The sequence below is a fragment of the Hermetia illucens genome, chromosome 6, assembly GCF_905115235.1.
Source record: "Hermetia illucens chromosome 6, iHerIll2.2.curated.20191125, whole genome shotgun sequence".
NCBI classification, from domain to species: Eukaryota; Metazoa; Arthropoda; class Insecta; order Diptera; family Stratiomyidae; genus Hermetia; species Hermetia illucens.
Genome location: NC_051854.1, coordinates 101,305,986 through 101,450,164, shown reverse-complemented (window position 1 = coordinate 101,450,164; position 144,179 = coordinate 101,305,986). Strand labels below are relative to the sequence as shown.

Here is a 144,179-nt window from a genome sequence, read left to right as displayed (position 1 = left end):
TATTACTCATTGTTTGGAAAGAGTTTTGCGTTCAACGTAGAGAAGACGCTATGCTAGTTTCGACTCCAAGTGTTTCTGTTGATTTTCTTTTCGATTTTTGTGAATTGTAGTACGATTCCGAATAAATACTATTCCCAAAGGAGTGATGGTTTGTAGTTATTGTATTTAATATTTAAGCGACTCCGGACTCACTCAACAACTTGGCAATCTTATCGGTCCGGTAATCGAGCTACCTGCAAGTAGCGCGCGCATGAACAAAATTTCAAAAAAATTAAGGAATTTTACTTTTTTCAATGAACGTCAGTTCTCGTCAGCAGGACAGCCGTCGGAGAATTTACACGAAAACCAACCTTTTTACAACCCTGACCTTGAATATGCAGCAATATGGAATCAATATTTGGCTCATACATCCTTTCAATTTCTGTCCGGTACATCGTTTGAAACAACCCAGACGTTTCTGGATATTATAAATTTTTACCTTAACTAATTTCTATTCTTACATGTGGAAATAAACATGAATGTCAACATGCAGAGCTCTGGTGGAACCGTAAGTTTTTTTTATTTCCTTTTTAATTTTATTTTATTATTTATTATTCATTTTTAAGATTGTCATTTTTTAATTTTCTTATTTTAATTCATTTATTCTTTTAATTTTATTATTATTCATTTTAACTTAATTATTTATTGTTTATTTGGCTTGGCTTTTTCCGTTTTCTCTTTTTGTTGATTTTCCGAATTTATCTATATATTTTAATTGCATTATCGATGGTTGTAATGGCAGTAGCATTTTAAAATTTACGCTTGAATACATATACCATGCATTTTAGGTAATTTTTTTAAATTGAGGACTTCTTTCTTTTCTCGTGCTCCTTGATCCCGCAAACTAGTACTCACTAGGGATATCCTCGAAAATAATGGCTGGAGGATGTCAAGGAAGGGAGATAACCTCAGTGACCGCGCTTCATTGAAAATTCGATGCAGAGGAAACAGTGATTGAGGCTGTGATCTGCCGTGCATTCCCTTTCTGCCCCCCCCCCCCACGGTCGCGGTACTTCGGAGAGGCAGGTTTTTTTTTATTTTCCTGGTTTAGCTCGCATTCTGGTTTATCACGATAGATCGTCACAAATCAAAGGAACCTCCCCCACATTCCCGATCCTGATTAGCACAGAGACGTGCAAGAACATGTCAACCGAGCGCTTTGATGGAGCGTCAGTATTAGCGAACAAAGCTCTTCCCTCTAGGTCGTCTTCGGCCACTCAGAATGGTTGTTTAACCACCCTAATCTAGAATAGCTCATTACAAGGCCGAACACCAGTCGAACTCACGTAGTCTGATAGCACTGAACGTTACAATGTATTTAATGTGAGGTCCTGGAACTTTGTACTTTTTGCTCAGCGCCTACCACCACACAATAGAGCCGTACTTTAGAATGGGACGAACCACGGCGGTGTACATCCAGAGACCCTATTTCCTTGCAAAGGTCACAAACCCAATCTTTGTTCATTCAGCCGCGGAAGGTGAAATTCGGATACCCTTGTCTTGGTGGTGAATAGCATCAACTCCGTTTTGGTTTGATTTATGCCAAGTCTGCATTCTGCGGCCCACAGCCACTCCTTTCCCAACACTCCCTGTGTGATTATACTCATAAAGACGGGAAACATACCTGACACCAATATTACCAAATTGTCGGCATATGCGACCACCTTCACCTCACTCCTATTCAATATGCGTAAAATTTCGTTCATCATTATCAATCAGAGCATCTTAGAGATGGCACAACCCTGTGGCGTACCTCTGCCCATAGCTCTGGTCAAGTAGCTAATTCCCAGATTAGAATGAATTATCCCACTTCTTAGCTTGAATATTAACCAATGCGGAAGATAGCCCTCCAATTCTATACTGGTTTAGGCTTTCTTGATGGTGTTGATACCAACTTTGTTGAATGCTCCCTCTACATCTAGGAAGGCAGCTAAAATATAATTATTATACTGTACCGATCGGTCAACTGTGCTAATTACCTCATCAAGAGCATGTGGATTTGCTTTTGAGATAGGCGTGCTGAGACTGGATGTCCAAGACGTGATCTAGGCGAACTCATGGCCGCGCCTGCCCGTTTTCGGTATGAAAACCACGCGCGCGCATCTTCATAAGCGTGGTACGTACCCCGAAAAGATGCCTGGCTTTATGCCACCTTGACCCGGAGATTTATATACGGAGAAAACATTTACAGGTATAATCCGGCCGAGGCCGAGGCGACCGAGGCTGAATACCCTCTAAGTAAGGCTCTGCCTCACAGTTCTCCGTGAAAGTGCTTCTGAACCAGAAGCCCCAGAAATTCACCAAAAGATCCCATCCACTTTTTAAGAAAGGATAGGCTTCTATGTTCCTTGGCCAGAACCTTACTGACTCTCACAGATTCATTGGTACTTTCAATGTACCGATAATAGTCTGGTCTAAGACCGATGCTCGATTTGCACTTCTTCATACCGTACTTGTATGGATGCCAATATTTATGCCTGTGGCAGATGTTGAAGATCTCCCTGGTCAGCTTCCTGAGGCTGGACAGATGTTCATTCCATCACGGTGGTGATGTCTTCTTGCTGTATCTAGCAGGACACGAGACTTTGAAGATGGTTTTAAATGGCTTTTCCAGAGTCCGAATGTTTCATTCCAGTCCGTCTGTCGTACCATTCTTACCAGTTTACGCGGAGAGTTTGTTTTTGATAACTTGACCACACTTCCTCTCCGCCTGTCATAACACATAAAGGAACCAATATAAACTCGGATCATTATCTGGTATAGACGTTGCTGAGTACAATCTATAAGATATTCTCCACTGTCTTGCTTGGCCTTTTCGTCGACTTTATGATAGCATAGTCAGGGTAAAACTATATACCGCCATGAGTGAATTCGGTATCACGACGAAATTGATAAGACTGACTAGGCTAACCCTGACTAATGTGCAAGGCCAGATAGAAACAGCAGGATCACCCTCCAGACCATTCGACATCAACAACGGTCTGAGGCAAGGGGATTCCCTATCATGTGTTCTCCTTAACCTGGCCCTAGAAAAAGTGATTCGCAATGCAGATGTCAATACGAGCGGCACCATCCTCTTCAAATCCACGCAAATAGTAGTCTACGACGACGATATTAACATTATGGAAAGAACAACCTGAACTGTATAGTCTACCTTCATCCACATCGAGCAGTCGCCGCGAGATCTTGGGCTGCACATTAATGAAGGCAAGACGAAGTATATGGTGACACCGTCAGCGTCAAAAACCAAAGGACCAACAACATCGAATTGCACTGATCAAACAAAAACAATAAAGATTGGAGATTACCACTTTGAGACCGTTGATAATTTCTCCTATCTAGGGTCGAAAATCACAACCAATAACAACATGACGATGAAATCCTCGCATTGTTATTGGCTGCCAGCAGAGCCTATTTCAGCTTACAAAAACTGTTCCGTTCGAAACGTCTCACCATAGGCCAAAGCTCTTACCGTACAAGACAATGATCTTGGCAGTCCTTATGTATTCCTCGGAGATTTAGTTTCTTAGCAAGAACAATTGCAAACTCTTCTTCGAGAGAAGAATCCTCCGAAAAGTGTTTGACCCTCTACATGAGAATGGACGATTCCGAAGCCTCTATAACAACGAAATCTACGAGCAATTCCACAACCGTTGGTTGTGGATAAAATCTGGTTCAACAGGTTGCGGTGGCTAATAATACCAATAATAATCGTTGGCGTAACAATCCATATTGGAACAGGGCCTTGAAGTATTCAAGACCATAACAGTACACTACAGGCTGTAGGAGGCAATGTGGTCAGCATTGCGCTCGTCCGAGATTATTACGCTGATTTGACTCAGGTACTCATTCGCAGCTGAATCGACTGGCATCCGACGTCAAATCCCGAAACAAATCTCACTACCACCAATGGGATTCGAATCGCGACCTTCCGTATGACAGCCTTGTGCTCTAACCACGCAGCTATCCAGACACTGAGTGGGTCATCTAATCCGTATGGGTGAGGATGATCTAGGTCGGAAAATCTATAAGGGCAATATCTATGGTAGAAAAAGAAGACGAGGCAGACCCTGCCTAAGATGGAGCGATGGCATAGGTCAGGACGCCAGACAGCTTTTAGAGATATCGAATTGGTAGACCTCGGTGCAAAACCGGGATGTCTGGAGTTCCTTACTAAGGCAGGCCTAGACCGGATATCCGTTGATGATGATGATAAATTTTCTACTGCCACCACACTGAATGATAGCAGTTTTACGGTTTTGTGGAAAACAAAATCTCATTTCATCACACGCGCTTTTCTCAGGAACGGTTATACCCATTATTACGAAAATTGATGGAAAAGTTGGAACTGTGAATCCAGACGCATGCATTGAACACAAACTAACAAACTACAATTTTTAATTTGAAATGTAAATATATGTTTTGGGAGCGACAAAGCTTGTAGTTTGGAGGATGCTACCTCTTGTCTATCAATAGTTTATGATCCTAATAGGCCACTCACCTGTTTATCTATTCTTCGTATTAGTATCGTAGCTGCTTCTAATGAATGTCTCTATTTTATTCTCTCTACACATATTTCAATATTAACTGAAGATTGTATAACAACGGTTAACCGTCCTATAAGCAAGGACATAGGATCCAACTCTAAGCAAGATTACGTTTAAATCTGAGCAGGTTTTTCTCTGGAATTCATCACAGTTGAAATATGGATGCGAATATTTTTATGCACATATAATGAAAACTGAAGCATGTGTGGCTCACATGAAAAATGGTTTTGAATCTATCAAAAACTTCATTACAAATTCAAGACCATGAGCAACATTCCCTTTACGAAAGATCCGCTCCTTGGGACATATGGTTGTCCATTACACCAGTGATTGTTGCTATTAGCTCCAACTACCTTCTGCAGGCATATGGGGGAGGAGTGTTGAGAATTTCATCGTTGAATTCATTTTTGTAACGCCAAGGCCACCACTCTTATTATCCCAAGCCACTACCCTGGGAATTCAGATATATTCAACCAAGCGTATGTGTTAGGATATATGGAAACAATATATGAAGTCGAAATAGACTTGAAAATATGTCGGAAAATGAGACCGATACAAATGGAGCCAGATTAAGGGATGCTACAATAAAGATGTTCTGGAGGAGCTGTGAAAATATTTACACATTCGTCGAAAAATGAAGTAAGTCAATCTCGCATTTTATGTAAGGATTTGATGAAGTTACGAAAGACTTTTCTTAAGAGTAAATATTATTGTGGTATTTCTCGCACCTTTATGGAAAAATACATACGAAAAGTTTCAAAATACGACAGGCTTTTATCGAAATTAACACATACACAGAAAAAAATTTTATATTCAAGGCAGAAAACCTGGGAAACGCCTACTGAATCAACATCAACAGCTCTACTACCAAACCGTATCTCCACCTCCACGTGGTGATCGCTGGGAGTTCTTTCTTTATGAAAAACTGCAGACGGAGAAGGAGGAAGGCGAGTCTCCCGCACCTAAAAACGGGACCAAATGTACTAACTGGTCCTCCAGGTTGGGGGTTGGGTAGGGCTGACAACCCTACACGGAAAACCGATGTTACGAAGCCACGAAAGGAGCCTCGGACAGGATGGATCTTACAACGACGAACCCGGCAACGACAACGGATCAACGATTTGCACATTTTCTCATGAAACGTGCGCTCCCTGTACAGACCGAATCCTGCTGAGCAGCTAGCCGATACCCTGTCCCAATATAGGGCTGATATAGCAGCGTTACAAGAGATACGATGGACAGGGACCGGTTTCCTGGACAAGAGCCACTACACCATATATTATAGCGGTCATCCAGTAAACCATGTGCTCGGAGTAGGTTTCTTAATCAGCCAAAACATGAAACCTGCTGTTATCGGTATTGAAAATATAAGTGAAAGGCTATGCACTCTGTGTTTGCGAGGCAAGTTTAGAAATATAAGCCTCATAAACGTTCACGCCCCTACAGAGGAGGCTGAAAAGTCGGAGAAGGATACCTTCTACGAGACAGTTGAGCGGACCCTCGAAGCCTGTCCCAAGTATGATATCAAAATCATACTTGGAGATTTCAACAGTCAAGTAGGGACGGAACCAGTATTCAGGCGATACGTTGGCTCCCATAGCTTACATAAGGATACCAATGATAACGGATTGCGCATTATCCAGTTAGCAGCATCACACGAAATGTTTGTTGGAAGTACCTGATTTGCGCGAAAAGCCTCTACAGACGGGACCACTTTCAACAAAATTGACCACGTGCTGATTGAACGCCCCTACCTCTCAGCCTTGATGAATGTCAGATCGTATAGGGGGACCAATATAGACTCGGATCACTATCTCGTTGGCATGGTGTTACGAGCTCGAATTACGACACCACCTAAAATCCTCTCCAACAATCAGGTGAGAGTGAATACTGAAGCTATCCACAACACAGCCCTCCCTCCGCGACACCTATAAGAGGGAAATGGATGCCGCAATAACCGCAGTCAACAGAGGTCCTGGAGATGAAGCATCAACAAATGATCTTCACAACCACCTGAAGAACATTATCATTGATACGGCCACAAAGATACTTGACCCCAGCCGCAAGAAAAGTCGGAACGGCAAGTTTGACGATGAATGTAAGCTAGCAACGGAACGGAAGAATGCCGCATATCGAGTAATGTTGCTATCTCAAAGAACGCGGGCACGCGCAGAGACTTATCACGAACTCCGTGGAGTGGAGAAGCGACTTCACAGACGGAAAAAGGAAGCCTGGAAGAACCAACAAGTCTGTGAACTCGAAAAGTACAGGGAGCAACCGCACCAGGCGCGGAAGTTTTACCAACAAGTCAGCAGGATGAAGCCTTATACACCTCGATGCTCATCCTGCCGAGGTAAAGTGGGAAATCTGATTTCCGACAGAATGGGCATATTGGAGCGATGGGTTGAGTATTTTGATGAGGTACTGAACAACCAGAACATCGGCGATTTGGAGGTCCCGCCAACTGAAGACGACGGACAAATACTGTCACCACCAGGTATAGGAGAAACAGCCCGTCCAATTCATCGGCTTAAAAATCACAAGTCCAAAATTGTATTCTCCTATCCTTATTTTTCCTGTTTGACCAGTGCGGTTTGATGTTGTTGGTTGGTTGGTTTTCGATGCTGACGTTGCTACCATATACTTTGTCTTGCCTTCATTGATGTGAAGCCCAAGATCTCGCGCCAAGTACCACCTGCTCGATCTGGATGAAGCCAGTTTGTACGTCTCGGGTGGTTCTTCCCATGATGCCGATATCGTCAGCATAGGCCAGTAGTTGGATGAACTTAAAAAGGATCGTACCTCTTGCATTTACCTCAGCATCACGGATCGCTTTTTCGAGGGCCAGGTTAAAGAGGACGCATGATAGAGCATCCCCTTGTCTTAGACCGTTGTTGATGTCGAATAGTCTTGAGAGCGATCCTGCTGCTTTTATCTGGCCTCGCACATTGGTCAGGGTCAGCCTAGCCTAGCCAGTTTTACCCTGGATATGCTGTCATAGGTGGCTTTAAAGTCGATAAATAGATGGTCCAACTGTTATCCATATTCCAACAGTTTTTCTATCGCTTGCCGCACAGAGAAAATCTGATATGTTGCTGATTTGCCTGGAGTGAAGCCTCTTTGGTATGGGCCAATGATGTTCTGGGCGTATGGGGCTATCCGGCTTAGCAAGACAGTGGAGAATACCTTATAGATGGTACTCAGCAACGTGATACCTCTATCATTACTGCACTGTGTGATATCTCCCTTTTTATGCATGATACAGATAATGCCTCGTTGCCAACCGGCAGGCATTGATTCGCTGTCCCATACCTTGAACACAAGTTGATGAACCACTTGGTGTAACTGGTCGCCTCCAAATTTAATTAATTCGGCTGTAATTCCACCGGCTTCTGGCGTTGATAATTTCTCCTATCTAGGGTGGAAAATTACAACCAATAACAGTTACGATTGAGGAAATCCGCGCACAGTTGTTGTCAGCCAACAGAGCCTATTTCAGTTTACAAAAACTGTTCCGCTCGAAACGTCTCACCATAACATCAAAGTTCTTACTGTGCAAGACAATGATCTTGCCAGTCCCCATGTACTCCTCAGAAACCTGAGTTCTTTGCAAAAAAAAATGCGAACTCTTGGCCACGTTCGAGAGAAGAATTCTCCGAAGAATTGTTGGCCCCCTACATGAGGATGGACGATTTCGTAGCCTACATAACAACGAAATCTATGAGCGATACCATGACCGTCCGGTTGTGGATAAAATCCGGTTCAATAGGTTACGGTGGACGGATCACGTAATCCGTATGGATGAAGATCTCCGCCCAACTTCCTCCCGTTCATTGTTTCTTGTGTATATGTCCCCTGTGCTAGCCCTTCTCACCTGTATGAAGAATTGTTTGACAGTTTGTCTGAACTCCTTACCGTCAGATTCCCTTTCCTCCCTTTCTTCCTTTGTGGAGATTTCAACCTCCCCATGCTCAACTGCCCTAATCATCCTAGTCTTCCAATTCCTTCCAACAACCTCTCCCACTTTCTTCCTTTATGTATACTTGATCTGCCCTGAATTTCAATGCCACCAAAAACTCCTTGGGCTGCACTCTCGATCTCTTTCTTTCCAACCTCCCCGAGCGCCACCTGTCTTTATTTCCTGGCACATCCCCGTATGTAAAAATCGACGCTCACCATCCCGGTGTTGAATTTGAAGCGGAGCTCCCTCGTTCAAAACCCAAAACCAAGCGTAAACCCACTAAGTTCAACTTCCGCAAAGCCAATTTGGACGGTCTGAACTCAGCTTTAGCGTCTTTCAACTGGGGGCATATATTAAGCAATTCATCATGTGATCAAGCTCTTAACACCTTCTACAAGATCCTCTCTGATCTCCTCTCCTGTTATGTCCCTTCTTCCCCTCCCTGTCTACGTTCGTACCCAACTTGGTTCACAACAGAACTTCATATTAACATTCGCTTGAAACATACACTACGGAAGATGTTTCGGGATTCAAAAAATGACGCCGGCCTTGCTCACTTTAAGGCTATACGATCTACTGTGAAGTCAATTATCAGAAAAGCGCGTAAAAGGTACCTATTGAGCGTCGAAGCCGCCCTTGCCCGCGGTAACTTAAAACCCTTTTGGTCTCACGCTCGCAACTCTCGTAATCCAACTCAATCTCTCCCTTCTTCTATCAACTTCGCTGACTCCACTGCCAACTCCCCACAACAATCCTGCTACCTTCTCTGCACCTACTTCTCTTCAGTGTTTTCTCCCTCGAGCCCTTCACCCTCTACACCTTTCATAACCACAGACTCCTCGGAATCACTAGCCATTCCTCTCCTTACGCCTTCCTTGGTTGAGTTCCTCATGGGTAACCTTGACCCCAATGTCGGACCTGGCCCCGATGGGCTTCCTAATCTCTTCCTCCTTAACTGTAGAAAACACGTTTCCCTCCCCCTGTGTATAATCTACAACAAAAGTCTAAATGAATGCTACTTTCCCCGTCTCTGGAAAAAGGCCCTTATCATTTCTATCCTCAAGAGCGGAGACCCTTCCCTTGCTGTGAACTACCGCCCCATTTCTCTTCTCTCCTCTTGCTCCAAAATCCTGGAAAGATACGTCAATGACTGGTTGACCGCGCACTTCGGTCACCTCATTGTCAAAGAACAGCATGGTTTCGTGAAACATAGATCAACGGCTTCAAATCTTCTGGTCTTTACCAACTTTGTTGCTAAACGCTTGAATTCACGACAGGAGGTACATGCTGTTTATACTGATTTCTCCAAAGCCTTTGACACCGTTGACCATAACATTCTCCTCTATAAACTTTCATCGTTAGACTTCCCTCCCTCAGTCATCTCCTGGCTTTCATCCTATCTCTCATATCGTTCCTGCAAAGTTTCTTTTCATGGTCACTCATCTGGTTCCTTCTCTCCTTCCTCTGGTGTTCCCCAAGGCTCTACACTTGGCCCCCTACTCTTCCTGTTTTTTATCAATGACCTCGCCTCCATCCTCACCTGGCCGTATTTGCTTTACGCAGACGATTTTAAATTGTTTGCCTCTGTTTCGTCTCCATTGGACTGTGCTCTCTTACAATCCAATCTTGATAATTTAGCCCGTTGGTGTTCGGTCAACAAGCTAACACTGAATGTCAACAAATGCCACTGGATGCGCAATTCCCTTAAACCCTCTCCATCATCCTTTTCCTATTCTCTCAGTGATTAACCCCTTTCACTACTGGCCTCCTTCAAAGACCTGGGTGTAGTATTCGACGATAAACTTCGTTTCAATTCCCACTTCGTTGACATCATCAATAGAGCTTCCAAAATGTCTGGTTTTATCCTACATTCCTCGTCCGACTTTACCTCAATCCAGCCCTCCTTAACACTCTTCAATTTCCTTGTCAAAAACCTCCTTGAATATTGCTGTATAGTCTTGTCCCCCTACCGCATCCGTGACGGCCGCGCTCTTGAACGCAAACGCAAATTCACCCAGACCCTCTTTAAAAAAAGAACCTTCCACGGGTTGATTATTCGTCACGACTCCGCACCCTCAATCTCCCCTCCCTACAGCAACGCCGTATCTTCCTTGATATGTGTACTCTTTTCAAACTCTGCAATGGTCTGATGGACTGCTCCGCCAACTCGGATATTACTTTCCGTATCGCCTTCGCCGAGCTCGAGATTTACTTTCACTCTCCGATCCCGAGGTTTTGCCGGTCCTACAATGCCCTGCAGCTTGGTTCCTTTGGCTCTATGTCCCTCTCTAGCTTTAAGCGCAAAATATGCTATTTACTTGCTCCTCCCTCTGAGGACAATATGTAATAAGAAATTTGCTTTCTGTGTTTTGTCCTCATTAAATAAATAAATAAATAAGATGATCCAGCCCGGAAAGTCTACAAGGGCAATATCTAGGGTAGAAAAAGAAGACGAGGCAGACCCTGCCGAAGATGGAGCGATGGTGTAGGTCAGGACGCCAGACAGCTTTTAGGGATATCGAATTGGTGAACCTCGGCGCAAAACCGGGATGTCTGGAGTTCCTTATTCAGGCAGTCCTAGACCGGATACCGGTTGTTGCGCCGTTGATGATGATGATGATTCAAGGCAGATGTTATTTAATGAAAGTAAAGCTTTGCATTTTAAGCAAAAATGAACTCCGAATTTTGCTAAGAAACGAACACATCCTTTGAAATTTAGTTCAGGTTACTCCGTCCTTTTAGATAATTCCGAAATACTAATAAAAACCCATAAAAACGTTCAAATAAATTTCAAAAGACCATTTAGTATCTTAATCACTTAATCCTTCGTAAAGCTATTTCGAATAAGTTTAAATAAATCGATATTGACTGAAATGCTTCCAGTGAAAAGGTATTTCGCCGTCTTTCACTTTACTCTCCCGAGTATCGTGGGGAATTTTTTTCCAAGGAGCGGCTAATAAGCAACACTTTCCATTCTGCAAAGAAAACGGGTAAGAAGTTAATAAAGAGAGGGCTTGGAAATAAGGACGACACCGAAGAAAATTTCAAGGGAAAGCCAAAAGTACGGGTAATTGAATTACGATAACAAATTGTTGAATTAATTAAAAGCCATCAAAATTCAAGAGTTTGAACTGAAATTCGAATATCCTTTACCATGGCAATAGATGGCAGGTACTTTGGAAAGTTGATTTTGTATTAGCTCGTGAAGCCCTGCGGCGGTTTGCCTTTTGATTTGGGATACAGTAAAATTGGGTGTTATGACTCCGATCGGATACTATTAAGATATTTTCGAGAATAAAAAGGAACTCGTATTTTGTCTGGTCTGATACCGAGAGATTGTACTTTATCTTGCCTAGTAAGGTTCATGAAAAAATGAACAAATTAAGAACTTGGATAACTTAGGAAAGGTATCCCTTCCACATTATTCTAGCGACTGTCGAAGCGATTCAAAATTGGAGTCAATTGTAGAGAGTCCTGCTTGATATTGCAGACGACATTCAAAACGAACAATCTTTCAGAATTTCATAAAATAGCCGCAAGGACTTTAACGTTGTCAATATCAATTTCAACTCGAAAATTTCGACAGAATAAATTCTCATCCCAAACTGCATCCAAACTCACCCTCTGCTACGGTACCATTCGAACATCGCTTGGATTAAACCTTACCTAGCTTGTGTTTGTACTTGAAGGTTCCACATTCAAATAGCTTACCTTGGAAGGTTTGATAAACGTCACAAAGTCTTTCATAAATTTAATAGGGAGTTAAACTTAGGAGGCAAAATTAACTTTTAAATGGAGGCAAGAGCGAGTGGCAGGTCGTATTATTATCGCTGTGGTTTTACTTAGACCAATTACCTTACTAAGTATTTTTCATTCAAAGTAGGATTCATTCTTTGTCAAGAATGGAAATTCGAAACCGTGAAACATTTTAAAGAAGGGGATCAAGTGCATAAATAATATTGAGTAAAATACATGAAACTGGGTCGCAAAATACTGGAGGAGGAGTATGACTATGGACATGGTGGTCAAAGGGTAGTATAGGTCCCAGGGCGAAACATGGATTGGTACCCTTCCTGTGTGGAGTTGCCAAATCTCCCATCAGGCGCGTCCCTTCGTGCGAATAAGGGAATGCTCGGCGAATGTGTCATGGCCATGCACATGCACGCATCCGGAGATGTGCGTGTATGGGCATGTTTATACGCAGGCCGGGTAGGTGGGAAGTAAACGCCCACCCGTGGATAAAAATTGGCTATGGGAAGGATACCCAGAAATAAAACCAAACATGGAGGAGCAAAAGAAGAATGAAGTTACGGTGTAGGGCTTCGGAAACCCAGTACCGGCGGTTTTTGGGAGTGAGTAAGCGGGCTCCCGGCCGTCGATATCCAACGACCGCAGTGCCTCAGTAGTGGGAACCTTGGCTACTGTGGCATCTAATGTTACAAGCGTACGGGAGGAACTTGAACTGGCTCCAGTGATGGATCCGTTCAGAAGGAGCTCGATTTTTCGCAGATCCCCTCCCACACGGGCACAAGCCCCCACGATCGCTACCCCCAGTGGGAAGCATATAGCCGGAGTCTTCGATGAGGAAGAATCACTGACGCCGATTCACCCGAACGATGTTTTGGGCAATGATCAGTCTGGAGCTGCCTTTACTGCCCTCGGTAAAAACATCATGGAGATCATGGGACCCCGAACTCACCAATTTGGGAGACAACGTCAGCCGCATTAGACGGTCCCAGAAGGGAGATCTTATGTTGGAACTTAAGAAATCCAAGGATGTAACCGCGGACAAATTCTTAAGTCAAATCGGGAAGACTTTAGGGCAGGAAGCCGACATAAGAGCTAGCAGGCCGGAGATCACTATAATCTGCAAAGATATAGGTGAAATCACGACGAAGGAGGAGGTTCCCGAAACAGCTCGATCTTGCCGGACTACAAGAGTCAGTGGTGAAAACGCTAAGGAAAGCCTATGGGGGAACACAAACCGCCATCATCAGCCTACCAGTGGAGAACGCACTCAAACTATTAGCAGCAGGGAGAGTGAGAATAGACTGGGTTATGTGTCGCCTTAGGGAACAGGTGGCGTTAAAACGGTGCTTTAGATGCCTTGGCTTTGGTCACATTGCGAAGTCATGCACTAACCCAAATGACAGGTCAAAGCAATGCAGGAGATGCGGAGTGGAAGGCCACATCAGCAAGGACTGCGGAGCTGACCCAAATTGTCTACTGTGCAAAGGAAAGGAGGGTGTGGACCATCGGCACATTGCGGGCAGCAGCAGCAGGTGCCCGGAATACAGGAGAGCCCTTAGCACAAATCGCAGATGAGGTTGATACAAATCAACCTCAACCACTGCGAGGCGGCGCAGGATCTACTCGCGCAAACCATCCGCGAGAAAAACATCGATGTGGCCATACTAAGTGAACCATACCGAAACCGCGGTGGTAGCGTTTGGGTCAAAGACCAAACGGGCCAAGCAGAGCTGTGGACTTGTGGAGAACAAGCCTTCCAGGAAATAATGGAGCACCCGGAGGAGGGTGAAAGCTTTCGAGAGGGACACGTTTTCCGCGGTGCTCAAATCCGACATATCCCTGAATGGTACGACTGGAGAGAAAGCCACCCAGATCACTCGATGGGTGACGGAAGCATGCGATGCTACTATGCCCAGAAGGCGATTGCTCCCCAGTAGGCAACCCAACTACTGGTGGAACAACGAAATCGCAAGTTTGCGGGCCGCATGTTTTCGGGCAAGGAGGCTTTGCCAGAGGCTCAGGGGAAAACCCGGTGGCGACGGTCGAGAGGAGGCATACAAGCAATTGCGTGGCCGCCTAAAGGAAGCCATTCGGAGGAGCAAAAGGAACTGCTTCAAACAGCTGTGCGACCATGCCGACATAAACCCTTGGGGCGAGGCTTACAGAGTGGTGATGAAAAGGCTGCGGAAATCACCCCAGGTGACCTGTCCGCGCCTCCTGAAACAGATTGTCACCACTCTGTTCCCTCACCACGAAAATAGGGGAAGGCAAATTTTTGTCCAACTAAATGACGGCATAATACCGCCTGTAACTGTGGAGGAGCTGCGGGAAATATGTAGTAGGTTCGGTGACAACAAGGCCCCAGGTTTGGATGGCATCCCCAACCGAGCTTTGAAACTGGCAGTGAAGACTAGGCCCGACCTTTTCGCCAACACCTTCGCGGCGTGCCGAAAAGAAGTTATATTCCCTGCCCAGTGGAAAAAGCAAAAGTTGGTGTTGCTTCCAAAGCCTGGCAAGCCACCTGGAAACCCAGCGTCGTATCGCCCTATCTGCCTGTTGGATACAATGGGGAAGATGATGGAGAGAGTCATCTACAACAGACTCGTGCCCATCGTCGAAGCCAGCAATGGTTTGTCGGAACGCCAGTTTGGTTTCCGACGCACCCACTCTACGGACGCCATTGGCATGGTGGTAAACCTGGCAAAAAGTGCACTGATTTCTGGCGGCTGCTGTCCCGTGGTGGCGTTGGATGTCAAAAACGCATTCAACTCGGCCAACTGGAATAGAATTAAACGGGCGTTGGCTGACATAGGTGTCCCCGGATACTTAGCGAATTTGGTGGAAAACTACCTCTCAGAGAGGACTCTCTGGTACGGGACGGATGAGGACCCCAAAGAGTACATTGTCACAGCCGGGTTACCAGAGGGATCGGTACTTGGTCCCCTGTTGTGGAATATCATGTATAATGGGGTGCTTGCTCTTCCCGTCCCAGAGGGGACTACGATTGTCGGCTTTGCTGATGATCTAACTGTGGTTGTTGCAGCAAAACACCCAGAATATGTGGAGGTTTACGCAACGGAAACACTGAGAGCGGTAAAGTCCTGGCTAGAAAAGGCCGGGCTGACCTTGACGGACGCGAAAACGGAAGTGGTCTTAATAACGAAACGTAGGAAAAATAACACTGTAAAAGTGGAGGTCGGTGGACATATCGTCGTATCAAAGCCGGCTATCAAATACCGGGGAGTAATAATTGACACCAAGTTGAGTTTTAGGGAACACCTAGAGTATGCATGCCAAAAGGCAGCCAGTGCCACCACGGCACTTGCAAAAATGTTGCCAAATATTGGTGGACCGAAACATTGCCGGAGGTTGGTGCTAGCCGGAGTGGTGCGCTCCATCCTGCTCTACTCGTCGCCTGTGTGGGCAGAGGCGCTTGCAAACTCTCAGAGACGGAACAGGTGAACTCGGTTTACCGGCGGATGGCTTTGAGGGTTTGCAGTGCTTTTAGAACCACATCAGATGAGGCAGTATTGGTGCTGGCAGGCATGATCCCGGTTGACATTCTGGCCAAAGAAATGAGTGTCCTGTACAATGCAAGACATATGGAGGGGCATGCACAGCGTAGAAATGCGGCAAGGTCAGAGTCGCTTGATCTATGGCAACGCAGATGGGACGAGTCTACGAAAGGCCGGTGGACGCACAAGCTCATTCCCAACATTAGCGTGTGGCTTGAGCGAAAACACGGGGAGACCAACTACCACATTACCCAGTTCCTCACGGGACACGGTGGTTGCTATAGGCAGTATCTGCACCGCTTTGGGTTGGATGATTCTCCGAACTGTCCGAGATGCGATGGCATACCGGAGGATCCAGAGCATGTGATGTTTCACTGCCCACGATTTGCGATGGAGAGAAGGAGCTTAAACCAGGTGCTGGGCAGGAGCGGGACCCCGGAGAGCTTGATTACTGAGATGCTGGAGTTCGAGGAGAAGTGGTTTGCGGTTGGCTCCGCAATCATCCAAATGCAGGAGGAGTTGCTGAAGGAACAAAGAAGGAGGAAAGCCGCAAATAGGAGAAGGATGAGTGCCTAAGAGCAAACCTACCCCGCGGGGCTGGGGCTGGAGAGACCGGGGGTGGTTTTTAGTGGGTGTGAATCCCACACGCGCCCGCTGTAGTTCCGCCGTTCGGGCGGCGGACGTGTCTTTCTAAGATTTTCCACCTCCGTGTACGCACAAAAACAAAAAAAAAGAAAAACAAAAATTGGTTCCTGCAGAAGAGCCACTACACATATATTATAGCGACCATCCACTAAACCATGTGCTCGGGTAGGTTTCTTAGTTAGCCAAAAAATGAAATCTGCTGTTATCGGCTTTGAAAATATAAGCAAACGGCTATGCACTCTGCGTTTGTGAGACAAACTTAGAAATATAGTAAAACAGTCATAAACGTTTACGCCCCTACAGACGAAACTGCAGAGTCGGAGAAGGATACCTTCTACGAGGCAGTTGAGCGGGCCCTCGAAGCCTGTCCCAAGTATGATATCAAAAGCATACTTGGAGATTCCAACAGTCAAATTGGGGCGGAGCCCGTATGCAGGCGATACGTAGGCTCCCATAGTTTACTTTGGGATACCGATGATAACGGACTGAGGATCATTCAATCAGCAGTATGTAATGATCAAATAGAAGAATTAGGAGATCAGGTCGATCATCCTGAGTGACCGATAACGACCTAGAGGGCAGAGCTATCCCAAAAATCTAGACAAATTGGCTAAATTGATCGTGAAGGTCCGCCCACAAAGATTGAAGCTCCATCAAAGTGCTCGGTCGACACGTTCTTGCACGCCTCTGTGCTAGCCAGGCTCGGAAATGTGGGGGGGTCCTTTGAGCGCTTTGATCCCTCACGCTTCATTACTCAAAACAACGTGCCTTTTCCGATGCGTGGGTCCGCACCGGATTCTAAATTTGACATTACGACGGATTTCGCGACGGCCTATCGAAGGACAAACAGAACGCGAACTAAAGTTGGAAATAAAAAAAAAAACCGGCTCGACCGCGCGCGTTGAGCCGTAAGTCTCCGGACCCGAGTGCCGCGATCAAGGAGGGGAAGATCCACGACGGATCACCGTCTCAATTACTGTCTCTTCCGCCTCAGATCTTGTATGAGGCGCGGCCTCTGAGGTTCCCACCCTTCCTCGACATCCTCAGGCCAGTTATTCACTTTGAGGATGTCCCTTTTAGAAATTCCGCGGGAGTAAGGAGGAACGAAAGGTAGGAAGTCCTCAAAAAAATGAAAATATAAATAAACAAAATGTAAAATTTAAAGAAATAAAATCATAGAAAAAAAAAAGAAAATAGAAAAGAAAATAAAAAAAACAATGACTTACCCAGATGTCACTCCGAGCTCGGATTGATGCTGGTTTACTTTGTTCAAAGTTGCTTACTCTCTATTTTTAAGTAATTGCTTGGACGCCTTTCTACATTATGTTCTTATTCTAGTAACCTTAGTTTTATGTGATGCAGATGAACAGCAGCACACTGAAGTCGTCCTGAGGCCAGGAAGTATACGAAACACTTTTACTGAATATTCATCCAGATATCAAAATTCCAAGCCACAGTACAGGGAACTGAAATGACTGGGGAGGACAGTACTGCAAAAACCAGATCTGCGTGCGTCCTCCAATTGAAAGCTCGAACTTATTGTGCAAAAAGAAGTGAATTACCAACCTACGCCCGACTCCAACAGGACAGGACGAAAGATTTTGTAAATTGAGTTTGGAATTCCGTCCTGGTCAAAATGTAGGTGGGAAAACTCAATTTACACAAGATTTTCGTTTGTTTTCTGGGAGTGTTCAACTTGCACCCCGTTCACTTCAAGGAGGAAGTGCTAGCAAGTCCACGAATAGTCCTGGAATGGACCCCGTCAAACATTTGCAAAATCACTGAATTCACTCAGCGAAAGTTCCGCTCATCCATAAAATAACGTATCGAACCAGTTATACCCACAAACTGTTCTGGCGGTTCCGCTATAGGTAGGCGAGGTGAAGTTTTAAGTATCTTACGGAATCACAACGCAACTGGCAAATCACTCCACTACGCTCACGACCCTTCATGAACTCTTTGAAGCCGGCGTTCAACCCTTTCTTCTGCAAAACGTCACTTCCTTTTCTTCGATCCCTAAACTTCCTATTTCCTTCCTTCGATCGCAAAAACTTCTTTGTCCTCTCCACTCCGCCAAAAATCCAACCCCCGGTTATTTTTCCGCGCAACGCTTTCCAATCCACATTATCAATTAATCTCCGGACTGTTCATGACCATAATGAACTTCTAGCAACCTTCTCCTCACTCTACCAAACTCCTCGTTGTTTTCCTCCGCACCGCTTCTTCACCAAGCAACACTCTCCGCGTTCTTTGTTTGTGCACCGCTTCTATTCCCGCTACATAGCCTTTCTCACTCGCTAGGCAATGTTGCGGCAACATGCGCATGCGCCTGCGGATGCGGCAAATCATTCGCCTCTTGTCAAGATCAATTCACTCGAATGCATTCAATAATGTGAAATCTGCGGCGAACATTAAGGCAATTGCACACTATTAAATGCATTGTTTCAGCAAATTAATTAAGAAAGAGCCGAATGAGATTCCGCTCCCGTCACGCAGCCGCGGTCACTACAAGTATCGCATGAAATGGTTGTTGAAAGTACCTGGTTTGCGCGGAAGGAGGTCCACAAACATACATGAGCCTCTCCAGACGGGACCACATGTTGATTGAACGCCACCACCTCTCAACCTTGATGAATGTCAGAACATATAAAAGAGCCAATATAGACTCGGATCACTATCTCGTCGGCATAGTGCTCCCAGCTCGAATTACAATACCACCTACAATCAGGTGAGACTGAATACTGAAGCATTCACAACACAGCCCTCCGTAACACCTATAATGGGGAAATAGATGCCGCAGGTATCAGATTTACTGGAGATGAAGCATCAACAAATGATTGATCGACAAGGGATAGGTTGCTTGTACTGATGAAGGGGGTAAATCACTTCCGAAATATATATTTACACTAAAAACTAAAAATTGGAGTTTCAAGGAAGCTACCCCTTGTTTGGAGGAAGCTACTCCTGTTTTAGACTAGATTACAAGTTACAGAAAAAAATCTAATCTCTTATCAACAAATGATCTTCACAACCACCTGAAGAGCGTTATCATTGATACGGGCACAAATATACTTGGCGCCAGTCGCACGAAAAGTTCGAATGGCTGATCTGACGATGAATGTAAGTTAGCAACGGAACGGAAGAATGCTGCATACCGATTAATGTTGCATTCTCAAAGAACGCGGGCACGAGCAAAAACCTACCAAGAACTCCGTCGAATGGAGAAGCGACCTTACAGACGGAAGAAGGAGACTTTGGAGAACCAACAGGTCTGTGAACTCGAAAGTTACAGTAAGCAACCGCACAATTCGCGGAAATTTTACCAACAAGTCAGCAGGATGAAGCCTTACACACCTCGATGCTCATCCTGTCGAGACATAGACGAAAATCTGACTTCCAGCAGAATGGACATATTGGAGCGATGGGTTGAGTATTTTGATGAATTGCTCAACAACCAACAACCGCCAACTGAAGTCGATGGACAAATAATGCCACCACCAAGTATAGAAGAAACAGTCCGTGCAATCCACCGACCTAAAAAACCATAAGCCACTAGGAACCGATGGAATTACAGCCGAATTGGTTAAATATGAAGGTGACCAATTACACCAAGTGGTTCATCAACTGATGCTCAAAGTATGGGACAGCGAATCAATGCCTGACAACTGGTAACGAGGCATTATCTGCCCCATACATAAAAAGGGGGATATTACGCAGTGCAGCAATTATAGAGGTATCACGTTGCTGAGTAACATCTATAAGATATTCTCCGCTATCTTGCTAGGCCGGATATTCTCACACGCCCAGAACATCATTGGCCCATGCCAAAGAGGCTTCACTCCAGGCAAATCAGCAACAGATCAAATCAACGAAATTGATAAGACTGTCTAAGCTGATCTTGACCAATGTGCAAGGCCAGATAAAAGCAACAGGATCACCTTCGAGACTATTCAACATCAACAACGGTCTAAGACAAGGGGATGCCCTATCAAGCGTCCTCGTTAGCCTGGCCCTAGGGAGAGAGTGACTCGTGATGCAGATGTGAATGCGAGAGGCACCATCCTCTTCAAGTCCATCCAGTAGCATTATGGGAAGAAGAACCCAAGATATAGCCTATCTTCATCCAGATCGAGCAGGCGGAGCGAGATCTTGGACAGTACATTAATGAAGGCAAGACTGAGTACATGGGTACATGGGCTACGTCAGCACCAAAAACTAACCAACCAACAACATGGAATCGCACTGACCAAACGAAAACAATAAAGATAGGACCGTATAACTTTGAGATCGTTGAAAATTTCTCCTATCTAGAGTCGAAAATCACAACCGATAACTGCTATGTCGACAAAATCCGTGCACTGTTGTTGGCCCCCAACAGAGCCTATTTCAGTTTACAAAAACTGTTCCGCTCGAAACGCCTCACCATAATATCAAAGTTCTTGCCAGTCCCCATGCACTCCTCAAAAACCTGAGTTCTTAGCAAAAAAAATGCGAACTCCTGGCCACGTTCGAGAGAAGAATCCTTCGAAGAATTTTTGGCTCCCTACATGTGAATGGACGATTCCGTAGCCTACATAACGACGAAATCTATGAGTGATACCACGACCGTCTGATTGTGGATAAAATCCAGCTCAGCAAGCTGCGGTGGGCGGGTCACTTAATCCGTATGGATGAAGATGATCCAACGCGGAAAGTCTATAAGGGCAACATCTATGAAATGTATACTTTTTCCTAAACTGTCTGTCAGCCGGATGAATGGCTCCGCCTCACCTATCGCCCCTTTTCATGTAGTAAATTTTACGCAGAAATTTTCATAGTATCCTTCGCGGAGATTTATGTCAATCCTAGATTTCCTTTTTCCCAAACTAAGCTTTTTACTAAAAATAAATTTCAATTTATTCACTCTGTACATTTTCGTCTTTAAATAAAAAGAAGGACGGATGGGGTGAGAAACTTATGGAAGAAAGCAGGGAAGTCCCTCTCTTTAACCCCGATGAAAACTCGTGGCGGTCATCCCCTCGTAGGAAGCTATGGCCTCCTGAATTTTTTGAATTGTCGACTCTTCCTCGTTGAAAAGAGCGAGTGGAGAGTGTAAGCAAGAGAAACGAGACGAGTTCATCCCCACTTAAAAAGTTAGGGTGCTCCAAAGTGGGACTATTTTCATGTCAAAACGGTAGGGTTTACCTTTAAAAAGGATTGCAAAAAGGGAGAAGCGTGGGGTCTTCTCTCTCGAACCCTGTTGAAAAATTGTGGTGAACACGACCTATTAAAAATTTCAGGTGCTTTAAATGAGGGATATTTTGATATCATGGTAAAATTTTATTTCCCCAACCGCGCGTGTGGAGAGGGGGACCCTGCGAGGATAGGGTTTAAAGTTAAACCGCACCTTTTTAATATGAAAATTGCCCCACTTTGTAACGCCATGGCCTTTCAAGGGGGTTTACCATAGTAATTCTTTTAGGGCGAGCTTTCCTTTCCTTCTGTATGTCCTCCCTATTCTCTTCCCTTTGCTAGATAGGGTTTACAATTCAATGAAAAAAACACACTTTCAGGTGCTACAACTTGTTAAGGAGTGACCACACTAATTTTCACCGGGTTTGAAGAGGGGGGAGGAGGAGAATTCAATCCTCTACAAATCCCCACTCATCAACTTTCAACAATGCATTTAGCATCAAATTACTTCTGATGGAAATTTTGCTTCAAATCCTTATACAAATATTCTAGGATCAAAAGTAACAACGTAAACCACCGAAGTCTGGAAAACATCAATTCTTTTGAAAAGCGTGGTTGAGCCCAAGGCACTTCACTCTCCACTCTACCTGACTGCTATAGGGAGCCACTAAACGGATTATAATGTTCGTTTCTGCTTTCCGGTGAAAATCTCAGGTAACATTCTTGCCTGCACAGTACACGATAGCCATACGTGGATGTACGTTACTTTTGGAAATTATATTATTTCATATTTAATTAGTTTCCATGCGATCGAATTTCTTTTGTTTGCCAGATTTATAAAAAGGAAGGGACGTTTTATGAAGCAGAAACAATAGCTTCAATGCATGCTATATTTGTAGAATTAGGACGTATGCTTTTGAGAGACACATCAAATAGCACAAAGGGTTGGAGGAATAACTCATACTTTAAACCTTATTAAAATCGATTCAATGTCTGTCTTTTTTTTTTTTTTTGAGGAGGTGGAAATCTTCAAAAGACACTGGCCTGGACACGCCAGCGTGTGGGATTCTTACCCACTAAAACCACCCCCGACTCCCTCCAAGACCCGTGGAACCACCGTACGGTATTACATCACAGGGCGGAGTCAGCTCAGTTTAGCTTCGTCCCCTTTCGTCTCTACGCGGCGTACGTAACCGCGCTTTTCTGATCTCCTCTGCCCTTCGCAGTTTGCTCTGGATAGATACGACCATGGAGTTGATCGCATCCCAGTCTTCCTGACATGTTAGCATTCTTCGCACCAGATTCTCTGGCACAAGCACCTCTCCTAGAGTCTCCTCTAGGCTCTTCCTTTCCTCCACAAACCTTGGACAGTGGAAGAATACATGCTCTGAGTCCTCTGGGACTTCATCGCAGTTTGGACAATGGGGTGAGGTATCCAGTTTAAACCTGAACAGGTACTGGCGATATCCTCCATGCCCCGTGAAAAACTGAGTAAGATTATAATTAATCTCACCGTGCCGTCTCTCCAACCACTCCTTGATGGCAGGGATGAGCCTGTGTGTCCACCGACCCTTTCCCGAGCGTTCCCAACGCTTTTGCCATCCATTTAACGATCTCTCCCTTTCGGCGTTCTTCGTCTGCGATAAAGGAGAGATAGACTTCGCATTATATATATTCGTCATCTCGTCTGCCAAGATGTCAATGGGCATCATTCCAGAAATGACGAATGCTACATCATCTGAGACAGTCCTGAATGCCGAGCACACTCTTAGGGCTGTACTTCTGTAGACTGAACTCAGTTTGTTACCGTTAAATGTAACCTGCAATGCCTTTCCCCAAACTGGAGCTGCATAGAGCAGGATCGAACCCACTACCCTAGCTATAAGCAACCTGGAAGCATGCCGTGGCCCTCCCACGTTCGGCATCATTCTTGCCAGGGCCACACTCGCAGTGGATGCTTTGTCATAGACATACTGCACATGTGCTTTATAGCTAAGCTTCCCATCTATCATCACTCCCAAGTATTTGATCGCAGGCTTAGAACTGATGATATGATTCCCAATTTGAATACGGGCAAAATTTCTTTTATGGCGCTTGGTGATAAGGACCGCTTCCGTTTTTTCCTCCGCAAGTGTCAGACCAGAACTCTCAAGCCAACCCTTAACAGCACTGATCGCTTCGCATGAATATAACTCAGCATCTTCGAGATGCTTTGCGACAACAACCAGCGCTATATCATCGGCGTAGCCCCCACCGTGGCTTCCTCCAGAAGGGGAAAATTAAGAACATCGTTGGACATGATGTTCCACAGCAGTGGGCCCAGTACAGAGCCCTGTGGGACACCCGCGGAGACAACGTACTCTTAGGGTCCGTCATCGGTGTCATACCAAAGCCTCCGTATATAGCTGCAAGATAAGCGGGAACACCAATCTTCGCCAAAGATTCCCGTATTAGGTTCCAATTGGCCGCTTCGAACAACTCAGCGAACATGTCCGGTCTGGATTTCACGGCAAGCTTAAGGGCCTTATTCGGCACGCCATCCAGACCCGGAGCTTCATTATCTCCTATCCTAGTGCAGATCTCCAGCAGCTCGTCACTGGTGACTGGCGGTATTGCCGTGTCGTTCAGAGGTCGCTGGAAGCTATCTACGCCCTCCTCTTGCTGAGGGAATAACCCCTGGATGATTTTTAACAAGATTGTAGGACACGTGATCTGCGGAGATGATCGGCCTCTGAATCGCCCCATCACGATTCTATAGGCGCTCCCCCACGGGTTTACGTCTGCTTCTAAACAGAGCTCCTTAAAGCATTCCCTCTTGCTCCGTTGGATCGCGAGCTTGAAGGTTTTGCGGGCTTCCTTATAGGCGCGCTCTTTTTGCCCTTGGTCGATTCTGCCTACCGCTCTTTGCGCCGCTCTTCTGGCTCAGTGACAGGCTGATCGAAGGCTGGCCAGTTCAGCATTCCACCAGTAGTTTGGTCTTCTACTGGGGAATGAGCACCTCCTCGGCATGGACGCGTCAGACGCTTTGGCGATGCATTCGGCCACATGGACAGGTCGTTCCGTAGAGGCGCCTGCTTTATTAGGTTGGTCTAACCACACCTCCATGAAGGTCTGCACATCCAGAGCTTTAGCGGACCAGCCTGACATCTTTCTCGGTTTCGGGCATGATGATCTTATGCCCGGTGACTCCACCCATAGAAGAAGATTGCCTGGTGATCGCTGTGGGTGTAGTGGTTACTGACACACCAAGAAATACCACGTGCCAGTGCAGGGCTGACAAAAGTTAGGTCTACGATTGAGGTAGACCCCCCTTTCTGAAAGGTGTTTACACATCCTTCGTTGGCCAGAACGACATCCAACTGTGCGAAAGTGTCTAATAGACTGCGGCCCCTTGGATTTGTCTCTCTGCTACCCCACTCACGGGCCCAAGCATTGAAGTCACCAGCTATCACCCTTGGACTACGACCTCTTGCGTCGAGAACAATTCTGTCAAGCATTTCCTCGAATTCGGGCAGTGTCAGGCTTGGTGGGGCGTAACAGCTGTACACATATACCCCGTTTATTTTCGCCCACACAAACCCGCTGTATGTCTGATTTCCAGTACATTGGATTCAATGTCTGTCTGTCCGTCTGTATGTCTGTCTGTCTGTCTGTCACACGCACTTTTCTCCAAAACGGCTAAACCGATCCGAACGAAATTTGGTGGATAGATGGGAACTATGAAATTTAGATGGAGTTTAAAGAGGGGCTCCCCATACATGCAAAGGAGGGATTAAAAATTTTTTTTCACCGGATATTGTCGTGTAGGGTATCAAATAAAAGGTCTCGATTTGTACTTTCTGAAGTTGACATTAGTTTTGGTTTAAATTGCAAAGTGCGTAAGTAAGGAGTCAAAATGTACGCACTTAAAGTGAGACAGGACTCATTTTCGAAATCTACCCAACCTAAAAATCTGAAAAAATCAGCATGGTGCGCCTAGAGAAAATCTAGGTCTGAAAATATGTCCCATTCCGATATCTGCTCAAATAAACTTACTAATAGTATATTATCAATTTTTTGAAATTGACTAAAAAACTCCCCTTTTTTTTGTTTTTTTTTTTGGGGTAGGGTAGGTGAATGCATTTACGCACACAGTGTTGGACTCCCGATTCGGTACGTCGTCGGACTACCAACTAAACACCTCCCCATCGTCAGAGAGCTAGCCTGGAACCGTTTGTCACATTACTTTGGGCTAGTCCGCGAACTCTCCCGCCTTGCGGAACCTTTAAATCAGGGAATTTCTTTCACCAACGGGAGGGGAGAGGAGTAAGGGAACTGTCAGTTCAAGGAACCTACTGCCATCTGGCTCCTCTACCGGTCGAGTTCTATCTTCTTAGCAACGAGAAGGGCCCGAACGTAATGGGCAACATGGTTCCACCTGTCAGCAGTCCTCAGCATCTCTTCGACAATGTTGTCTGGAGAGAGATCCCCTGTGTTTAAATAGAGCTGCTGACGAACCCCATCCCACCTTCCACAAGAAAAAAAAGTGTGGTGGGCGTCGTCCACAACTCCATTGCAAAACACACAATCCGGAGAACGCGCCTTTTCGACCTTGTGCAGGTAAGAGTGAAAACCTCCATGCCCACTTAAAAATTGACTAAGGAAATAGTCAGTCTCACCATGCTTCCGATTCAGCCACGCACCTAAGTTGCCGATGAGCCGCGCAGTCCATCTGCCTCTAGTTTCATTTTGCCAAGAGAGCTGCCACTCGTCTAGAGTGTGTTGTCGTTCTTCGCGAGCAACCACCTCCCTTGGCTCATCTCCCTTGCGCTTGTATATGGCCTGACGCTCCCTAACAAAAAGGGCAACGGGGATAACTCCCGCGATCACCACCACGGCCGGTTCAGAGACAGTGCGGTACGCAGACGCCACCCGTAAAGCTCCCCGTCTCTGTACTTGCTCGAGGCGTTTACGATATACCTCCTTGTTAAGAGCGCCAGCCCATACCTCTGCGCCGTAGAGCAGGACAGACTGCGTTGAGCTCATCAGGAGACGTCGCCTACTAGACGTAGGACCCCCAATGTTTGCCATTAGCCTACTTAGCGCCGAAACTCCAGCCGCAGCCTTGTTCGCTGCTGCTTGGATTTGCTCAGAAAAGCTCATCTTTCAGTCAAAAGTCCACCCGAGGTACTTGACCGCTGATTTTGACTCGAAAATCGACTCGCCGAACGATATAGGACGCAGGGTCGGAATTCTCTTTTTAGTCAGGATGACTACTTCGGTTTTTTCCAGTACAAGGTTGAAACCATGAGTAGTCATCCATCCGCTTACCCGTCGCATCAATATGCCGAGTCTGCTTTGCGCCTGTTGGACAGTGCGTCCAGCAACAAGCGCTGCGACATCATCTGCGTAGCCGACCAGGCGCGACTCCTCTGGTATGTCGAGTTTAAGCAGACTGTCATAGGTAGCGTTCCAGATCCCTGTGCTACCCCCGACGTGACCTCCATCCACCTTTGACCCTCTAGTGTTTCATAGAGCAGGGAGCGGTTCCTCAGATAGTCCCTCAAAATCCGTAAGAGATAGTTCGGCACGTTGAAGGTATTGTCTAGTGTGCCTAGAATGTCTTTCCATTTTACGGAATTGAAGGCGTTTCTGACGTCAAGCGTTACGAGGAGCACCACCCGTCGAGTTCGGCGGCTATGTGCCTCTGCTCATCGAACGGCGTCCACGACCTGCATGACAGCATCAATTGTCGATCTCCCTGCCCTAAAACCAAACTGCGGGGGAGATAAATCTCCGGCAGCGCGTATCGCTTCAGCGAGTCTACTTCTGATGAGCTTTTCGAGCACTTTCCCAGCAGTGTCAAGCATACATATTGGGCGGTATGAAGACGGCAATTCGGGATCGCCTTTCCTTTTAGGGATCAGCGCAAGCCTCGCAACTTTCCAACGAGCAGGGAAAATGCCCTCTTTCAGGCAAGCGTTGAATGCGCCGAGCAGTAGGTCTGACCGGTGTTGGAATACCAGTTTGTATAACTCTGCTGGAATACCATCAGGTCCTGGCGCCTTCTTGTTTTTCATAAACTCCCCTTAGGTTCATCCTAGGTGCATAGAGTACAGCCTCGAGCATATACATGCCAAGTTTCATGAAAATCCAACTATTAGTGTCAAAGTTATAGCAGTTGAAACTTATCAATTTCGTGCACAGCAACAGCATCCTCAGCCATACAAATAAGATGCTGACGTCATAATTAACGAGAATAATTGACATTCGAGTGAAATATTAAAATTCCATTCAAGAAGAATCTAATTCTCCCCAGCCTTTTTTTATATTTAATGTAGGTTACATTCTTGGCATTTGCTAATAATATTAAACTCAGAGTGTGAAGCGTATGGGGTTGGCTATTATCAATACAGGGGTTTCCATCAAATGATTTATTTAAATCGCTTTCTAAAAAATAGAGGGCAATGGAATTTTTAGCTATGTGACATGGAGCTGTCGTGCACACGTCGCTCCTCACATCTTTTTCTTTTTCTTCAGCCTTTGTCCCGTTCACAAGCGGGGTCGGCTTGTCGTGATCGGTTTCGGTATTTTATTTTATTAAATGCCTGATCAGGATGTAATCGCAAGGCTTTTAAATCCCCATCTAGCCTTTAAAGCCCCTGATGTTTCGGCCGCTTACTATCGACTTCGATGTTCACACCAATCTTGGTAAGTGAATTCTCGTTAGTGCAAATTACGTGAACCAGCGAAGACGCCTCTCTTGCAGTTTTTCCATGATCGGTGGAAACCCATATCGATCGCGGATATTCTCATTTCAGACTTGATCAAAACGTTTTACGCCAACATCTTCGACCTCATTACCGCAAGGCGTCGTTCATTGTCTTTTATAGTCGGCCAACACTCAAAACTATAGAGTTGTGGAATGCCACTTCATCCAGGTTGCGTTAATGCGTGAAGCAATTTCATTACGCAGTTCTCCATTGGCTGATAGCATTGACTCGAGATATTTAAATCGATGAGTTCTGGCAATGGCAGTAACCCACCCCTCGAGCTATTTAAATCGCTCAGTTCTGGCAAAGGCAGTAACCTGCCCAGAACTGGGCGATTTAAATTTCTCGGGTCTATGCTATCAGCCAGTGGAGAACTACGTTATGCCCCTCACATAGGGTTTCCCAAACCTTTAATACCTGAAGCGTCAAGCTTCCGGTTTCCCGACTTGTTCTAGTTCGTTTCAGTTGAAAGTGGTGCCGCAATATATCATAGTTCGAGCTCGAACTCGAAGGTGTCATGAACCTAGTTAGGAAATCTCATATCCCTGGAAATAATAATGTGGGAACAACCACCTGAAATGTCTTCTTCAATTGGTTAAGTTCTGAGGGAAAAAATCAACTTCATCGAAAACCCACAACACCCCACTCAGGTTGCCAGAACAAAAACCATAATCAAGGGTCATCTGACCAGTTCCAACCAAATAAAGCCAGTTGCCACAAGCGGCTGACCCACCCCTTCAGCTATACCATATAAGTCTAGTCCTGCAACATTACCAGCCACCTCATCAGTAGCAACGAATACTATTCAACGCTGTTATTAAAATCTGACCACCAGAATTTCTACAAAACGCTCAATTGACAACAATTTGAAATTTCAATTAAAACTTCCACGCACCACCGCCCATTCAAAATTAAAATAATTCCCCGCCAACGACATTCTAACTTTTACGAATAAATGCAAATGAAATCTGTGTTTCCGGATGGTTTGGTAACTAGCATTTGAGGTACTAATTACAACGTTCGGATTGCTGGATGATAGTGCGAGCCAAATAGTCAAATGAAAAGCCAGCCCACGTAGGCCCGGCACAATCGAATCGAGCACCCATTCATCCTGCGGGCTGGCCACCAGAAAGATATACAAATGGATCGGGGGTGGTTTGTTTTATTATTAGTAGATTTCGATCCCATTAATCACTTCAATTCTGTAAATATTTGTAATTAGAAATGAATGGACACTTAGTATAGATGGGGACCGAAGCCATTATGAATAGTAGTAGATATCAGCAGCCGTGCTGTGCTAATTCGGACGACCACAATGGACGAGGTTTGAAATAGATTCAGGATCAATTTGAATAGAATTGTAGGTCTCTGATTTATGAGCAGGAAGTATATAGAAATTTAATTCGTTTTGAATTTTTGGGTTAAATTCATTGCAAAATGCATGCATATTTCAACGACCGGAATTGGAAATTATTTCCGCGACAACTAGGTGCATATCATAGTTCGTAGATTGTAAATTTGAATCTTCCATTTCAAAATATTCTAAAAAATACGGAATGTAACTATCAATTTGGTGCTCTTTATCATCATCATCAACGGCGCAACAATCGGTATCCGGTCTAGGCCTGCCTTAATAAGGAACTCCAGACAGCCCAGTTTTGGGCGGAGGTCCACAATTCGATATCCCTAAAAGCTGTCTGGCGTCCTGACCTACGCCATCGCTCCATCTCAGGGAAGGTCTGCCTCGTCTTCTTATTCTACCATAGATATTGCCCTTATAGACTTTCCTTGCTGGATCATCCTCATCCTCATGTTGAGCCGGATTTTATCCACAACCAGAGGTCGTGGTATCGCTCATAGATTTCGTCGTTATGTAGGCTACAGAATCGCCCATCCTCATGTAGGGGGGTCAAAAATTCTTCTGAGGATTCTTCTCTCGAACGCGGCCAAGAGTTCGTAGTTTTTTTGCTAAGAACCCAACTCTCCGAGGAATACATAAGGACTGGCAAGATCATAGTCTTGTCTTGTACAGTAAGAGCTTTGACCCTATGGTGAGACGAAACAGTTCTTGTAAGTTGAAATAGGCTGTTATCCGTTCTGATTTTCGACCCTAGATAGGAGAAATTTTCAACAATCTCAAAATTGTAGTCTCCTATCTTCATTGTTTTCGTTTGACCAGTCCGAATCGATGTTGTTGGTTCTTTGGTTTTTGACGCTGACACTGCCACCATGTACTTCGTCCTGCCTTCATTAATGTGCAGCCCAAGATCTCCCACCGCCTACTCGACCTGAATGAAGGTAGGTTTGTTCTTCCCATGATGTCGATATCATCAGCGTAGGCCAGTAGTTAGGTGGATTTGAAGAGGAGGCCAGGTTGAAGAGGACACATGATAGCGCATCCCCTTGTCGTAGACCGTTGTTGATGTCGAATGGTCTTGAGAGTGATCCTGCTGCTTTTATCTGGCCTCGCACATTGGTCAGGATCAGCCTAGTCAGTCTTATCAATTTCACCGGGATACCGAATTCTCTCATGGCCGTGTATAGTTTTACCCTGGCTATACTATCATAGGCGGCTTAAAAGTCGATGAATAGATGGTGCAACTGATGTCCATATTCCAACAGTTTTTCAATCGCTTGCCGCACAGAGAAAATCTGATCTGTTGCTGATTTGCCTGGAGTGAAGGCTCTTTGGCATGGGCCAATGATGTACTGGGCGTATGGGGCCATCCGGCCTAGCAAGATAGTGGAGAATATCTTATACCTCTATAATTGCTTCACTGCGTGATATCCCCATTTTTATATATGAGACAAATAATGCCTCTTTGCCAGTCATCAGGCATTGATTCGCTGTCCCATACCTTGAGCATCATTTGATGAACCACTTGGTGTAATTGGTCGCCTCCATATTTAACCAATTCGGCTGTAATTCCATCGGCTCCTGGCGACTTATGATTTTTAAGCCGATGAATTGCACGGACTGTTTCTTCTATGCTTGGTGGTGGCAGCATTTGTCCGTCGTCTTCAGTTGGCGGGACCTCCAACTCGCCGATATTTTGGTTGTTGAGCATTTCATCAAAATACTCAACCCATCGCTCTAATATGCCCATTCTGTCGGAAATCAGATTTCCCTCTTTGTCTCGGCAGGATGAGCATCGAGGTGTATAAGGCTTCATCCTGCTGACTTGTTGGTAAAACTTCCGCGTCTGGTGCGGTTGCCCCCTGTACTTTTCGAAGTCACAGACTTGTTGATTCTCCCAGACTTCCTTCTTCCGTCTGTGAAGTCGCTTGTCCGCTCGACGGAGTTCGTGATAAGTCTCTGCGCGTGCCCGCGTTCTTTGAGAATGCAACATTACTCGATATGCGGCATTCTTCCGTTCCATTGCTAGCTTACATTCATCGTCAAACTAGCCATTCCGACTCCTTTTGCGGCTGGGGCCAAGTATGTTTGTGGCCGTATCCATGATAACGTTCTTCAGGTGATTGTGAAGATCATTTGTTGATGCTTCATCTCCAGGTCCTCTGTTGACTGCGGTTATTGCGGCATCCATTTCCCTCTTATAGGTGTCGCGGAGGGTTGTGTTGTGGATGGCTTCAGTGTTCACTCTCACCTGATTGTCAGAGGGGATTCTAGGTGGTATTGTTATTCGAGCTCGGAGCACCATGCCAACGAGATAGTGATCTGAGTCTATATTGGCCCCCCTATATGTTCTGACATTCATCAAGGCTGAGAGGTGGCGGGGTTCGATCAACACGTGGTCAATTTGGTTGAAAGTGGTCCCGTCTGGAAAGGCCCACGTATGTTTGTGGACCGCTTTCCGCGCAAACCAGGTACTTCCAACAACCATTTCGTGTGACCCTGCTAATTGAATAGTCCGCAGTCCGTTATCATTTGTTTTTTCGTGTAAGCTATGGGAGCCAACGTATATGAACGTGAATACGGGCTCCTTCCCTACTTGGCTGTTAAAATCCCCAAGTATGATTTTGATATCATATCTGGGACAGGCTTCGAAGGTTCGTTCTACTGTCTCGTAGAAGGTATCCTTCTCCGACTCTGCAGTCTATTCTGTAGGGGCGTGAACGTTTATGAGACTTATATTTCTAAACTTGCCTCGCAAGCGCAGAGTGCATAGCCGTTCGCTTATGTTTTCAAAGCCGATAACAGCAGATTTCATTTTTTGGCTGACTAAGAAACCTACTCCGAGCACATGGTTTACTGGATGACCGCTATAATATATGGTGTAGTGGCTCTTCTCCAGGAAACCGGTCCCTGTCCATCGCATCTCTTGCAACGCTGTTATATCAGCCCTATATTGGGACAGGGTATCGGCTAGCTGCTGGTCAGCTTCATCTCTGTACAGGGAGCGCACGTTCCATGAGAAAATGCGCAAATCTTTATTCCGTGTTCGTTGCCGGGTCCGTCGTTTTAAAATCCGTCCTGTCCGAGGCTCCTGTTGTGGCTTCGTAACAAGTTGTTTTCCGGGTAGGGTTGTCAGCCCTACCCAACCCCCAACCTGGAGGACCAGTTGGTACAATTTGTCCAGTTTTTAGGCGCGGGAGACTCGCCTTCATCCTTCTCCGTCTGCAGCTTTTCGTTAAGAAAGAGCTCCCAGCGGTCACCACGTGGAGGTGGAGATAGGGTTTGGTAGTAGAGCTGTTGGTGTTGGTTCAGCAGGCATTTCCCAGGTTTTATGCTCCATCGTGGGTACCAATCCACGTTTCGCCCTGTGACCTATACTACCCTTTGACCACCAATTTGTATATTCCTATTTGTTAAAATGGGGATCGAAAGGTAATATGTGCCTCAGAGAGTGGCAGACTCGACACTGTACTTTTCAGTAAATACCTCCTGGCTCACGTTAAGGGTTGAACAAGACACCGATAACCATCACAACGGATAGCCTTTTATCCATTTTGCGTGTAGCAAAAATATGGCGGTAAAAATTAATATATGAACCACCACATCCCTTCATGATCCAGCCTGACCAAATAGACCACATTAAAATCGAAAGGAAAATAGTTTACAGCATTCTCGTGGTGAAATTATACCAACTACCAATGCCGTACAGTACTTCGTTATCCTACAAAGTGAAGCTGGTCACAAATTTCTAGGAAACATTCTAAAGAAAAATAAATTAACAGGGATGGTTTAGAGGTTTTGCAAGTCTGATTCAGAATTTTCCAAACTAATTTCAAAAATTTCCAAACTAAATTCAGACTTTTCCAATTCAATTTCAGAATTTTCCATTTCAAATTCAGACTTCCCCACTTCCACTTGAGAATTTTTTCAATATTTTTCTATAAAGTTTTATATCAACTTTTCACCTTTGGATAGCAACTCATCAATTTTCGATCGCTATTTTTTTCGGATAGCTGAGTGGTTAGAGCGCAAGGCTGTCGTACGGAAGGTCGCGGTTCAAATCTCACTAGTGGCTGTGGAATTTGTATCGTGATTTGACGTCGGATACCAGTCGACTCAGCTGTGTATGAGTACCTGAGTCAAATCAGGGTAATAATCTCGGGCGAGCGCAATGCTGACCACGTTGCCTCCTAGTGTACCGTTACGGTCTTGAATGAAGTGCTCTAACACACTTCAAGGCCCTGATCCAATATGGATTGTTGCGCCAACGATTATTATTATTTCCGAGTTAGCACAATCTCGGCAGAAGCCGGATTTTACCTAATACTAGCACTAAGTGCCAAGCATTTAGGCTCGGACGATCCTACCTACTTAAAAACTAAAGGGGCACTGGTGGTGGTGGCCGGTGGTAGGTCAGTGGGAGAATCCGTTGAGTACTCCCCGCAACATCGAGCACGTATGCAGAAGTCCCAGGACATTAAGGGAAGCCGTCAGGGATTTAGGTACAATACCTGTAGCTGACAATATTATGGGAACTACAACCACCCGCTCGAGACGCCAAATTTCTTTGATTTCCCGAGCCAATGGCTCATAGTTCACCTTCTTCTCCACGTATTTCCGTTCAATGTTGCTATTATGGGGGATAGCAACATCAATAATACACGCGGAGCGACCCGTCTTGTCAACTAACAGTGCGTCAGGCTTGTTGTGTGCGATGGCGATCAGTCAGAACTTGCCGGTCCCAATACATGCTGTAAGCAGAACTATCAAGTACTGCTTGCGACTCATATCGGTAAACCGGACATGTTCCCGTGATCAGCCCATGCTTGTATGCAAGGTTTTGATGGATAACCTTACATACAGCTTTATGCCTGGTGATGTATTGCACCGGTGCCATAACAGTACAGCCAGAAATGAGATGGTCCAACGTCTCTAACGCCGAACCACACATTCTGCACTGGTCGTTCTCCACCCGTTCTTTCATGATGAGCTTTTTATAAGCTCGGGTGGCGACCACGCCATCCTGAATGGCACACATGAACCCCTCCGTCTCAGCAAAGAGCTCCCCAGCACACAGCCATTTGTTCGACAGATGCAAATCGACAAATGGCTGCCAAAGACAATTCACGTGTTTACCGTGCATTGCCTTCGACTTCCATTCCTCGATCCGCTCCTGGTCCGACTTCACCCCACTCAGAGGATTGAAAGATCGATCCTTCACGTTAAGTGGAGTCAGTCCACAGTCTGCCTTACAGACAGCCGCATGCAAGGGGCTCGCCTGCTCTTTACTGTAAAAATAAGCGCGCAGCGAGTCGATTTGGCGATGATGTTGTGCCGCCACGTCAACCACGCCCCTACCTCCGATGTCACGAGGCAGGTTCATCCGCTCCACGGCAGACTTTGGGTGATGCATTCGGAATTTGGACATAGTTGTCCGTATCCGCCGCTGGACGTTTTGCAGGTCGGTCTTCGTCCACGGCAATATTCCGAATGCATAAGCCAGTGAAGGGATAGCGAATACATTCAACGCGCTTATTTTATTCTTCCCCGAGAGATGCGATTTCAGTACCAGCTTTACACGTCGCAGGAATTCGGACAGCAGAGCTTCCTTCAGATCACCAATTCGAGCATGGGTTCCTTGCAGAATTCCTAGGTACTTGTAGAAGTCTGTCTCGGTCATAGCTTCGATGTGGAGGTCACCAATGCTATGTCCGGCATGCGGCTCGTGATGACCTTTGCGGATGGCTTGGATTCGACATTTGTCTAATTCAAACTCCATCCGAATATCACGGCTGAACATGTCTATTATTCGTAACAGACTTCTAAGATGGTTGTCAGTACCAGCATACAGCTTGATGTCATTTAGGTACATCAAGTGTGTCAGTTCGCACTTAGCACGTAGGCCATATTTTATTGCAAAACCATGCCCTCTAGCATCATTCAGTAGCCATGAAAGAGGGGTCAGTGCCATAGAAAACCAAAGAGGACTCAATGAATCCCCCTGGAAGATGCCCCTCCGTATACGGATGGGCTCTGAGGTATTAGCACCCTCAGATGTACCCACCGATAAGGTGGTATGCCACCCTTCCATGACTGTCGCCAAAAACTTTATTAGTTTCGGATCAATGCGATACAGATGTAGGATGTCGATCAGCCAGGTATGCGGAACGCTATCAAAAGCCTTGGCATAATCGATATAGCAACTGAAGAGGTTTCTTTGACCTCTAGTTCCGTATCCTACAACTACCGAGTCGATAATGAGTTGCTCTTTGCAACCCCTTGACCCAACTCGACAGCCCTTCTGCTCCTCGGACAGAATGTTGTTGGTCTCGAGGTGCGCATTGATTCTTCCACTAATAATGGACGTGATGAATTTGTAGAGGGTTGGTAAGCAAGTGATCGGTCTTGTGTCTGCGGGGTCCTGCACCGTGTCCTTCTTAGGGATAAGGTAGGTAATCCCCTCAGTGAGGAAAGGTGGAAATTCCTCCGGCCGACTCATGACCTCATTTATACTACGTGCCAACCGACTGTGTACGCTGGTAAATTTCTTATACCAGAAATTCTGCACCCGATCCAGACCTGGGCCCCTCCAGTTCTTCGAGATATTTATGGCTCGTCAAACTTCATCTTCGGTAACATCCGCAAAATTCATGCCAGGTGTATTGACATGGCGGGTGCCTTCGGCGGTGATCCACTCAGCATGCTGGGCAGGTAACCCCCAAAGTCCACCCCAATACTCTTTCGCTTCCGTCACCGAGAACTGTATTGTCTGGGCGCTCTGTTGGGATTCGTTGAGAGATCTGAAAAAGCTCCGCTGGTTCCTCGCGTATGTTGCATTCTGGACACGTCTGGAATAACTTTCGCCATACCGTCGTAACCGACTGCATATGACAGAAAGTTTCTGTTTTAGTGTGTCCAGAATTTCAACAACGGATGTCTCACAGGGGATGGCATAGTTCCGGTAAACCCTCTGCACTTTATTTCTCACCCGTCGGCTGGCATGGCCAGTGCTGATCTGAATCAGTCTAGCAATGTCCTGCCTTAGTGAGTCCCGCCGACGTTCCAGACGAATTTTCCATGGTGGATCCCTTTTGTCACTCAAACCAATAATATGAAAGCGAATCTTCTGACCGTGCAATCTGATAGCCGCAACTGCACCACAATACACAAGTGATTGTATAATAGTTGCAGCAGCGACATATCAGCACACAGTCGAGATGCAATCTCATCATTGATTTGAGATAGAATTCCCGGAGTTGCTGGAGATGCATAGAGCCTGGGAATACCTGGTCTATGCAAAGGATCCATATCCGAGAATTCTATACACGCTCTTTGGAATTCGTCCCGAACCTCAGCGGAAACCTCAGCTGGACGGTGGAGAAGAGTGCTTCGGCGAGTACTGAACCTGTTGCCTGCAGCGCGGGGTGGTGTTGTTGATGCCGCCGCCTCTGCCCCCATCGACTCTCGGTCACCAGTTTCCCCGATGACTTCAAGTCGAACACGCTCCCTGATGGTGGCCGGGATTGTGTCGCTGCGAGTAATGAAGCGGTACTGGTCTGCCACTCGCTGCACAGTCACGTGCACGAATTGCGGGAAACGCTCGACGAATCTCTGGTGCAACAAGGGGCGGTAAGATGTTGTACCCGGCCCCGCCGTTATTTCGTAGTAGGAGCGGATGATGAAGAGGTTCATTTCTTCAGTCCATTTCATCCGCTTCCTACGCGAACCTGTTGAAGTGGTCGCCACAGATTGTGGCGAAACAGTTGCAGCAGGCGGAGCTGTGCTCCTGGTCGTCGTGGCGCCTAGACGTCGAACCGCCCCACGACTAGCGGTTTCGACGCCGTGCTGTCCATTACGAGAGCCCGACCCAGTCACCAAGTCAGACGACTCCCGCCGGTTATCCGTACCGGACCTTAAATTTCTCCTTCTCATTTTTGGTGGTGCATTTTATCCCTAGCTGCCAGGTGTGTAGATAGCTTCCTTAGTGAGTAATCTGCAAGACTGCAAAGTTCCTGCACTTTCCTCACCTACCCCCTGAGACGCTGCGGTGGCGTACAGCCATTCAGACTGAAGCTATCCATCCCTCCTCCTTTCACAACCGGGCTTAGGATCGGCTTCGGCGGAGTTTTGTTATTATTATTCTTATTTTTTTCGATGAACCCTGTTATTCGCCTTAGAAAAAAAATATAATCCCCTGAATCTGCTATTTTTACCATGAGCTCTAGATGTAAAATCCTGTACTTGTGGCTGCAATTAATTCCGCCGTTTCCTATAGAACCTCATTAATGTTCACTGACTACCAGGAGGACTTCCTAAGTAATACTAAGTATTGTTGCGTTGTGAAACTAATAGCTCAGACACTTACCCTTCCTAGAGAACGCCATTGGACCATTATATTATCAGACCGGTTCATTAGAGCAAACAATTATATAAAATTGATAGGTAATCCACATTTTTTTTAAAAAAAACACCGGCTCCATTCTTATCCGAAGATAAAAAGTTGGTAGAAAACTAAAATATTGAAAAAAATCTAAATTGGAAATGGAAAAGTCAGAATTTGAAATGGAAAATTCTAAAATTGACTTGGAAAAATCTGAAATTTCCGAAATTAGTTTAGAAAAATTCTCAACTGATTTGGAAAACCCAAAATTTCACTTGCAAAACCTTTATACGAAATCCTGGGAAGGGCTCAAGTCGGTTACAGCAAATATGGTCTTAGTTCAAGGATGATGGGACAACAGTAGCAGGAGAGATAATATCACGGCAAGGTTGAAAAATGGCGATTATGAGCAGACGTGATACATAGGATACATAGGACAAACTGACAAATGATACATAGGACAAACTGAGAGAATATGTAGACAAAAGTAACAAAAGTACAGCAATGGCAAGATCATCAAAACTGATGACAACTTAAGGGGGAAGAATACACTCCCTGGCCAAACAATATATGGTTGCTACTGATAGGGCACAAGGTATCAACCGCACTTACCGAAAGGCTTCCACTCATCCTGCCTTGCTATGAGCCATGTAGTTTTGGGGAGTCGGCTCGTCACGATCGATTGGGCCATTTTGTTGTATCAAAAACCTGGATGCAGTCTCAGAAGTTTCAAATCGCCATCCAGCGTATCAAGCCTTGCCGGCTTGCCTTTTGATCGCTTACCATCGATTTCGATGTTCAGACCAATCTTGGCAAGTGAATTTTTGTTAGCGCGGATTACATGACCACACCATTGAAGGCGCCTCTTTCGCAATTTTTCCACGATTGGTGCAGCTCAACATCGATCGCGGATCTCCTCATTTCGGATGTGATCAAAGCCACTCATGCCACTAGTCCAACGCAACATCTTCATCTCCATTACAGCAAGATGTCGTTCATTGTCCTTTATAGTCCGTCAACACTCAGAACCATAGAGGGCGACAGGACGGACGACATAGCGAGAAATTTTAGATTTGAGACGTTCGTTGATACGTCGATCGCAAAGATCACCAGTTGTGAAATGCCACTTCATCCAGGTTGCGTTAATGCGTGAAGCAATTTCATAACGCAGTTCTCCATTGGCTGATAGCATTGACACGAGATATTTAAATCGCTCAGTTCTGGGTAGGTCACTGTTACTGACAGTAATAGCGTCTGTTTCATGGGAAAAACAAAATTCAGTTTTATTCAAATTCCATCTGAGACCGTGTTGCATGAAGCGATCATTCCATTTTTGGACAAGTTGCTGGAGATCAGTCTTACTATGAGATGCACTGGACGTTGAATGTCCCGTGGGGCAGTGTCTATAACAAGAACAAAGAGAAGTGGTAAGAGGGCATTTCCTTGATGAACACCGTCAGAGACACGAAGGGAACTTTACTTTTCTGTCCGTGGTTGAACAGTTAAACCCAGCGCACGAGTTCTTCTGGCCCTAGGTGTTGTCATAGAGCATGTCAGATGAGTCCCTGTGGCACACGGTCAAACGCTTTAATATGTGGCATATCCACTACTACTTCTGCTTTTTCATCAATATGTCCACGAGAACCTGGCACTTACGTCTGGTTTATTATCTTGAACCAGAGTATACCGATGACAGGACACGGGCATAAGTTGATGAAAACGTAAAAGTTTCGAGTAACAGCGGTCGCCACTTTTTATGTGCACTCCCATATATTTGCTCAGAGAAAACTCGCTCGATATTTCAACAAAAGTAAATGTTTGTGGCAATAAAAATAACGTATTTTTCAATCTTTTTTATTATTATTGAAATCTTGGGTTATAATACAACATTTTTAATTAATGAATTTGATAATCGTTTGTTTTTAAGGTTTTTAAGGTGTTCGTTTTGCTGTCATGCAAATCGTGGACGCCGTTCGACGAGCAGAGGCACATAGCCGCCGAACTCAACGGGTGGTGCTCCTCGTAACGCTTGACATCAGAAACGCCTTCAATTCCGTAAGATAGAAGGACATTCTAGGCACACTAGACAATACCTTCAACGTGCCGAACTATCTCTTACGGATTTTGAGGGACTATCTGAGGAACCGCTCCCTACTCTATGAAGCACTAGAGGGTCAAAAGTGGATGGAGGTCACATCGGTAGTAGCACAGGGATCCATCCTAGGGTCGGACCTCTGGAACGCTACCTATGACAGTCTGCTTAAACTCGACATGCCAGAGGAGTCGCGCCTGGCCGGCTACGCAGATGATGTAGCAGCGCTTGTTGCTGGACGCACTGTCGAACCGGCGCAAAGCAGACTCGGCATCATGGTATCAACCTTGCACTGGAAAAAACCGAAGTAGTCATCCTGACTAAAAAGAGAATTCCGACCCTGCGTCCCATATCGTTCGGCTAGTCGATCATCGAGTCAAAATCAGCGGTAAAGTACCTCGGGTTGACTCTTGACTCAAAGATGAGCTTTTCCGAGCAAATCCAAGCAGCAGCGAACAAGGCGAGTTTCGGCATTAAGTAGGCTAATGGCAAACATTGGGGGTCCTACGTCTAGTAGGCGACGTCTCCTGATGAGCTCAACGCAGTCTGTTGTGCTCTACGGCGCAGAGGTATGGGCTGGCGCTTTTAAAAAGGAGGTATATCGTAAACGCCTCGCGCAAGTACAGAGACGGGGAGCTTTACGGGTGGCGTCTGCGTACTGCACTGTCTCTGAACCGGCCGTGGTGGTGATCGCGGGAGTTATCCCCGTTGCCCTTTTTGCTAGGGAGCATCAGGCCATATACAAGCGCAAGGGAGATGAGCCAAGGGAGGTGGTTGCTCGCGAAGAACGGCAACACACTCTAGACGAGTGGCAGCTCTTTTGGCAAAATGAAACTAGAGGCAGATGGACTGCGCGGCTCAACGGCAACTTAGGTGCGTGGCTGAATCGGAAGCATGGTGAGACTGACTATTTCCTTACCCAATTTTTAAGTGGGCATGGAGGTTATCAGTTTTATCTGCACAAGATTGGAAATGCGCGTTCTCCGGATTGTGTGTTTTGCAATGGAGTTGTGGACGATGCCCACCACACTTTTTTTTTCTTGTGGAAGGTGGGATGGGGTTCGTCAGCAGCTCTATTTAAACACAGGGGATCTCTCTCCAGACAACATTGTCGAAGAGATGCTGATGACTGCTGACAGGTGGAACCGTGTTGCCCATTACGTTCGGGCCCTTCTCGTTGCTAAGAAGATAGAACTCGACCGGTGGAGGAGCCGGATGGCAGGGGGTTCTTTGAACTGACAGTTCCCTTCCTCCTCTCCCCTCCCGTTGGTGAAAGGAATTCCCTGATTTGAAGGCTCCGCAAGGCGGGAGAGTTCGGGGACTAGCCCGAAGTAATGTGACAAACGGTTCCAGGCTAGCTCTCTGACGATGGGGAGGTGTTTAGTTGGTAGTCACATCCCGAATCGGAAGTCCAACACTGTGTGCGTAAATGCATTCACCTACCCTACCCCAAAGAAAAAAACAAAAAAAAAGGTGCTCGTCATAGGCGGAAAGGCTAAAACCTATCGTTGGCTTCTGCCACCTGCAGTTACGGACTGCGGCTTGTCTTGGTACTAATCACCTTTCTCCGAAGCTCCTCTTTCCTCAGCATATTGTAGATAGCTTTCATTAGTTTTTCTACGGCCCTCCAAGATGTTTCAAAGACTAGCATCTGGTCCACAATCTTTTCAGGGGATAACTGCGCTCTGGCGAAAATGTTCACTTCCGCTCGGTGTACGGTTAGACGATATTATAAAGCCGTCTTGAAAGGAAGACTCACGAGAAAAGGATGATACTCCAGCGTTAATGATGTCTGCGTTTAGGAAAGCGAGATTGAGATCGGTTTCCTCGAGGAGTTTGTGGAAAGCGAAACGTTTGTCGTTAAATATGATTGAATTGGTATTGAGTGTGAACACCTTCATTTTGGTTGTCTAGCAATTTGAAGAGGAATTGTAAGTCCGGTTCGGGTTTGTCTTCAGGGGGAGATGGAGGTAGTTGTGGTAGAAGTAAGAGATTGTGTTCCACAGGGACATGATATATTGAATAGGGACCCGGCTCGCATGAAGAAGCCCTTGAGAATGGAAGAATGTGGGGGCGATGAAGAGCTGAGGGTTTGGGGTCTTACCCGGCCCCTGGCCACTGCGGCAAAGAAGGGGTCAGCGAGGAAGAGGTGGTCCAGTTGGAATGAGACAGAGGGCCAGGCTGTATACTCGCTGTTGACGCGTTCAAAAGCCTTCTCGAAATTGACGAAAAGCAATTTCAGCGGGAATCTAAACTCGGCACACTGTTTTAAAATGATCAGAAGAGTGTTTATGTGACCCAGCACAGAAGCATCCTTTGCCGTTCAAGCTTCCGTTCTTTAATATTTTCCACGATTATTATAACCATTATCTTTGTAGCGACAAGCAGCACGCGAATGCTCCTTCCATTATTGAACTCAAGAGGAGGTCCCCCTTCTTGATAACGGTCCCCTTCGTCCACTCCCTGAGAAAAATCTCAGATTCTCAGAATTTCTGGATAAGTTGAAGTACTACTCTGCGAAAACAGTCTGCGGAATTTACACCGTTTGTGCGGGTCGATGTCCGAAAGGACTTCGCTTCTATTTGGAGAAGTAGTCCATATCCATATGTTACGGTAACAACCCGTTTCATCGTGGAGAAGTGAAGCGAGTAAGTAAGTAAGGTAAAGTGCATGCAACCTTCACCATCTGCTAAAGTAATTCATTACGGGAATGCATCACCTACCTCCATCCACCTTATGTGGGACAGCTTGATTAAATTAGACGTATTTAATCACTTATCTGTAGTAAATTTATTTACTTGTAGGTATTGATCAGTACTGCCACTCCACTAATAAAATAAAATAAAAAACATTAAAGGAAAAATTACGTAAAGACATAACAATCGCTCAAGGACTGCTTCTCTCAGATAGTCAACTGCAAAGTTGGATGGAAGAACTCTTTAAAAACAATTTTCTTTTTCAAATAATTTTACTGCTTGCTACGACAAGTAAATTGAACGCCGCACATAAGAAATAGTCATGTAGTTCTAGTCTTCAGGTGGAGCATTTGAAGCACCTGTTGTTGCATTCGTCCAGATGCACCTTCAAGCTTCTACGCCAGTATCCTCTCGTCTTCCATGTTTCCTTCTGCCCACTTGCAGCCGCTACTACATGCATTTACAATTCACAACGGCAAGCAGACAAATTCCAATTCCAGGAAGCAAATACATAGTGGAGCAATTTCTTTTTCCATGAAATTCGGAAATAGTGAACAAAGGACATCATTTTATGCGACAAGAAGATTCGAGTTTCAAAATAAAAGTTGTAGATGAAGGGAATGAGAAATATTTTAACTAAATAGTCCTAGACGGGAGATATGAACTAAGTAATCATGGAACCTGTCTGCCTTCTACATCAATGGAGGAAAAGCAATTTATATCATTCTTCATATTTTGGTTGATATTATGGAGCTGCTGGTGCGATGCTTCCCATAGGGGAACTCATGAGCTGATGAATCGCCCAGAATATGGAGTTGGGGATTAGGAGCGGAAAGGAATGTTAGCCTTAGAAAGCTTAGCAAATTGGAATTGAAGCTGTAGCGGTGCAGTGGAGAGGCGAACCTGGGGGCACCATTGTGAATTCGCCTCCACCGTTGTATTAATGGCCGCAGCAAAGTCGATAGGTGGCCTGGTAGCGGCTGAAAGGCAAATGTCAGTTATGATGATGCTCCTCTATGTAAGCTTGATAGAAGTAAACACGCGCAATATTCTCGGCAATATATCCATGTTTGCTCTTATAGAAAGTAAGGAGCAAATAAGTAGATGCATCCGAGAACAATCTTTCGGCCCAGGGTATTAACGACGTTTCCGAAGATGACGTAAAGCCGTAGTTACCCATGCCATCCGATGATAATGACTTCAAAAAACAACAACAAATACTTACGGAGGCCAGCGAGTTCGACGAAATGCGAGCTAAGTATGATAATATGCTGCGGCAAAATGAGAAAATCGAGCAGCTGACAAAAACAGATCAGCGGACTTGGGGACACAGTGAAATCTTTGCCCTCTATGCTGGCGACAGTATTTCCCGCTATGAATGTGGGGTAGCACGCTGCTGCCCTGACCAAGCACACAGAAGTACTAGCTCACTATCCCCCATTGCACGAGCCATATCAAGCATCAAATTCGTCGTCCTGTCCAACGCTGGAGGAGCCCGCAAGTAAGCCAAATGAGGCACCCGAAGCAAAAAAGATATGAGGCCTTCGACGAGGAGCGACAAGAAGGCCCTTTCAACTTCTGCCGGCAGAAAAAGTCGAAAAAGCAAGAGGTGGGTGCTAAAAATGTAAGTGTTCCCCAGGTGCCAAGTGTCAGTGCCTCCTCTGCTAGTGCCTGAAAGCCCAAAAAGGAGAAACTTCCTACAATTACAAGGAAATCTCCTCAGAACCAAATAATTTCAGGGCCATTTTCTTGCTTTCGGAACTAAGAAAGCTTTTTAGGAGACCCTGGACAACTGAACTTGTCCACAATTGTGACATCAAAAATATCATTCCCAATCACCAGTTTGGTTTCCGTCATAAACACGGATCGCAATATGCACTGAACTACCTTCACGACATTGTCGTTTCTAGACTTAATGTCCCACCTCTCCAAACCCTTCCACCTTCCGATCACCTACGACGTCGAGGAAACAACGGTGCATACAAATCACCTTATACACCAAAACATCTTGCTGGAAAAACTCCTCTCTATAAATGTTGGCTCCACGCCCACAGAGATGGAAAGCGCATTCCAAAGTGCCCTGAAGGTAGCCACCTTCAAACAAAACGCAAACGCATACCAGCCCAAACAGTGGTGGAACGAAAAACTCAGCGAACTATACGCAGAAAAAATCGGGCGACTCAAAGCCTATCGGAGGTGCAGAACATTCCAAAACTTTCGAGCACTCGAGGAAATAGTACTCACCTGGCGTAAAGAAGTAAACCTGGCCAAAAAAATACCTGGGAAAAGACAACCGAGAAACTGAACAGAGCAGATGGGAGAGAAGTATGGAACCTAGCAAAGGCGCTAAAAACTCGACTTCAACCGCAAAGACCGACTGAGACGTGGACCAGTCTACAAACAACAAATTTCCTCTCGTTCCTGAAAAACCAAACAAACCAACCCAGCTACCCACCTATATTGCCGCATCCCATAAACACACCACATATCACCATGGAAGAGCTGGATTTTATATTAAAAAGGAAGTCAAAGGCCACTGCCCCTGGTACAAACCAAATTACCTACCGGATGATCAGTTCCCTTGACCCGGTACAGAAAGACAAGTTTCTAGCAATCCTGAACCAATGTTGGATCCGCAATTTTATCCCTCCGGAATGACGAAAATCCAAAATAGTGCCCATTCTAAAGCCACATAAACAACCAGATGATCCCAAAAATTTTAGACCGATTGCCTTACTAAATGTCCCTATTAAAATAATCAATCAAACGGTTCTGGGAAGACTCCAACAACATATAGACAGAGAGCAAGCTATCCCTCCACATTCCTTTGCATTCCAGAAAAATAAATCCACCACCGACTGCATCAACTCGGTTATAAATAGCATCCAACACCTTAAATCTAAAAAGCTGGTTCCTATTGCCGTCATCGTTGACTTTACGAACGCTTTTGAGTTAGTAGATATCAACTGCCTGAGCGAAATACTTACTAACATCCGCACACCAATCGAGCTCCACTCCTGGATCATCAATTTCCTTTCGAACAGAACCCTGGCACTGAACACCATGCAAACAGTTGTCAACAATGGACTTCCACAGGGAAGTTGCCTGAGTCCCACGCTATTCAACCTCTACACTGCAGAACTCCATAAAATCTCCGATGCCCACAATCAAATATTCCAGTTTGCCGATGACTGCCTGCTACTCACTAGTGGACCCACTACAGAAGGGGCGCTTAAAAACGCCAAAACCCTTACAGAGAAATTCAGTCGGCTATCAAATGACCTCAGATTGAAAATTAACCACGCTAAATCAAAACTCATCCTCTTCAATAGGACCAAAGAAAACTCGGTACAACTGGAATTTAACCAAAATGCAATACGAAACGCTCATCGTATCAAATACCTGGGTATTCTCCTCACAAACAACCTTATCACCAGACCACATTTCTCCGCTAAAATATTGGAAAACTCCCTACCAAAGGAGGTTATCAACTTCCTAACGAATTTCAATTCAAACCTACACCCCCAGGAAGGTCTCAACATCTTCAGATCCCTTCTTAGGTCTAGAGCCGACTACGCAACGCCACTCAATCTAAACATCCCCAAATACACTCTGTCAAAAGTGGAGTCCCAACACAGAACCCAAATAAAGCGCATCCTGGGTCTCTCAAACTCAACGCCAAACCACGTTGTATACGTTCTTGCCAAAGAACTCCCACTTGAGTATCGGCAGACACTTCAATCTCTGAAATCCCTAATAAACACCCATCTCTACCATTCCCAGAACAGATGTCCTGGACCGCAACCTACTTCCCCACATGCCAAAATCCTAGCTGAATACAATGGCCTAATAGCACAAATTCAGTCACCCAGCTTATCAAGAAAACCAGGAAATCTTTTCGTTCATCTGAACATAGATCCCGCCCTACTGAAATCGGAGCAATCGGAGGGCCTCAAAAACCATTTCGCATCCCTAGTTCAAAAGCTTCTCTCACGAGGCTATGCAGTCCTATTTACAGATGCGTCTAAAACCCCTCAAAGTACCACTTGTGCGACCCTACACCTAAACTCAAACGGTACTCACATTATAAAAATAAATCCAAACGCTTCTATCCAAACAGCCGAGCTCACAGCCATAAATCTGGCTATCAAAAACCCAGTCACCAAAAATTGCAATCTTTACAGATTGAAAGGCGGCGTGCTGCAAACTGAACAGCCCATGCACCACAGACACGATAGTCCAAGACATATTCCACAATATCAAAACCCTAAAATCTGAATGCCTAATTTTCTGGGTCCCCGGGCACAGAGGAATTCACCAAAATTCCAAAGTCGATGAGGAAGCCAAGAGAGCCCACGCTCTAACTACAGTTAACGAAACTTGCATATCAAGCAACGCCTACTCACGGCTAGTAGCGGACTGGCACTCCAAATACCACACCATCTCCTCAACTAAGGGTAAATTCTTCTATAATATATTCCCCACCCCGGAAAAGGCAAACTGGTTCAGAAGCATCGATACCCAGGCAAAACAAATCAAAATCGCAAACAGGATCGTTACCAACCACGCCTTCAACAAAAAATATCTCCACAAAATAGGAAGACACCTTGACGGACTATGTCCACACTGCCTCGTCCCAGAAGACAACCAGCACATCCTTATCAACTGTCCAAGATACTACTCGCTCAGAATTCGTTCAAACTTCCTTATAAACCAAGCAGACCTCAACATCGCCCTTAAAGATAGCCACCCGGACCAATGGCTACACTTAGCCAAACTAATCACTACCTATAACATTGACATCTAACTTAGTACACAAAACAATTATTTTAATAAAATTTTAAAAATCACACAATTAGAAAGCAAAATATTCCACACACGATCACATTCTAGATAGTACGCTAACGGAAAAATAAACACCAAACAGCTAAAACTCTAGCTACCTACACTCAGCTGGCAATACAGCCTCAGGCTAGCCAACCGGGGACATGAACTGCCTCACTTGACAGATGTCAGGCAAAAGCACAAATGTCACCACAGGAGGAGAAAGAAAGAAAGAAGAAAGACTTAATGTCAACAATAAACCACCACCGCCTGTGCATTGGATCTGGAAAAGGTCTTTGACTCCATATGGGCAAATGGACTCATATACAAACTAATCGAAAACAACGTCCCGATTCCGATAATCAGAATTGCCATCAGATTTTTCGAAGATAGGCTGTTCTATGTCAACGTGGGAAACAAATTTTCCGATCTCTTGTCAGTAACATCAGGAGTACCGCAAGGATCCATTTCAGGGCCTACCTTATATAACATTTCCACAGATGACGTTCCCATTCCTGAGACCGGGACTGACACTATCCAATATACCGATCAGATCATTATGTTCGCGTCAAACCTCCGCCCCAACAAGGCGACCAAAACAATAGAAAAATACTAGTTACTTCTCAGAAAATACTTCCGTTATTGGGGCATTAGAACAAATGAAGCAAAACCGCAATTGTGTATTTTCAGGAGACTATCTAAATACTTAAATTCTAGAAGTATCCATAAAAATTCTAAACGCATGGAAATTAAAATCGGAAATACAACATTGAGCAATTCACAGACGATCAAATATTTGGGAGTTAAGTTTCACGAATTTCTCAAATTTAATCCGCATCTGGAGCTCGCTATGAGTAAAGCACGCGGCGCAGTTAGTAAGATCTACTATCTTCTTTGCAAGAAAGTAAGGCTTAGTGCCAAAGCGAAAATGATTCTCTACAAGATCCTGATAAGACCCATCACCTGTTACGGAGCACCTACGTAAATCACCTGCTTCAACCCTGCCATGAATAAATGCGAAGCATATGAACGCCGAATATTAAGATATTTCACCGGCCTGGCTTATATCTGGAGGATTAAGGTCGGAAAATCGGCGAGCAAGAGCGAAACCACATCGAGAATATGTTCTCAATTTGAGGGAAAGGTTAGGTTTAGTGCAAGCCCCTTTTTTTAAATGAACTGATTTGTTAACTAAGAAAATGTCAATATTTATGTATGTACGTTAAATACACATTGAAGTAAATTTACATGGAAGGTCAGGTAAGCCAAACAAATGTAATATCCTCCATTGAAATAGAATTAAGATAGCTAAGCTCAACTTAAGCTAGAAAAAAGCTACCAATGTTGGGAGAAGTAAATCATCATCATCAACGGCCCAACAACCGGTATCCGGTCGAGGCCTGCCTTAATAAGGAACTCCAGACATCCCGGTTTTGCGCCAAGGTTCACCAATTCGATATCCCTAAAAGCTGTCTGGCGTCCTGACTTACGCCATCGCTCCATCTTAGGCAGGGTCTGCCTCCTCTTCTTTTTCTACCATAGATATTGTCCTTATAGACTTTCCGGGTGGGATCATCCTCATCCAGACGGATTAAGTGACCCGCCCACCGTAACCTATTAAGCCGGATTTTATCCACAACCGGACGGTCATGGTATCGCTCATAGATTTCGTTATTGTGTAGGCTACGGAATCGTCCTTCCTCATGTAGGGGGCCAAAAATTCTTCGGGAGAAGTAAATCACTATTGAAAAATAAAAAACTAAAAAAAAGCATCTTTGCCGCTGGAGTTGCTCCTCCTCTGTATAGTCTTCTTGGTTGTGACTCTAGTCAAATGGGAATAAAGACCCCAAAAATGTCCGACAAAAACAAGTAATCCCATATTGATGAGTCGGTTTTCCCCTCCGTTGAGATAAACACGGCTCAAGGGTACTCGTTTCGTAAAGAAGTGGGCTACAAACAACCAACAACAATATATGGTCACCTTCAAAAATTCGTACCCAGCCTTCGTGAATAGGGTTCCGTCATCAGGATGGGAAATGGTTTGGAAGAATTTGGAAGGCTTGCAGTTCTTTGAATTGATAAAAGAGTTCAGTGTTTTAGGAAAAGGTTGATGTAAAAACCCCCACCCAGACCCCCCGACCCGCCTACCATTTTGCAGCTCAGACCCTTCCCCAATAGTAGTGATCACGAATTAAGCTCCTTTTCTTCAAATTCTCGATATTAACGGAGATATAAGCGTTTAAAATTTTTCCCAAGACTCCTTCAAATTTCAGCAATTTTCCTGGCACCCAGACCCCCAACCCGTAGATCATTTTGCAGCTCAGCCCCTCCCTCGATAGTAGTGATCACGAATTAAGCTCATTTTCTCGAAATTCTCAATATTAACGGAGATATAAGCGTTTAAAGTTTTTACCAAGATTCCTGTAAATTTCAGCAACTTTCCTGGTACCCAGACCCGCCAAAACCAAATACCATTTTATAGCTCAGTCCCTCCCACTTGAAATTCTCAATATTAACGGAGAAATGAGCGTTTAAAGTTTTTCCCCAAGATTCCTCCAAATTTCAGCAATTCAGTAGCAGCAGATTCTTCATTAAAGAAAACCTTGCCAAGGTGTCTTCGTCCGAGATCTGAGGATGCCGGTGTAGGGCCGTCTCCTCCTCCTCCTCACATTGGCTGCACATAGCCGAAACCACTACCCCAATCTTTTCCATATGGTAGTTTAAGGGACAGTGTCCCGTCAAAAGCCCTACTAGGGTTTTCATGTCCCACTTCTTAAGGGACAACAAAAATGCCGCTCTAGTAGCCCTAGGCTGTTTCACAAGGATTTTCGCTTGCCGGCAAGAGTCCAAATTTCTCCACTCGGTTGAGTGAATCCTTGCAATTTCACCCTTCAGAGTAGATTTGACAGTAGATGATCGGATTCCAAGAGCTGGTTCTGGCCCCACCATTGTGGATCCAGACCCTTGGCGAGCCTTGTCAACCTTCTCATTACCGCCGATGTTAGAGTGCCCCGGCACCCACATCAGGAATGTTTCGTTCAGTCGGCCAAGTTTTAGCAGCACCTGATGGCAACTCCAAACCAACTGGTTTGATATGTTGTTGCCATTTAGTGCTGATAATGCCGCCTGACTGTCGGAACAGATTCGAATGATGCGACCCCTCCTTTTTTGTCGCAGACATTCTTCTGCTGCCAATGAAATGGCATATATCTCCGCCTGGAATATGGTCGTCATCTTTCCGAGGGGTCGGGCCAGTTCTATAATCGGATTCTCCGAGAACACGCCTGCACCCGATCCATCCTCCGTGACTGACCCGTCGGTGAAGATTATTAGGTCTGTAATCTGAAAAGACTCATGGCCACTTGTCGACCATTCTTCTCTTTCGGTGATTACGACAGTGTATGTCTTTTCAAAGACGAATCTGGAAACCATATGATCGGTCGGCATCAGGGCTACCGGATGTTTTTCAAGGAATTTCCATATAGACGCATGCCCGATGGATTGGCCGCCTTTCCACGCCCCAATGGTATCGAGCCTATATGCGTCGTTGGCTGCTTTCCGTTTCACCTCCAAGTGGATGGGGGGTAAATTTAGGATGGCTTCAAGTGCCGCAGTCGGCGTAGTACTCATTGCTCCAGTAATACTTAGGCAACCAAGTCTTTGAATCTGCATTAGCAGCTTCCTGCTGTTAGCAAAGTTCAGTCTTGGCCACCAGACGATGCATGCATACATCAAAATGGGTTTTATTATGGATGTATACATCCAGTATATCCGTTTTGGTGAAAGTCGCCAGGTCTTACCTATCGCATTCCTACAGTACTAGAGCAATCTGCAGGATTTCTGATATTTTTCCTGGATATGATGCTTCCACGTTAGCTTGGAGTCGAAATATACTCTTAAGTACTTGACTGTTTGTGCCAGCTGGATTTCCGCCCCTGCTAAGGTGGGTAGCGTGTAGCTGCCCCACCTGACGGTCCTAGTGAAAATAACCAGTCCAGTCTTCCTAGCGTTCACCGTGAGTCCATTGCGGAGGCACCAGCTGTGGATTACATGCAGAGTTGCATTCAAGCGATCACATACTGTGTCCGCAAACTTGCCGGTAATTATTACTGCTAGGTCGTCCACAAATGCTTGCGCGAAGAATTTTTTGTCCTCCAGGAGCCACAGCAGCAGCAGCCCTGAGACATCCTGCTTCAATAAACTTCTGGCCGACCGATATGTCGATTTTTCTCCACTCTAGCATGTGAAGGATCCAACTGATTAGCAGCGGTTCGATTCCATGCTGTCTTGCCGCATCACAAATTGCCGCGGATGAGGCATAATTGAAGGCACCTTCGATGTCCATGAATGCGCCTAAGGCGTATTCTTTTTCAATTTTTGCCGTAAGTTCATGGAGTGCTGCCTCCGTGGATTTGCCTTTCTGGTAGACGTGTTGCCTATGGTGAAGTGGCCACTTAGGAATGTGTGTATCCCTTATGAACCGATCTACTAGTCTTTCTAGTCGTTTTAGCAGAAAGTACGTTAGGCTGATCGGTCGAAAGCTTTTTGCGTCTATGTAGGTGGGTTTTCCTGGTTTGGGAATGAGCAACACCTTCACATCCCGCCATTTAATTGGAATATAAGCGTGTGCTAGGCATGCACGATATATATTCCAAATGTGTAAACCCAGGGCATCCATTCTTTCTATTACTAGCGCAGGGATGATGCCATCCGGACCTGCAGACTTGTATCTATGGAACGAGTTAAATGCCCATTTCACTCGCTCCAGTGATACTACTTTGCATGCAAGATTCCAGTCTCTCGGTTGAGGGCTGTATGCACCTGTTGGCCCCGAGATTAGATTTTGGATGCTGCTTAGGAAGTGTACTTCTTCATCGCTTTCTGTGTACTTCCCATTCTGTAAACGTAAATAACCCAGTTTCTGGCTATGTTCTTTGACCAGAATCCGCTTCAGCTTTGAGGTTGTCTCAAGAGAGTTAGTCTCTTCGCAAAAGCGTCTCCAAGATGATCGTCTAGCCGATCTTATGCTCTTCTTTAGAGCCTTCTGTGCCTCTTTATGGCGAGTCCAGCTAGTGCTTGATTCACCCTTCAGAGCACGATTAAGGAGCATCCTTGTCGTTCTCCTCTGTTTTGCCAAATCCAAGTTCCACCATGGTGTTTTACCCTTCTTTGGCATCTTGAGTGGACAGCTTTCTTCGAAAGCTTCTCTCATGCTAGTTGTGATCATCTGGGTTGTCTTCTCAATTCCAGCAATGGATTTGATGCGTTTCCCAGGGATCGTGACTCGGGCGCTCAATTCTATTTAATACATCGCCCAGTCTGTTTTCTTCGGATTCCGAAATGGAGTGGGTGGAGGTGGATCCATGCCCATAACGAAATCAATGCGTCTGTGATCCAAGAGTGTGATATCGTTTGATACTCTCCACTCTCCGATCAGAGCCACGATGTCAGGAAATGCCACCGTGATGTCGATGACCTCTCGCCTGACCACATTGAAGAAAGTGGGTTCATTACCCACATTTAGGATCTGCAAATCGGTTCCTACTAGATACTCCAGGAGTCACGATCCTCTTGCATTGATGTTCGAACTTCCCCACCATCCGTGGTGAGCGTTGACATCACAACCTGCTATTACCCCCATGCCTCTACTTTTAGCATATGGGATAGCTCTGATGAATGTTCCGCTGGGAACGTCTTCTGCGTCGTAGGGGAAATATGCAGAGCACCATAGTATCTCTTTATCTCCCTGTTGACTTTTTATGGTTAGCTTAGCCGATGTGGTGTCGCCATCACATAGGTCTTTAACCAGGTTAGCCTGGAAGTCTTTGGAGCCTACCATGCAGGTGCGGGGTCGATCGCTTCCATTGGCATACAGTAGGTCAGCATGTTGGAAGTTTAGGCCCCTGACTGCCCCACCAACAACCCACGGTTCTTGTATGAGGTATATAAATGTATTGAAGCTATTGATCCGACGACTGATAAGTGCAGTCGCTGCTTTACAATGCTGAAAATTTATTTGGGAAATGTGGCACCACATCTATGTTTCAGATGAAGATGCCGGGGGCTGCATGTCCCCTTCAATGGTTTTAGGAGCCGACACTTGTAACGTGACGGTCCCCAGCCCATAGTAGAGCCGGCAGCCCGATTTTTCCCAAACCTTCTTAACATCGGGTTCGGGAAAAGTTCCCGACCTATCGGCTCTTCCTCCTGTTCTGCTGCCTAGCAGCAACCAGGTGGAAGTGTTAAGGTTGTTCTGTACACCAAGTTGTTCCAGAACCCCAACACCATTTCGCTCTACAAAACCGCACTACTACAAACCTCAGTCAAGTACAGGAGATTATTAATTCCAGGCAAACTGACATTAGACAACGTATTTACCTACATAAGGGAAAGAAAGAAGGACATCGAATGAAGAAAAACACTTTTCTATAAACCTTCATTGCAATATTCTATATTACCAGCACATCCATCCATATTACAAAGATTGTCTTTACATTCATAATAAAATGGTAAACTAAATTCTTTAAAAAAAGAATGGAAAGGAAGAAAAGATGAACCTCATTTCCCTGGTCATGTATAAAATATGCTAATATACACCAAAAAAAAAAAATTACAGAAGTCTTTCTTAACAAAATAAAATGTGATCAAGTCTCAACCAAAATTAATGATGGTATTAAAACCAACCTGTATAAATATCATATGGATAACGCAGGCGACCAGAAACGTAATTATCCCGTAAAGATACATTATTATCTAAATATATTTAACAATAACAAAACAGGAAAACAAAATTACTACGAACAATTCGCATTACGAATAATACGACGGCGGAATCGTTAGGTCACTGAGAACTGCCAGTTGGTCTTCGGTGAATTTCAATTGATGCATGGCCCAATTATCGTGATGCGTTCGCTTGAAGTCGCCGACTGTTTTACGAATGGTTGACTGAAAACGTAATTAATCGCTTCCATTGGAATCAGATCCAATAATACTCTTACAGACTAAATACTCACAGGAATGGGTTGAGGGTCATTCAAGTGTGCGCCAAGGTATTCAAAGACATCAGGTACAAAGTCTGGAACATCATACGGATATGCTGAAATAAATGCACATAGTCCCAATACACCTGTATGACGCACTCGAATCGCATCTGCTTCCACAGAATCTAGGCCCGATCTGCCATTTCGAACCGGCTCCGAAGGGCCGCAAGCCAATGATCTCCTACTAAGTGTAGTTCGCACAACTTTCGTCTTGCACTTTGTCTTGAAACGTTCCAATAACTTATCAGTAGCAGGCAGGAACGAACAATGCAATAGTCCACCTAACACTTGAGCTGCCTTTTCGCGGACCTCTAGACTTGTATCTTCTAGAAGCCTTAAAACGATGTCCTGGACATATTCAATCCACTCGGGTTTACTCAGGATAATGGCCATATTGTGGAACACGACGACCTGCAATGCATCAATTACCGCTAGTCGAGCACCCCAAGACGATGACTTTGAAATATCGTTGATTTTATTTAGGGCATACTCCATGCGATCAGGCAATGTCAGTGCCTGTGCAATCATAGCCAGGAGGGTGGTGGAAGTATCAGCTAACTCGGAGTCCTGTTCGCAACTTTCCAGTCGACAAGCGAACGGAAGTAGATCAAAGTACGGTATTTCGTTACCGTTGGTATTGCGTGATATCACTCCTATTATCCATTGGCTTACTGTGAGAAGCGGAAAGATAATTCGTTATTGGCCGATTAAGCACATTACATGGAGTAAGAGTGAAATATCTTCAACTCACTTGTCTTATATAACCGTACAGCTTCCTCGTATTTCTTTTGCTCTTGAGTCGTCACATCTGACCGTTCAGTTGCACCTGCGATGAAAATTTACTTTTTATTTTGTGGAAATCTCAATGCTTTACAAATTTCAACTCACCTTCAACCATACAAATTGTCGACGGCATGTCGTAATATAGAGGCTCAATTTTCTTCACGACTTCCTTAATCATATCACTAACCCGCGGGCACTTGGGGGTGTTGCCACCCTTGAACTGAAGATCCGCTTCAAATATGTTTATCAATATACTCCCCAGACGAATCCTCACATTTTGAAATGGATGGTTTAGGAATGGTTTCAAGTATTCTTTAAAAAGAAAACAGACAATTTAGAACAGTCACAACATTCAATAAATCAACGCTAAATACCTAACAATCTATGCGCGTAACTATCCATACGCCAGACATGCTGATTGAAGGGTCCCTGCAAACAGAATATTCGACAACAATCGACGAAGCTGGTGCTCTCTCGTAATGGATCCTCCATTAGTACTTCATGCAACCAATACTGTCTTCGCGGATCGATATGCTCCGATGCAGTTGCAAAGCACGTTCCCCAAAAGTCATCAGTCTCTACAGTGATATTATCAAGAGCCAATCGAATGAGAGGTGTAATCTTTGCGAACATCGCCTCGGTTTTATCATATGGCCAATGCTTCATCCCCCGCATGATACCGCTCAGAAATTCAGCGGCGCAACGATGATTACTCTCCAGCTTGTTCTCTTTGATCAGACGCTCCAGATGCGGGTGAAAATTGGAATAAAACATGTCACCGAAAGAACGGAATAAGTGCTGCAAAACAGAAACATCAGTAAGAGCACCTGAGTCGAATCTCATTACGCTTCGCTTTACCTTCATCAGACTAAATCTCGACTGTTTGAATTTCTCGCCTCCCTTCTGCTCTTCTAACGACCACAAGGATATAAATTTATCCACTAAATCTTTATTTGAAAAAAAATCATAAAAAACTTTCTCAATCTCATTCATTTCGTCGCGTGTCCTGTCCAGCTTCGGCTGCTGATCGGAAGGTGCATAGACCCAAAAGTCTGAAGACCATCCAAAAAATCCCTCGGCTTTATGTAGATATCGCGGTTGATCCCAGTCTGCCTGGCATTTCGGCAATGTATCTTTATTGTATTGCAACCACTGATTATCGGGTCGATTTCCAAATTGTAACTTTCCTTCTGGTTTCGGAACACCAGCTATTTCGAATGGGTCAACTTTCATTTTCACATGCTTACGTTTCTGTTGTGCTAGCATTGAATTTACTATTCGCATCGTTGTTTTGCGTTCTTTAATCGAATCATGCACTAAGTTTGGAACGAAATATTTTGCGACGCAAAGCGGGAATTTTTGTTTTGGATGCACCAAGATATGAACCATTGTGGAAGCCATCAAATGATAGCGCCAATGCAGTGAGTTGTTTTGAGCGATATTTATGATAGTTTCTATGATTCGGTTGTATCTATCTATGTTTTCTGTATTTCTTCTAGAAGCCAACTGCTTTCCTCGTTCAATGTCCTCATCAGTTATAGTCACTCCATTCAACTTCGCCAATTTCAATCCATAATCTACAATCTTATCAGAAATGTCCAGGTCTATAGTTAACGTAATAAACTCCTCAGATATTGAGTATATGATCGCATCAAGCAAGTGCACAATTGAAGGCTTCTCGGATGGAGTGGACTTTAACAGATTAAGCCATAGTTTTTCCACACACAGCCAGTCATGCCTGACAACTAACTTTGTCCGACCTGACAAAAGCATATAGAGGCCACCTTTGAAGGCTTCATGATTCTCATTCGAATCTAGCTTGAGGTAGTGAACAATTTCATCCAATATTTCGCGATGACTGAATGTGTACGGAACCATTATGTGAAACAGTTTTATCTGCGCTAAGGTCCTCACCGCACTGTAATGCGACGTAGCTAGCTTGATTAAATATTTGAAAATTCGACGATGCGTGTCTGTAAACGGCGGTGGAGACATTTCATCTCTGCAGGTTTGCTGGATCATCACCCTCTTAGCTACAACTCCCTTCATATTCCTTTTATGCTTAACTAGGCGGAACTCTTGGAACTGCTTCAAGTGCCTGTATGACTTTATCTCGCTGTCAAATGAATTTATGTATGCTTTTCTCATATGCACTCGTTCCCATATCGAAATTATAGCTTTAAGTGACTGGATATCGTCATCTGATGTGGCTAATATTTTCTCCTGCAAACGTCCAATTGTATCGATCACTGCCAATCTTATATTCCCGCCGTCAGGCATTTTGATCTCCAAATTCTCAAATCCAAGCATTATTTCCAGCGGTTTCTCATCCACAATTGTATCTGAAACTGTTAGTTGGGTACCATCCCAATTCGGCAAGAAATACGAGAAACTCAACAACGACAACACAATATTGCACTTTTTCAAAATTTCCTCGCGGTCCAAAGTTATTTCGTCTCGAATATATTTTTCAAATGTTTCTAAAATTTCTGGTAAATATCTATGGATAATTTTCTCCGAAGCTGCTCTTTCTTTTTCACCAGGGACAAACCAATCGAGCTTGTCCTTGTAGCCCATTCTCTTGCCCCAATGACGAACGGGTAGCTGCTCACTCAATGGAATCGAATAGTCGATGCTTTTTATATCAAATATTTGGAACGCCGAGAGCTTATACAAAGTGTTCAGAATCAAATTATTTACAATTTTCGCAGTGAGTTTGCATTTGAATTTTGAAGTCGCGTCTATAATTGGCAGCAAGCAATCATCTAAATATTTAACAGCTTCTCTTGGATCACTTTTGAATAGATAATAGAAAATCGTAAAATAGTAAAGGAAGTCATCCGATTGCTTCTCAATTTCGGCCACGTCTTCATGCTCCTTTATGTAAGTGTTTAGACGATCTGTTAAGTAAGGCACTAGCGTTTTAAAAATATGCGGTCCAGCTACTACTCCTACACTAGTTACTAAAGTTCCTAGGAGTGGAGCTGCGACATGAGGCTCCAGCAAATTCGACTGTACAAAATCATTAATTTTTTTCGCTGCTGATATAAGTATCGATTCAGAACTTTGTCCCAGAATCACCTGAAGTCCACTTGATATTGAATTCTCGACAATCATGTCGTATTTTGACTTGTTACTATCTGTATTCGACTGCTCCATGCGGATACTCTCCTGCGTGCTGAATTTAATCATGATGAACAACTGATCAAAAAATTGCATAACAAAATCCTCCAAATCGGCAGTTTGTTCGCAGATCAGCGACTCCTCCTCAGTGAGTTCATGATATTGGCTAGCTTTGGAACAATCAATCAGGGGAATTTGAAACACAAACGCGCCGTAGAAATTCATAGTCAGAAGAGCTTTCCTCAAGTCATTTGGGTCTATACCGGGCAAGACTGCATATAAAACTGGGATCACATGCGTTCTTCCCGCTGTGTAACCATTTTGACCACAAATCAATGCTCGCGATATGCCCACAAGGCACTGTAAAGATGCCGTTAGTCGATGTGGTTCGGTGACCGCTTCTAAGTTAGCATAAACTCGCTCAATTACTCCCGGAATTATCAGCTCTGGTCGTAAATTTGATAAATATTTAAAAATTTTATAAACATCACTGCCATCGACCCGAGAGTACATCGTTTGAAATGCGGCTGGCTTCAAGCTTTCCACGAACGCGGTGATACATTCCTCAGTGAGTTTATACTGATCTGTGTAAGGAAGAAGAATGCAATCGAAATTGTAGCCAAGACTTTAAACCACATATTCCGGGGTTATCATTCAACAAATTATACTTATTCTCACCTGGCACTGGATCCATCCAGTCACACTTGCGAAATCTTTCAAATTCCAATCGTTTTGAGAAATACTCTGGCAAACCAACTAAAAGTTGTCCCAACACTTTAATCCATTTGCCTAAGTTTGCGGGATGCAAATATGATTCTATTGTTCCTATGAAATTCGTTAGATATTTCTGGCCAGATGTCTTTGGACCAATCACGGCAACAATCCATTCTATTCAAATTCGAAATTAATACGAAATTATTTCTGGAACAATGAATACTTTGGCTTGAGATTACTTGCAACGCTGACAGCATTCATGTTTTGATTACGTGAAACTTTAAGGTGTTTATAGCTGACTGGTAAATCTATCCAGCGTAGGATGCGGGCAAACATCACGGGCAAATAGGGCTCCCAATCGATTTTGCCGATATTTTCGAAAGCTAAGTTGCCCATAATGTTCATCATGTCCTGTAAAATTAATATGAAAGGTAATTTTCTTGTTATTAATGAAAATGTTTGGTTCTTATGTACTGAAATTAGGACAATATTACTTAGGGCTTCGTTTGGTAATAAATATTAACCCTAGTATTCCCAACGCATATAGCGAAATCACACATCTACTTCAATTCTAACTTCTTCTTTTTCTTCAGCCTTTGTCCCGTTCACAAGCGGGGTCGGCTCGACGTGATCGGTTCCGCTATTTGGCTCTATCCAACGCCTGATCTGGGTGCAATCTCGAGGCTTTCAAATCCCCATCTAGCGTATCAAGCCACCGCTGTTTAGGTCTACCTTTTGATCGTTTACCATCGACTTCGATGTTCAGACCAATCTTGGCAAGTGAATTCTCGTTTGCACGAATTGCGTGACCATACCATCGAAGACGCCTCTCTCGCAACTTTTCCATGATCGGTGCAACCCCATAACGATCGCGGATATCCTCATTTCGGATGTGATCTAAACGTGTGACGCCACTAATCCAACGTAGCATCTTCGTCTCCATTACCGCAAGACGTCGTTCATTGTCTTTTATAGTCGGCCAACACTCAGAACCATAGAGAGCGACTGGACGGACGACCTTGCGGTAAATTTTAGATTTGAGACGTTCGTTGACAAGTCGATCACAAAGAACACCAGTTCTCCATTGGCTGATAGTGTTGACCCGAGATATTTAAATCAGTTCTGGGCAGATCACTGCCGCTGACAGCAATTGTGCCTGTTTCATAGGGATCGGTCGTCAAAAATTCAGTTTTGTTTAAATTCAATCTGAGACCGTGTTTCATGAGGCGATCATTCCATTTTTGAACAAGTTGCTCGAGATCATTTTTGCTATCAGAAGCTAGGAAAACATCATCTGCATAAAGCAGTGTGTAGGGCGCTGGACGTTAGATATCCCGTGTGACGGTGTCGATAACAAGAACAAAAAGGAGTGGTGAGAGGGCGCTTCCTTGATGAACACCAACAGAGACACGAAGCGCCATACTTCGAACTTTACTTTTCGGATCGTGGTAGAGCAATTGAACCTAGCGCACGAGTTCTTCTGGCACGAAGTGTTGTCGTAAAGCACACCAGATGAGTTCGTGTGGTACACGATCAAACGCTTTCTCTAGATCCAAAAAGGCAATGTAAAGAGAGCGATGCTTCTCACGGTGTCTCTCCAATTCTAACATAGAATGGAAAGAAGTTTGTAGAAGACACCTTGACTAAGCTTGGTATATGATATCAGACAATCTACGGTATTCACTATGCTGCCCCAAATCCATTGTGTAACTTCATCATTCTAATGACAATCACCACCTTCGATCATTCAAATCTTTGTAGATGACATAAGAAATACTAGCTTTTCCCTCGGGACAATATACAACGGTCTTTCAGGCTGAAGTATATGGGATCCAAGGGCAGCAACCTGGATGATTAACGAGCGGTTGAAGGGCAGCCGCATCGCAATCTGTAGCGATAATCAAGTTGCATTGAAGACGTTGGGCAGGCCTTTGATCACTTCCAAAATCGTGCAGGAATGTAGTAATCGATTGATCTCCATTTCTGGATTCAATACGGCGGAACTACTCTGGGTACCCGGTCATTGTGGTGTATAGGGAAATGAAATCTCGGATGCTTTATCAAAAGAGGATTCAATTTCTCCTATGCATTGGCTAATGCTGCTATCAAAAACTGGGAACAAGCTTCCCATAATGACAGGCGGCTGAGCCTTAAAGCTGCTAAACGCATCAAACGTTTCCTGTCAGAACCAAACGAACATACTGCAAAGTTTATCCTGTCGAAAAGCAGGAAGACTTGCCGAAGTATTGTGGGTTGTCTGACTGGCCATTACTCACCAGCTGGGCATACTATCTTGATCAAAAAGTTCCCCGTTATGATCGCCGTGTGGCGCTCTTATTATTCGGCTGTCCTTCTTTTTGTGTGTGCGTGTTGCTGAACTATCACTAATATTGCCGCCAAAATTTGCCGTTATTTCATCATCAGTTGTGAAAGTTACGTCGAGTTGAGTACATGTGTCTGTGAGCGTGTTCACGATTTTCGATAATTTTCAAAAAGAATTTGAATGAGCAACAACCAGTTTGCATTAAATTTTGTGTTAAAAACGATTTCAACGGTACGCAAACCTTGAAAATGTTGGGAAAGTGTTTCGGTAACTATGCTTTAAAGAAAACCGTTTTCGAATGGCACGAACGGTCCAGAAAAGGTCGTGAGTGCATCGCTGAGGATGAGCGCAGCGGCAAGAAATCAAAATCAGAAGAAAACATTGACCAAGTGAAGGAAATGTTGACCAAAAACCACAAATTAACCATCACAGAGAACGCAGAAGTTGCGAGCATTTCTTTTGGATCCGTTCAAACAATTGTGCAGACATCAGGCGAGTGCATGGCGCGCCTCGAATGAGCCGTGACCGAAGAAACCGCGTCGTTTCCAGTCAAAAAAGAAGACGATCCTCACAGTTTTCATCGATTACCACGGTGTAGTGCATAATGAGTTCTTGCCCCAAGGTCAGACTGTCAACAAGGAATACTATTTGAATGTTTTGAAACATTTGCCTGAATCAATCCGTCAAAAACCCAAGCATTTGTGGGCGAACAATTAGTGGATCTTGCGCCACGATAATGCACCGTCGCACAATACCATCATTATCCGGGAGTTTTTAGCTAAAAACAGCACGAATACCATCCAACAACCACCGATTTCACCTGATTTGGCCCATGTGATTTCGTCCTCTTCAATCGAATCAAAAAACCACTAAGAGGAACGCGCTTCAGTACCCAAGAGGAGATAATGGAGAAATCGTAGGTGGCCCTAATGGAGATACCTAATATCGAGTTTCAAAAATGTTTCGAGGACTGGATCAAGCGTTGGCATAAATGCGTTGCCATCGATGGAGGTACTTATCGACTCTATCGATTTTCAACAATAAACACGTATTGTTTATTTTTTCAATGAATTCCGTTAACTTTACTACTACTGCCTCGAATCTCCCGCCGCTCCTCATCCCTTTCCTTAGTTGAGTTCCACATTGGCAATCTCGAAACCAATGTCGGACCTGGCCCCGATGGACTTTCCAACCTCTCCCTTGTTAACTGTAAACCATACATTTCGCTCCCTCCGTGTATAAGCAACAAAAGTCTTGAAAAATACTACTTTCTTCATCTTTGAAAAGAAGCCCTTATTATTTCTATGCTCAAAAGCGAAGACTACTCTAGCTATGAACTACTGACCCATTTCTCCTCTCTCCTCTTGCTCCAAAATCCGTAAGAAATACGTCAATGACTAACTGGCCGTGTTCTTCGGCCACCTCATGGTGAAAGGGCAGCATGGTTTCGTTAAATATTGATCTACTGCTTCAAAAATTCTGGTCTTTAACAACTTCATTGCTAAATTCCTTAATTCACGAAGGAGGTACACGCTATTTACACCGATTTCTTCAACGCCTTTGAAACCGTTGACCACAATGTTCTTCTCTCTAAACTCTGTCTGCCCAACTCAACCGCTCCTCAATCATTTCATGGCTCTCATCCTAACTATCGTGCCGTTCCAGCAGGGTCTCTTTCATGGTTACTCATCCCATTGCTTCTCTCCTTCTCGTAGTGTTTCCCAAGGCCCTATTCTTAGCCCATTGCTATTCCTATTTTTTATACATAATCTCTCCATCCTCACCTGCCCGTGTTTGCTTTATGCAAACGACCTTCAATTATTTACTTGTTTCGTGTCCGCTGGACTGTACTTTTTTGCAGTTCACCTAGACACTCTGGTCCGTTGGTTCTCAGTTAACAAGCTGACACTAAATGTTAGCAAACGCCACTGGATGTGGTATTCTCTTGGTGGACAACCCCTATCACTACTGACCTGCTCTCAACTCCTGCGTGTTCGATGGCAAACTTTACTTCAATTACCACTACGTTAACATCATCAATCACGCTTCCAAAATGTAAGGTTTTATCCTAATTTCTTCCTCTGACTTTACCTCAATCCAGTCCAGCATAAAACTTTTCAACTAGCTTGTTAGAAAGATCCTTGAATATTGCTGTGTAATGTGGTCCCCATTGCGACTGTAGAGCTCTCGATACTGTAAAACGCAAATTCACCCGAACTATCTTTTTCAAAAGGAAATTTCCCGTGTGGACTATCCTTCCCGGCTTCTCGCCCTCAATTTCTCTTCCCTGCAACAATGACGCATCTTCCTTGATATGGGTACCCTTTTCAAACTCTGCAATGATGGACTACTCTGCCAACTCCGATATTATATTCCGCATCGCTTCCCGCATTACACGCAGTGCGGACATTTTGCAAGTTGACTTCGTGCTCGAAATCTACTTTTACTCAAAAATAGTGAGCAAAGACGGCTTTACGGTTTCTTACCAGAGCAGAGGCAACTCTTCAGATACAGCCTTGCTCCCCGATTCCGCGACTATGCCGCCATACAACGCCCTCAAACTTAGGTCCTTTGACACGATCGCCTTCCTTAGTTCTATACTTAAGTTAAGCCACTGGCTTGCTCCTCCTTCTGAGTACAATATGTAATTGGAAATTTACTTTTCTGTGTATTGTTCGTTAAAGAAATAAATAAACCTACCAAAACGAGCTTAACACTTTCTTTATGAGAATAAAGAAACTCTCGATAACCTACAAACCGATCTGCAGATTTATAACAAATTATGCAGCTATTGGGATGTTGCCACAATGGTCTCTCCTTACCGTCACATAGCAGCATTTACCTTTTATAATAATAATAATCGTTGGCGCAACAATCCATATTGGATCAGGGCCTTGAAGTGTGTTAGAGCACTTCATTCAAGACCGAAACCGTACACTACAGTATTCTGTAGGAGGCAATGTGGTCAGCATTGCGCTCGCCCGAGTTTATTACCCTGATTTGACTCAGGCACTCAACTCCGCCATGCTATTAACATAGTATGCTGGTCCCAAGCCCAGGTAAAGGAGGAGAGTTTACTACTATCCTCAGTAAAACAAAAATAAAATGCTGAGATCAGGGAAAGAGATAAATAGAGTATAGTTGGAGTTATTCTACTATGCTAAATCCTTCCTGATCTCTCTTGGTGACAGGCCCCGCGACAGGTCGACCAAGAAAGTGCATACAATGTCGTTACAAACATGATGATCGGATTGAGTCACAGGCCTCGGAGAAATGCTAGGGCGTCCACCTCAGTCGACGCGGCAGGACGGGCCCCGGTCCTGTCGAGAAATGGGCAAGGGTTCTTGACGCATGGACGGCGTCAGGACGTAAGCAAGTTAGTCCGCACACAACGAACAAAACAAATACGTGTCTGCACGCTAAATGTTGGTACCCTAACTGGAAAGACGGAGGAACTCGCAAGAGCCCTTCGGAAAAGGCGCATTGACATCTGCGCTCTGCAAGAAACCCGATGGTCTGGTGCCAAAAGCTGCGACATTGAACGCGAACGCGGTAACAATGGCTACAAACTTTATTTGGTAACCCACACACTCAATATGGTGTTGGCATTGCCATCTCAGAGGGTTTCCGTGATGCCATTAAAGAAGTCGAACGATTTGATGATCGGCTGATGAAGCTCACCATTATATCATAGTGGGAACAATAAAACGCAAATCGACTATATTGTCATAAGACGCCAACATTTTACCACTGTCACTGATTGCAAAGTCGTTCCCTATGAGACCATCGCACCTCAACATCGGCCGTTGATTGCCGTCCTGCGAATTAAGCCACCGATAAAACAGCGTGAGGAACGCACTGGCCCGCCGCGCATTAAATGGTGGCGATTTGGTGAGAAAAAAGAAGAAACGGTCTCACTCATACAATTGCCAACCATTACGACTGTGGAAGAATCATGGAACCAAATGAAAGACACGATCCACAAAGCGGCCTCTGCAACCCTCGGGGTCACCAAGCCGGGTAAGCGGTACATCAACCGAGATACTTGGCTTTGGAATGATGATGTTGAAATGAAGGTCCGTGAAAAGAAACGCCTCTACCACAAATTTCTCGACGATAAAACACCTGCTAATTGCCAAATTTATAAGAATGCCAACCGGGAAGCAAAGAAAGCGGTCGCTGTCACCCGAGCGAACCATTTCAAAAATCTTTACGATAAACTGGACACTCGGGATGGCGAGAGAGATCTTTATCAACTTGCTAAAAGCCGTGATGAACGCACACAGGATATCGAACATTTCTGTTGTGTTAATGATAAGAACGGTACTTTGCTTACCAACCGTCGAGCCGCAACGGATAGATGGCGAGAATACTTCGAGCAGATTTCAACTGAAGAATTTGCTCATCCTCCACTTCCACAATCATTGCCGACATTTGGAGCAGTTCCACCAGTCAGCGCAACTGAAGTCGAGGAGGCAATAAAACAAATGAAATCGGGGAAAGCAACAGGACCTGACGACATCGCATCTGAGCTCTGGAAAGCGAAGAGCTGGGACCCAACACTGTGGCTCAGTGAATTCTTTAACCGGGTTATTCAGGAAGGAAGAACACCATCTGACTGGCAAGAAAGTACCACTGTTCCAATATGGAAAAAGAAAGGTAGTCCAGCAGAATGTTCAAATTACCGTCCGATCCGGTTACTTTCCCATACTATGAAGATTTTTGAGCGCATTCTTGACAACCGTATTCGCGAAATCGTTGAAATAACCGTGAATCAAGCCGGATTTGTCAAGAGCTGCGGAACTACTGACGCAATACACGCTGCGCGGTTACTCATGGAGAAACACCGTGAGAAGCATCGCCCTCTTTACATTGCCTTTCTGGATCTAGAGAAAGCGTTTGACCGTGTACCACACGAACTCATCTGGTATGCTTTACGACAACACTTCGTGCCAGAAGAACTCGTGCGCTGGGTTCAATTGCTCTACTACGATCCGAAAAGTAAAGTTCGAAGTATGGCGGGTGTATCAAAACCGCTTCGTGTCTCTGTTGGAGTTCATCAAGGAAGTGCCCTCTCACCACTCCTCTTTGTCCTTGTTATGGACACCGTCACACGGGATATCCAACGTCCAGCGCCCTACACACTGCTTTATGCAGATGATGTTTTCCTAGCATCTGATAGCAAAAATGACTTGTTCTTGTTCAAAAATGGAATGATCGCCTCATGCAACACGGTCTCAGATTGAATTTAAACAAAACTGAGTTTTTGACGACCGATCCTCATGAAACAGACACAATCACTGTCAGCGGCAGTGATCTGCCCAGAACTGAGCGATTTAAATACCTCGGGTCAACGCTAGCAGCCAATGGAGAACTGCGTTATGAAATTACTTCACGCATTAGCGCAACCTGGATGAAGTGGCGTTCCACAACTGGTGTCCTTTGTGATCGACGTATCAACGAACGTCTCAAATCTAAAATTTACCGCAATGTCGTCCGTCCAGTCGCTCTCTATTGTTCTGAGTGTTGGCCGACTATAAAAGACAATGAACGGCGTCTTGCGGTAATGGAGACGAAGATGCTACGTTGGACTAGTGGCATCACACGTTTAGATCACATCCGAAATGAGGATATCCGCGATCGTTATGGGGTTGCACCGATCGTGGAAAAGTTACGAGAGAGGCGTCTTCGATGGTATGATCACGCAGTTCGTGCAAACGAGAATTCACTTGCCAAGATTGGTCTGAACATCGAAGTCGATGGTAAACGACCAAAAGGCAGACCTAAGCAACGGTGGCTTGATACGCTGGATGGGGATTTGAAAGCCTCGAGATTGCACCCAGATCAGGCATTCGATAGAGGCAAATGGCGAAGCCGATCACGACGAGCCGACCCCGCTTGTGAACGGGACAAAGGCTGAAGAAAAAGAAGATTTGACTCAGGTACTCATTCACAGCTGAGTCGACTGGTATCCGACGTTAAATCACGATACAAATACCACTGTCGCCAGCGAAATTTGAACCGCGACCTTCCGTACGATAGCCTTGTGCTCTAACCACTCAGCTATCCGGACACCATTTACCTTTTATACTACTATTTAAGAGAAAACCTCTCGTTGCTCAGCTCCACCATATGGAGGTCGGTTTTAAGATCTATTACGGCACCCATTTCGAAACAACCACCTGTCACTTGATCAGACGGGAAACCCGCGCTCCGATCAATCAAAGTTGCCCTTGCCAAATTCTGTTCAGGACGAGACAACAACAAACAAAATATTACCCCGGGCGCAATGAATCATCCTCCCCCTTTCCCAAACTGATATTGAGTATATCTTCAGTTGCTCAGCAGCGCCGACGCCACTTACCATCAAAGCATTGTAAGGCGAACCCGTCTCTTGGTCTCCAGACCGAGGAGACTGGGATTGACTCCCAAAATTAAACTGTATACACACACCTAGAATTGGAAGCATTGCTCCCACAACACTATTTAATTCAAAAGCAATCAATTCAAATCTTACCTCACTCCAAGGCGGATTATGATACGTATTCCATAGATTCATGAAATCATCAAACCACAGCTCATATCCTTGATACATATTCAGAAAATAGTGGCATATTTCAAAAACTTGACACGGTTTGCCCGTATCGAGAGGCTGTAGTTTAGGAAGAACTTCATCTAGAATTTCTTGTGTGGCGGATTTCGGGAAATGTCTGGAAATAACGAATTCACCTTAATTTTCACGAAATATTATGTAACTTCAAAATCAAGTACTTACACCGAACACGATTGTATCACCGATTTCAAGCTGGATTGTAACGATCTGTGTAAGGATAAACGATTAAAAACATGTCTCATCTCTTTTAGTTCTTATTTATTACTAATAGCTGCCCTTATTCCTCACCAGCAACATAAACGTTCGACCCCATTAAACAACTGCAAATGCGATACACCAATGCAAACTGCATAAAGTTCTGAATTTATTGTTTGAATTAGAACCAAATATTCTTTTGAAAGAATTGCGGATTTTCAATTATAAAGAAAAGTGAGTACAGGAAAAATGATACTGAGTGGTGATGGGTAGGTGGTGGGCCAATTTTAAGATTACTTGAAAATCCGCAACACTTAATAATCCATGTCAAAAATATTGGAGCGTTTTCAAAGAACTTTAGCATGCAATGGAATATCTTCCCTTGAACTCTTTCCCTTGTTACAAACAAAAGAAAATGAGATGAAATTCTACTGCCAAATCACCGCAAATCGAACATTTTTAATTGTTTGCTATCTTTTTAAAATACTCAACACTCTTCATGGAAAAATCGAAAAATATATTCCACTTGTATTATCCCATTTGCTAGTCGAGTCTGTTTTGTTAGGATTTCAAATTTGGTGAGCAATATTTATAAAATTACACGGGAATGATATCAGTGAAAAAATAGATTTTGAAAAGACTCTTACAAGGATCAATGGAAGTTCGAAAAGAAGCATTAGCTCAAAAGAATTCTGATTCTGATATGACTTTTATTCAATTCTTGTAACTAATGTCAATCTTTCGGGGAAAACCGGGAGTTAGTTCAAGTTCTGCTTGGAGGTATATGAAATAAGAGAGCACACAACAAACATAAACGACACCGAACGATCTTATTCCTATCAATGAAGTATAAATGTGGGACACAGGGTGGATGCAAATCAAAAAGTGGTGTCAAATTCCGCTTTTTTCCAATGGGGACGGGAAAATATTTTAAGCTTCCAACTCTTGTCAATTATTCCACAGTTACTCGAAATCTCGTAAACTTGCTCTTTTCGTTGTTCTTACCTTGTCATTATCAAACACAGTCGGGATGTTGTATTTACGGACAAACGAACTGTGTAGTTACCGCGTGTCCTGAGATATATGTGGAAATGATAGTTTATATTACTCAAAATTATATAATGCTTAGTTCGAATATTTGGGAAAGGGGTAAATTTTGAAGCAAGAAATCTTTCGGGGGCTGCCAGTGCTTTCTACATATACAGTCTGTCAAGTAAGAGCGTGGTCGACTTCACCGACAGGTAATGGAAGATTTCGCTCTAATTCCTTCGCGAGCCGATAGAGGGAAGCTTTATCCTTGATGCATTGTCAACAAAGATTCAGTTGTCGTTGATCTTTTGAAAGAGAATCACGTTAAACGCCATGAGTGCTAAGTCCGCGTCGCGCTACGAGGCTGTGTTCCTTTGCATCCACCCGAAAGGTCCCAAAATGTCGCAATCAGCGGCTGCTAAATATATGAGAAAGTCGAAGGCATTTGTACAGAAGTAGATACAGCGATATAAAGTGACTAAAAATGTCGATGATTTACCAGAACGTGGCTCGATAGGAAAAGTGAACAAAAAAGATGAAAAAAGAACAGTGAATCTGTTTTCGCGGAATCCATGCTTTAACACTGCGGCAAGGACAAGCAAAATTAATGGCAAAAGGTTTAGATATATCCTACGAAACTATCCGAACCCATCTTTGTACTCATGATCTGAAATGGCGCAACACAATGATGAAGCCTCTGTTGACTGAAAAACATGTGACAAAGCGACTTGCTTGGGCGCATGAGAATATTGATAGAAATTTTGAAAATATCATTTTTACTGATGAATGTTCTATATGGGCACGTTCTGTCCTCACGCGAGCCTGGTCAACTTCCACCAATAGGGTTGTTCAGCGGACCGTAAAACATGGAATAAATGTGCATCTTTGGGGCTGCTTCTCAAAGCAGGGATTCGGCACTTTGCAACTCTTTACTGGCAACCTAAATGCCGAGAAATCTACAAAAAGGCTTTACTGCCATCTGCCAAACGATGGTTTATCACAAGAAATGAAGATTGGATTCTGCAGGAGGACAACGATCCAGTGAAAGACTCAATTTGGCATCGTTACATTGGATTGGCGGTCGCAGTCGCCCGATTCAAACCCTATTGAAAATGTGTGGGCATATATTAAACGAAAGCTTCATGGAAGACGCACATACACTTTCAAGCAGTTGTCTTACGAAATTCGTCGGATCTGGAGATCCTTGCCACTAGAATACGCCGTCAAATTAGTAGAAAGCATGCATCGGAGATGCCAGGCAATTATCGACGCCGGTGGTGACTGGACACATTATTGGCCGAATTGCATCATTGTTTGTAATGTGTACAATGAATATATGAATATGACCACGCTCTTACTTAACAGACTGTAAATAGTCGAAAAATGCTGAAAAGATAATTTCATTTTTGAATATCAAAACAGAAAAACTTGAGTTTTTGTTTTGCTTCGTTGTGAATCTTCGATTTCGAGCAAGTTAACAAATTCTCACTTTGGAAATAAAAAAAATCTCATCACTCCAAACAATGAAGCCATCGTCAAGCAATTAAGCATGTGACCTACATCAGCAATCTAGTCTTTTACTTCCACAAGACAAATTTCCCAAAGGATTACTAATAATTCGAATACAAATCCTGTTTATGAGCAAACACTGAGAGTTACTAATGCTGATGATACCTAAGCAACAACTGAATGAATGGCATAAATGAATACAAAAATCCCAACCCCTCAGTCTATTCATGCGAAAATATTTAGTGAAAATATCTGAAATATACTGGTCTGTGTCATTATCGGCTATGTCATCAATGATGCTATTCAAGAATGAGCTTCCAACAAACTTTGCAAATGGAAGGAACCGTTCAATTAACGACGCTAAATCAATTTTTTCATTGTTCTTATCCTTCCCGGTCTTCTTCCTATATTCGTCATCAAACGAAAATCATAAAAATAAAATATGCGTTGTCTGTGTAAAAGTGATAACCTACGCGAAGAATTGATAAAAATTTCCTTTCGACGATGTTCTGTGCAGGTAAATTATGAATAGTTCATACAGCGGACGCCATTCAATTTGCAAATCATCGGGCGACAAGTAATATGGTTTCCTGGAATTAAAGAGAAATTTTAATTAGAAGATTGAATATTCATAAGTCATAAGTGTGAGATCGTCAAGTGAAATAATGAATGTACAGACGGAAATTAATATGCTAATTCGACTGGGTAATGTTTTATTTAACATTCAATTGAATTTGAAGAATCAAATTATGCATAGCGCAGTTGCTAAACTCTACTGCGCATTCAATTTGCTCAGCTCAGAAAATGATTATACACAATCCAGTTATTGATCGATAACTTGTTATATGATGGCGCAATAACCAATGCTCTCAAATACATTCATAATTTTGGGATATTTCTAGCCTCGTGATAACGATAACCAAACAAACATTCACAGAATCCAAAAAATAGCCTATCTTTATTGGACGATTGAAAGAGTGCTGGCTCAATTCCTTTCGTCCAATTTCCATAAGGCAGACAGAATCGAACCGTCACTTCAGGCCAAGGACAGTGATAGCAAGTGCGAGACGCCTATCAGCAAACTACCGGGCTTTCTTGTGGAGGGGTGGGATGGGGTTCGTCAGCAGCTCTATTTAAACACAGGGGATCTCTCTCTAGACAACATTGTCGAAGAGATGGTGAGGACTGCTGACAGGTGGAGCCGTGTTACCCATTACATTCGGGCCCTTCTCGTTGCTAAGAAGATAGAACTCGACCGGTGGAGGAGTCGGATGGCAGGAGGTTCCTTGAACTGATACTTCCCTTCCCCCTCTCCCCTCCCGTTGGTGAAAGGGAGAATTCGGGGACTAACCCAAAGTAATGTGATAAACGGTTCCAGGCTAGCTCTCTGACGATGGGGAGGTGTTTAGTTGGTAGTCCGACGAAGTACCAAACCGGCAGTCCAACACTGTGTGCGTAAATGCATTCACCTACCCTACCCCCCAAAAAAAAACTACCGGGCATAATTCTATTGCCACGGAACCCGAGGACAAGCTACGGAACGGAAACGGATGTTGGACTATTCTCTTGTATTTTGAAATGTGTGGAAACTAAACAGTCGTGCAGTACAAACGGTCCCTATCTTAGATTAATACAAGTCTTGGGAGCAAATAAACCTGATAACGTTAAAACCATGGAGCTCTCAAAGATAGCGGCGAAAAAGTCATCTAATATTTATCCAGAAAATATTGAGAAAGAAGGAAATCCCATTGTAAAAGCGTGCTGCTTGCTATTTTATGAATGTAAAACGTGGGATAAATACGATGGAAAGGAAGGAGCTAAGAGGTGACAGTGAAGATGACGGATGGTGAGGTGAGTACAACAGGAAACCGTATGATATTTATGACGACTCGAGAGTCTCTAACACGACGAAATTTGAAATGCTCCAATGGGCAACACTCAGCACCTTTGGATAAAATGGCATCACAATGGAGCCCTTACAGCGATCAGAGATCGAACTTTGTCTACAAGGCCATGACCGAAGATTATATTGTAGTTCAGCCAACACCTACATGTAGTTCATGGAGGAGTGTTAATGGACATGCTCTTATCTTTGTCGGCTAGTTTAGGAAGTAGATGATGTTCCTGGTATACTTATGCCTCTAAAATGTTCTATTGCTCTAATTTACGTGGCTGGATCTAATGAATGATATCAACATCAATAAAAAGTATAAAAACGAAGGATATATGAGGAATCTATGTTATTATTACTTAATTTTTGAGCAAAACATCGCCAATAATGAAAATTTGGGCGTGCATTCTGCAATGTGAACATTTTAAAATCTCGAACAGCGTAAAAGAAATACGGAACACCTAGATAGGTATGTGTTGGTTTCTTAGTACCAAAAGTACCAAATTTAGTACCTTTTGGAGTTCATTAGTACCTCAATACTTCATTAGTACCTCAATACTATTATTTTGCAGTACTTTTCGATCTAAATAGATACTTTTCAATACTTTTCAACAGAAACCGTGAGGGAGTAAGTATTTGGAAATATCAGGTTTTGCTAAATAACAATATAACCGTAGCGTAACGCTACCAGTTACACTGCCTGTTATTATACTGAACAACAACAAGTGAAACAAAGCAGTTTTTTCGAAGCATGTAGTAGACTGTAACGCATCATTTGACGTCGGTAGAGTTTGCCCGTGACCGTTTCGTTCGGTTTTAGCAGCTCATAGTATACCACACCCTGCTGGTCCCACCATATACACGGCATGATCTTCTCACCATGAATATTCGCTTTGGCCGTCGATGATGAGGCATGGCCGGGGTATCCCCACGTTACCCGACGCTTGGGATTATCGTAATGGATCCACTTTTCATCGCCAGTAACTATTCGATGCAGAAAACCCTTCCTTTCTTGTCGTTGGAGCAGATGTTCGCACGTGAAAAAACGGCGTTCGACGTCTCTTGGCTTCAGTTCATACGGAACCCAACTTCCGACCTTTCGGATCATTCCCGTTGCTTTTAAAACCGTTTAAAATGGCTTGCTGAGTGACTCCAAGTGTTTTTCCAAGTTCTTCTTCCGTTTGCGATGGATCTTGGTCGAGCAATGCCTCTAATTCTTCATCTTCAAAAATTGTTGGCCGTCCGGCGGGCTCTTCGTCTTCCAAGTCAAAATTGCCACTTTTAAACCGTCCAAACCACCTCTGACACGTTCGTTCAGATAGAGTATGGTCACCATAAACTTCCACCAAAATGCGATGACTTTCGGTTGCTTTTTTCTTCATATTGAAATAATGAAGTAGAACTCCCCGCAAAAACACATTATTTGGTACAAAATTGGCCATTTTCGTTGATGAAAAAAGTATTGTTGTTTACACTTCAATTAAATAATTTATACTGACGTTTGTGCCTATTGACAGTAGCTTTCCGATGAATGTTTGGAAATGTGGATCAATGGAATAAAAAACAAACTACGCCATCTATTGTGAAAACCGACAGAACTTATTTGTAGTCCTAATAGATACTTTTCAGTACTTTTCAACAGAAACCGTGAGGAAGTAAGTATTTGGAAATATCAGGTTTTGCTGAATGACAATATAACCGTAGCATAACGCTACCAGTTACGCTGCCTGTTGTTATACTGAACAACAACAAGTGAAACAAAGCAGTTTTTTCGAAGCATGTAGTAGACTGTATCATAAAAGGTACAAAATCACACACTAAGATGGGCATAAACTGGGACGACCCACTACGGATGCTGGCAGTTCGAAAACAACGCAATGTCATTTAAATACAATACTTAATATTTGAACTAATTAATTTTTCCAATTTTTTTTGTTAAACAATCCAACAATTGTTCTCTTTCTCTTAAATTTCATAGTCCAATTCACATTAAACAATTGCAAATTCTACTTTTTCATAATTTTCCAATGGTGGAAGCCAGAATTTACCGGGCCAACCGTTCGTTGACCTTCTCAACCTTGCCCACATTGCACATTACTGGGTGCAGACAGGCGATTGATCATGCTTGAGGTGATAACCTACTGCATATTCAACACAACAGTGTACGTTTTTGTTGACGCTGAACCGGCATGGACTTTTAAGTTTAAGGCCATGGACCGAGGACGAAATTAGCGGAACCGAGACCGGCTGATCGATTGACAGCGGATCAGCTACCCGGACAGTTGTAGAGGTGAATAATCTTAAACTTGTTCAGAAAAGGTTCTTGAACTTTGACAGATTGAATTCGGTGCATGTTTAAAATAAAATATCTGACGAAGAACAAAGGAATACCCGGTTTTTCTCAACCTAATTCTGACCAAATCGGGACGAAATTCAATGCGACAACCTACGACTTTAGTGTGCTGCTGTTCTTCTGCGTCGTGTAATCTGCCAAGAAATCTGATGACCACTCTCCTTTCTCGTGACGAAAACCAAATTTGTGGGGAATTGCTCTGCATGGGAGTTTCGGACGGGTGACCTCAATTTGACGTTTTACTTTGAGACTTTGTGGGATGTGCCGCAATGGTCGCGACTGACCGATCGTTGGATGCGTTTCCTCCCGGGGCCTTGTTTCGTCTGCGTTATTCACATATGCAGAGGTATCGACCTAGGGCTCCGGCGAAATATTAAGAATGAAAATATGCAAGCGGTTGTTGAGGAAGGGTGAATTGTTTTGAAAAATTTCTCCACGCGAACGTCGAACGGCGATCATGCCTGTTTAACGTAAAATGGAGAATTTTGTCTTCTCATTAACTTGATGTCTGAACGCCCTTAGTGTTTCAATATTGTCAACCCAAGGCTGATTTCATTCTTTGCTTCACTTTTTATTACCGCAGCTTATGAAAAAGATGGGAATCGACCGTAACTAGAAATCGTTTGTATTGGGACAACAGCTGCGTTCACAATATAATTTTGTTGATTCCAGTGAATGTGTCTATTGCAAAAGACAACCGTATTCGCGAAATCGTTGAAATAACCGTGAATCAAGCCGAACTGCGGAACTAATGACGCAATACACGCTGCGCGTTACTCATGGAGAAACACCGTGAGAAGCATCGCCCTCTTTACATTGCCTTTCTGGATCTAGAGAAAGCGTTTGACCGTGTACCACACGAACTCATCTGGTATGCTTTACGACAACACTTCGTGCCAGAAGAACTCGTGCGCTGGGTTCAATTGCTCTACCACGATCCGAAAAGTAAAGTTCGAAGTATGGCGGGTGTATCAAAACCGCTTCGTGTCTCTGTTGGTGTTCATCAAGGAAGTGCCCTCTCACCACTCCTCTTTGTCCTTGTTATGGACCCCGTCACACGGGATATCCAACGTCCAGCGCCCTACACACTGCTTTATGCAGATGATGTTTTCCTAGCATCTGATAGCAAAAATGATCTCGAGCAACTTGTTCAAAAATGGAATGATCGCCTCATGCAACACGGTCTCAGATTGAATTTAAACAAAACTGAATTTTTGACGACCGATCCCCATGAAACAGGCACAATCACTGTCAGCGACAGTGATCTGCCCAGAACTGAGCGATTTAAATACTTTGGGTCAACGCTATCAGCCAATGGAGAACTGCGTTATGAAATTGCTTTACGCATTAACGCAACCTGGATGAAGTGGCGTTCCACAACTGGTGTCCTTTGTGATCGACGTATCAACGAACGTCTCAAATCTAAAATTTACCGCAATATCGTCCGTCCAGTCGCTCTCTATGGTTTTGAGTGTTGGCCGACTATAAAAGACAATGAACGGCGTCTTCCGGTGATGGAGACGAAGATGCTACGTTGGACTTGTGGCGTCACACGTTTAGATCACATCCGAAATGAGGATATCCGCGATCGTTATGGGGTTGCACCGATCGTGGAAAAGTTGCGAGAGAGGCGTCTTCGATGGTATGGTCACGCAATTCGTGCAAACGAGAATTCACTTGCCAAGATTGGTCTGAACATCGAAGTCGAGATCAGGCATTCGATAGAGCCACAACTTGCCCACAAATCCCACAACCAGATTACCCTGCAATATACGACCTACCATAAGTTAGGCTATATTCGGCATTAACCAACAATTTCCTGTTCAAAATAAATTCAAAGAAGGATTGCAGAGCTATTCGGATCTCTGCCACCATTTCCCATTTCACCCCTTGAATTGTGTAGGCCATGCCATTCCAAAAAGATTCGATTAACATTCCAGAACGTCTCTACCAACCTCCAAGGCTAGTTACATGCATAAAATGAATTACCAGCTCCATTGAGCTCACTGACAGACAACAGTTTGACGACCGCTGTAACATTGTTTTCCTTGATCGAAATGCAACTCACCTGAATAATTGCGAGAGGAGCACGCAGAATTTGTTGACTTTCGCGGGCTCCAAGAAAGGCAGGGAAATCAGCTCCACGAACACTTTTATGAAATAAATGTGGTCCTCCTTCGAGAACTTCAATCCGTACAGTTTAATATAGCTGAAAAGATAAATGTCATGTCATTCGGAGCCAAAGCAAAATCTGAGTATTTATGAAATGTAAATAGATTCGGTCGAACTCTTCACGGCGTCCGCAGCACCATCTGCCCACATTCTCCGCAACCAATACGATGCTCCGGGCATGACGTCGTCAAATCACTCGTGGGCGCCAATCGACCGAATGTCAAATAATTGCACAATTTCCCCCCTGTCAAGGGAGCTAGTGAGAGTTGCGCGACCAGGACCTATCCTGAAACGAGAGAAAGTTACATTTCACTTACATTTGCAAGCGGTTCGCACAGTATCCGACCCCGGGGCTGATATCGCGCATTGCTAGGGCCTTTGCCAAGTCAGCCTTTATGCGAGCGAGCAAACGCTGTGACTCCGCGTCCACTTTGTCCGCGTAAGGCAGGTATCGATTCCACGGGAGCTCCTTCTGCGGTCTGAAGCCCAGTTTTTCGTAGCGGTCCTGATCGCGCCGCGAGCCCGTATCCGCGCCCGCCGCATCCTCCACATCGTCCTCGAAGTCAGACATCAGTGGGAAAGGAGTTCCTCGAGTCCTCGCAGTGTTAACAACGGAGTTCCCGAGACTGTGATCACGTAAGTACTCTGTTAAGTTGGACAGCGAACAGGTTCTCGTGTGCAGCGTCCGCAACAGCTGCTGCTGGTGATGATGTCTCCGCTGGCACCTTTCTCTGCCTCCGTAGCTCGGGAACTGTCACCGCGGAAGTGAAAACAAAAGAAAAACTTTTAGTCAAAGTTCTCATTCACCGCGCGCCGCCACTTTGCCTTGACACTCAAAATATAAGTCCCCCGTCCGAGAATTTACACTAAACAGAATAAGCGAGACGACTGACTGGACTTTTTCACAAGTTTCGATCCGAACTGTTCGCCGTGACAGTGACATTTAAACAAAAAAGATTTGTTATATCATTCTGCAGGTTAAATTGGAATATTTCTTTAAAGATGCCACCGACCTCTAGCGGTAATGCTACAAAAGCTTTCGAATTCAAAAGTTCAAGGAGCCCTTACGACCTTGCGTGTTGTAATTATAGCGGAAATATGCACTTTTTTAGTTTCTTTACTTTTTCAATCGTTTAGACAAACATAATGAGGTATATTCAACAATCGCATAAAATAGAAACAAAACTTGTGGATCCTTCTAGAAGTTTCGCGGTGGCTTACTCACTTCGCACCTACTCGCACGCAACTGCAACTGTTCAATTTTGCCGGTCATCTCTTGCGCGGCAGTTTTTGTAGATATATTACTAATGTTAGGAAACACGATCTGAATCATCGATTTCCTTGATTGAGCCCAGAGCCTGAAGGTCGTTTGCATATCTTTCTAGATGAAATTGACTGAATGGAAATGTAATTTTTCAGCCATTCGTTGAGATTTTAAAGTAAACTTGAATTGAATAAAGGAGACAGTTAACATCCTCTATGATTAGAATTAAGCATCAATTTCGCCATGTCTCCGTTTTTTGTTAAATTAATATATGTATGCGAGCAGCCAGATGGAACAGGGGGAGGCGGATCCTGGTCGGGGGTGACTCCAATGTCAGGGCACTTGAATGGAGCATACCTCACTCCGACTGGAGAGTGGAACGAATTCTCGACATGACGGTGAGAACAGGACTTATAGTCTTAAACACCGGATCTACCCCAACGTTTTGGCGTCCAGTCTCCGATGGATCCATTCCCGGAATAACCTTCGCGTCGGAATCACTGATGGGCGGGTGGCGAGTTGGAAAACTTCTCGGCAAATAACATTCAATATATTGCCTTCATGGTTAGAGCGCAAGGCTGTCGTACGGAAGGTCGCAGTTCAAATCTCACTGGTGGCAGTGGAATTTGTATCGTGATTTGACGTCGGATACCAGTCGACTCAGCTGTGAATGAGTACCTGAGTCAAATCAGGGTAATAATCTCGGGCGAGCGCAATGCTGACCACACTGCCTTCTATAATAGTATACCGTTACGGTCTTGAATGAAGGCCCTGATCCAACATGGATTGTTGCGCCAACGATTATTATTATTATATTGCCTTCGAAGCTGTTGGATCAGGTAGGGCTTACATGGAGGGCACTCCTGTGAGTGGTGGCATCGCAGCTGACACTGTCGTAAAATCAGTTATGAACATAATAACGACAACCTGCCGAGCTTCCTTGTTCAGAAGAGCATCGGGACGGGTCATATCTTCTGTATATTGGTGGACGGCGGAAACTGTTGAATTCCAGAAGGAGTACGGTAAACTCCGCCACTTGACAGAACGTTTAAACAACCGGAAGGAGGCATGTGCCACAATGAAGGAGACAGACTAGGCAACCCAATACAAAAGCAAAAGTTGTTACTGGCAGGACCTGGTCGGTTATAAACTGCTTACTTAAGGCCGAGCAAGTGGATCGTATTGTACGGATTGATGACACAACAAGAAGGCGCCAAGAGCTCATGGTATTCCGGTAGAGATATAAAAACTGGTGCTCCAATATCGGCCAAACGTACTGCTTGACGCATTCAACGGATCCCCGGATAAAAAAAAAACTTATCAAAAATAGACTCGATAAAGCGATACGCCCTGCCAGAGACTTACCCCCACGGTAGTTCGGGTTTAGAAAGAGAATCCCAATCAAACCAACGATTAAGTACCTTAGATTGACAATCAACTCAAAGACAAACTTTATCAAACAAATTAAAGCGACAGCTCACAGGGCTGCAGCTAGACTTTCGGCATTAAGTCGGCTAATGGCAAACGTTGCGGTCCCACATCTAGCAGGTGACGCCTTTTAATGAATATAACGTCATCTGCTCTACTCTACGGCGCAGAGGTATAGGCTGATACTCTTAGCAAGGAGTAAACGCCTTGCACAAATACAGAGACGGGGAACTTTGCGGGTGAAATTTACCTATCGTACTCTCCAAACCAACCGCCATCGCAGGAGTGTTGCCCTTTTTGCTAAGGAGCATAAAGCCATATACAACACAAGGATGGAGAGCCAAGGGAGGTGGTTGCCAATGAAGAGCGCAACATACACTAAATGAGAGGCAATCCTCTTCGCAAAATGAGAGAAGAGGCAGATGGACTGCGCGGTTCATGGGTAACCTAGGTGCGTGGCTGAATTGGAAGCATGGTGAGACTGACTATTTCCTTAGCCAGCTCCTAAATGGACATGGAGGTTTTCAAGGCACGATCTCCTGATTGTGTTTTGCAATGGGGTTATGGACAACGTTGCTTACACCTTTTAATTTATTTAAACACAGCAGAGCTCTCTCCCGACAACATCGTCTAGAGATGATGAGGACCGCTGACAGGTGGGTCCGAGTGGCACATTATGTTCGGGCTCTTCTCGCTGCAAAGAAGATATAGCTCGACCGCTGAAGAGGGTAAATGGCGGGGCATTGCCTAAGTTATCAGTTCCCTTCCTGCATTCCCCTCCCATTGGTGAACCAAATTCCCTGCTTTGAAAGCTCTCTAAGGCGGAAGAACTAATGTGACAAATGGTTCCGGGTTAGCTTTCTAAAGTTGGAGAAATCTTTAGTTGGTAGTCGGACGGCGTACCGTGGAAAAAGTCCAACACACACACCCTCACCCCAAAAAAATTATTCTATTTTAATACTTATTTAATTGCCATTTACACCTTAATGGGTCCAAGGGCCTCAACCACGCATACCCGCCATTATCCATGGTTCGCTCAGATGCGTTTTGGTTCCTTCCCGAACTTTCCACGGCGCTTGCATTTCTCCCCGACTGTATTGCGCCATGTGTTCCTGGGGCGGCCCACTCGTCGACAATGTTGAGATAGTGGATTTCACTGCTTGACCTAGCCAGCAATGGATTTGCCACCTTTCCTTAATGTGAGGCAACTGTTTTCCAGTGTATGCCGCCTTAGTAAGGAATTCCAAACTTCCCGTTTTTTCGATGAGTTCTCCACCAAGTTGAAGCTACCTGACGTCTCGGCCTAATGGGGCAAGGTCTGCCATAGATATTGTCCCTAGAGATTTCCCGAACTGGATTTTCTGCACCCATAGGAAATAGGTGGGTCGCCGACCAAATCTGATTGAGATGAACTTTTTTCACAATCAAGCAGTCACGATAAAGCTACTTAATTTCATTGACATCATCACAATGAAATTATTTATCCTCCTGTAAGGTTAAAGACTCGCAATTTCACTTGCTAAGAATCCAAGGTTACGAAGAATACATAAGGATTTGCAACATTGTCTTCTATTGTTAGACGTTTCAAACGAAACAGTTCTTTTATCTGCCTTACATATAGATCAGAGTCAGGCTAGTGAATCTAGTGAATTGATTAAAAATATGCTCGAATTTATTGATCGGATGCTCTCTGTTCATCGATGGTGCACAAACTGAGTGATCTTCAACTTACTAAACATTTTCATACTTAAGTGTACTAATGATATTAAACCAGAATAATTGGTCTTCTTGTCTTTTCAATTTCCTTGAGTTTCTAGCCTTTTTTGCACGCACACGGAGTGTTGTACTCCCGCAACGGTACGCCATCGGAATACCAACTAAACACCTCCCCATCCTCAGAGAACTAGCCTGGAACCGTTTGACACATTACTTCCAACTAGTCCTCCCGCTCTCTCCTCTTCCAACTAGTCCCCCCTCTCGTAGGAAGAATTCAAATCAAGAAATTCCTTTCAGCAATAGGAAGGGAGATGAGGCCGGAAAGCTCAATCTTCTTCGCAACAAGAAGAACCAGAGCGTAATGTGCAACATGACACCAATTAACGATTTGCGCGAAAAAGCTCATTCTGAGTCCAATGTTAACCCCCCGTTGGTTTTGGCTCTATTTATTGATCTCTCTAGCCTTGGAAAAGAATGGACGTGGCTCATATTTTTAAATGGTGGTCCTCGCTGTAATGCTGAAGATATTTTCATGCTTTGCAAGCACTAGATTAAGACGCTTCTCCTCCTGTGAGATGAGGTAAAGTTTCGTAGAAGTGATTGCATGTAGTTTCTCGAGATCAGTGAACAGATCAGCGTAGTTAGTTTCTGAGGTGTAGTTTTCGATCCATCTACGTCCTAGCAATGCATTGCAATCATTCTCTATAGCATTATGAGTTAGCGACGACCGCAACATACCAAGTTTAGCTTCGATGTTACTCCTCCGATGGTGACCTGTATAACTCGTGATTTGCTGGCCGGAGTTGTAAAGTTCGACACAAGACGTGATCATTGATAACGTTCGAATTTTCTGCTGGTTCTCGTTTTTGTGCTAAATTACAAAAACCGCTATACATGGCCGATTTCATTCCGAAATTGGTTCCGGAAATATCAACCGCCGCAGCCGTTACATTCACTGCTAGGTACTCGGTCGTTTTTAAGCTTTTATATGAAACAAAACTTTATTAGAATCAATTCGATGTCTGTCTGTCCGTCTGTCGATCAGTCGGAAACGGCTGAACCAATTGTCACGAAATATGGTGAGAACGTGTGGTCTGTGAATCCCTTTACATATAGCAACTGCCGCCATTTTGTGTTGAGTTTCTGGTGCGCTTCCCATATATGTGAAAGGGGGTGAAAGGCCTATAGAAAAATGTCCAATCTCCAACTGTTTCCATTTAAAGGATTGAGTCACCAATTGAAGAATATAGTTGCAGCATCAAACAGTTAGATTAACAAATCATACTTATTACAATAACAATTCTTAGAGGCCAACAACATCAACTGCAGTCGCAATTCTTCTAGAGATAAAAATGTCCTGAAGTACCAAAATGAGCAACTAATGATTCAATTTTGTCAAACTCACAAGACCGCGATCTTTAGCCTGCCCGAAAATTATGATAAAAAATTAGAAACGGAATAATAATTAAATTACGATGTATCATATCAAAAGGTAAATAAACTCCATTCTCCGCAGAATACATTTATTATTTGCGTCATAAGAAATGGTGACCAAACAAAAATTTGAATGCAGATTGAGGCTACATATGCACAGATGCCGATATTAGTGAATATCAGCGCGATTTACGACCATAAATAAATTCGTCGGATAAGATAATTTCGGAAAAATAGTGAAGAGAAATGCTTCGAGTATAAAGTATATATATTTTGGATGAATTTAGGTATGCGCTGACCGATACGGATTGTGCTTGGCTTTCCAGCACCTTCAGAGCACAACAGGAATACACAGCAAGAAAATATTATGTTCTATGCCCTCCTCTAAACAAAAAAAAAATATTTCACAAGGACGAAAACGGACTTCGCTCCAGAGAAAAAGATAAATGATCAGCTATTGCGAACTTAAACTTGGAATGCTTTACACTATCGAAAGTTCCACAAAAACGAAATATTGATCACGCCACAGTATAGTGTCTGCCATGGCCTAGAGTTGGAAACGTGGTGTTCCATTATCATCCATCAGTACATATTTTGTTTGGCACAAATTCTCCAACACCTCACTTTAATATTGAAGCAAATTACGAATGAATTGATTCTCGCCACTAAAATTACCGCACAAATTATCCACCAGAGAGTTGGCAATAACTCCACTACTAATGACTCTCTATTTCGTCTTTTGCAGGTTCCCTTAAGTTTATTTCTCAACAGATCCTACGAAATAATTCGTTAATCTTTCGAAGGCACTGTTTGCTTTGATTGCATGATAACAATACGTGATGGAAAGTACAGAATCATTTAAGTGCGCTTCCAAGTGCACAAAGTGGTTCAAATGCGCTAACAATAAGTTGAACGAACATGTGTGACCGCGCTATATTTAAATTCGCAAACAACTGACCCAGTTCCTCTTGTTTATAAACCATATCTCTCTTCCTCACTGGTCGCAACAAAGGACAAGGCAAAGTATCAGCGGGATCAACACTTAACTACCAATACCTCAATGTCTGTTGAATCCATTATCAGTTCAGTACAATGTAATACTTCCTCAACTTTACCACTGACTTGATTATACCCAAAAATCTTATACTTTTCTTGCTTACAAGATCCGTTCTGTTTGAAATTTTTAAAATTACTCGAACAAATCTGTAATGTCTCCGTTTTTTTATCATTTCAGGCCTCAACAAAGACTGCGCGAATCATTTTTCGAGATATTTTTATTATTCCTCAGAAGAAAGACGCCACTTTTATGAGTTCGTTGCGCATTTAAACTATTCGCCATCTATATATATATATACAGTTTTTTGAAGCTTCTCCACCAGGAGCCGCACCGAAATAATGCTGGCGCTAAAATTAGCTCAACTCAGCATACGAAACGGTTTTTTGCGCTGCTTGCACCAAACCGGGAGTGTGATGTTGAGCAAAGGTAAGTTGAGCCATATGGCGTGATATAATAGGGTCTTGTTGTATTTCTGAAAGCACACATATATTTTTTTTTTTAGAAATCGGAAAAGTTCATCAACATCCCGACGAGCTTGGTCAAAGTATCAAATCAGCTGTGGACACGTTGGAGCTTTTCGATGCGCTATCACAGCATGAGAAAATTATGAACAGCGAACTTGTTATGCAGAGTTTGAAGACGCTTTTTACTTTGCAGAAAAGTGGAAAGTATGTATTCCTTATAGACGGCACTTAGTCGATGTATTTCAGCAATTAGTTAAGCGACTCACGATAATTTCCATGATGCAATCAGAATATTTCTTTCAAAAGGCTTAATGAAGGATCTATATCGCATTCACAACTTTGATAAGGGAGAGGGACCTAAAAAGTAATCGATAACCACCGCTTTCTTCAGAGCGGGCCCTGTAAATTATTGTTCCAGGGCACTTGCTTAGTGAAGCCCATTTTTAGTTTTAATTATTGCGTCTCGCTGCACAAATTAGGTTTAAAGACCATTGACACTGTTTGTACAATTGCTTTGAAAGAGGCAATTGTGTCGAAAATGTTTTATTGAGACCTGAGTTTTTCAGATCGCGCTTGAAGTGGCACTATAATCACTACTGGAACTATTCTAGGAAACGCCAGCAAAAGCTTGCGTCCCAGTCCGAGCTCTCCGTATGCAAAATAGCAAAAGCAATATCAGAAACTGAAACTGCCCAACTATTTCATCCGTGAGCTCTTTTTAAGGTTTTGCGTAAACACAAAACCTTATTAAAATCGGTTTACTGTCTGTCTGTCTGTCCGTCACACGCATTTTTCTCGTAGACGGTTATAGCGATTGACACCAAATTTGGTAGAAAGGTGGGAACTGTGAACGCTCATGCATATAGTGAGTTATATCCTTTTACAACGAATTTAAGGGGGGGGGGGGGTAAATTTTTTTTTCATCAAATATAGTCATGTGGGGTATCAAATTAAGTCTCGGTTAGTACTTTTCGAAGCCGGTCTTAGTTTTGACTTTTGTTGAAAAGGTGGGGAGTGCGGGGGGTTGAAAGTGATCATTTTTTTAACGAACCCATTCTCAGGAACTACCAAAGCGAAAAATCTGAAAAAAAATCAGGAGGCTGCCACTATATGGTGCCTAGGCTCCGAAATACCCTCCATACCGATACCGGCTCAAATAAAGTTAATAATAGTAGAGGAAAACCCCCCTTAAGTTCACCCTAGAATCACAAAATTTTGTAGCAATGTAGGCTACAGTATGGAGCATAATCCTGCCAAAATTGGTGAAAATCGCACTATTACTAACAAAGTTATACTAGGTCAAACTGTCACTCCTCTACAAATTCAAGACTTCGAATGTCAATATCACTTGAAAATGGCTATTTTCACATAATATATGCATATTTTACTTGTTACATGCTAATGGGACAAATGCACACTCAAATCTCTTTATAAAAGAAATACACAAAACCTTTCATACCTGAAACGTCAAGTTTCCGGTTTCCCGACTTGTTTAACGTTGCAATGAAGAAGGTCCGTACACTTTCGCTGCTGTTTTTGCAAAAATCACCAAAATCATCAACTAGGAATTAAGTTGAAGCTCCAGATTTGCGTAAAAAATGAAGGACTTGCACCATTCGAATCTGTTCCGACAGTCGGACAGCATTATCAGCACTAAACAGCAACGACATATTAAGCAAGTTGGTGTGGAGTTGTCATCAGGTGCTGCTGAAACTTGGCCGACTGAACGAAACATTCCTTATGTGGGTGCCAGGACACTCAAACATCGCTGATATTGAGGAAGCTGACAGACTAACTCGCCAAGGTTCTGTGGATCCACAATGGTGGGGCCAGAACCAACTTTTGACATCCGGCCATTTACTATCAAACCTACTCTGAAGGTGGAAACGCAGAGATTCACACAACCGAATGGAGAAATTTGAACTCCTGCCGTCAGGCAAAAGTATTTATGAAGCAACCCAAAGCCGCTGGAACGGCATTTTTATTGCCCTTTAAGTAGTTAAGTCCTTGAGGGTTTTATGTGAGCACCTGTCTGAAAGACTTAATCCCACGGTCTTCTTAGGATACGGATTGATTTTGTGACCACAATCAAAGCCTCGCTGAGACAAACAACAACAGTACCAGTCTATACCAAGTGCATGGCTTAGCATTCATACTGGTGGATGCAAGACCTACCTAAATCTCTACGGAACTAAGGAGTACGGCACCCGTGTTGAAACGCAACACCATGCCGAGGCCAGAAAGTCTCTTCTCGCTTGAGCATAACCACAATCCCCATTAAACTCCCACTAGGGGGCCAACCGCAAACAACCGTGCTGTACTCACACACAACGAAGTATGAAAGTCTAGGGGTTATCCCGGTTCCCATGGTACTAGTATACTCCTGGTGACCAAATTGCCACTTCAGATGATTCCCCGTGCAGACTCGGGTCTGATCGCCCTAATTAGGCCTTTGGAGCATTCGCCTACTGCATCACGGCCGGCAAGCCAAAGTGAGTACAGCGTCTCCCGGTGCTCGCACATGCCCCTGCAAAATCTAATAGACTCCCAAATCCGCCTTGAAATTTCGACAACATATTCTAGGATAGCTAGGCTAACAATCTATGCAATAAAAAAAAAACGACTCTGAAAACCTCCTAACATCCCCCCTTTCGACAACGTCAACGATGGGGTTTCCTTCTTTATTCTGCAAAAAAAACGAAAACGAAGAATTCCAGAATGTCACAGACTTTATGGTCGTGTTAAAATCTGAAAGAAATTTGAGTTTGTGAAACCGCAATTGCTTTATTAATCGTTGTGTTACGGACCACGAGAAGTTTCAATGAACGTGAAAACAGATGATCAAAAGAGCACCTGCATGCTTCCTTCTATACCTCAGATACTTGAAAAGACACTAAATTTCAATCGGTTTTTATATTCTTATATAATTTTCTGATAACTTTCTTCAATTCTAGCTCATCGCTTCAAACATCACAAATAGCCGCTCATCCACAATTCGAGAAACTGTGTCGTGACTTGCGTAGAGCCTCACGATCTCTAGAAATAAATGACATCATCCAATCACTGAAAATCCTTTCATACATCGGAATACCTGCAAACAGCAACATTATGCACATCCTCTTAAATCTGCTACGAAAACAAATCAATGATATCAGCTTAGCGCACATTGTATTCCTGGACTTTTTACTGAGAAAATTAGAGAGGACTCCTCTGGTCGAGGCTCTGCGAATGGCCCTGCCAATGCTCTTCCAGATTCAGTTAAGCTCACAAATCGATCATGAAAATGTACCAGAACTTGTGGAATTGCTCACATTCGCAGCGAATAATAACACTTCAGATAAATGCGTGATGAGTATTGTGAGTGCGTTAACTCTGCACGGGGAGAGCTTAAAGGTGGATGCCGCTGTGCAGATTGTATGGGCATTAACCGAATTGCAAAATTTTAAGCCATCACACGATAGACTGCTTCATAATTGTTTTAATATAATTAGCTCAAAAATAATGCAACTGTCCTTCGAAAAAGTTGATTTGATTTTACATAAAACTATCAACAAGACTGTATTGAAGTTCGATTCATTTTATTCCGAAGACCTTCTGGACGCCGCAGCCCAACATGCAGTGCAGAATGATATTGGCTTCACCAACGCTATGTTTATCTTGAAAAAATTTAACAAACTTGTAAGTAAACACTTATTGAAACATTACTACTTTGAAAAATATTTGTTTCTTGCAGAGTTTTGTAAACAAACCTCTTTTGGACTATACAGCGAACAAGGTGCTAGAAAATCCACAGTGGATAAAGTCCTCGCGACCTGCTCTATATTTAGGCTTCTTGACCGCATTCTCTATCGCAAACTATACACCCAGCAATTGGGAGTCGATAAAACCGTACTTATTCGAAAACCCAATAGTCCGCTCTGCTAGAAATGAGCTGCCTTGGATGAAATTCAACTTAGAACTTCTTTCGATCGGCTGCTATTCAAAAGATCTACTTGAAAAAGTATTTGATGATGATTTCCTTGACTTACACTTAGCACGTGAGCAAAATCTCTTAGACTATCTGCAGATGTTGTTACTTTATCAATGCACGCAGACAGTATACGCACAATATGATGGCAAATTGCCAGATCGCAGATTTATTGATAAAGCGATCGAACTGAATTTCGAGAAGCAGCAATTCCCTCTGAAAGCATGTCTAGAAAATATTTTTGGTGGCGAGGAGTACGTTGGCACAAAGATCTCAACACGTTTCGGCCAACTTATTGACCATATCATCGTTTTTGATAAAGATCAACGACCAGTCATTGTAAATGAGACAGCGACACCGGAAACGGAGCAAGCGGTAATGATGATTGAAGACATCAAAAAGGAAAGCAGCAACATGTAAGTATAAATATTTTCTGTCGAATGGCTCTTTGTTGTGGCTTGATTGCAGAGGATGTTTCGTAAGATTTAGGCGCCATTAAATTCATATTTATCTCCATAAATTGCGTAGAAACCATTAAGTCACTGCGTATGCTCTTGCTGCTGAACTTGGCGTAAATTAAGAAATTATTTTTTTAATGAAAATATACTAGGGATGCACCTCTTGAAGGAAAGGCGAGAAGTATCTTGCTTTCTCTTTACCAATCCTAATATATATGCGAACTAGTTCTTAAAATTTTTTCTGAACATAATCAGCAATTTGGAAAAGCTTTTGTATACCCTTGCTGCCTTCTTGGCTATAGAAGGAGCTTTCAACAACGTCAGTACCAACGCCATCAAGGAAGCCTTGACCGGTATTGGATTGGAGGGGTATCTCACGCATTGGATTATATCCATGCTGAGTACCAGGATAATCCAGTCCGATCTGGGAGGCAACCACTTGACCAGAGCTGTGAACAGAGGCACGCCCCAGGGTGGTGCCATCTCACCGGTGCTCTGGTTAATAGTAATTGACAAAATTTTACGTACATTGGACAGCAGCGGGGTGAAGGTGGTGACGTATGCCGACGACTTGGTGATATTAGTATCAGGGATGTTTCTGTCCATTATGAGCGACATCATGGAAGGAGCGTTGCGAAAGGTGTGCCTGTCACCCGCAAGATGCGGACTCAGCATAAACCCAACCAAAACGCAACTGATGCTATTCACCACCAAGACAAGGGTATCTGAATTCCATCTATCACGGCTGAATGAACAAAGATTGGTTCTTTCCTCTAATGTAAAGTATCTGGGTGTAATCCTGGATCCTAAGCTAAATTGGAGGTTGAACATAGAACTGAGGGTTAAGAAAGCCTGTATAGCCTTCTATGCCTGTAAGAGAACCTTTGCAAACAAATGGGGTCTCCGGCCGAGGATGGTTCTCTGGATGTACACCGCTGTAGTGCGTCCGATCCTGACGTACGGCTCTATTGTATGGTGGCAGGCTTTGAAGAAGAAATACATAGAACGAAGCTTAATAGGATTCAAAGAACCGCGTGTGCAGGTGCTAGGGGGGCTCTGCAGTCCTGCCCGGCAGATGCTCTCAATGTACTCCTGCATCTCCTCCCTCTAGACCTCCACATCAAATATGTTGCAGCGTGCAGTGCCGTCAGACGACGTGAGTCCGGATGCTGGGCAGCGAAGTCCTACGGCCACAGCAACATCCTGGATGAAATACCTCGAGAAATCTGGGCATCCCCCACGGACTATGTCACACGCAAGCTGAACTTTACGAAAAACTTTGCTGTGGACCTTCCAACCAAGGCAAAGTGGAAGACCGGCGACGTGTTGCAAGACTATGACACGGTATTCTTTACGGACGGATCAAAGATGGCCTATTGAGTCGGCGGGGGGGTTTTCTCGAATACACACGGTGTATCCAAGTCGTATGGTCTCCCAGGTTTCACCAGTGTATTCCAGGCGGAAGTACTGGCGATATTGGAGGTCTGTCGATTGCTGGAGCGTGATTCGAGCCCCAAGCCATTCTGACCGACAGCCAAGCGGCCATCAAGGCCTTGTACTCAACGACGACATCTTCCCGGCTGGTGGGGCAGTGCAGAGACGCGCTCAACCATCTGTGCGGCACGCTCAAGGTCACTCTCCTCTGGATTCCCGGGCATAGGAACATAGAAGGAAATAAGTGGACTGACGGATTGGCCAGGCAAGGCTCTGCTCTTGGCAGTCCCTCGGCGAATACAGTCGGTGTTCCGCTGACGGCTGTCGGGGGCCGAATCTACTCGCACTACCTAGCAGCCGCGGGCTTGAAATGGCGAAGGCTTACAAGCTGTGCCAAATCAAGGAGAATTTGGCCCGCTTATAACAGCCCGATCACGAGAGCTCCTGTGCCAGACGCGTGCAAATGCATTCAAGATTACGGCGGTCTGCACGGGGCACTGGCCCATAGGGGACCATGCCGTTAGGCTCGGCTTACCCTACAACTCGCATTCCCGAAGCTGCGGAGAAGGAAGGGAAACCCTCATGCACTTTCTCTGCGATTGCCCAGCTCTAGCTCGAGTCAGGCTGCGGACACTGGGTAAACCATTCTTTGGGGACCTCAGTGAGATTTCTAGCTGCAGGGTCGGAGAGCTGCTTTCCATCGTGAATGCTACGGGCTGGCTCTGAAGATCCGAGCCGGCTGGACTCTGCTTCCCTGTTCCTATAACAACAGTCACGGTCTTAGGAGTTTGTGGCATCAAAACGGCGCACCAAAGCGCTAATTGGGCTCCTCGGAGCGGCCACTGATACCTACCTACCTACCTATTTCTAATTCATACAATTTGCCGGTCTTTTCTTTATTTTTAATTCCCGATACTTCTTCTATTCCTTTAACCTTTGTCCCGTTCACAAGGGGGGTCGGCTCGTCGTGATCAGTTGCTCCACTTTGCTCAATCAAATCCTTGATCTGGATGCAATCGCGAGGCTTTCAAACCCCCATCCAGCGTATCGCGCCACCCTTGTTTCCGGCCTTTTGGTCGCTTACCATCGAACTCGATGTTCAGACCAATCTTGGCGAGTAAATTTTCGTTTGCGCGAATTACTTGACCATACCATCGAAGACACCTCTCTCGCAATTTTTTCACGATCGATGCAACCCTATATCGATCGCGGATATCCTCATTTCGAATGTGATCAAAGCGTGTCACGCCAATAGTCCAATGCAACATCTTCGTCGTCATTACCACGAGACGCCGTCTATGTGTTTTATAGTCGGCCAACACTCAGAACGGTAAATCTTAGATTTGAGACGTTCGTTTATACATCGGGCACAAAGAATAACAGTTGTGGAACGCCACTTTATCCAGGTTGTGTTATTGCGTGAAGAAATTTCATAACGGAGTTCTCCATTGACTTATAACATTGATCATTGACCAGTGACCACTTATAACATTGACCATTCAGTGTCCATAACAAGAACAAAGAGGAGTGCTGAGAGGGCGCTTCCTTAATGAACATCAACATAGACACTAAGCGGTTTTGATATACCCGCCACGCTTCTAACTTTTCTAATTCTGGTAGAGCAATTGAATCCAACGCACGAGTTCTTCTGGCAATAAACGTTGTAGTAGAACATACCAGATGAGTTCGTGTGGCACACGGTTAAAGCTTTCTCTAGATCCGAACATGCAATGTAAAGAAGGCAATGCTTCTCACAGTGTTTCTCTAAGAGTAACCGCCCAACGTGTATTGCGTCAGTAGTTCCACAGTTCTTGATAAACCCGGTTTGATTCACGATTATTTGAACGATTTCGCAAATACGATTATCAATAATGCGCTCCAAAATCTTCATAGAATGGGAAACATTCTGCTGGACTACCTTTCTTTTTCTGTGGTACTTTTTTGTTTGTTCTACTTTCCTCAACAACCCGATTAAAGAATTCACTGAGCCATATTGTTAGGTCCCAGCTTTGCCCGCCATGTAGGCATAACCACAACTACCATGAAACTCCCACAAAGGAGCCAACCGCAAATAACCGGGCCGAGAGCACATCCTCCTGGAGCATATACTCTCAGAGAGCCATCCCGATTCCCATGGTACCAGACTTCATAGCAAAAGCATCTTCAAATGAGTCCCTTGCAGACTCGGGTATGACCGCCTTCCTCGAGTACGTTTTATTGCTACAAGTGGAATTGCTCCAAATGTCGGTAATGCTTGTGGAAGTATAGGTTGAACAAATTTTTCCATTGGAAGCTGCTCGAAATAGTCTTACCATTTATTCGTTGCGGTTCGACGGTTGGTTGGCTTTTGACAAGTCAATACAGTTTATCGTAGAGAACTTTGTTATGGACCGCTCGCTTCTTGGTTGGCATTCTTATAAATTTACCAATTGGCGAGCGTTTTATGGTTGAGAAACTCGTGTGTCCCTTGACCATAAGAATTATAGGGATTCTACTGTATAAGAAATTCATCATCTACGTATGTGTGTGTGAGTATATATAGAGTCGAGGCCCTGATAATGAAAACGTACACCTAGGAACAGGCTTCATAAGACCAATAATGACAAAGCCCGCCGTCCACGCCATATGAGGCGAGATTCCTTCCGGGCCCGGAACTTTTTCAGATAGATATTGCAATGAAAGTCAATCATAATAAGGGACGCGCTCTATTTCCTCCCGCGCCCAACTTTTACGCATAATTTTTACCCCAGGTCCGGATTTTCTCTCTACAGCTCTCCCAACGAATCGTTAATTTCGACTCTAGTAGAAACATACCATTCCATAAAGGTCCACACACAAAAGAACCTAGGCATCTCCAGATCTGGTGATTATGTGCTAATTTAGAAATTTATGTGCTAATTTCAATCACTTTGTAGCACTTCTTCGCGATTTTGAGATCAAGAGGCTGAAGCCTACTTCACGTGTTGTTTGCTTGACCCTTAAACCTTGTAACCTCGTCAAATTGCTCGAACCGTAACTCCAGTGATTTAATGCAATAAGCATCACGTCTCACCGCTAAAATAAAATATTTCCTTTTTGCTGCTAATTCGAAATATTTCCCACTTAAATTAAATTTGCCACGATTTACAGAAATTATGCTTAAAATCAATTTCTTTAAAACCACACAAAATAGTTTGACCAGTAGCGAAAAACCGTAAATTTAAATCTCCCCAAAATAAACAACTCTTCAAATTAATGTTTAATATTTTTCTCACTTTCAGAGTGGCAATATTAGCCTGCCCAAAATCATACTACACCATCAATAGCCACAGACTGAAGGGAGTTTTCCACCTATGGACGCAGACACTGGAAAATTTAGGAGTCCGGGTTCTGCCGGTGAACCTCGAGCAATGGTCCAATCTCCCGGAGCAGGAAAGACTACCCTACCTCGAACGAGAAGTTAAATTTACCTTGCAACGATGACAAATATAGCAGACTCCAGTAGACCAAAGTGTAATTTGATCGATTAATAAAAAGAGGTCAAAATTAATGCCAAGAAAAAAGCCTTTTATTGAATTCTTTCAAAAAATCGTAAAGATAAATTGCTGTTGCAAAAAAAATTTAATTTTCATTTTAAATGCCTCTCAAAATCGCAACCGTACATGGCAACCGTTATATATGCTAATTCTCTTTTAGTTTCATTTAGTTACCACCGCGCAAACGGAGAACCAAGTGGAGAGTCGACTCCTTCTGGATGTTGTAGTCGGACAAGGTGCGTCCGTCCTCCAGCTGCTTTCCGGCGAAGATCAAACGTTGCTGATCTGGGGGAATTCCTTCCTTGTCCTGGATCTTAGCCTTGACGTTCTCGATGGTATCGGAAGGCTCGACCTCCAAAGTGATGGTCTTACCAGTCAAAGTCTTGACGAAGATTTGCATGCCACCTCGGAGACGAAGGACCAAGTGGAGGGTCGACTCCTTTTGGATGTTATAGTCGGACAAAGTGCGTCCGTCCTCCAGCTGCTTTCCGGCGAAGATCAAACGTTGCTGATCTGGGGGAATTCCTTCCTTATCCTGGATCTTAGCCTTGACGTTCTCGATGGTATCGGAAGGCTCGACCTCCAAAGTGATGGTCTTACCAGTCAAAGTCTTGACGAAGATTTGCATGCCACCTCGGAGACGAAGGACCAAGTGGAGGGTCGACTCCTTCTGGATGTTGTAGTCGGACAAGGTGCGTCCGTCCTCCAGCTGCTTTCCGGCGAAGATCAAACGTTGCTGATCTGGGGGAATTCCTTCCTTGTCCTGGATCTTAGCCTTGACGTTCTCGATGGTATCGGAAGGCTCGACCTCCAAAGTGATGGTCTTACCAGTCAAGGTCTTGACGAAGATTTGCATGCCACCTCGGAGACGAAGGACCAAGTGGAGGGTCGACTCCTTCTGGATGTTGTAGTCGGACAAGGTGCGTCCGTCCTCCAGCTGCTTTCCGGCGAAGATCAAACGTTGCTGATCTGGGGGAATTCCTTCCTTATCCTGGATCTTAGCCTTGACGTTCTCGATGGTATCGGAAGGCTCGACCTCCAAAGTGATGGTCTTACCAGTCAAGGTCTTGACGAAGATTTGCATTCCACCTCGGAGACGAAGGACCAAGTGGAGGGTCGACTCCTTCTGGATGTTGTAGTCGGACAAGGTGCGTCCGTCCTCCAGCTGCTTTCCGGCGAAGATCAAACGTTGCTGATCTGGCGGAATTCCTTCCTTATCCTGGATCTTAGCCTTGACGTTCTCGATGGTATCGGAAGGCTCGACCTCCAAAGTGATGGTCTTACCAGTCAAGGTCTTGACGAAGATTTGCATGCCACCTCGGAGACGAAGGACCAAGTGGAGGGTCGACTCCTTCTGGATGTTGTAGTCGGACAAGGTGCGTCCGTCCTCCAGCTGCTTTCCGGCGAAGATCAAACGTTGCTGGTCTGGGGGAATTCCTTCCTTATCCTGGATCTTAGCCTTGACGTTCTCGATGGTATCGGAAGGCTCGACCTCCAAAGTGATGGTCTTACCAGTCAAGGTCTTGACGAAGATTTGCATTCCACCTCGGAGACGGAGAACCAAGTGGAGGGTCGACTCCTTCTGGATGTTGTAGTCGGACAATGTGCGTCCGTCCTCCAACTGCTTTCCGGCGAAGATCAAACGTTGCTGATCTGGCGGAATTCCTTCCTTATCCTGGATCTTAGCCTTGACGTTCTCGATGGTATCGGAAGGCTCGACCTCTAAAGTGATGGTCTTACCAGTCAAGGTCTTGACGAAGATTTGCATTCCACCTCGGAGACGAAGGACCAAGTGGAGGGTCGACTCCTTTTGGATGTTGTAGTCGGACAAGGTGCGTCCGTCCTCCAGCTGCTTTCCGGCGAAGATCAAACGTTGCTGATCTGGGGGAATTCCTTCCTTATCCTGGATCTTAGCCTTGACGTTCTCGATGGTATCGGAAGGCTCGACCTCCAAAGTGATGGTCTTACCAGTCAATGTCTTGACGAAGATTTGCATGCCACCTCGGAGACGGAGAACCAAGTGGAGGGTCGATTCCTTCTGGATGTTATAGTCAGATAGAGTACGCCCGTCTTCCAATTGCTTTCCAGCGAAGATCAACCGTTGCTGATCTGGTGGAATGCCTTCCTTATCTTGGATTTTTGCTTTTACATTTTCAATGGTATCAGAGGGTTCAACCTCCAAGGTAATGGTTTTACCAGTAAGTGTCTTCACGAAGATTTGCATACTAAAAAAGTAAAGACAATTTATTAGTTGAGAAGATTCATTTTTGGAAATAAAAGTTGCAGAGGGATATTGACATATGCAAGAGAAATACAGTAGAATCCCGATAATTCGTATGCTCAAGGACTGACAATTTAGTACGAAATATAGGGACTAACAATTATTTGGAGAGAAAATTAACTCTCGAGGACCGGCAAATTTATACGAATTAGCCGGAAATACGAATCATCGATGTAAGAGTTATCGGGATTCCACTGGATTAAATTTTCTCATTGTCTGAATAATAAAGCCGATGGAAGGTAGATATACTACTATAACCCAATGCGTCGGATCATGAAGTAATCCTGGATACAATTAGCGCCGTCGGGAAAAATTGAATATTAACGCGAAACCTGACGCAAATATGGACAATCATTACTGACTTTTTATCTCTTAGGGGGTACCAACTTCACGAAAAAGAGGAACTTTGACCCACTATAATTTTATTAATAACATTATGATTTCCACTAAACTCCAATTTTTTCTGGTTAGTAGTTTCTAAGAATAACCTCATAATTTAAGTGACTCTTTATAACCCCCCGCCACTCTCCTGTTTTATAATCGGCTTCAAAACTAAGAATTGGTTTGGAAATTACTAATCGAAACCTTTCATTTGATACTCTGCATGACAAATCCCGCTCGCAATATGGTGTCGGCATTGATATCTTTGAAGGTTTGCGTGAAGACTGACTGAAAGCTAGAAACCCGACCCACAAAGCGGCCTATGAAACCCTCGGGGTCACAAAGGTTGATATGCAGTTCATCAACCGAAATACTTGGAAGGACGATTTTCAATGAAAATTGATGAGAAGAAACACTGCCCCACTGGCAAAATGTACAATAATGCTAACCAGCAAGCAAGAAAGCAATTGTTGTTGCCCGAGCAGTCCATTACAACTATCTTTACCGATGAACTGGGCACTCAGAAGTAAGAGAGATCTGTATTGACTTGTCAACGCACATATTATGTAGCGTTAATGACAAGAATAGTACTTTGCCTACGCCTGACCAGTAGGCATTTATCCGGGCGACCGGAACGCGAGTAGTTCAAAAACGATTTGTCTTCTCGACTGGCCTGAAAGGAGGTCAGCTAAACAGATACGTGTGCGAGTTATATACATATATTAGCTTTCCGCCTTAATGGCTTTCACGACCAGAGTTCAATTGATGATCTCATCCGGCTTGCCAGTATGTGTATGGTGTTTTCAGTCCCAAGAGAGCGAGCGGATGTACTCTGGACTGTTTAGACGTAAGACGAGCACCGGAATCTTTCGAGATTTCAATGAAAGAATTTACTTCCTCCCACTTCTGCAAGCATTGCCGACATTTGAATAAATTTCACCTGTTAGCGCCAGTTACATTAATGAAGCAGTCAAATTAACGAAATCGGGAAAAGTAACAGGATCCTCAAGTCATCGCAGCTGAACTATGGAAAGCGAAAAATTGGAGCCCAGTACTATGGCACAGTGAGTTCTTCAATCTATTATAGTTATTGAAGGCAAAGCATCATCTGACTAACATGAAAATACGTCCGTTCCAATAAAGGACAAAAAAGGCAGTCCAGCCGAATGGTCAAATAATTACCGTCTGACTCCATTTGATATCCAATACAATGAAAATTTATAAACGCATTCTTGACAATCGATATTGGCGATATCGATCAAACAATCCAAATTGTCAGCTGTTCTCCGCATTGTTTCGGTTAACCGGGGCTCTACTGTATTGGACAAACGCTAATAGCCAATAGAGAACAACGTTATGAAATTGCTTCACACACCAGTACAACTTGAAAGACGTGACATTTTTTGTGATCGATGCATACTTCTGAGTGTTTGCCGACTAGAAACGACACTGAACGCCACCTGGCGACAACCGGGACGAACATATAGCGGTAGGCCAGTGGCACTATCGAACATGAAAAGACTATTTCGTGATTATTACTGCATTTACTCACAGCTGATTAGTAATGACGACAAAATGGTCGTGCAAACGTCATCACTAGTTTTGTTTCATATGACGTCCGCGAGCCTCACGATTTTAACTCTGAGGTAATTATTTAAGAATGCAATGCAATTATATATATTGTATGCAATGTGATTTCATGGAATATTCTCTTTGTTCGTCAGTTGATTTGACATTGCTGTCGCGATGTTTTTAAGTCGCAACGCGAAGGCGATCGAAAACTGACACATCGATCGTGGTTAGCCGGAAACAGCAAATGGGACCCTTCGCGAGCGTTATGGACTTTAAACGAAACGCAGTAACTGAAGGACATTTAGGCAAACATGGAATGACTGACGTAAAATTGATGGATTAGCATATCCCTTCTGGGCCGAAAAATTAAATATAATAGGCAATGGTTGTGAACGGATCACACGCTACGAAAGAAACAAAGCTTTCTTCTATAATGCGCAATAAAATACTCTTTAACAAAAAGGCAGTGGTTTTCTTCGAAAGGATCATTTTCTAAAATTCGAGGAAAAATTGTATACATTAAAGGCGCCCTACACAGAGCAACTTGATGGCAATTCATTTCCTACACACAATGCAACTTCGAGCGACCTCACTCTGTTTTAGGGCATTGATGGGTAGATGATGATGATGGCTACTGAACAACCAGAACATCGGCGAGTTGGAGGTCCCGCCAACTGAAGACGACGGACAAATACTGCCACCCCCAAGTATAGGAAGAAACAGTCCGTGCGATTCATCGGTTCAAAAAACATGTTTCTGGCAACTTATGCCCATGGAATTACAGCCGAATTAGTTAAATATGGAGACGACCAGTTACACTAAGTGGCAATTAGCTTTGTACTGATGAAGGGAGTAAGTTGCTCCCGAAATATATATATACATAATAAAATAAAATTGTAGTTGGGATTAAGCTAATGGTCTATTAATTTTGGACTTAACTACAAACTGAAGGCGATATCTAACATGTCATCAACTTGTGTTCAAGATGTGGGACAGCGAATCAATGCCTGACGATTGGCAACGAGGCATTATCTGTCTTATACATAAAAAGGGAGATATCACGCAATGCAGCAATTATAGAGGTATCACGTTGCTGAGTACCATCTATAAGATATTCTCCGCTACCTTTCTAGGCCGAATAGCCCTATACGCCCAGAACATCATTGGCCCATAACAAAGAGGCTCCACTCCAGGTTAATCAGCAACAGATCAGATTTTCTCTCTGCGGCAAGCGATAGAACAACTGTTGGAATATGGACAACAGTTGCACCATCTATTCATCGACTTTAAAGCCGCCTATGACAGCATAGCCAGGGTAAAACCGTACACGGCCATGAGAGAATTCGGTATCCCGACGAAATTAATAAGACTGACTAGGCTGACCCAGACCAATATGCGAGGCCAGATAAAAGCAGCAGGATCACTCTCAAAATCAGTCGACATCAACAACGGTCTACGACAAGGGGATACCCTATCATGCGTCCTCTTTAATCTGGCCCTCGAGGAAATGATCCGTGATGCTGAGGTTAATGCAAGAGGTACGATCCTCTTTAAGTTCACACAACAACTGGCCTATGCTGACGATATCGACATCATGGGAAGAACCACCCGAGACGTACAAACTGCCTTCCTCCAGATCGAGCAGGCGGTGCGAGCTCTTGGGCTGCATATCAATGAAGGCAAGACAAAGTATATGGTGGCAACGTCAGCATCAAAAACCAACCAACATCAAACCGCACTGGTCAAACAGGAAGAATAAGGATCGGAGAATACAACTTTGAGACCGTTGATAATTTCCCCTATCTAGGGTCGAAAATCACAACCGATAACAGCTACGATGAGGAAATCCACGCACGGTTATTGTCAGCCAACAGAACCTATTTCAGCTTACAAAAACTGTTCCGCTCGAAACGTCTCACCATAGGGGCAAAGCTCTTACTGTACAAGACAATGATCTTGACAGTCCTCATGTATTCCTCGGAGACTTGGGTTCTTAGCAAGAAGAAGTTCGAACTCTTTGCCCCGTTCGAGAGAAGAATCCTCCGAAGGAGTTTTGGCCCCCTATATGAGGATGGACGATTCCGTAGCCTACATAATGACCAAATTTATGAGCGGTACTATGACCGTCCGGTTGTAGATAAAATCCGGCTCAATAGGTTACGGTGGGCGGGTCACTTAATCCGTATGGATGAGGATGATCCCACCCGGAAAGTCTATAAGGGCAATATCTATGGTAGAAAAAGAAGACGAGGCAGAAACTGCCTAAGATGGAGCGATGGCGTAGGTCAGGACGCCAGACAGCTTTTAGGAATATCGAATTGGTGGACCTCAACTCCGCCATGCTATTAACATAGTATGCTGGTCCCAAGCCCAGGTAAAGGAGGAGGGTTTGAGGCAACGTACTCTCTCTTTCTTGGTGACAGGCCCCGCGACAGGTCGACCAAGAAAATGCATAGAATGTCGTTACAAACATGATGATCGGATTAAGTCACAGGCCTCGGAGAAATGCTAGGGCGTCCACCTCAGTCGACGCGGCAGGACGGGCCCCGGTCCTGTCGAGAAATGGGCAAGGGTTCTTGGCGCATGGACGGCGTCAGGACGTAAGCAAGTTAGTCCGCACACAACGAACAAAACAAATACGTGTCTGCACGCTAAATGTTGGTACCCTAACTGGAAAGACCGAGGAACTCGCAAGAGCCCTTCGGAGAAGGTGCATTGACATCTGCGCTCTGCAAGAAACCCGATGGTCTGGTTCCAAAAGCTGCGACATTGAACGCGAACGCGGTAAAAATGGCTACAAACTTCTCTATTTTGGTAACCCACACACTCAATATGGTGTTGGCATTGCCATCTCAGAGGGTTTGCGTGATGCCATTAAAGAAGTCGAACGATTTGATGATCGGCTGATGAAGCTCACCATTATATCAGCTGATCGCACTATTCACTTCTTCACCGCGTATGCACCACAGACAGGCCGACCAGATGCCGAGAAAGATGCCTTCTGGCAACTTCTCGATGAAAAGACTTGTCACGTGCCTGCTGACGATTACATAATCATTGCCGGCGACCTTAATGGTCATGTGGGTGAAAAGGCAGACGGTAACAGGTGCCATGGGGGAAAGGGGTTCGGAGCGCGCAATGAAGGTGGCGAGCGTATAATCGATTTTGCGGACACCGATGACCTTGTACTTATGAATACATGGTTTATCAAACGATTGTCTCATCTTCCCACATTTTATAGTGGGAACAATAAAACGCAAATCGACTATATTCTCATAAGACGTCAACATTTTACCACTGTCACTGATTGCAAGGTCGTTCCCTATGAGACCATCGCACCTCAGCATCGGCCGTTGATTGCTGTCCTGCGAATTAAGCCACCGATAAAACGGCGTGAGGAACGCACTGGCCCGCCGCGCATTAAATGGTGGCGATTTGGTGAGAAGAATGAAGAAACGGTCTCACTCATACGATTGCCAACCATTACGAATGTGGAAGAATCATGGAACCAAATGAAAGACACGATCCACAAAGCGGCCTCTGCAACCCTCGGGGTCACCAAGCCGGGTAAGCGGTACATCAACCGAGATACTTGGCTTTGGAGTGATGATGTTGAAATGAAGGTCCGTGAAAAGAAACGCCTCTACCACAAATTTCTCGACGATAAAACGCCTGCTAATTGGCAAATTTATAAAAATGCCAACCCGGAAGCAAAGAAAGCGGTCGCTGTCACCCGAGCGAACCATTTCAAAAATCTTTACGATAAACTGGACACTCGGGATGGCGAGAGAGATCTGTATCGACTTGCCAAAAGCCGTGATGAACGATATCGAACACTTCTGTTGTGTTAATGACAAGAACGGTACTTTGCTTACCGCCGCAACGGATAGATGGCGAGAATACTTCAAGCAGATTTCAACTGAAGAATTTGCTCATCCTCCACTTCCACAATCATTGCCGACATTTGGAGCAGTTCCACCAGTCAGCGCAACTGAAGTCGAGGAGGCAATAAAACAAATGAAATCGGGGAAAGCAACAGGACCTGACGACATCGCATCTGAGCTCTGGAAAGCGAAGAGCTGGGACCCAACACTGTGGCTCAGTGAATTCTTTAACCGGGTTATTCAGGAAGGAAGAACACCATCTGACTGGCAAGAAAGTACCACTGTTCCAATATGGAAAAAGAAAGGTAGCCCAGCAGAATGTTGAAATTACCGTCCGATCCGGTTACTTTCCCATACCATGAAGATTTTTTAACGCATTCTTGACAACCGTATTCGCGAAATCGTTGAAATAACCGTGAATCAAGCCGGATTTATCAAGAACTGCGGAACTACTGACGCAATACACGCTGCGCGGTTACTCATGGAGAAACACCGTGAGAAGCATCGCCCTCTTTACATTGCCTTTCTGGATCTAGAGAAGGCGTTTGACCGTGTACCACACGAACTCATCTGGTATGCTTCACGACAACACTTGATGCCAGAAGAACTCGTGCGCTGGGTTCAATTGCTCTACCACGATCCGAAAAGTAAAGTTCGAAGTATGGCGGGTGTATCAAAATCGCTTCGTGTCTCTGTTGGAGTTCATCGAGGAAGTGCCCTCTCACCACTCCTCTTTGTCCTTGTTATGGACACCGTCACACGGGATATCCAACGTCCAGCGCCCTACACACTGCTTTATGCAGATGATGTTTTCCTAGCATCTGATAGCAAAAATGATCTCGAGCTACTTGTTAAAAAATGGAATGATCTCCTCATGCAACACGGTCTCAGATTGAATTTAAACAAAACTGAATTTTTGACGACCGATCCCCATGAAACAAGCACAATCACTGTCAGCGGCAGTGATCTGCCCAGAACTGAGCGATTTAAATACCTCGGGTCAACGCTATCAGCCAATGGAGAGCTGCGTTATGAAATTGCTTCACGCATTAACGCAACCTGGATGAAGTGGCGTTCCACAACTGGTGTCCTTTGTGATCGACGTATCAACGAACGTCTCAAATCTAAAATTTACCGCAATGTCGTCCGTCCAGTCGCTCTCTATGGTTCGGAATGTTGGCCAACCATAAAAGACAATGAACGGCGTCTTGCGGTAATGGAGACGAAGATGCTACGTTGGACTAGTGGCGTCACACGTTTAGATCACATCCGAAATGAGGATATCCGCGATCGTTATGGGGTTGCACCGATCGTGGAAAAGTTGCGAGAGAGGCGTCTTCGATGGTATCGTCACGCAATTCGTGCAAACGAGAATTCACTTGCCAAGATTGATCTGAACATCGAAGTCAATGGTAAACGATCAAAAGGCAGACCTAAGCAACGGTGGCTTGATACGCTGGATGGGGATTTGAAAGCCTCGAGATTGCACCCAGATCAGGCATTCGATAGAGCCAAATGGCGAAGCCGATCACGACGAGCCGACCCCGCTTGTGAACGGGACAAAGGCTGAAGAAAAAGAAGAAGAATTGGTGGACCTCGGCCCAAAACCGGGATGTCTGGAGTTTCTTAGGCCTAGACCGAATACTGGCCGTTATGCCGTTGATGATGGGTAGATGATCGAGCGGTGAGCGTTGTTGCTGCTTTACTATACTAAGCTACAAACAGCGTTACGTACCGTGCAGTTACGCCAAAAAAAATTCAAATTCTCGTAATTCTTGCAATTTGTTCACAGGCTTTCCGCTACAACTTGACAACAGAGTTGCCTCTATGCTTGTGCGAAGCAGACTTCGCGAAAGTTAATGTCGATTAATTGCAAATAAACTAACAAAATTCAAAAGAAAATACCGAAACTTCTTTCATGAAATAAAGTAATAAGCATGACGAGTTACACATAGCGTTTTGCTCCCCCATGATTTCTAAAAGATGCACCAGAAATCTAAACATTTAAAATTCAATTCAAATGGCAACCATGAGAAGACTACACTGACGTAATTCAAAATCATTTTAATTTCATCAAATCATGAAACGTGATTTCGTAAACATTCACGGAATTAGTAACACCACAATTGAGATTCCAAGCAATAAAGCAAATTCCCCATGAGTCTGCTCAATATGGCCGTGTCCGACTTTATTTGTTCAAGCTATGCGTTATCGATCCACAGACGCCATTTTCAGTAAAATTGCAATTTAACAAAGAAATATTCTTCAAGGAGAGACTTGCTTTGACCTTTCAGACCAAGGGAAGAGATGCTTCGCCAGCTGTGACGCCGGCAACCATTTAAAGCGAAAATTCAACACAGAAAACAGAAAATAAGCGGACGGGACTTCACCCAACCTTCAACAAATGCAAGTTCCCCCTTCCAAGGATTTCCCAAAATTCAATTTGAAAATGTTAAACTTACGCTGCGCCAACTGTGCTTAGAACTAGGCAAATAATTTAGCAAATGCAATGATAATTCGCTTGAATAGAAATACGAATGCACTAATTTGTGGACGATTTAAGGAACTTAAATTTTCTGTAACGGACAATTTTGAGAGGAAATGAAAATTTCCAGAGAAACTCACCTGGACTGCTGCGTTTAAAATTTATTTGTTGAAATTCAAAGTGATTTTCTCACTGCGTAAATGGCTACTGAAGGTATTTCACTTCTAAGTATTTATCACTTCGGAACAAGACTCACAACGATGCCACTGCACGACAAATCGTTGACTACTGATTTGAACGCAAGAAACAAGCAACCGAGCTAGAGCGAAAACTTAGGCAGTACTCACACTGCCCCGAGTTGCAAATGTATTGCGAAACCACACTGTGTACATCTGCACCCATGATAGGCGCTAAAGAGAGACAAAGCATAACAGTTGTCAAATCGTCTTGGCCACAGTAGATCTACTATAGGCAGTACCCGAACTAAAATGACCCCACTTGCGAATGAGCTTGCAGAAGCTTATCTGTACACATCAGAGACGCTAAACAAGGAAAAGGCATAATATTCGTATTGGTAAGAGAGAGATCGTTGAGCTTTTGCTATTCTGGTACTACGGCGTGCTCACCCATATAGCAAAAAGTTGTTTCACGTATTCACTTATACATAAGCAAAAACTTGCCAATCTCACCAATCCATTGGCAAGTCCGGGCGGTATGTCAAACACAGCTGATCAGATTTTCATTACATCTCGCTCATGCTCAAGGGCAAAACAATTTGAAATCGTGTGTACTCGCACTGATTACCCCCCTTGAGGGGCAAGGGGGAGTGTGGTAGCTGGCTAGTATCTAACTGTGGTCTTGGTAGGATGAAAAGAACATGTCAGGCATATTTGATTGAGCGAAAAATTACGCATTTGAATGGCATCCATCTTGCGTAGCTTCAAGCAAACTATATTTGAAAGCTACCGATGTGGTAGTTCCATGAAATGCGCGCATCGCCAGAATTTCACTCCAAAAGTCGAAAATTTGAAGTGTTCGCTTCATTGTTTATTTCAGTGCAAATAAAAAGTAAACAAAGGAAATACCCAGGCACAGATGGATACTATACAGGTATACAGGTACCACACTCCCCCTTGCCCTTCCAAAAACGGAAAACAGTGTGAGTACACACGAATTCAAATTGCTCTGCCCTTGAGCATGAGTGAGATATAACGAAAATCGGATCAGCTGTGTTTGACATTCCACCAGCACTTGCTAATGGATTGGTGAGATTTGCACGTTTTCGTCTATGAATAAATGAATACGTGAAACTACTTATGGCCATTTAAAATCACAAATTTTAACACTTCTCTATAAAGTATTCGCAACGATTTTCAAACCGAAACGTATTAGTCGATAATCACGACCCAAGTGACGTCACTATGAGTTATGAGATTCATGTAGGCAAAATTCGGCGAAAATTGAGTAGGGTGCGTTCAGTAAATTATTTAATAGAGATTCTTCCGAATATCCAAACTATTGTCATTTGTTTTAATATAGAAAATGGCAATCCCTCTTCTTCTAAGAGTTATCAGATACATAGAAATGAATTAATTTAAAATTTTTCGGCACGTCTTAACTAATACTCACCGTGTGAACATTCATTGAACGCGACCCCTTTAGTCTTCCAAGTACTTCTACCGCTGCCACTGGACCTCACATACATCTGGAAAGTTGTTTAATGTCATCAAGTGCTGTCAAGAGAATATTATTTCGATTTCTGTCACAGTTTTCGGGGAGTAATGTTTATCGCCCGTTTAGTGTGCAAATCTCATTCGTTTGTAGATTTGTACAAGCATATCTCTGTATGTTCAGATTATAAAAGCATTCCTTAGTTAAGAACGAATAAACCGCAAACTTAACCTCTAAGGAACATCCTTTCCATACAGCGCAACAGCTACCGGCAATTTGCGACTGTTGTTTCGACTGATAGGGAATTGCTTGAGAGACGTCGTCGTGAGATGGAAGGGACGCTTCGAGTTCGCAAGGATCCGGTAGTGGTAAAGTTGGACACGCCAGAGTTCAAGTCAATTTTCACTAATGAACTGTACGATTTGATCGATCTGTTCAAGAAGTATGGACACGAGATCAGGATCGCCGGTGGGGCTGTAAGGTAATTTCTCATTTAATATTTAAGTTTTCACAGACTTTTTTAGCAGCAGCCCCTTCTTAGAGAGGAGAAGAAATAGTTTATTAAATCCATTCAGCTTTACGCTATCAAAACGAGAAGGTCAAAATATTTGCCCTACGTCTTGTACGTTTTGCTTTCGGTACACTGAATCCTTCTTTGAATTCCAGAAAACCCGCTTTTACTGACCGCTAAATTCACAATATTACTACTCAGATATGTATCTCGTTTATTGTTTTTTAGTTTACATTCATTGTTCTCTTGCCGAGCCTACTTCTTGGTGAATTTTCTGATAAAAGTTGGAGTGGATCCTTGAATTGAGGCTGATGACTCCGCCCAGAAACGCCCGAACACGCACAGGAACATCGAAATCAGCCAGCCCGCCGGTAGTTAAAGATAGTAGTAAATTCATTTTCTTCCACCGATATTGCTATACGGCTTGACTGTCAGAGCTCTGGGCCTAGTTATTCAGAACATAAACTCACAACAGACTGTTAAACGCGAGGTTACTAGTATGCCGACCGACAGGCCTAAAGTCCGGCTCAATTGTCGTAACACTCACAAGAGACTCTTCAAATTAGTCAAGGCCTTCAAACCAGAAGGTCATTCCTTCACCATTAAGGAGAGGAGGAAACCAACCCAAATACACTTCTGACAATATGGCAACGGAAATCAAGGAATTGGCACAGATTACGCCAACTTGCACGTTAAAACTTTTCACCTCGTGGTCAAGGGTCAACCGTACCGATTTAAGCCTTTTCGCGTGACTCTCAATTCCGAGGCAAGTGCCACCATAGTCCCTTAACTAAAAACCGTACTACACCAGCGGATTAGCTGGGAGAAATCCAGAAAAGATGTTACTCAGTGCCATCAATTTGACTACATTTCTTCAAATTGCGACTATGACCCCAGATGGGTCAACTGCGCGGGCCCACACGCCTCTATGGACTGCCCTTGTTCGAATGTCCAAGACAATCCATTTGGGTCACTCAGCCAATTTCTTTTATTCGGTTCGGTTCGGCTTTATTCATGATCTTAACCTTCTATACAATAGCAGAACTTATGGCTGTAGATACCAGACACATCTTTACTCTACAAAATTAAAATTTGCATCGCAAATAAGTAAATTCGTTCTATGGTATGAATTACCCAAGGAAAAGTGCAAAAAACCTTGTTCAAAATTACTAGATCTACTTAACCTACTTAACTTAACTTGAACTACCTTAACCTAGAATTTATGACGAGCATAGGATATTTATTAGAGGGTTGCCAACAGTTCTACAGTTGTTCATAAATCTGATGGAGTTCGATAAGCATAAATCTTCAACATATTTGACTTTTGCCTCATTGTGCAGTTTTTCAGTTGAAAAGTCAAACGATTTGTTTAAAATTACTTTGAGGATTTTATTTTGCGCACGCTGAACTTTAAGTTTATGTGTTCTTGCACATTGAGACCAAACCGGAGCACAGTATGAAATAATTGGTTGGATAACCATTCTAAACATAATCAATTTATTGTCTACCGATAGTTTAGAATGTCTGTGTAGCAGCGAACAAATTGAATCAGTATGATCTTTAAATGTAAGTTTTTTATCCAAGACGACTCCTAAATATGTTAAGCTATTACACCACTTAATACTCTCCCCAAGAAAATTTATGTCTCTGCTTGGCAGCTTAGCTTTGCATCTTTTTTTCGTAAAGAACACAGCTTGTGTTTTAGAAGGGTTCACTTTAATCTTCTACCTAAAATAAAATTGATACAGCGAATCCAGCTGGTTCTCAAGAGATGACATAATTGTTGAAGGATCGGTAGAGGAAGAAATAATGCCAACATCATCGGCAAATGCAGCTAGTTTACACCCTGGGGCAGTTGGAATGTCCGAGGTGTAGATATTAAACAGTGTAGGGCTTAGTGGAGAACCTTGAGGAACCCCCGCTGGAATCGATCGATCTGAGGATTGTTTGCTACCTACTTTTACTGTAAACCTTCTTCCAGTTAAAAATGATAGTAAAAGCTTGACCAGATATATTGGAAACCTGAACAGTAATAGCTTGTATACCAAGCCATAGTGCCAAACAGAGTCGAACGCTTTGTGAATATCTAAAGTAAGAAATCCTAAGGACTCTTTATCTTTGAAAATTTTTTGGATTTCGCTGGTCACCCGAAACACCTGATGTGAAGTTGAATGTTTAGGTCTGAAGCCAAACTGAAAATCAGGTAATAAATTCGTTAGATTTAGAATCTTATTAACACGAGCTAGAATAACTCTCTCAAAAATTTTGCTGAAACTAGAAATTAAACTAACAGGCCTGTAACTGTCAGCCAGTTTTGGGTCTTTACCTGGTTTAACAATGGGTACTACCGTAGCCTCCTTCCAAACTTTTGGAAAATAAGAGAGCTTTAAGCAGCTGTTCACGATGAAATTATAGTTTTCAATCGCCTTTCTAGGAAAGTTCTTAACCATTGAGTTCGTTACCCGATCTGGACCTGGAGCCTTTTTTAGCTTAAAGTGCTCTGGGGGAACAAAGTTCACGAGCATCGAAATCACAGAGTGAAGTACGCAGTTTTGCCACCCTCTCCTGAAAGGTTTTGTTGAACCAAACCGATCCTAAGTGGTCTGACGCTAAATGGGCTTTTTGGAACTGATTTGCTAGAAGTTCCGCTTTAGACTCATCATCGTAAATAATATCACCGGCGTTCCGCATGGGCGGAATAATTTTCTTCTTCTTTAATAATTTATTTAATATCCATAATTTACCACCGTTTTTAGGAATTTCTTGAAGCATTCTACCCCATCGCTTGTTTTTAGCACTGAAGATTCGACTTTGAATGGCTTTAGTAAGCTTATTAACCACGATTTTTGTGCTTCTGCTTCGAGTTTTCTGCCATTGACGCCGTAAGTAGTTTCTTGAAGAAATTAGGAATTTGGTTCCCTCATCAATGACTTGGTTTGGAAATAAATCGGCTTGCTCAGGATAGGATGCGAATTTTATGGCACTATTAATATGGCAATAAAAGGTACTAATTAGGGAGTCAATTTGGTCGGTAGAGCTGATCTTTGCTAAATTTAAATTTTTAAGCTGTATAATATCATTCAAGTATTTCTTAAATTTCAACCAGTTTATTCTAATTCTATCCACTGATTCGTCTGAATTTGATAGTGAAGTCTCAGAAGTTGTTGAAAGGCTACTGGTAAATGAGGCGAAGATAGTTTGTCTCCTGTTACAGGTTGGTCGATGCTGATTCGGCCGTTTGAAATTACAAGATCTAATGTAGAGTCGTAACCCCTAGGGTTCAAAAAGGTGGGTCTTGTGGGAGTGTGAATAAAAAGGTTTCTTTCACAAACAAGGTCAAAAAGTATTTTGCCAGCCTTGTTCGCTTTTACACAGTTCCAATGACGGTGTCGTGCATTTAAATCACCACAAAGGAGTCATTTTTCATTTTTACTAATCAGTAATTTAAGGTCGTTTTCAAACGCTTTTAGTTTCTGCACATTAATCTTCGTGCCTGGAAAGTAAGCAACGACAATATTCAAATCCAACTCCTCTAGTCTTAAAGCAATAGTTTCAAGAATTTCAGTTTTGAACGCGGGTAGTATTTTATGTTTGATGTTATTTCTTAAACTTATGGCAACCCCCCCGCCTACTACATCTTGCCTATCATTCCTATAAGTCTTAAAACTAGGATGAAAGAACTTATCTTTACTCTTAAGCCAAGTTTCTGTTAATAACAAAATATCAATATGATCACTTATTGCAAAGTCAAAAAGCTCATCGGACTTATTTTTAACGCTTTGTGCGTTCCATAGAACTACTTTAAGTTTATGGGCCGTAAAGAAACTTAACAGCTAAGTTTACAATGACATTAAATTGGTCTGTTCTAGACTTGCAGTCTGAAAGATTTGTGATAAGCTCGGCTGACAGTTCTATCATTTGCTCTGGAGAAAACAGGTTACTCGCATTATTAATTATATTTCTACTATTGGTCGTAGGCAGTCCGTACCTGACAGCATGACTAAACGATGTTCGTGAGGGTTCAAAGTTCGACTTCGAAGCTCTCTGCTGCAAATTCGAATTACCATGTAACTTTAAAGTAGGGAAGCTTTCATTGTTGAAATGATTGACGGCTGCGGTTTTGGTCGGCTGACGGTAACTTGAATGATTTCGTCTAGATGCGGCTCCCCTGACAGAATTTAAATACTCTTGACGCTTTGGGCAAGTAGGATCACTTGCTAAATGCTGAAGATTACAGTTAGCACACTTTAGAAATGATCTAATTAGATCAGGTTGAAGTTTTGCATACTGGCAATCAGTTGTTTTGTGCGAAATGCTGCAAATTTGGCATTTAGTAGGCAGATTACAGTTAGAGCTACCGTGGCCGTACAGCTGGCAGTTGTGACATTGAGTGGGGCCACTTCGTGCATTACTATAATAACTCCAAGTGACAATTGTACGCTGAATTGATTTTATTCGACGGAGATCCGCTAACTTGATCGTACCTTTTTCAAAATATAAAATGTAAAACGTTTGCTCGGTGTAGCGGGATTTCGATGGTTCAAACTTTTTTACATCTAGACAGGTAATGCCATATTCGGTTTTAAGCAGCTCAGCCAGTTTGTTATTATCCATGCTGTGCAGGCCCGATAACAAAATTTTGATCGGCCTTTTGTCTGGTCGACAATAAGTAAAGAATTCAGTCTTATTTACTTTGAAGTGGTTAATAACTCGGTCAAAGTCTTCGATAGTGTCAGTGAAAAGTTTCCGTCCGATGCCTGAATACTTGACATAGTATACAGTAACATTGAGTTTATCCATCGCCTCGTCAATTTCGGCTTTCTGTAGTTTCGGAAAGACAATAGGTGGAATTTTTACCTTCTTTTGAGTGGCGGTGACCACATTAACTGTATCGCTATCCACTGCCATTTCATTTTCATCTACTTGTAAAATGCTAAACCGGTTGGATGCACCCGCCATTTCAGATGGTAATGGTGGTGGTCTTCGCAGAACTCTCAGTTTACTTCGAAGATTATCAACCGGGGATTCATTCCCCCTTGTTCGCTTTCTGCCACTTTCAGACAACTGAAGCGTCCAGCTTCCGGTTTCCCGACTTGTTTTTCACTAATTTGCTTGTTTTTTTCACAATTGATATCTTGATTTGTTTTGAACAGAATGTCACAAACTCACACACTCACTACTACCGCAATAGACACTGATTGTTCAGTACACTCGACCGTCTCGGCCGAGAGTTAGCAGTGAACTCCAATTTCTTTTAATGTCCCCGTAGGTTGCAATCAATCCAACCAAAAGAGGGAGCTAAAAGTGTCCCGCATTAAGGCCTTCTCTGTTCACTCCCCCCTTCTCCTAGACAGACTCTCTGCTATTCGTAACTCAGCCTGGCCTTCTACTCCATTCCTCTACTCCCCTCCCTCCCTCCCCTCCCTCATTGGTCCCTTTTCGCCGCAGTTACCAGGGGTTGAGTAAGACTCGAAATCCTTAGCTCTTCATCTCCCCTACACTCTTCCATTCCCAGAGGTTTCTTCATGCAAGCCGGGTCTCCTTTCCACATGTCATTCTCTTTCCTCTGGAACATAAACTCTGTCTTCTATCACAATGACTTCCGTCTTCCTTCTGAAAATAGACCCGAAGCGTATTTAAAATTCCTCTTCAAATTACTAGACAACCAAAATTAAGGTGCTTACATTCAACACTAATTCGCTCATTTCAAACGACAAGCGTTTTCCTCTTCACAAATTCCTTGAGGAAACTGACCCCAATCTCACTCTTCTAAATGAAACTAGACTTGGGGAAAACCCCCAACGCTAAACTACATGTTCCCGGTTGCATCATATTCAATAATGACGCGTACAGAGGTACAGCCGTCCTAGTGAGATTGGGACTAAGAGCAAATACCATCCCATCGGATGCACTTGCATCTAACTGCCTGTCAAAAGCGACAGCGTACTCAAGTCCTAATCGACTCTCTGTACTGCCCGGGCGGTACAGGTCGCCATCTCACCCCCAGTCTGTCCGACGTCGGCGGCGATTTTAACGCCAAGCATGTAACTTGAGGCGCCTCAGTTAACAATGAAAACGATAAAGTTCTTTTCAATTTTATCCCAGTCAGGCCCATTCCTTAGCGGGGATATCATTAAGGCGGGAGTACACAAGGGTCCCCCTTCCTAGACGGCTTTATAATCTCGTCCAATCTCTCAGGATGTGTCACTAGCTGCTCTTCACTGCCAGCTCACTCCGACCACCATGCCCTCAGCCCCTCTATGCATTTATAGCACCCCCAGACTGCACAAATGTAGATCCTTCAATCTGACAAACTGGGACCATTTTCAACACGACCTATTCAGTGCGCTGGGTTCTCCTCTGGACAAATTGCGCTTTCACTCCAATGAAGAGCTAGCCACATCGCCACACGCCTCAGATCTTGTTGCCCACTTTGGATATGAGGGCTCGTCGACTATCAAAGATAATGAACTTCACTTCGCAGTAATTGAACAAAAGTGTTACGTTGGACCAGTGGGGTAACACCCTCTGACCACATACATCACATAAGTGAGGACATGAGCATGTCGTTAGTTCCTCCTTGACTACATCGTTCATTTCACCTGGCTCAGATACAAATGAAGCGCAGTCTTTGGGCCCCTTTTTCGCGGTGAAAGACGCTTTCGATGGTATGGGCATGTAATTCGCGCTGACGAAAATTCACTTTCTAAGATTGGCCTCAACATCGAAATCGATAAGAAATAACCAAAAGACCGACTGAAGCAACGATGCGTTGATGCGATCGATGATTATTTGAAAGCCTCTGACTCCATCCAAGTCAGTCCTATGGCCGAGGAAAAGAATGCAATACATATCACGGATGTTCTCATCTCGTACGTGACTATAGCGTGTTACGCCCCCGATTCAATGCAACATCTGCGAGGCACCTGTCATTGGCTTTGATAAAAACCGTAGAAGGCAACGTGGCGGACGACACTGCGGTAGATTTCTGGCTATGGTATGAACATTCAATTTTTTTGAGGAACGTGCACTAAATTGCTATAACAATTTGAATAACGATTCCATAGAACATTACAACTACTATTTATCGCACTTTGACTCAACTTTCTCCGACCTGCTCCTGGTTTGTCTTCATCTCACTCAGAGGATTGAATATTGGATCCGTTAAGTTAGGTGAAGTCTGTCTACCTAAGAAATAAAGTCGTAGCAGAGCGACTTGGCGGTGACCTTGGGACGTAACGTAAACTACGCCCTTTCTTCCTAACATAGCTTGAAAGTGGAGATCACCAGTGCTATGTCGGCCATACGGCTCGTGATGATCTTTGCTCAGACCAAATTGCATTCAAATATGGCTGATCATATCAGTCATGATACATACCTACAGCTTTCAAGTGCATCACTTTACAATTAGCAAGCAGACCAAATTTTATTGTGAAGCTATCCTCTCTTAACCTCATTAGACAGACGTGTTTTTCAATGGTTCAGAAGGTGGGAACTGTGAGCCCCACACATGTGGTGAATTCCACTGTTGGACGTTGAACTTTTTTCGCCGCCCGAACGGTGGAACTACAGCGGGCGCGTGTGGGATTCACACCCACTAAAAATCACCCCCGGTCTCTCCAGCCCCAGCTCCGCGGGAGCACCATTGAGGTATTACTTCGCGGGGTAGGTTTGCTCGTAGGCACTCATCCTTCTCCTATTTGCAGCTTTCCTCCTTCTTTGTTCCTTCAGCAACTCCTCCTGCATTTGGATGATTGCGGAGCCAACCGCAAGCAACTTCTCCTCGGACTCCAGCATCTCAGTAACCAAGCTCTCCCGGGCCCCGCTCCTGCCCAGCAACTGGTTTAAGCTCCTTCTCTCCATCGCAAATCGTGGGCAGTGAAACATCACATGCTCTGGATCCTCCGGTATGCCATCGCATCTGGGACAGTTCGGAGAATCATCTAACCCAAAGCGGTGCAGATACTGCCTGTAGCAACCACCGTGTCCCGTGAGAAACTGGGTAATGTGGTAGTTGGTCTCCCCATGTTTTCGCTCAAGCCACACCCTAATGTTGGGAATGAGCTTGTGCGTCCACCGACCTTTCGTAGACTCGTCCCATCTGCGTTGCCAGAGATCAAGCGATTCTGACCTTGCCGGATTTCTACGCTGTGCATGCCCCTCCATACGTCTTGCATTGTACAGGACACTCATTTCTTTGGCCAGAATGTCAACCGGGATCATGCCTGCCACCACCAATACTGCCTCATCTGATGTGGTTCTAAAAGCACTACAAACCCTCAAAGCCATTCGCCGGTAAACCGAGTTCACCTGCTTCCGTCTCTGAGAGTTTGCAAGTGCCTCTGCCCACACAGGCGACGAGTAGAGTAGGATGGAACGCACCACTCCGGCTAGCACCAACCTCCGGCAATGTTTTGGTCCAACAATATTTGGCAACATTTTTCAAGTGCCGTGGTGGCACTGGCTGCCTTTCGACATGCATCCTCTAGGTGTTCCCTAAAACTCAATTTGGTGTCAATTATTACCCCAGGTATTTGATAGCCGGCTTTGATACGACCGTATGTCCACCAACCTCCACTTTCACAGTGTTATTTTTTTGTTATTAAGACCGCTTCCGTTTTCGCGTCCGCCAAGGTCAGCCCGGCCTTTTCTAGTCAAGACTTTACCGCTCTCACTGTTTCCGTTGCGTAAACCTCCACATCTTCTGGGTGTTTTGCTGCAACAACCACAGCTAGGTCATCAGCAAAGCCGACAATCGTAGTCCCTTCTGGGACGGGAAGAGCAAGCACCTCATTATACATGATATTCCACAACAGGGGGCCAAGTACCGATCCCTGTGGTACCCCGGCTGTGACAATGTACTCTTTGGGGCCTTCATCCGTCCCATACCAGAGTCCTCTCTGAGAGGTAGTTTTTCACCAAATTGGCTAAGTATCAGGGGACACCTATGTCAGCCAACGCCCCTTTAATTCTATTCCAGTTGGCCGAGTTGAATGCGTTTTTCACATCCAACGCCACCACGGCACAGCAGCCGCCAGAAATCAGTGCACCTTTTGCCAGGTTTACCACCATGTTAATTGCGTCCACCGTAGAGTGGGTGCGTCGGCAACCAAACTGGCGTTCCGACAAACCATTGCTGGCTTCGACGATGGGCAGGAGTCTGTTGTAGATGACTCTCTCCATCATCTTCCCCATTGTATCCAACAGGCAGATAGGACGATACGACGCTGGGTTTCCAGGTGGCTTGCCAGGCTTCGGAAGCAACACCAACTTTTGCTTTTTCCACTGGGCAGGGAATATTCCTTCTTTTAGGCACGCCTCGAAGGTGATTTTGAACTTAAGGGGGGTTCTCATACTCGATCAGTTCTTTTAGAAGCAGATATTAGTTTTGACTTTTGGTTGCAAAGAGGATGAGTGCGGAGGTCCGAAAGGGGTGAATTATTTCAAAGATCGGTTCTCAGAAACTACCAATTTAAAAATCTGAAAAAAAATAGAGTCCGTGCCGTAGGTAAGCTTCAAAATACGTTCATACTAGATCTATAAAATTTTGCAGTAAGGTAGACTTTAATAGGAAGCGTCAGACTGGATCAAACTTGGTGGAGATCTTTCCATTGTTTCCAAGTTATAGCACGTCAAAGTTGAATAGAGCGCGATGCTCCAGTTTGATGCATAAGTTTGTGGCAACAATCCTTCCTCAGAGGTTAGATGTGTGTGTATGGTGGGGGAGAAGCTACAGCTTCTGAGCACTCAGGCCGTGTTGGCCCATTGTACTCGCGAAGAGGTTAGAGGTTAGATACTAATGAAAATTATGAACGTGGAGCGATGCGAATGAATGTTTCCCATAAACGTGAAATAATTTTCGTTCGCACAGAGAGCTGCTAGTCTCGCAATGTTTTCTTCTTCCATTCCATTGTCGAGCCAAAGTGCAGGAGCCATTCTTCGAATTTCGCCAAAAACATTTTTTGCCGGGGTATTCGGAAATACTCTGATTACATTGCTTTCATTTTATATCCATTCACATTTTTCCAAAAATATCATTCATTCAAATCGCAGTATCTGAAATTCTCTTCCTTCCTTCTTCCTTATAAGCAAGAGTTTGTATCCTATTTTCAGAGACATTCTCATGAATATCAGCCCCAAGGACATTGATTTTGCAACAACCGCAACACCAGATCAAATGAAAGACATGTTCAATAAAGAGAATATTCGAATGATAAATATGAAAGGCGAAAAGCATGGGACAATAACGCCACGAATAAACGATAAGGAGAACTTTGAAATCACCACGTTGAGAATCGATGTACTTACCGACGGTCGACACGCTGAGGTGAAATTCACAACAGACTGGCAGCTCGATGCAAATCGTAGAGACTTGACTATAAATTCCATGTTCCTAGGTGGGCACTTTGGAATATTGAATCTCTATCTGACAATGTTGTTTGTGATTATATTGAATTGGAATTGATTTGTTGATATTCTGTATAGGGTTTGACGGATCAGTTTATGATTATTTTTATGGATATGATGATTTGAAAATGAGGCGAGTTGTATTCGTAGGTGATCCCGATACACGGATTAAAGAGGATTTTTTGCGGATATTAAGATATTTCCGGTAGGTTGCATCATAAATGTATGGGACATGGCCATTCATGTTTTTTCGACGATCGAAAGTGGCACCACCAAGGAGACTACATACAGGAGATACGTCTCTCGGCGTATTGCTTGAATTTGTATGATGGAAGAAAAGCATTGCACATGTTCGACGTTCTTTACCACTTGCTCGTGAAAAATTTCAAACATTAACGTGCCAGTTAGCTACCTCATACCTAACTCGCGTATATGCAATGATATTCCGAGCCGCCGGGAACCTTGATTTGCTTCTCCTGTGTGTAGTCTTCTTGGGAACAACATAATTTTGCTCACAAGAAGAATTTTCTAACATTCACAGATTTTATGGCCGCATAGCGAATTCAGCAAACAACCATGACCAATTTACCTTAGAAGCGATAAAAAATAATGCAACTGGGTTACAAAAAATAAGCGGAGAAAGAATATGGTCGGAAGTCAGAAAGTTATTAGTTGGAAACTTTGCACAAGAACTGATGTTGACCATGTTAAAATGTGGAATAGGGAAGTACATCGGATTGCCTGATCCACAAAACATTGAAGAATTCAATCGTGTTATGGAAGCTAGCAAAGCATTCAAAGATGACTTTCTGCCGATAATGTTCATGACAGGTCTGCTACATTCACCAGAAGATGCAATGAAATTGCATGAGAGACTGAAACTATCTGCGTATGAACGTGATTTAGCTTTATTTTTAACACAAAATCGGGAATCAGCAAGAAGCATCGATGACCTAAAGTAAGAATGCATTATTTAATCCAGTTGAGGTTACATATAAATCGCAATTATCTTCTATTAGGAGTTACAAGAAATTGTGCATGCAGCCTTATGCGAAAAGAGAATACGTAGAGGAACTCCTTCGCTATAATAACATGCCTGAGCTCTATAAACAACTCAAGGAGTGGAAAAGTCCGTCGTTTCCAATCAACGGAAGTAAACTGAAAGACAATGGTTGCCCTCCAGGTGCAACAATTGGTGTTGTGATGAATCAGTTGAAAGGCATTTGGGCAGATGAGGATTTCAAGATTAACGAAGAAGATTTGTTACGCATTCACCTTCCTAAGATTCTTGAAGATGTCAAGGCGAATCCACCGCAATTGAAAAAGCAGAAAGTTAATAAATAATCTTAGAAGTATTTTTAATGAATGTATTGAAATGTAAATACTTTTGCTTTTGTTTTATGATTTTTTCTTCTAAGTTTTATTAGATTGCGTTATTGAAATTGTAACTGCTTCCTTTGAATCTGAGTATGAAGTTCTTTTTAATATATGAATAAATATTTACTTAAAAATCAGATTAGTAGTAACTATGTTAAAAAAAAATTATTTGTCGATATTCGCTGTTATATTCTCGATCGCTATTGATTGGCCTTAGCCTTTATGTTCACATTTATTTTGTTCCTTACCATTTAGCGAAAATAATTCCGAATCTTGTCAAATTAATCGTAAATTCAATTAGATACGTTGTTTGATAATATATTTGGAATTTCGAAGCAAATATATGGCGTTATTCAACAAAGCTAGAATTGTGTCCTCTTTCAGCTTTTATTCAATTCGCTTGTATGCCCCTAGCTAGTTAGCTCCAAGCACTCAGACCGTTAGGCCCATTGTGTTATCCCTAGAGATAGCCCATTCATCGGCCTCTTACCTAGGGCCTTCGCAGGCTTTCATGAACCTGGGAACATTCTCCAGAGACAGAGAACGCGCAAACTCTTCGTTGAAGAAAACTTTACCAAGGTATCTTCGTCTGAGGTCTGAGAAAACCGGGCAGCTGCCCGGATGCCAAAAGCTAGTCCTTTTCACATTATTATGGATGGAGAGGTACCTTATGTGTGCCAAGAAATTTCCAGATGGAGGCATGACACATGCCTTTCCACACGCCACCAACTGTGCAGTGCATGCAGTGTTGCATTCAGGCGGTCACATATTGTGCTCCTAAACTTGCCAATAATTATTACAGCTACATCAGTCCGCAAATGCTTGTGTGAAGAACCTTGTGTCCTTTCAGGAACCATAGCAAGGTGTCCATAACTGGAAGCCATAACAGAGGATAGAGATACCCCTAAGATACTCTGCCTCAATAGACTTTTGTCCGACGACCAATATATGGATCTTTATCCACTCTAGCATGTGAAGGATCCAACTGATTAACAGCGATTCGATGCTGTCTTGTCGCGAATGGGGCATAATTGAAGTCGATGTCCATGAAAGCGCCTAAAACATATTCTTTATCGGACATCATCTTCTCAATTTTTGCCGTTAGCTCATGGAATGCTGTCTCCGTGGATTTGCCTGGTAGGCATGTTGCCTAGCGTGAAGTGGCCACTTAGGGATATAAATATTTATCCCTTATGAACCGATCTACTAGTCTTTCCACTCCTCTTAGCAGAAACGAAGTTAGACAGATCGGTCGGAAGCTTTTTTCGTCTGTGTAGGTGGGTTTCCCTTAACTCTGCCATGCTATTAACATAGCCCAGGTAAAAGAGGAGGGTTTGACGCAACGTACTCTGTACTATCCTCAGTAAAACAAAAATAAAATGCTGAGTTCAGGTAAAGAGATAAATAGAGTATAGTTGAAGTTATTCCACTATGCTAAATCCTACCTGAAATCTCTTGGTGACAAGTCCCGCGACAGGCCGACCAAACAAATGCATACAATGTCGTTAGAAACATGATGAGCTGGGGGCAATCTTGAGGATTTTAAATCCCCATCCAGCATATCAAGCCACTGTTGTTTAAGGCAGGCCGAAACAACGGTGGCTTAATACGCTGGATGGGGATTTAAAAGCCTCAAGATTGCACCCAGATCAGGCATTCGATAGAGCCAGATGGCGAAACCGATCACGACGAGCCGACCCCGCTTGTGAACGGGGAAAAGGCTGAAGAAAAAGAAAAAGTAAGTCGGTTTCCCTTGTTTGGGAATAAATATTACCTTCACCTCACGCCAGCTGGTTGGAATATAAGCTTGTGCTTTGATTAGCACACGGTATATATTCCGAATGTGCAGGTCCAAGGTATCAATTCTCTCTATTACTAGGAATAATTCCATCCGGACCCACAGACTCGTATCTATGGAACGGGTTCAATGCTTATTTCATTCGTTCCAATGAAACTACTTTGCATCCCATCTTCCAGTTGAGGGGTGTATGTATCTGTCGCCAAGATGAGATTTAAGATGCTTCCTGGGAAGTGCACTTCAAGCAAATAATTTGCCATTTCTTCATCGCTTTCTGTGTACCTCCCGCTCTCTAAACGTAGATAACCCAATTGCTGGCTACGTTATTTAAGAAGGATCCGGTTTTGCTTTGAGGTTGCCTCAAGAGAGTTGGTCTCCTCGCAAAAGCGTCTCCATGGTGGCCGACCTTATGATCTTCTTTACAGCTCGGGCGCCCAGTTCTGTGTTGTACGTCCCCCGATCTGTTACATGGATTCCAAAATGGAGTAGGTGGAGATGGGTCCATACAAATTACGAAATCAACGCACCTGTGATCAGAGCGCGTGATATCGTTTGTCAGGGGATGTCAACGCGATGTTGATTACCTCTTGCCTGACCACGATGAAGAAAATGGGTTCATTACCAAAATTGAGGATCTACAATTTGGTTCCTGCTAGATGCTCCAGTAGGCTCGATCCTCTCGCCACCCTCTAGCTTACCCAGCATATATGGTGGGTGTTGACATCACATCCTGCTATTATTCCCATGCCTTTACTTTTGGCATATTGGTTAGCTCTGTTGAGTGTTCCACTGGGAACTTCGTGTCGCACCATAGAATCTTCTTATCTCCGTGTTGGCCACTAGCTAACAGTTCAAGGTAAACGCTGCGTTGAATTAATTGTAGCATGTAACCCGCCAGTGTCACATGGAGAGCTCTTTCCGTTAGTAGGTTGGTGTAGCCACGCTTCTATGAAGGTTTGCTTGGTCACTGCTTTTGTAGACCACCGTTTGTCTATCTGTCTGCCACAGAAATTGACCAATTAGATACAATATTTGGTGGCAAGGTGGAAACTCCATTTGCAGTTGATCTAATTGCATTAGTTTCACATTGGCTTTTGGTCGATATCCGAAGTAGGTTTCGCTACGCAGACGGGTTATCCAACCGATTTTTCCAGGTGATAGTTTAGGGGCAGCATATTTTCAGATTCTACTACGGTTGTTATATCTTTCTTCTCAAAAGAAAATAAAAATATCCTTCTGGCAATCTTAAGCGACTCTTGGAATAATATTGAAATGCTACGACCCTATGAACTTTGCCGCAGAAATTCTTTTGATGTTAGTAAAAAAATGTATAACTCCATCTGGAATATGACCACAATATTTAAATTTCATCTTATCAAGTTAATGTGGGGTAGATTTAAGAACGGCGCAGATTTCACTACTCAAGCCTAGCCCCTGGATTTCCACTAACAACACGCTGATGTTAGCAAAGTTGTACAGCCCCTGTTCATTAAATTAGGACCACAGCGACTTTTTCACATTTCTTCGAAATTTTTGTCGCTGACATTATAATATTACGGGATTTTCTAATAACGGTAATTTTATCTTATTTGGGTGACGATTGTAAGCAGTAGAAAATTATCAAGTGTCTCTAATATCGTTTTTCCTTTTTTCGAAGACTCTTTTTTTCATTCAACTTCCTTTTCGCTTGTCATCCAAAATGTTCACAAATATATTTAAACTTATTTATACGACGTAAATTCCCCATTATTTGGCAGATATTTAAAAGTTTATTACCAGTCAACCACAGAAGAGTGTGTTAAAAGTGAAAAAGAGTAAGTTAAGTGAATTAAAAGAAAAGAAAGTGGTTTTAGTCGGATAAGAATAAACATTTAGAAGTGCTTTGGATTATATATATAAATTCGAAAATGGGTAAACGTAAAGACATTAATTCTGAAAAAATAAGTTCAATAACTTCATTATTGGAGATGAAAATGTTTAGCTTTCGAGATATCGCTAGAAGGGAGAAAGTTTCTCACCAAACTGTTAGCAGAATCAATCAGGCGAATTTGGCTAACAAAGGACAAGTCGAAAACAAACGACAAAATTGCGGTCGTAAAAGGTAAACAACGCCTCGAACGGACCGCAGAATTGTTAATCAAGCTTGCGAAAAGCGTTTTTCTTCCTTGAGGAGCTTACATCAGGATCTCCAAGAGGAAGGGATACATGTTTCGCAAATGACTTTAAGGAGAAGACATTACGAAGCCAATCTTCGGTCGAGAAGGCCTGCAAAGAAGCCTAAGCTGACCGCTGGAATGAAGAAAGCCAGGCTAGAGTTTGCAAAGCGTTATCGGCACTATTCCGTTGATGACTGGAAAAAAGTGAATAAGATATAATTTTAATATATATAATCGCCTAATCCCCCAAAAGCATATTTTTAAAAAACAAAACATATTTTTCTCCCCATTTAGGTAGCTTTTAGCGACGAATGCAGGCTGGAAGCTGTTACAGAAAGGCTGCAGTATGTTCGCAGAAGACCATCAGAGCGATATCAGGAAGACTGCGTCGTAAGAACTATCAAACACCCTCCAGCAGCGATGATATGGTCCCTTATCTCAGCCGATGGACCAGGACCGCTATATTTTGTAGAGGGAACAATGGATGCCTGCCAATACCAGTTTTTGATTGACGACATTTTGTGCCCTCATTTTAATTACCTGCGATGCTGCCGACATTCAACAACCTTTATGCAAGATGGTGCACCTTGTCATCGTGCTAAATCTACAATTAATATGTTGAAAAGATTTGACATTCCGATTCTAGCGTGGCCTGGTAATTCCCCGAACCTCAACCCCATCGAGAACGTTTGGAGCCTATTAAAAGCTAAGGTTTACGCCTCTCCTAATTCAAGTTTAGATGTTTTAAAATTAAAAATTGCCGATTTCTGGGAAAATGACGATGAAATCAAGCAAATGATAGATCTGATTGTTTCTGGATGTGGTTTTCGTAAGTTAGTTTGAATCAAGTAGTCGTAAATTTTCCGATAGTTACAACGATAGTTTATCCAATTCCAACTGATTAACAGTGTAAGTCGTCCATGCCTAGGAAATGTAAATTCCCCAAAAGAAGACTCAATTATTGGTGAAACTATGGACAGGCCAGCATTTGATCAGCCTGTTATTGTGATGGGACGGCTCAGAAGCCGGCAGTCCAAACAGATCACGTACCCGTTCCTCGCTGACACCTTTCAGGGATCGCTTAATATGACAGCAGTAATTACGGTCGAGATATACAGCAGAATAGACAACAGTAGAGCTCCGAGCGTTAAAGGAATACTGCATAGAGCTCTGAAGCTTGCCATGAAATCTAGACTGGGTATATTCACTAAGATGTTTGAAGCGTGCATGTCCGAGGGATTGGGGAAAATGTTAGAGCGGGTAATTTACAATAGATTGCTCCCAGTTGTTGAAAGTTCGGATTCCGTAAAGTCAGATTAATCATTGGTGCCATCAAATTGCTTACTGGCTTCGTTGAGAAAGTGATTCACAGAAAGGGTAGCTCCAATAAATATTGCGTAGTGGTGAACCCAGACGTGCCAGAAACCCTTGGCGACGACTGGTGGTCTCACCCATCTCGTTGCTATTATCGATAGTTATTTAGTAGGAAAAGGGTTCTCCATGGGTGCACCCATGCGAATTAATCAGTGCTTTTAAAGCGTGATTAAAAAGTTTTCAATTGAACAGTTTACCGGATTGTCTAAACTGCGGTGGAGTGTTCGAAGACCCAGAGCACTTATTTTTCCACTGCCAGAGATTCAAGGACAAGCGAAGAACCTAGAGGAAAGAAAGTAACGCGCTGGTATCGGAAAATGTGGTGCGAAGATTGCTAGTATACCAGAAAGATGAGAATGTAATACCCTATGGTGGTGTGGAGGCGGTGCAGTGTGTAAGCGACTTGGCGAAGATTCGCCTGAGTTCCACGGCTCACCACGACTGAGCAATTCCACTACTTGTTATGATGAGGGCCACGGTTAGAAAGTAGTTCATGTTTTTTCAATTTTTGACAGGAAGAAAAATAAAAAAGAAGTCTATTAAACTCCGTCGTAATTGTTTGATTCTGTGTAATCCCAATTTATGATAGTCATAATCATAGTGGTTCCACGGAGTTCCAGACAACCCAGAAAAGACAGACGGATAGTTTTACACAAAACCTTAAAAGAACGCATAGGAAGTTCATCTTCTGGCAGACAATGAATCGATTTTAATAAGGTTTTGCTTAACAAAAAATCTTAAAAACCCAAAGGAAGTTCGCCTTCTAAGCCCAGGACTTTCAGCTTGTAGGTTCCAACCAATTTTTATAAATGAACAAGGCAAGAAGAAAGGTAAAAACAACAATAATCGTTGGCGCAACAATCCAATTGGATCAGGGCCTTGAATTGTGTTAGACCACTTCATTCAAGACCATAACCATACACTACAGTAAACTGTAGGAAGCAATGTGGTCAGCATTGCGCTCGCTCGAGATTATTACCCTTATTTGACTCACGTACTCATTCGCAGCTGAGTCGACTGGTATCCGACATCCAGAGCGATTTGAACCGCGACCTTCCGCTACGACAGCCCAGCGCTCTAACCACTTGCCAGCTTCTTGGTTATTATGTGTCATCCTCTCGAATATGATGAAAGTAAAGTAAATATTATTATTTTTTTTTTCTCAAATTTGTGTAATATATTTAGGGATTCCTTAAACTGTTGCCAGGGTCAATTTCCCTTGTATTCCGGAAGTCTCCTTCCCAGCAATCATGACTAGGCAGGTGCTACTACATATTGAGTAGTGTCCCTTTAATTATTTACTGCAAATAAACATAAAATATCAAATCCATTCGCTCCCTTCCTAAATCTTCCTTCCTGCGTATTGATCAAATATAAGAAACATAGTGTGTGTTAAACGCATTGCAGTTCAAAATCATCATCGCCCTCGTCCAATGTAATTTTTTATAATTTCTTCCTTTCCTGTGTATTTCAATGTCAATGGGAAAAATGCATTGCACGGACTATTGAGCAAGTAACGCTCCGTAAGGACACACGAGTTCGTCAGGAAGAAAATTCCGAGCAAAGTGCACTTGGTGGTAGAATAGGGTGCGAGTCGCTGGTTGAAAAATGCGTTTCGTTCCTATAGTGCTTCGAATGGGTGATAGATTCTGTTTTATAATCGTTGCAGAGGAAAATCAGTATAGCGTTTGGGTGAGCACGCGTTCTTTTGCTTCCTTGTCGCATTATTCGCTATCGTTTTCATATTTCAATACTCGGCGAACATGGTGTGGCACAAGTAATTGTTCGAAGAATATATATATATATATTCACCATAAGAGCTAAAAGGGCTCTGTGATCCAAAAAATCGGTGTATATGATTTTACAAAGCACAGATACCTAGTCTCATTTTCAACGCACTTATGTGCCATGCTCAGTCCTTCGTATAATGTAGGACACAGTCTCTTTTTTATACAATTTTTCCATATTTTTTAAATTTAACTCTCATTGAGAGTCTGCTTCGGTTCCATTATCATCACTCTTAATACTGAGCAAATGCTAAGCCTACAGAAGTGGAACAACACTAAGACGAACGCAAACATCCCTAAGCAACCGGGATTGGAACCCAGAGAATTAAGATTGTGAGGCCGATGCTCAACCAAATCGGCCATAGCGCTAGTATAATAACATAAATGACCTTAATGGAACCTCTCCAATAATAATTGTTCTCAAAAGGCTGGCCATATTTTGATCGCATCTACTGTAATATGGCTTCTGTATTTATGTTTCCTACCTTCCTACAAAAGTTGCGTGCATCATAATTATTACACTTATGGCGAATGCACCACCACCGCCGACAACAAATCATACTAGCCCTCCTTGCTGCCTCAGATCCCCGTGCACAGTTTGATTTAAAGAATTCTTTGTTGTTGAATTTGTGAGGACGTGGGTATCTAGTTTTCGAGTGTACGAATATATCCTTGCACAATAGCATGCAGGAGGGCAACAATAGTTCGGGGGTTCCGCCGGTTCACATTGACAGATGGCCAAAAAATCTAGTCTCATGCTACAGATTTCCCTTTCGATAGTGACCCTGATGCGAAGAATGTGGAAGTATGTATCCTTTGTTCGTTATCCCCTTCTCTGAAGGAATATGGCTGCAAGCTATGTTTTCAATCCGAATACCCGAGGGAGACCAAATTCACTCATTAGCTCTGATATGCGACACTGAATCGAATTGAAACGAGATAAGCGTGAAACTGTAAGTGATGGGAAATGACTATATAAAATATAATTTGCTATTATGAGTTTATTTGCAGAGTAATCGCCTCTTGAGTAATTAATTTAAATTGGCTTTGAGAGTACTAAATTCTTAATATGGAAGTGAAATTTGAATGAAATTCAAGAATTTTAACTTTGTGTGCATGTACTGGAATCCACAATCGCTCTCTATGGTTCTGAGTGTTGGCCGACTATAAAAGACAATGAACGGCGTCTTGTGGTAATGGAGACGAAGATGTTACGTTGGACTAGTGGCGTCACACGTTTAGATCACATCCGAAATGAGGATATCCGCGATCTTTATGGGGTTGCACCAATCGTGGAAAAATTGCGAGAGAGGCGTCTTCGATGGTATGGTCACGCAATTCGTGCAAACGAGAATTCACTTGCCAAGATTGGTCTGAACATCGAAGTCGATGGTAAGCGACCAAAAGGCAAACCTAAACAACGGTGGCTTGATACGCTAGATGGCGATTTGAAAGCCTCGAGATTGCGCCCAGATCAGGCATTCGATAGAGTCAAATGGCGAAACCGACGACGACCCCGCTTGTGAACGGGACAAAGGCTGAATAAAAAGAAGAAGAACTGGAATCCACAATAAGATAATGTAAGCTAATTGTACATGAGGGATCTCTAGCAGGGTTCATTGCTGTCGACCAAAAAGATTGAAATCAAAGTAGTGCTGGCTCAAAGTCCTGCTTTTCCCAGGATTTCCTTTTCTTCCTTTTTTTCCACACTGTGTACCACACTCCAAAAGAGTTTAAATGTTATTCGTTATTGATCTGGAAGTAGACACCTTTGAATTGTTGTAAAAGAGTTGTCGGAGGATGCGATGGTGGATCCGATATTTTACACACCTGGTGTGTGTGTGTGTGTATGGTGGGGGAGAAGCTACAGCTTCTGAGCACTCAGGCCGTGTTGGCCCATTGTATTCGCCTCCCCCGTCTAACGGAATATTCCGGATTCGTTAACGTATCGCAGGATTTCCGTTAGTGGATGTGATGCTACCCGTCGCAATTGGAGGACATCGACACCAAAGATCTGATGCCTGATGCGTCCATAGGCGGGGCATTCACATAGGAAATGCTCCGTGGATTCCGCTTCCTCATTACAGGAGGGACACGTATCATCTTCGGTAATTCCTATTCTGAACATATGCCCAGCTAGTGAATTATGGCCTGTCAGAATGCCCACATTACACCTGCAAGTCCTCCTGCTTTTCGACAGGATAAACTTTGCGGTACGTATGTTGGGTTCTGGCAGGAAAAGTTTGGTGTGTCGAGCAGCATTTAAGCTCTGTCACCTGTCGTTATGGGAAACTTGTTCCCAGTTTTTGAAAACAGATTTAGCCAATGCCACTGATACCCCAATTGCTGGCTCCGGTCCCGGCATAGGGGAGATTGACCCCTCTTTCGCTAAAGCGTCCGAGATTTCATTTCCCTCTATGCCACAGTGACCAGGTACCTAGAGTAGTTCCACCGTATTGAATCTAGACATAGAGTTCAAACGGTTTCTGCATTCCTGAATGATTTTCGGGGTGATCAAAGGACTGCTCAATGCCCTCAATGCAGCTTGGCTGTCACTGCAGATTGCGATGCGCCTGCCCTTCAACCGCTCGTCAATCACCCAGTTTGCCACCCTTAGGATCGCATAAACTTCGGCTTGAAAAACCGTTGCATATTGTCCCAAAGGAAAAGCCCACTTCTCGTTTTTATTCGAGAAGTAGACTCCGGCTCCAGAACCCTCTTCTGTTTTTGAGCCATTGGTGTAGAAGACTTCCGTATACCTCGCCACGCATTCCTCTGGGTCTTCCCAGTCCTCTCTACGCTTCAGGGTAACTACATATCTTCTACCAAACAGATATATGGGGACACGAGAATCGGAAGGCATTGTAAGAACTGGATTTAGTCCTCCCAGTAACTCTTCCAATGCTCTGTGCCCCTCAAATCCGTTGTTTTTCCATAGATCTAATCGAATTAGCCTATGAGCTGCTTTCATTGCAGTGCTTTGAATAAATATATCCAGGGGCTGCAAATTGAGTAGTGCATTCAGAGATGCGCCGGATGTCGTGCTCATCGCACCAGTGATACCCAGACAAACAGCTCTTTGCAGTGCCTCTAGTTTACGGTGAAAACCTTTTTGTCTCACCTTAACCCACCACACTACGGATGCATATACGAACATCGGCCTAATGATGGCAACGTATATCCACATTACCACATGAGGCCTGAGTCCCCATGTCAAGGCAAAGGTCCGTCTGCACAGCCCATAAGCTGTGAGAGCTCGTTTCATCTTTACCTCTACATGTTTGTTCCAAAGAAGTTTTTTATCTAGAGTGACCCCCAGATATTTCACTTCTTCGGAGAGTTGTAGGGTAGTACCCCTCATCTCAGGGAGACAAAGTCCATCCAGTTTTCTCCTTTTTGTGAATAAAACCATTGTGGTTTTATTTGGATTAACTGACAAACCATGTCTAAGGCACCAGCTGTCTATCAAATCAACGGCACGCTGTATATTCCTACACACCGTTCCAAGATCCCGATCAACAGCAAGTACAGCCACGTCATCAGCCTAAGCTTGAGCGTGTATTGGCAAATTTTGCAGTTCGTATAGCAGTGAGTCGATCAGCATACTCCACAGAAGCGGCGAAAGCACACCTCCTTGGGGCCAGCCCTTCGTCGCTTCTGTAGTCAGGTAGCGATCGACCCCTACCTCAGCGCACAACAATCTTTGCGTTAGCATAGCATGGATCCACTTAATTAAAGCATCATCAACACCATGCGCTCTGGCGGCATCACAAAGTTTTTGAAAAGGCGCACAGTCAAAAGCCCCTTCAATGTCCACGAACATCCCCATCGCGTACTCACCATTCAAAGTTGCATCCTCTATATTTGTGACCAAAGAATGAAGAGCAGACTCACAGGACTTTCCACGTTGGTAAGCATGTTGGTTTTCACTAAGTGGGTGTGACCTAAGTGCGTTTCCACGAATGTGACGCTCCACCAGTCTCTCCAAACCTTTCAGCAAGAATGAAGTCAAGCTGATCTGTCTGAAGTTCTTTGGATTAGAATAGTCATCTTTCCCAGGTTTCGGTATGAAAACTACCTTAACCTGTTGCCAAGAAGAAGGCACGTAGCCCAGAGCAAGACATCCTCGAAAAATATTTCTTAGAGGTCGCTCTAAATACTCCATATCCTCTTTTAGCATTGCCGGATAGATGCCATCCATGTCAGGTGCTTTGAAATGTTCAAAGGAGAGTATGGCAGCTCTCACCTTTTCATGGGTAACAACCGCTTTCGCAGTGTTCCAGTTCCCTTTGCAACGCTTGCCTGTTGAAGGGGTTGCAAGAACCGTCAACTCTCCCCCTACCACTTCTCTCACCCGTTCTCCCGGGTGGTATACTTCCAGGAGGGTCTGTACTGAGTCCAGTCTGGAGCTCGTGAAAGTACCGTCAGGTTTTCTAAGAGAATCCAACTTGGCCGACTCATCCTTTTTGAGGACTCTGCACAGCCTTGAAGTCTCCCTTTCGCCTTCCAGTTCCTCACAGTACGCTCTAAAGGAGTCTCGTTTCGAGCACCTCACGAGCCTCTTATATTCACGTTGTGAGTTCCTGAAATTTAACCAGTCTTCGTCTTTGTTACTTTTGCAAGCACGATTTAGAAGTCGCCTGGTTGATTTTCTGAGTTTTTGCAGTTCTCGGTTCCACCAAGGAACCGTTTTACCGCTTTGGCCTCGGGAAATAGGACAAGCCTCGTCATAGCACTCTATAAGTGTGCCGTTCAGAGTTTTCAATTCATCTTCCAGCACCAAAGGAGCCCTTAGTCGCCTAGGGAACTGTACTTTATTGCCAAGAAGTTCATTGAACTTTGCCCAATCCGTTTTCCTAGGGTTCCGTCTTTGTACTGCAGACTGTTCGCCCGCAATAGTCAGATTGAATTCTAGATATCGGTGATCTGTCAATGAGACCTCGTCTAGCACTCGCCAGTGTGTAATCAACTCTAACAATTTTGGGGTACAAATTGTTAGGTCAATTACTTCGCTTCTTCTCGGTCCCACGAACGTAGGGGCGCACTCTACGTTTGCAGTCATAAGACCAGCTGAAGTGATGAAATCAAATAGCTTCTCTCCTCTTGGATTGCATTTGCTACTGCCCCAACAAATATGTTGAGCATTCGCATCGCAACCTATTAAGAGTTCGAGACCACTTGATTCTGCATACTCCACCAGATCCCTAAGTTCTTGCGTCGGTGGAGGATACAAAGAATCATAGGGTAAATAAGCGGAGGCAATTATGATGTTTTTCCTCTCGCCATTTATCTGGTATTGTATGATGACCGTAGCTAAGTCCTGGGAACAATATTGTCTCAGCATAGTTGCCTCTAACCGTCTTGACATCAGGACGCAAGCTCTCGGTCTTATGGAGCTTTCGTCGTAGAAGATCCTAGTCCCCTTTACTGATCCAATGCCACAGATTCTGTTAAATCGAACCCACGGTTCTTGTACCAGAAATATATAGGAGAAATCCTGCAGCTTTGTCATTCTCGCTGCCAACAGGTAGGAGGGAGCTTTGGCATGCTGCAGGTTGATGCTTTTGATGTTGATGTTTTTCGACATAAACCTAGTTTATTGTCGCTGGCAGAAGAGTCTGGTGCGTCCAGTGTGGATCTTACCGGGGTTTCCAGTTTATCTCCACCTTCCGCCGGAGATTCCGCTTCCTTGTGTCCGATTTCTCTGGGCGTTACCGCGCCTAGTGGTACAGCCACGTCCATGTACTCATTCCCAAGGTGCTTCATCTTCCTTCGCAGTGCTCTCTTCTGCCGTCGGCTTCGGGCCTTTCCAGGTTCACGGTGTCCGGACTGCTTGGATCCATTTCCACACACCGGCGTTAAACCAGTAGCGTCCACGTCACCAGCTTCTCGTTCTTCCGCTCTTCATGGTAAGGATGAAGGAGAAGGTTCTGACAGGCAGAATTCAACCGTAGTCGGATTTCCAGTTTCTCCCAATTTGAAAGTTTCCGTACTTTCCTTTCTGGCTAACTTCGCCGTAGGCATCAAGTGCAAACTTTCCACTGAGTCGGCAAGCATGCCTTCTACAGATTGATCTGTAGGCGAGTATGAATGTGGTGAGGCCTCCAAAATCCGCGCCTCGGCCGCGACATGATTGCTCATGGTCGCGGGTTGATTCGAAGTCTGTGACTTCTTACCACTTGGAGAGTTTAAATCCATCGTTTCCATATTCATATTTTTGGACACCCTTAGTGTAGTAGTAAACTACTACAGGCTCCCCCACCACGACAAGGTGGTGTCCGAGGGGGAGCACACACTTGGTAATTACAGTCAACATTCAAGATGTTACTTCGTATTGGCGAGCAAAATCGTCTATGGCATTATGGTCCTCTTACATCCCAACTTAGGTGATGACATATTTTTCAGATTTGGGCGCATTTGTTGATGGTTTCTGTCAATGTGCATCAATTCTCCCTAAGCTAGCACTCCTCCTGTATCGTTCTGCGCCAAGTAGTTCTATAATAGAAAGATCCAATTCTCAACGATCCTGCCATAACAGGTACCACATGTCAACGTAGTTCATCGTTCGATATTAGTTAGGATCAGAGTATCTCAATGTTGCGATGCTACTGCTTTGTCTGAAGGACATAGATAGCCTTAATGGATCCTAACATGGCTCTAGATATGGAAAATGGGCAAACAGAGTTGGACTGAAGATTTTCAGTCTGGCGGGTCATTGCATTCTTCCTATCTGCGTTAATGGTGAAGTTGATTCTGCTGATCATCGCTCGACACTAAGAAGACTATACAGAGGAGATTCAACTCTCAGCACATTCGTTCGTTTTATGGAGACGGAAAAGTTTTGCACACGTTCGATCGCGATGGGAGTTGCGTGACCAAAATTTCGCGCATAAGGGCTGGTGTTAGTGCCGTGTATATGATGCAGTGCATCGGTGTGCATCCACGTGGTTGTGAGTTGCTGCGAGAGCGTGGCAGCATTTGTCAGAAGATCGGAGATTCCACAGCTGGTTAGGGCTTTCCACATCCCAGCGGCAACCAAAAGCAGAACTTCTTTAAAGATTCATTTCGTATTAATGGTAATGGATCTTAATGGAATCGCTGAGCAAATGCTGCAGAATACCTTTATAGTCAGCTTGGTGGAAGCAAACACGCGCATCATTCTCGGCAAAAGATCTATATTTGCTCTGCTATGAAGCGAGGAGGAAACAAGTGGATGCATCCAAGATCAATCTTTCGTATACATCCATTTCCTGCTGGCATAAGATGAAGTAACATACACAAGAAAACTATCTAGATGATATTGACACGTCGACATACCAACACCTCTTACCTACCTTATCCCTACCCGAAAGGTGCACAGTGAGATTCTGTGCCCCTTTGCCATTGGAGTAGCTCCTCTTGTGTATAGTTTTCTTGCTCAACACGTTAACAGAGTTGCGTCCGCTATGTAGTATCACTGAACACGAGCGCTAATGCTCTATAGCAATTGATCGCGACTGTTATTTAAAGCAGCTGTCGCCGCTGTATCATTGGGGTACTCTGGCCCAATATACCCTTAAAATAAAGGAAAACGACCTCATCCTATGAGCCAGGTACCGGTGGACGTGTTGATTAGAAGGCGAAGGTGGCAATGGATAAACCACACTTTGCGGAAGGGTATCTGCAGCATAAAACAGTAAGGAGGAGGGTAGGCTTCTCGAGAAGACTAGGAGCCGCTGAAATCATTTCAGTAAACCGGCACGGATGGTGTGTATTCGTGGTTTACACACTTGAGCTTTTTCGGGAATAAATGCAACCGTATATTACTTTTCTGAGAATTTAAAATATTAGGGCGATTCATATACTTTTTTAATTTTTGGAAAATGATTTGGGACCTCCTCAAGCTCGTTCTAGGTTACATGAAAGACTATGGCATGGAGCACTATACTGGAAAATTTTATGAAAATCCTGTAAATTCATAAAATGTCAACTTCATTAAATATACTAAATACGTACATGTACTGAATATGGGCAAACGATTTTGATTTTTTTTTTAAAGTAAAATTAAAAGAAAATATTTCCTTTTTTAATCTGTTACACAGTTTTCACCGTGGTCCATTACATACTGCCAGATCCTCTTCTCGTAAAATTCAGATGACTTGGATGAAAGAAATTCGTAAGTAAGATCTTTAGGGCATCTTCACTAAAAAAAATCCTTTTCTCTCAAATGATTGCCCAAAGAGCGAAACAAGTAAAAAGCTGATGGGGCAAGATTAGCGGAGTATGGGAGTTAGATCAACTGCTGCCAACCTATCAACGCAGTTTTTCTTTGACTGAATTTTGCAATATGAGGCCTAGCGTTTTTGCATCAACCCCGCCACGAGGCACAGTATATTTCCGCTGTTAGGGTTTGCTAAGGCGATAAAAGTTCCCAGTAAATACCAGCAACTCCTCGAAAGTCCTACTAAACACCCAATAAGACCTTAGGAGGAAATCCTGTTTTTAATATCGATCAGGGTATTTCGTTCCGTTCATCGACTTTAAAGCCGCCTATGATAGCATAGCCAGGGTAAAACTGTACACGGCCATGAGAGAATTCGGTATCCCGACGAAATTAATAAGACTGACTAGGCTGACCCTGACCAATGTGCGAGGCCAGATAAAAGCAGCAGGATCACTCTCAAGACCATTCGACATCAACAACGGTTTACGACAAGGGGATGCCCTATCATGCGTCCTCTTTAACCTAGCCCTCGAGAAAGTGATCCGTGATGCTGAGGTAAATGCAAGGGGTACGATCCTCTTTAAGTGTACCCAACAACTGGCCTATGCTGACGATATCGACATCATGGGAAAACCACCCGAGATGTACAAACTGCCTTCATCCAGATTGAACAGGCGGTGATTGGCGCGAGATCTTGGGCTGCACATCAATGAAGGCAAGACAAAATATATGGTGGCAACGTCAGCACCGACGACGAATCAACCAACAACATCAAACCGCACTAGTCAAACACGAAAAAGAATAAGGATAGGAGAATACAACTTTGAGATTCTCCTATCTAGGGTCGAAAATCACAACCGATAACAGCTACGATGATGAAATCCGCGCACGGTTGTTGTCAGCCAACAGAGCCTATTTCAGCTTACAAAGACTGTTCCGCTCGAAACGTCTCACCATAGGGTCAAAGCTCTTACTGTACAAGACTATGATCTTGCCAGTCCTCATGTATTCCTCAGAAACTTGGGTTCTTAGCAAGAAAAATTGCGAACTCTTGGCCGCGTTCGAGAGAAGACTCCTCCGAAGAATTTTTGGCCCCCTACATGAGGATGGACGATTCCGTAGCCTACACAATAACCGTCCGGTTGTGGATAAAATGCGGCTCAATAGGTTACGGTGGGCGGGGTCACTTAATCCGTATGGATGAGGATGATCCCACCCGGAAAGTCTATAAGGGCAATATCTATGGTAGAAAAAGAAGACGAGGCAGACCCTGCCTAAGATGGAGCGATGGCGTAGATCAGGACGCCAGACAGCTTTTAGGGATATCGAATTGGTGGACCTCGGCACAAAACCGGGATGTCTGGAGTTCCTTATTAAGGCAGGCCTAGACCGGATACCGGTTGTTGCGCCGTTGATGATGATGAGGGTATTTCGTTCTTCCTACAAACATTTTTTGGGTATTTAACACTTTTGTAAATAACCCACTTCTCATCCTCAGAGACCAACTAGGAAGAAAAACCTTCCGAATTTTGTTTATTCAGGTATGAAAAACAATTGTTCAGGCGCAATTCCTTATGCTTGAGGGATAATTTGTGGGAAACCGAGGAATCAAATTTTATACCATAACTCAGACATCGCATTCTTTGTTTCATGGTAGAACGGTGTATGCTGAACCTTAGCGACAGTTAATTTATCCTCCTCCTTCAGAACCTGAACGGTTTTCGATCCATCTTACACCATCACGAAAATGTTGGAACGTTTTTTATTCATAGCGCGTTAAGTAATCTGGTGAATTCAATTTACGATAAAAGCGTGTGGTATTCGAAATAACAATAATTAAACCATCTGCCCACTGTTACCGAAATTCCAGAAGGACAACCGATCCAAACATGTGGTTTCCAAAAGGTAATTTATAGTTAGTGTAACATTTTTGAATTGCCGGGACTGTTGCTTCCATGGTTTGTGGTAGCAGCATTTTTTCATCGTCTTCAGTTGGCAGGATCTCTAGCTTGCCGATATTCTCGTTGTTCATCAAACCTCTCCCTCCAATACGCCCATACGTCCGGAAATCAGATTTCTCTCTTTGTGTCTAAAGGATGGAGATCGAAGTGTAAAATATACAGCTTCATCTTGCTGATTTGTTGATAAAACTTTTACGTCTGGTGCTTGCTTTTTCTGTCAGTGAGGTCGCTCTTTTGCTCGACGGAGTTCGTGGTAGATCTCCACGGATCCTCGCATTCCTTCAAATTATTGTATTAAGCTCTATTCATGCTATTCGGCAGCTAGCGTATACAGCACCTAACCTCTTCTTCTTTTTCTTCAGCCTTTGTCCCGTTCACAAGCGGGGTCGGCTCGTCGTGATCGGCTTCGCCATTTGGCTCTATCGAATGCCTGATCTGGGTGCAATCTCGAGGCTTTCAAATCCCCATCCAGCGTATCAAGCCACCGTTCTTTAGGTCTGCCTTTTGGTCGTTTACCATCGACTTCGATGTTCAGACCAATCTTGGCAAGTGAATTTTCGTTTGCACGAATTGCGTGACCATACCATCGAAGACGCCTCTCTCGCAACTTTTCCACGACCGGTGCAACCCCATAACGATCACGGATATCCCCATTTCGGATGTGATCTAAACGTGTGACGCCACTAGTCCAACGTAGCATCTTCGTCTCCATTACCGCAAGACGCCGTTCATTGTCTTTTATGGTCGGCCAACACTCAGAACCATAGAGAGCGACTGGACGGACGACATTGCGGTAAATTTTAGATTTGAGACGTTCGTTGATACGTCGATCACAAAGGACACCAGTTGTGGAACGCCACTTCATCCAGGTTGCGTTAATGCGTGAAGCAATTTCATAACGCAGTTCTCCATTGGCTGATAGCGTTGACCCGAGGTATTTAAATCGCTCAGTTCTGGGCAGATCACTGCCGCTGACAGTGATTGTGCCTGTTTCATGAGGATCGGTCGTCAAAAATTCAGTTTTGTTTAAATTCAATCTGAGACCGTGTTGCATGAGGCGATCATTCCATTTTTGAACAAGTTGCTCGAGATCATTTTTGCTATCAGATGCTAGGAAAACATCATCTGCATAAAGCAGTGTGTAGGGCGCTGGACGTTGGATATCCCGTGTGACGGTGTCCATAACAAGGACCAAGAGGAGTGGTGAGAGGGCACTTCCTTGATGAACACCAACAGAGACACGAAGCGGTTTTGATACACCCGGCATACTTCGAATTTTATTTTTCGGATCGTGGTAGAGCAATTGAACCCAGCGCACGAGTTCTTCTGGCACGAAGTGTTGTCGTAAAGCATACCAGATGAGTTCGTGTGGTACACGGTCAAACGCTTTCTCTAGATCCAGAAAGGCAATGTAAAGAGGGCGATGCTTCTCACGGTGTTTCTCCATGAGTAACCGCGCAGCGTGTATTGCGTCAGTAATTCCGCAGTTCTTGACAAATCCGGTTTGATTCACGATTATTTCAAAGATTTTGCGAATACGGTTGTCAAGAATGCGTTCAAAAATCTTCATGGAATGGGAAAGTAACCGGAACGGACGGCAATTTGAACATTCTGCTGGGCTACCTTTCTTTTTCCATATTGGAACAGTGGTACTTTCTTGCCAGTCAGATGGTGTTCTTCCTTCCTGTCTAACCTATTAGACACAAAAGAGTTTTCCCATATATTTACTCTAAGAATATTCATACTGTCTGGTTCCATGTTCGCAAAGCACAGGTCAGAATTCTTGCAAAGAATATTCTTCTCCGTGTTGGAAGGTGTCCCAGTAAGGAAATTGGAAAACGATTTCATTGGAAGCGAACAAGCATAGAACATTGTCAAACCAGCCGTTCCAACTTTTTTTGCAACTGGGGTCAAATGTGATTGTGGCCATACCAATGATAACGTTATTCAGGTGATTGGGAAGATTATTTGTCGATGTCTCATCTCCAATTTCCCCATTTCTTTCTTCTAAGTGTTACCAAGGAATTTAATATGGATGCATTCAGCACTCACTCTCATGTGATTGTTAGAGGGAATTCGAGGTGGTGTTGTTGTTCGAGCTCGGAGCACCATGCCAAAGAGATAGTGATCCGAGTCTTTATTAGCCTCCTTATATGTTCTGATATTCATCAAGACTAAGAGGTGGTGACATTCGATTAACGCGTGATTAAAAGTGATCCCGCCTAGAGAGACCCACGGTTGTTTATGGACCGCTTTCCGCACAAACCAGGTACTTCCAACGACCGTTTCATGTGCAACTGCGTGTTGCATAATCCGTTCTCATGGGTAGTTTGATGCAAGCTATGGAAGCCGACATGTAGTCTAACCAGGGGTTCCCTCCTACTTGGCTGTTAAAATCACGAAGTATGATTTTAATGTCATACCTGAGACAGGCTTTCGGGGTTCGTTCGACTGCCTCATTGAAGGCATGCTTCTCCAACTCCGTATTATCCTCTGTAGTGAACGTTAATAAGGCTTATCTTTCAAAATTTGTCCCGCAAATTCAGAGGTCATAGCCGCTAGTTTATGTTTTCAAAGCCGATAACAGTAGGTTTAATTTTTTGGTTGACTAAGAAACCTACTCCAAGCACATGGTTTACTGAATGGCCACTGCAATGTATGGTGTAATGGCGCTTTTCTAGGAAACCGGTCTCTGTCCAGCACATCTCTTGTAACGCTATTACATCGGCCTTATATTGAGATAGGGTATCGGCTAGCTGCCTGGCAGCGCCTTTTTTCGTACAGGGGGTCATGTTTCATGAGAAAATGCGCACGTTTTCGTTGCCGGGTTCCTCTTTGTGAAATCCATCCAGTCCAAGGTTTCTGTCGCGGCTTCATAACATGTTGTCTTGTGTGTAGTGTTGTCAGCTTTACTCAAGTCCCAACCTGGAGGACTAGCTGGTACACTTTGTCTCGTTTTTAGACGCGGGGGACTTGCCCTCTTCCTTCTCTATCTTCACCGATCACCACGGAGAAGTGGAGATAGGATTTGGTAATAGAGCTGTTGGAGTTAGTGTGGCAGGCGTTTCCCAGGTCTTATACTCCCTCGTGGATACCAACCCGCGTTTTCGCCCTAGAACCTATACTACCCTTTGATTGTCTTTCGTTTTTATAGTTATGCAAAATTTTTACGCGTTCCAGTATCCCTTCAACTAAACTAAATACTAAATACTTTCACTTCGCTTTTATAGTTCTATGGAATTGTATCTAAAATTGAGAGTGCCCGAAGGGCTACTGAAAAGCGTAAAAACGAATTAATAGTCGTAATAGTTTGAGCATATGTTCCTTTAGGCGCATGGGTGCACGCTATCTTTGAGGATTATAAATTAAGTCAGCGTGCTCATAACGATAATGGTTCTTCATGAATGTATTTGCAATTTCCGATTGCACTTTTACTCAGTATAAGTTTGCGATATTTTAATAGTTAAAAACGCAAAGTATAATTATTTTAGTTTCCTTGAAATCCTTTACATGTGGGATCTGGTCTCGTATCAATTCCAAAGAGCAAGGAATGTAAATTATTTCACTTTGAATAAAATATGCATTCAGACCTCGTATGTTATGTGCGTCGAATGGAGATGTGTCACGCAGTGCACCGTATGGTATAGAAAAATGTTTGTAATTAAATTACCTGGCAGACCATAATTATTTTCACTTTGATAAGAGCAACTTCTAGCTTTGCATAATTATTTGGTGAATTATTCAAAGAGGTCCCATATGAGTGCTCTGCAATTTTTCCGTATGAAAATCGGAGCTACAAAATATGGAGAGGAATGAGGCCAAAAAAAACACCATTTTAAAATGTGGGAATAGTCTTGTAGCGACTATAATTATCAACCATTCAAGAGAAACAGGATATCAGGCATTTTGGAGACATATACTCCATTTCTAATTTAATTTCAAAATTTTCACTGTAAATTCAGTAAATTGCAACCTTGTTGCAAGTTTGAGAAACCAGCATACGCAGCACGTCTAAAGTGTTGGTTTTCTTTTGCGAAATTTCTTCAGTGACCTCCAAAGCCTATTTCAGCTTACAAAGACTGTTCCGCTCGAAACGTCTCACCATAGGGTCAAAGCTCTTACTGTACAAGACTATGATCTTGCCAGTCCTCATGTATTCCTCGGAAACTTGGGTTCTTAGCAAGAAAAATTGCGAACTCTTGGCCGCGTTCGAGAGAAGAATCCTCCGAAGAATTTTTGGCCCCCTACATGAGGATGGACGATTCCGTAGCCTACACAATGACGAAATCTATGAGCGATACCATGACCGTCCGGTTGTGGATAAAATCCGGCTCAATAGGTTACGGTGGGCGGGGTCACTTAATCCGTATGGATGAGGATGATCCCACCCGGAAAGTCTATAAGGGCAATATCTATGGTAGGAAAAGAAGACGAGGCAGACCCTGCCTAAGATGGAGCGATGGCGTGGGCCAGGACGCCAGACAGCTTTTAGGGATATCGAATTGGTGGACCTCGCCGCAAAACCGGGATGTCTGGAGTTCCTTAATAAGGCAGGCCTAGACCGGATACCGGTTGTTGCGCCGTTGATGATGATGATGATGACCTCCAAAGAACTAACCATTAGATGAGTTACACTTGCCAATTTTTTTTGTTCCATTGTTTGAAACACCTCTCCAACTCTTCAACCTTGATATCGTCCAGTGCTTGTTGAGAAGCTATTTTGAGCGCCTCTAAATTATCAAAATCATTTCTTCTCAGGAACAGGCACTATCACTGTCAGTGGCAGTGACCTGCCCAGAACTCACCGATTTAAATCTATCGAACTGCGCTATGAAATTGGATGAAGTGGGTTTCACACGAACGATTAATTAACCAGTCACCTGATCGCTGTAGTCCTGGGCGTTTTCTCTACACATCTTTCCGTACACATCTTAAAACATCCAAATAAAAGCGCTGGTTAACAGTCTCTTCAAGACGAACAAATTCCTGATGCACACAGCAAATCAGCAGTAATTGCAGGTGCAGCGATAAAAGACTCTGCGGGGAGACCGTCAAGCCTAGCAGCTTTACTCCATTTGAGTGCATTGATGGCGGAAATGATTTCTCTTCTGCTTAGAGGAGCAGTTCGTATCCGCATGTTACGGTGACTAGTCTTTTCATAAACAAGAGGAAGAACTTCACCAGATGTGATACGGTTAAGAACCGTGGTGAAGTGTTCCTTCCACAACTTTAGTTGTTCATCATCGTTGATGAGAAGTCGACCGTTGACGTCCTTCACAGACCAGCGCAATAGCAAATTCCCTCTTGTCACGGCGTACATTACGCTGAAGTTCTCGGGATTTCACGTGGCATCGGAGTTCGAGGGAGTCCCGCCCGCCATCACTCACAACGGTCAGTAGAGCCGTCAACCCCTTACCTGTGTGGCACCCGTGGAAAGATCACTTTTGATGGCAGCACAATAATCATCGATCGGGTTACTCAGTATATCTGCCGTCCGATCAGCAAGATAGCGCTCCCTCAAGCGAATGTAAGCGACCATCAGACAGTGACCCCCTTTCAACTGACCTTATGGCAGGCTCTGTGCAATGTGCGTCGCGGTTTCGGTCACCAAGACCACGTTTCCCCATTACATGTCCGAGCAAGGTGTTGTCAAATCCTTTCTTGGCATTCAGATCACCCACTCATTCATAATGTCACCTTCAGGAAGCCTCCCTTAACCTGCGTTTAATTGATCGTCGAAAACGTCCTTCTTTACTACATCTAGAGTCTCCTTTGGAGTGTTGCTCAGTTAGAAGTCTGTCAGAAGCCAGCCCCCCGGGTCAAAGGAGCGCACTGCACGCAGTGTCTGCTACCACTTAGCTTTCCAGAGTACAAAAGCACATTGCCGTTAATGTGACAAGAGAGAGAGGAGTACTCTCCAGAGTCCTACCATCTTACTTCGCTTAGACACCGAAAGTCCAGCTTATATCGCCAGAATTCCCCCTCAAGTTGGAGTAAGCGTACTTGCCAAAAACCAATTGTAGTCCATTTTTGTTAACCAAAGGTTGTTGCAGGTCAATCCACCTTATACCCCTTATAAATTCCCCATAATGACAATGCAGACGAAACACAACACCACAATCTAACTGTAACCCAGAAACTGACGCCTAGTGGCAAATTGCTTCGTCAAAGTCTCTGCTAATTTCATCTAGTGGTAGAAGTCTCTACTTCGTCTATGAGTGGCAGTGCGAACTCAGTCCCATTATTTTTAGGTTTTGTTCGGTGTTACAAATGGGTAGATGATATATGTGATACTACGAAAGCGATGTCACCTTAAAGTGGCAATGTGATATTACCACCGCTGAGCGGGATCCAAACATTACCACATTACAGCATCACCTAACATCACCGTCTTACTTAGCATTATCACATCACAAACATCATCGCCTTATCAGACATTACCGCATTACAAAAGTGATGTTTAATATGATGGCACATTTCAAAACATCACCTAACATTACCGCTCTGGTTGCAGCAGCGTCGACGCCGACGTCGGGTATTGGGCTGGTTTAGGGCTTGTTTTAGGCTGGTTTCGCGCTGAAATTGGACTCTTTTTGGTCTGGTTTTTGCGATGCTTCGGACTGCTTTGGGCTAGAAAATTATTTTAGTGAAAAGTAATATAATATTTATTACTTTCGGTTGCCGATTGTTAATATTTGATGTTGGTGGTATAACATAATATGTATGGTTAGGGTAATGAAAGCTGATGTTTGTGATATTATTTTGCTATTACTTCGTATTATGACCTTTTTCAAAAAGTAATATGATATCACCTTACCTACTAAGGTGATGTTTTGGGCACCTTGGTTCGATATGGCACACTACTTTCATTGCGCCGCATTCGATTCTTTTAAAGATTGAGCGGAGATATTTCATCATTCCATAATCTATTTCAAACCTTTTTAACCTTTCTGTTCCTGAGGGTCCCTAAACTGCAACCTCAACTTACTTCAATTTTGCGGATTTGATTTGTGAACCTGCTCGTATACATATAACCACATTTCTTGAGCCCATATTGATTGAAACTTATTTTCCTCTTTTGGTATTTTCTTCTCTAATGGACAGCGGGTCTTAAACTATCTACGCTTAGCTATGCATATGTGACGGTGTACATTCCCCGAAAATCGCAGATGGTCATCATTATTGTCTTCCTTAATCAATTTAAGTGATATATCGACATTTATATGGTCATTAGAAGCTCTCTACCCATCACGAAAAATACCTCAATTTTCAATTGGTTCTGGTTAAGACCATTCAACATATAACATTCCAAGAGGGAAACCCGATTCAGTACAACTGCACATTATCATAGATGCATTCAGGACAGATGTAACAACTCAAAGTTCCACGACTCCTTCAAGAGGAAATGACTAACCATATAACACGCAGCAACCCCCTCAAGTGTCTGACGGCACAGTGGAGATGCTTTCAAAGCATAGAGCGCATAAGAGAAATGAAAATGACGAACCCTTACAGTTCATCCCTTGTAATGTGTCCAGACCGGAAGCCATGTAATTATTTTGTGTGCATTCTGGGTGTTTTTATTAATCGATTTAATTTCAGATCAATTTATTCTTCCCTTTTATGACTATATGAGCGCGTTTTTCCGTTGTTTTCATCTTCAAATAGAGAGGATAGTGCAGCTGTGATAGAGCCAAGCAATAGCACCCGCACAATATCTTTCATCCCTCGCTAGGTGGTTGATAGTGTCTCTGCGGGCAGTAACACCTTGATCATGTGGTGATCAATAAAATCGTTTGGTTTTTTGGTACAGGACTTACAGATGGGTTGTCGGTCAATGTCCTACTCAGTTTTTTTTTGTACTGGTGAAATGAACTTTCACTTTTCAACGTACAGGGTGGTTGGAAGGGTGTGCATATTATTATATTTGAAGAGATGAAAATAAGGCTCAATGACAATGCGAACACGTTCACTGTTGAGCATGAACCCGCATGTAGAAACGTAAAATATATTGCTATTAAGGTGGCTAATACTATGAGCCTTCCGCATATCCAAAAAAGGTATTGTGATAACCCAGCTTTGCTTGTAAATCTCTTATTATAAATTGACATTCCTAAGA

The 144,179-nt window shown here is 43.8% G+C and overlaps 4 protein-coding genes across 8 annotated transcripts; 2 read left to right on the top strand and 2 right to left on the bottom strand.

Annotated features, from left to right (window-relative positions):
• Window positions 1-54,157: 54,157 nt before the first annotated feature.
• On the bottom strand, window positions 54,158-78,715 carry LOC119658575 (proteasome activator complex subunit 4B-like). 2 transcript variants are annotated; one of them, XM_038066022.1, is made up of 14 exons: window positions 77,793-78,715; window positions 77,372-77,512; window positions 71,533-71,649; window positions 71,323-71,463; window positions 68,489-68,533; window positions 68,231-68,423; window positions 59,630-59,801; window positions 59,355-59,564; window positions 56,412-59,260; window positions 55,928-56,351; window positions 55,659-55,865; window positions 55,522-55,596; window positions 54,744-55,441; window positions 54,158-54,675 (listed from the first exon to the last, which is right to left on the bottom strand). In XM_038066022.1, exons 1-14 carry the CDS (start codon window positions 78,044-78,046, stop codon window positions 54,541-54,543), a joined length of 5,661 nt encoding a protein of 1,886 aa, XP_037921950.1. In that variant the 5' UTR covers window positions 78,047-78,715; the 3' UTR covers window positions 54,158-54,540. The 2 variants fall into 2 exon arrangements, with proteins under 2 accessions (XP_037921950.1, XP_037921951.1); XM_038066023.1 differs by lacking the exon at window positions 71,323-71,463 and having other exon boundaries at window positions 77,793-78,714.
• On the top strand, window positions 77,974-94,223 carry LOC119658577 (FAST kinase domain-containing protein 2, mitochondrial-like). Of its 2 annotated transcripts, none has more exons than XM_038066026.1 (6): window positions 77,974-78,111; window positions 84,552-84,800; window positions 84,877-85,042; window positions 87,793-88,516; window positions 88,572-89,221; window positions 93,958-94,223. In XM_038066026.1, exons 2-6 carry the CDS (start codon window positions 84,713-84,715, stop codon window positions 94,157-94,159), a joined length of 1,830 nt encoding a protein of 609 aa, XP_037921954.1. In that variant the 5' UTR covers window positions 77,974-78,111; window positions 84,552-84,712; the 3' UTR covers window positions 94,160-94,223. The 2 variants fall into 2 exon arrangements, with proteins under 2 accessions (XP_037921954.1, XP_037921955.1); XM_038066027.1 differs by lacking the exon at window positions 77,974-78,111 and adding an exon at window positions 84,192-84,411.
• Window positions 94,222-105,118, bottom strand: LOC119658576 (polyubiquitin-C). 2 transcript variants are annotated; one of them, XM_038066024.1, is made up of 2 exons: window positions 104,956-105,118; window positions 94,222-96,437 (listed from the first exon to the last, which is right to left on the bottom strand). In XM_038066024.1, exon 2 carries the CDS (start codon window positions 96,434-96,436, stop codon window positions 94,379-94,381), a length of 2,058 nt encoding a protein of 685 aa, XP_037921952.1. In that variant the 5' UTR covers window position 96,437; window positions 104,956-105,118; the 3' UTR covers window positions 94,222-94,378. The 2 variants fall into 2 exon arrangements, with proteins under 2 accessions (XP_037921952.1, XP_037921953.1); XM_038066025.1 differs by lacking the exon at window positions 104,956-105,118 and adding an exon at window positions 104,793-104,944.
• A 1,383-nt stretch (window positions 105,119-106,501) lies between these two features.
• On the top strand, window positions 106,502-119,121 carry LOC119658578 (CCA tRNA nucleotidyltransferase 1, mitochondrial). 2 transcript variants are annotated; one of them, XM_038066028.1, is made up of 6 exons: window positions 106,502-106,659; window positions 106,744-106,967; window positions 117,111-117,394; window positions 117,483-117,609; window positions 117,946-118,362; window positions 118,424-119,121. In XM_038066028.1, the coding sequence occupies exons 1-6, from the start codon at window positions 106,597-106,599 to the stop codon at window positions 118,746-118,748; spliced, it is 1,440 nt and encodes a 479-aa protein (XP_037921956.1). In that variant the 5' UTR covers window positions 106,502-106,596; the 3' UTR covers window positions 118,749-119,121. The 2 variants fall into 2 exon arrangements, with proteins under 2 accessions (XP_037921956.1, XP_037921957.1); XM_038066029.1 differs by having other exon boundaries at window positions 106,521-106,659; window positions 106,725-106,967.
• The last annotated feature ends 25,058 nt before the right edge of the window (window positions 119,122-144,179 follow it).

What these genes read in the sequence shown, in the direction of transcription:
- LOC119658575 (XM_038066022.1), bottom strand. Translation starts at nt 78,046, where the DNA reads ATGTCTGACTTCGAGGACGATGTGGAGGATGCGGCGGGCGCGGATACG. An exon ending in AATTTTTATCAATTCTTCGC is followed by an intron (nt 71,464 to 71,532) that starts GTAGGTTATCAC and finishes TGACGAATATAG; the next exon opens with GAAGAAGACCGGGAAGGATA. An exon ending in TTACGCGCATAGATTGTTAG is followed by an intron (nt 55,866 to 55,927) that starts GTATTTAGCGTT and finishes TTCTTTTTAAAG; the next exon opens with AATACTTGAAACCATTCCTA.
- LOC119658578 (XM_038066028.1), top strand. Translation starts at nt 106,597, where the DNA reads ATGTTTATCGCCCGTTTAGTGTGCAAATCTCATTCGTTTGTAGATTTG. An exon ending in ATCGCCGGTGGGGCTGTAAG is followed by an intron (nt 106,968 to 117,110) that starts GTAATTTCTCAT and finishes TCCTATTTTCAG; the next exon opens with AGACATTCTCATGAATATCA. An exon ending in TATAAATTCCATGTTCCTAG is followed by an intron (nt 117,395 to 117,482) that starts GTGGGCACTTTG and finishes TATTCTGTATAG; the next exon opens with GGTTTGACGGATCAGTTTAT.
- LOC119658576 (XM_038066024.1), bottom strand. Translation starts at nt 96,436, where the DNA reads ATGCAAATCTTCGTGAAGACACTTACTGGTAAAACCATTACCTTGGAG.
- LOC119658577 (XM_038066026.1), top strand. Translation starts at nt 84,713, where the DNA reads ATGCTGGCGCTAAAATTAGCTCAACTCAGCATACGAAACGGTTTTTTG. An exon ending in TGAAAAAATTTAACAAACTT is followed by an intron (nt 88,517 to 88,571) that starts GTAAGTAAACAC and finishes TGTTTCTTGCAG; the next exon opens with AGTTTTGTAAACAAACCTCT. An exon ending in AAAAAGGAAAGCAGCAACAT is followed by an intron (nt 89,222 to 93,957) that starts GTAAGTATAAAT and finishes TCTCACTTTCAG; the next exon opens with AGTGGCAATATTAGCCTGCC.